At 41.1% G+C, this 144,179-nt stretch overlaps 2 protein-coding genes across 5 annotated transcripts; one reads left to right on the top strand and one right to left on the bottom strand.

Annotated features, from left to right (window-relative positions):
- The first annotated feature begins 3,228 nt into the window (after nucleotides 1-3,228).
- On the top strand, nucleotides 3,229-73,877 carry LOC114047009 (gelsolin). Of its 3 annotated transcripts, none has more exons than XM_027867651.1 (17): nucleotides 3,229-3,326; nucleotides 43,404-43,608; nucleotides 45,374-45,528; nucleotides 52,629-52,790; nucleotides 54,097-54,246; nucleotides 55,176-55,265; nucleotides 56,243-56,375; nucleotides 57,311-57,399; nucleotides 59,263-59,478; nucleotides 61,954-62,087; nucleotides 63,739-63,829; nucleotides 64,920-65,090; nucleotides 66,292-66,466; nucleotides 68,812-68,936; nucleotides 70,599-70,676; nucleotides 71,361-71,421; nucleotides 73,496-73,877. In XM_027867651.1, exons 2-17 carry the CDS (start codon nucleotides 43,413-43,415, stop codon nucleotides 73,663-73,665), a joined length of 2,196 nt encoding a protein of 731 aa, XP_027723452.1. In that variant the 5' UTR covers nucleotides 3,229-3,326; nucleotides 43,404-43,412; the 3' UTR covers nucleotides 73,666-73,877. The 3 variants fall into 3 exon arrangements, with proteins under 3 accessions (XP_027723452.1, XP_027723450.1, XP_027723451.1); XM_027867649.1 differs by lacking the exon at nucleotides 3,229-3,326 and adding an exon at nucleotides 41,207-41,432; XM_027867650.1 differs by lacking the exon at nucleotides 3,229-3,326 and adding an exon at nucleotides 41,632-41,670.
- Nucleotides 73,878-83,750: 9,873 nt separating this feature from the next.
- Nucleotides 83,751-127,307, bottom strand: LOC114047130 (erythrocyte band 7 integral membrane protein). 2 transcript variants are annotated; one of them, XM_027867884.1, is made up of 8 exons: nucleotides 127,164-127,252; nucleotides 115,817-115,931; nucleotides 102,750-102,853; nucleotides 101,010-101,082; nucleotides 97,016-97,098; nucleotides 92,170-92,373; nucleotides 89,880-90,014; nucleotides 83,751-86,214 (listed from the first exon to the last, which is right to left on the bottom strand). In XM_027867884.1, exons 2-8 carry the CDS (start codon nucleotides 115,836-115,838, stop codon nucleotides 86,020-86,022), a joined length of 816 nt encoding a protein of 271 aa, XP_027723685.1. In that variant the 5' UTR covers nucleotides 115,839-115,931; nucleotides 127,164-127,252; the 3' UTR covers nucleotides 83,751-86,019. The 2 variants fall into 2 exon arrangements, with proteins under 2 accessions (XP_027723685.1, XP_027723684.1); XM_027867883.1 differs by lacking the exon at nucleotides 115,817-115,931 and having other exon boundaries at nucleotides 127,164-127,307.
- Nucleotides 127,308-144,179: the final 16,872 nt, after the last annotated feature.

Below are 144,179 nucleotides of genomic sequence, written 5' to 3' on the forward strand. Positions count from 1 at the left end.
ACAGTGGGCAAAGCACTGGAACAGGAGATATGAAAAGCTGAGTTTAAATCTGATCCTATATACTTATTAGCTGTATGGCCCTGAGCAAGTCATTTAACCTCAGTCTCCTCATCTGTGAAATGTGGATAAGAATGGCAGTTATCTCCCAGGGTTGTTGTGAAGATAAAATGAGATAATATTTGTCAAGTGCTTTGAAAACCTTAAAGCATTATGTATATATACTAGCTATCATCATTATTTTATGAATTTATTCCTTATTACTCCATGTCATGCCCACTATGTTTTCAGCCAAATTGGACTACTTGGTATAGTCCACAAGCTCAATATTTCATTTCCTGCCTCCATGTTTTCTAAGTCTATGAAGAGAATCAGAGAACTGGTTTCCTTCTTTAATTCTTAGAGAAAATGAGTCTCTAGAGAGCTTCTCCCAGGCAATCTTTGTGTTTGCCTTGAATGTCCTTCTCATTTTTTCTTTGTGGAATTCTTATCTTCCTTTAAGGCTTAGCTCTGGTGCCACCTTGATGCCTTTCCTGATTCTCTCAGTAATTGGTACTCTCTTCTCAAATTACCTTGTAATGAGTTGCAGTCTACACAGTTGTAGGGAGAAACCATGTGATCAATGAGATCACCAAGAATATGAATTCCTTGAAGGCATTTCATTTTTGTCTTTATGTCAATGGCACTTTTACACAGTACCTTGAACACAGTAGACACTTGATAAAAGTACATCGAATTAGCTTTTAACTCTATGTTCTATAATCTCTTCCAGGTCTAATATTTTACATTCTAAAAAGGTCTTTCAGTTCTCACATTTCTATGAAGTCTATGGAAAGGAGCCAGAGACAGGCTGGTGGTGGCTTACCTCTTTAATTTTTAGAGGAAGTGAACCTTAGAGTTTTTCCCAAGCAGAGAAAGGATCAAACTGTGACATAATATGTTGTGTAAACAAACTGAAGACAAAGGAATAAGACAAAAGGAAAAAGGAGAGTGTTAGTAAGAGTTGGCACTGCACTTCAAAGTAGGATTTCTCTGACCTACCCAACTCAAAAGTTACAAAATCAAAATCTCTCTCACAAGCTGTAGTCAGCTTGAGTCTAAAGATATAGCATGTCATGTGTTTGGGATGTTATAAAACCCTGAAAATTCAGGAACAGTGTAAATCAACAATGAAGTGTTCCTGACCTTTAATCATTTGCAAGATAATTTATAACCAGACACTATTCTAAAAATCCCTTTGTAAGGTCATTGTTTGGAACTATATAAATAATATTTGTAATGGTTTGGTTGAACCACCTAGAATTTAAACTTAGAATTCTTAGAGGTCATGGAATTAAAAACAAAACAAAAAACGTGAGTCACCACCACAAAGCTAAATAGGTCCTTAACAATATAGTCCATTTTTTGGGCCTTGTTTACAGACATACACTTTGCCCAGGAGGTGCCTTAAATTCTACAGAATCCTTTGTAGTCACTAAATGTTAAGAACAAAGGTGAACGCCTTGGAAACCTCCTCCCATTGAAGTTGGATGACCATTTACTGGCTATGTGGTAAAGAAGATTCATGTTTAACTTAGGAATTTGACTAGATAACCTCTATATTAACATCTAGCAGTAATATTCTAGGATCTTTGAAAGTCCCTAAAACATTCCGTGTTAACATTCTACTTCCTATGGTTCTTTCCAGCTCTAACATTCTGTCTTCTAAGGTCTCTATCAGCTCTAGCATTTTAGCGTTGTGAGATTCCGAGAGGCAACTTGTAGTAGCAAACGTTCTCAGTCAGAATGGTCTGGGTGTGTCCCTTCTCTGCCAGATACCACTCAGGGACCTTGGGCAAGAAGCTGAACTGCAACTTCTCGGCACCCCAAACAACTCAACATCTAAGACTTAAATTGCAGAGGATGTGTTCATCTGTATTGGTCAAGCAGGGGTGGGGAACTTGTGGCCACCCCTGATCAAGGGAGTTTTCTTCCTTGAAGTTCCCTCTACCAATGAAATCGCGGGCCCAGTCTAAATAGAGCATGCCAATGGAGTTGAACATAACTCTCATTTCCAGGGTTTCTAATTAAGCAGAGGTCTCTTTAAAATGTTTCGAATTTGGTGCTTTTGCTTTAGAGTTGACTCCTTTAAGACAATATTGGGTAGTGGAGAGAGCAAGTCTTTGAACCAGGTTCAAATCTTGTCTCCGATACGTTGGCTTTGTGATTCTAAGTGAGTCACTTAATGTCAGAACTCTATTAGACAAATATTAGGCAACAAATTGTAGAAAAGAACAACTCTCTGAAACGATAAATTGTAGAAGAGGTGTCATCTTGCTTAGTAGAAGAAGTTTGCTCACCCGGAGTTTCCTATAACACTGGAATCTCAAGCCTCGTCCCTATCCCTCATGCTACGTTTAATAGCAACAGCATTGCTTTATATCTCTACGGTACTTTGAACTTTTCAAAACACTTCCCCATCTATTGTTTCAGTTGATCCTCATAACCGCGGTGCAGGGACTATTGTACCCATTTGACAAACGAGAGAGCACTGAGGACTGGAAGAGCATATTCACAAGAATTTATGGCTAGCTGGTGTACCTTGCTACTAAAAGGTGTGGGGAAATATCCCTCTGTCTAGCATTAGCATAGACTATGCCATCAAAAAAAAAATATGTGGGACTTTGAAAACCACAACACTGAAGCTCTGCTCTTAAGGAAGAGTGTATAACGGGCAGAGTTAGGATAGACGGGCCGGGGCTCGGTAGAGAGCCAAGGTAAGCCTGAAGGAGTGGAAAGAACCGGGAACTGCGAGTGAAGAGACCCGGTTTGAGTTCCAGTTTAGGCACTAATTGGTGGGTGATGAAGAACAAGTCCCCAGCCCACAGTTACTTTCTCTGTCACGGACTTGAATTACATGATGCCTGAAGCTCCTTCCTGCTGTAGCTGGGTATTTTTGTGGGTTCACAGGGTTACCTCTCTCAGCCGCTTCCTTAAACTATTAGGGAAGAATGATAGGTTTGCATCACTGGGCAATCTGAGTGGCCTTGGGTGAGGACGAAGCCCTTTGTGTACTTTGGGTGGGAGGGGTGTCGCCCCGCCCCCAGGACTCTCAAGCCCAGCCCCCCCCCACGAACCCTGCAGCCAGCCCTGAGCCCCCTTCAACTGCCGTGCCCCTTTCTCCACGCCCCAGAAGGTGGCTCCTAATGTAAAGCCCTGCCTTCCCTACCAGCCCCACCCGGCCCAGCCCTGCCCAGCCCTACTAAGCCCTGCGCACTGAACTGCCCGGAACCAGCTGCTTCTCCAGATAGAGTGCAAGCAGCTGCTCCAAGTCTCTACAAGAGTAGGAGGTAAGTGAGCTGTCCTAGAGCCACGGGAGTCGGGAGTCGGGGCCTGAGCCTGCTTAGTCTCCTCTGGTTCTGCGGGGCCAGGCTGTGTGATCCTGGAGAGTTGGTCTTGTTCCGCCTTCTCCAAGCCTCGGCAGCTAGCGGGAGGGGGAAGGAGAAATCGGCCAGCTAATGAGCATCTGCTAGACTCCATCCCTTCAACTCTCCCTCGACTCTGTCCCTTCCCCCAATTCCTCCTCGCCCCCCACCCTGTGTCCCCTTAGATGGACAGGAGATAGAGTGGAAAAGAAAACTCAGTCCTAGTCCCCGCCTCCCAGCATCCTCCGTTGGGCGAGAGGCCAAGTCAGAGATTCTGGTTCTAGAGCACCCGGCTTTTCCCCGCTCCCGTCTCCAAATCCTTCCTTCTTTATAGAAAGTGGGGTTCCAAAGACATGGGAACATGAGATTTGGGGGTGGAGGAGAAAAGGAGCAGAATGTGTAACGTGGCAGCCCCATACCCAGTACTGTGTTTCTCTCACACAGCCCAGTTATCTACCTCGACTATAGCCCTCCCCCCAGGCTGGTAGCTCTCTATCAAATGTCCTTTCTCCCTCATAATAATTCGGTCCCCACAGTCCCTTGGGTAGTCACACCCCGTTATACATAGTTCTTTAAAATAGTGGCCCTCAGTCACAGTCCTCTAAACTGGAGCCCACATCCTCTAACATGCCAATCCAGTGCCCACCCCTTCTCATATACAGCTCCAAAGCTGGTGGCCCCTAAGACATAGCCCCCTTAGGTGGTACCAAAGCTATCTTCACACATAGCTTTCAAGCAGGTGATCAGATCAGCTCAAATACAGAGCGGCTAAACTTTGCTAACTTTGCTGCAGTCAACAGAGACAGGGTCAAGACTAATTAGGTGGCCAAGATGGGAGTAAAGACATTCTTCAGTGGGATAAAGACACAATCATGCTAAAATCTTATCACCACACACACCCTTTAGGCCAGTGAGATTCATGTAAAGTCAGTTTCAAGACTAAATATTATTTACTTTCTGCCTTGCAAAGTGCAGGCTGGAGCCTAACAGGAGGGGGAGAGACAAAAAAATGTGAGTGAATATACTTTAAGTGCTTACCTGATCAGTACTCCAAACTTTTATTTAACATGTCTTTCCTTGGAAGAAAAGGGTTATTTTTAATAACTACTCCTTGACCAAGGTTTGCCTTAAACACCTCAAGCTGAAAAACAACTCTTTCCAGATATCTTTCTGGTAGGGCTTCCATATTAAAGGAGTCTACCAGGAAAATGATCACTTGGAAAAAACTAGCCTCTGGGGATTTTGTTGATAATGCAAATGCATAGCACCTGTTCCTTTGGTCATAAAATTAGAGCAGGCTAGATGCAAATATTCTAGTGGAAGGAATACTAGACTAGGAATCAGGAGAGCTGGGTTCTGATTCTTCCTCTGCCACTAATTAGTTCCATGATACACTGGTCAGGTCACTTCCCCTTTTGAACTTGAATTTTGTCATCTATAAGATTTGGGTGTTGGATTAGGTGATTTATAAGCTCCTTTCAGCTCTGAACATTCTTTGATTTAAATTTCCTTCTTAGCTCAAAAACTGTATCATTTTAAAGCATCATTCCATGGCAGCAGGGATAATGAAGCGGGGAGTTAACTGCCTGATGTGTCTTTATGCTATTCCTGGAAATATCTCATTCAATTTTATGGACTAAACTGTCCAATTGAGGACATATTTTTGAGCCTTTGACAGACCAGGCGGGGAGGGTTTTATGGAGAGATGTTTTTCTGAAAGAACATTGGGAGAGTCTCTTGGGAAAATGTGGTGCCCAGTCTCATTACTTTGCAACCAGTTTCTTCTTTCTTAGACAGCTATTTATACATGCTAGGGAAACCGTAAATAGTTCAGCCTAGCTTGGGTTGACATCTGGATGAAATATGTATAAGTAAGTGAGGTTTTGTGAAAATAAAGTAATAGAATACATACCCTCTCTTCCACTCCACATGTTCGTCTTTTAATTTTTTTTTTAAAGCAAAACCAATGATGAATCTTGGAAGATGAAATGTTTGGATTAAGGCTTGTGTTAAAGCTAAGGTTCTCAAGTTATAATGGCAGAAGATTAAAGAATTTGGTAAAATGTTTACCCACAAACAAATATACACATGCCAATTTTTTTTCAAAAGCTACTTTTTATTTTAAAATCATTGCTTTTTCTTAGAATCTAGAGTGGTAGAGCCGAGAGGGACTTTACAACTTAGAATGACAGCTGGAAAGTACCCTAGAACACAGAATAGTCAGAATCTTAGAATGTAGAATGTTAGTTCTGGAAGGAAAATTAGAATACAGTATAGAATATTGGACCTGGAAGGCATTTCAGAGATCATTGAACCTGATCATTTCATTATACAGAAGAGAAAATGAGACACAGACAAGTGCAACAACTTACTCAGATGAGTTAGTGAATGAACTAAGACTAAAACCAAGGTCTCCTGACTCCCAGTTCTGTGTTCTTTCCACTACTCTACCTTCTCACTTGTCAATGCTTACAAACTTTGAAGCAATGGAACTTTAATGTCCCAACCCCAATATAGGTTTGTAAGTGCTCATTTTACTGAGGTGAAGATAATTGTTACATTTTATGAAAACAAGCTTACCAGTTCAGAGAGAACATTTTTAAGCTTAACTAAGTACTTTGCCCTTAGCTTGTGCATTTTTCCTTTTGAGTCTTTGATTTTTTTGTCTGAATACATGGATATGTTCACTGGAAACAGCAACCACAGTAGAGGGTGTAACACAAATTTTCCTATGGAGGAGGAGGACAAAGAAGGGGTAGGATTTTGAGTCATCGTGTGCTAGCTTTGCAAAGTTAGCACGCAAGAATCATAGAACCATAGAAGCTGGAAGGAACATTACATCATAGAATGTCAGAGCAGGAAGGGAACTTAGACTATTATAATCTATTAGACTAATTGAATCCATACTTTTAGAACAGGATAGGACCTTAGAAGCCATCTAGTCTTCTTCTCTCATTTGATAGGGAAATTGAGACTTAGAGAACTCCTTAGTGGCAATCAGCTCTAGGGTCCTGAGCTTATTCTTTTATATGACAACTAGAAACTTTAAAAAGAAATTCTTTAGAAAACCTAGCAGTCATTGTGATGTTTTACCAGACTGGCTGTTTCTTCAGAAGAGGATGTTGCAGGAGTAAAATTTGGTTTGGGACCCAGAGAAGGCAATTCTTCAAATGCTGAATTTTAAGGGAAAAGAATGAAGATAGGGACCTGGGGAGGGAAACCAGTGTTTAGGCAGCTGGTGAAAGTTAAGTAAAAATATATTCTGCCTTTTAACACAGAGCTCGCCCATCATTTTAGTTCTTGGTGTGGTTTTTGAGGTCATTGTTCAGAGCCTATCCTCTGGTTAGACAGTCTGCTAGTGGCACGCAGGCTACCCCAACTGTAGGATTACTTCTCTTCTCTTTGGGTTTCATATTAGCACTTTGAAAGGAAAGGCATTAAAGGAAGTAGATTGTAATGGACTTTGGTCTGAGTCCACATAGAAGACAATTGAATACTTCATACCAAACACTTGTCTATACTGCTAAACCCAGTAGTTGATGTTAATCCCTCTCTAACATAGGAGGAAAACGTAATTGAGATGTGCTCTCATTTCTATACAAAGTCACTTCACCTCCCTAAGTCTGAGTTTTGTCATTTGTAAAAATTGAGAGTTGGACTAGATGACTTGTTATACAACCATAGAATGTCAGAGCTGGAAGGGACCCTAGAACAAAGAATACCATAATATGACATATTTGAGTTGGAAGGAACCATTGAATATAGGGTTATTAAGATTTTTAAAATAGTATTTATTTTTACATCACCTTCATTTCCCAATATATCCCTACCCATTCCTCATCTAGAAAGTCATCCTTTCAGTCAATTAGCAAGCATTTATTAAGTATCTGATATATGTTCAATACTGTGCTAGGTGCTAGGGAAACAAAGACAAAATAAATGCAACAATTCTCACTGTCAAAGAGTTTACATTCCTTATAATAAAGAAAGAAAAAGAAACAAGGGAGGAGGGGAGAGAAGCCATTGAGCCAACCTGGTAGCACACCAACCAAAGTAAACATTATGTGCAGTGTTCCCTACCAATAGTTTCCCACTTCCACTAAAAAAGGGAGGGAGGTACATTCTTATATCCCTTCTTTGAGTGTGAATTTGGTCATGACCATCATACAAAGCAGAATGTAAAAGCATGGTTTTTCTTTAGCATGAAGACAGATGATCTCTTGAGTCCCTTTCAGCTCTATATTCTATGTTCTAATATTCTGTGTTCTAAAGCCCCTTCCAGGTCTAAAAGTACGTATTCTAAGGCCTTTTGCAGTTTAAAAATTTTAAAGTCTAAGGTCCTTTCTATATCTGACATGGTAGATACAATCTATTCCATGATTGAACCAATACCTAGAGAGATGAATTGACTTGGCTAAGGTCACCTAGCAGAACCGGGGACTGAATCATGTTGTCCACATTCCCACTCCAATGCTCTCTTTTTTTTGTTTGTTTGTTTTTAGGCAATTGGGGTTAAGTGACTTGCCCAGGGTCACACAGCTAGTAAGTGTCAAGTGTTTGGTCTGAGGCCGAATTTGAACTCAGGTCCTCCTGACTTCAGGGCCGGTGCTCTATCCACTGCGCTGGGCCTGTGGTTTAAAATGGTTTAAAAAATGGTTTTAAATGGTTTAAAAATGACTCCTGGAGTTACCATAGCAGTTCCTGAAAAGGGATGGCATGCTAGCAACATTCCGTTATCTTAAACTTGTGGAATGTTGGCAAGAAGGATACTTAGAACATAGAATGTTAGAGGTGGAGGAAATCTTATAACATAGAATATTAGAAGTGGAAGGAATTTTAGAACACAGAACATTATAGCTGAAAAAATTCTTAGAATATGCAATCATAGGTAAAACTGGAAGGGACCTTCCCCTCAGCAACAAATCTTTCCTCTTAGATTGCCTTCCATTTACTCTGAACAAATCTTGCATGTTTCTAATTTTTTTTGTTTTTGTTTTTTCTTGTTTGGTTTGGTTTGGTTTCTCCTTTTGTTTTTTCCATTAGAATGTAAGCCCCTTTGGGGTTACAGATTATATCTGCCTTTCTTTATATCCCTAACACTTAGCAAAGACCTGACATACATAAGTACTTTAAATGCTTATTGACTGGCCAACTGACCTTAGAGATAATTGTATGCCAGCCCATACTTTTATTTAATTGATTTTTTTTTGTTTTTTGTTTTTTGTTTTTGTGAGGCAATTGGGGTTAAGTGACTTGCCCAAGGTCAAACAGCTAGTAAGTGTTATGTGCCTGAGGTCAGATTTGAACTCAGGTCCTCCTGACTCTAGGGCTGGTGCTCTATCCACTGCGCCACCTAGCTGCCCCTAATTGATTTTTTAAAAAAAATTTCTTGGCACCTTTTGTTTTTACATCCAAGTTTCTGAATATGACCTGCTTCTCTACCCCATCAGCCCAACAACTAAACTCTCCCTTACAACAAATCTAATATTGAGCAACTGTTGATAAGCCCTTCAAGGCTGGCTACTATATCTATCCCTGCTCTGTCCTTAGAAATGAAAGTTGGATCAGGTTCAGTTCAGGGGAGCCTCGCCTTTTATTGAGAGGGGTTAGGCTCCTTTTTCCCATTCTCTTTAGGTTATTAATCCACCACTTCAATGCCCTGGGGACAAATTTACTTATAGTTTAGGTTATTACTAACATCTAGGTTTTCCCCAAAAAAGGGGAAGTAAAAAGGTACTCTGTAAAATATGAATCATGTATGGGATGGGTAATTTATTCCTACACACAAAGGAAATGTTAAACATAAAAGACTAAGTGCACATTAACAGAATGAGTTAAAACTGGATTAAGTAATTTGGCTTATAACTACTATTACAGTCTTCTGGGAGGTTGATTTTTAAACTTAATTAGAATATAAAAGAGTTTGAAGGACTGCTAATTAGGCATTTTACATTTTACTTTGGCCCTACACTCTCAAACAGCTCTTGGGATATGTCTGCTGGTAAACCTGACAGGCTTGGATCAATTGCCTTGTCAATTGCTGACCTCTCCAGCATTACTGGACTAATTGCCAGGAACACCTCCTCTTGCCACCATACAATTCAAACTTGAAGGGAGCCAGGACTTCTTGACCTCTTAAATTCACAAGGTTGCTTCCAAGCCTAGATGCAATCATCTCTGGATACTTGTTCACCTGAAATAATGAAAGAACAAACACAAAAGAGGAAAAGGCAGCCAGGGGTCCAGGCACAAGCTCATTTCCTTGAGCCCCCATCCCCCTGGTGCCATGTGGACGAGGTTGCTATGATGCCGGTGGTGTAAAGAGCCAGCCTATTCCCAGCCTTCACTGGAAATCTCTGGGTTGCATGATGTCACCTGCAGGGTCAAAGCAGGAAGCTGCCAGTTGTTTTAATTGTCACAGCACATCAAGGTGCTATTATAGAGTAGGGGAAGACTAATGGCCCACTCAAGGTTTGCCCTGTCATATCAAAATGCAGAGTCCTTTCCACAATAAGTCACCCCATGATTGGAAATAGGCTCCAAAGTATAGTTGTTTAGAACCAGGAAGGGCAATTTTGAGCATGGTCAATGGAATAACCTCTATGGGCCAGTTTAGCTTGGACTACACAGAGGAAACAGTTAAGCAAAAAATAGCTGACACAACATGGCCAAATCTGACAATGTATGACATTTTACCTTGGTAGTCTCCTCTCCTTCTGCTGAAAGGAGGAAGTTATGCTCCATTATTTGTTCTCTAGTACCATGTTTGTGTTTTCAATTACTCAGTACTCTATTTCCTCTTAGTGATTTTTTTTTCATTTACATGGTGGTAGTCATTGTGTATATAAGAGCATGGTTTTGCTCTTAACTTTGCACCATTTCATACAAACTGTCCCTTGTTTATCTGAAATCTGTATATTTGTGATTTATTCTTATACAGTAATCTTCCATTACATTCATGTAGTCCCTCCCATCTTATAGAAGAATGAACTAAGATTCATGGAAGGAAAGTGACTCTCCCTTGTCACACATGTTAGTAGCAGAGATGAAACTAACACACAGGCCTCCCAGTCCAGGGTTCTTTTCACTATAACCACCCCCTCTCTTTTATTAATCACAGCTTGAGGAAAGGAATGGCTGTAGAGGCTCCCAGCAGTATGATTTTTGAAGATGCGATTTCACTGTATAAGTTCTGGTCTGATTTTTTAAGGAAGTAGTCTTACTGCTTATGGTTTTACCTCGTATGAGACCAATGATAGTGATAATGATAATAATAATAGCTAGTATTGATATAGCACTTAAAGGTTTGCAAAGCGCTATTGGGGGAGGTAGGGAATGCTGCCCAAGTTCACCCAGCTAATAAGTGCCTGAGTCTGGATTTCAGCTCATAGTCTTCCTTGACTCCAGGTCGGGCCCTCTAGCCACTAAATGCCAACTATGTTTTTCTTGTCTCCCCAACTAGATTATGAGTTCTTTATAAGGGTAAGCAGCCATCTGTTCTTTCCTTACTTCAGCCCTCCCAGGTGTTAGACGCCACAAGGAAACTGGGTGTGTTCTATGGCACCCAGTGTTTGTGGAGCCCTGGTCTGGGGGAAGCTGAAGTGCTTGCTAGACATAATCTGAAGGTAACATCTGAGGTTGATTGACAGACCATAGCCCAGCTCACCTTCCAGAGGACCTAGCACCATTTTTCTGAGAAGGCTGTACAACAGAGATTGCATTAAACTCATTCATGCTTTAGAGAACAAGCCCTATAGGATTTCTGTAAGAACAAAATACAGAGCTTGAGGGGCTCCAGGGCTGCTGTGATGGTGCTTAGCACTTTACAAAGCAGAAAATGAAAACTTGGCAGGAGCTGTCCAAGCCCTCTTGGGATGTGACCCGAGGCAGTGATCCACAATGGCAATTACTTAATGGGATGAGGGAATCCAGTAAAGTAATAATAGTAGTTTGTATTTACGTACCTCATTGCAGAGCACTTTGAGCACTTTCTGATGCATTATCTCATCTGATCTTCACAAAAAGCCCAGCTAAATAGGTAAAGTGAGTATTAGTGTTCTCCTTTCTACCAGTGCTAAAGGTAAAAGAAGAGGGAATGATTTGCCCAAATTCACACAATGAATGAGTAAAGGAGCTGTGATTCTAACCCAGTTGTCCCTGCACCTCAAGTCCAGTTTTTTTCCTCAGAAGCATACTTCCTCTCATGACATTTTAATTTTTCTTTTTTTGCGAGGCAATTGGAGTTAAGTGACTTGCCCAGAGTCACATAGCTAAGTGAGGGTTTTGTGTCTGAGGCTGGATTTGAACTCAGGTCCTCCTGACTCCAGGGCCGGTGCCCTATCCACTGAGCCACCTAGCTGCCTCACTCCCATGACATTTTAAACAACTGGCAAGGCAAGACAATTACTATCGTTGTCATTGTCAGAGAAGTTAGGGGACACCCAAGGTCATGTAACTAATTTTTCTTTACTCTGGCTTACTGTATGACCTTTAACTACTTACCTTCCCCTTCTAAGACTCAGTTTCCTTTTCTGTAAAATGAGAGGGGTAGCTGCCTTAGATGGTCTTTCAGATCTCTTCTACCATTCTATTATTCTAACTCAGGCAATGGTGACCCAGCAATTAGAGAAACTTAAAGATGAGGCATTTCATCTCACCAAATCACCCCTCATCAGTCAACCACATTTAAAAGCAGCCCCGGATTGTCTAGGAAAGCTTCCAGCCCTTGAAGTTAATGCTATAGTTGGAAAAGGAAGGCAAGTCCTCCATCCTCAGAGCTGTGGGGGGCAACAGATAGGTCCTTGGGTGTAGCCTTTTGACTGAGTCCAAGTTTTACAGAACAAATCCTTTTTTTAAGGGGATTTGTTCTGTGAAGTCTGGATTCAGTTAAAAGGCCAAATTTGAGGACCTAGAGGGCCACACGTGGCCTTGAGGCCGAAGGTTAATGTTCTGGGTTTGCTCTTTTACAATAAGAGCTCTGATCTTAAAGACAAGCATATATTATTACTATTATTATTATTATTACTATTATTATTATTTTTGGTGAGGCAATTGGGGTTAAGTGACTTGCTCAGGGTCACACAGCTAGTAAGTGTCATGTGTCTGAGGCCCCATTTGAACTCAGGTCCTCCTGACTCCAAGGCTGGAGCTTTATCCACCTAGCTGCCCTGATAAGCAGATATTATTATTATTTACATCAGGGGAACAGTTCAAATGAATTGGGCCCTCTCCACTCCCTGCTTTAATAACGATAATAACTCACACAGTTACAAAGTTTTTTTTTACATTCATTGTCTGATTTGATCCTTACAGCATTACCCCCATTTTACAAATAAGGAAGCTGAGGTCAGACGGGGAAGTGGAGGCAGGACTGTACACCAGTACTTTTGCCCCTGGGACAGTCTGCTTCCCTGAGCAATGGCATCTGGTTTACAGAAAGCAGCTTGGCCCATGTTAGAAGCAATAGCAGTGTGGGTGGTAGGAGGTGGGGGAGAAGGAATATCTGGTCTTTTTGATGGGTTTACTTTTTCTCAAAGGGGGTAGATCCTGGGATGGCAGCTGGTCTGGGCATGGAGGAGGAAGATGTTGATAATCAGATCCAGTGAGTGGGCCCTGATCTGAAAGTCCATGAGCAGACTTTAGTTTCAGTATTTATTGGTTGGGTGGAGGGGAGGGGTGATACTAGCAACTGTTTTTCTCTCCCTGTTGAGAAACCTAGAATGCCGTAAATATGACATTGTGTTGGGGAGCTGATGATGAGAGGGGGTGGGGAACAGGGTCGAGCTGAGTTGGGGTTGTTGGTAACCATAGGCTTGGATCTTTTTGAGGTCAGCCTTTGAGCTCTGCAGATGGATTCAGATCTGGTGGCTGGAGCCTCATTAACTAATTACACTCTGTTGACCAAGTGGAGTTTAACTCAGGCCCTTAACAATGTTGTTCAGTCATTTCAGTCATGTTGGGCTCTTTGTGACCCCATTTGGGGTTTTCTTGGCAAAGATACTGGAGTGGTTTGCCATTTCCTTCTCCAGCTCATTTTACAGATGAGGAAACTGAGGCAAACAGGGTTAAGTGACTTGCCCAGGGTCACACAGCTAGGAAGTATCTGAGGTCACATTTGTACTCAGGTCCTCCTAACTCCAGGCCTGGTTCTCTATCCACTGTGCCACCTAATTGGCCATCCTTAATAACAGTCCACTGCAAAGATATAAGTGCCTTTATAGTCCCTTTCTCTGTAAGAGTGTTTTGATTTATCCCATTAAAATCCTTGGATCCAAGGGTGTGCTGAAGCTAGCTCCCACCAGCCTAGGAGAGCTGATTGTTAAATTTTTAGTGTGCACATTTATACCTCAGAAATCAGCAAATGTAATAAATCAGGGCTTGGTGGATTGTTTTGCTGATTGTCTGGACTTAAGAAAGTGATGGAGAAAATGTGAATAATGCAGATTTAAACTTTTAAATGTGACACAAGCACAGTTTGTCTCCTCCCTTCCCCACCCCCACCCCCACCCCCACCCCCACCCTCCACCCCAGGCCAGTTGTTGAACTTTCCCGAGCAGATTCTTGCTTGGATCTGGGAGCCAGAAGAGATCTTAGAACCTATAGTTTCAGAGATGGAAAGGATTTTATGACGTGGAACGTTAGATTTAGAAGGACTTTTAAATCTCATCTAGCCCATTCTCCTAGATTTCTGGACACCCCGCCCCAGTGCTCTTTCTGGCACACACCATGCTTTGCTGCTTCCCTTTCTCCCTTTGGCGATCAGGGCACCTGTTTTGTCCTTAGCTCGAGTTGTTAGGAATCTAAAGAGCTCTTGGGATTTTTTGTCCAAGAGGGGAAGATACAAATCTATATTAGGAGTGAATGAGTCAGTAGGAAACTATCTTGGGGGGGGGGGTGAGGAATTAGGGAAAGAAAAAAAAGAGGCAACATATGGGTTTGATGAATGTTTCTACCAAAACTATTTTATAGTTAAGATGCAAAACAGTGTGCTGTCTATATTCTGGAGTTACTATTATCATCATCAGCTTTTCCTTGGGAGCGGGAGGCCTCTATTTACTAGAACTCAGCAGGAAGAAGGCTAGAGAGTTGGGCATTTGAACAGTTTTTTGGGAAATGAGCTCACTTGCAGTCTCCCCAAACTGAAAAATGCTTAGCCCCTTCTCTGCCTCCCAAGCTGAGAGTAGCCTATATCTGAGACCTAAGGAGCCAGGGTGCAGGATGGAGTTTGAGCTAAGGTATGTGAGACCTAAAGAGAGGGGGCAAAGGACTTTACACATAGAACCAGAGTGGTGACTGTATTTGTCCAAGGTCACACCTTACGTCAGGGCTACAACAAAAAGAAGTCACATTTTTCTAGAAAGCTTTTAGATTTGTAAAGCACTGGGTTAATTGAAATCTTCTGAAATTAGTGATGCAAGTATTGGTATTTCTATATTGAAGATGAGGAAATAGAGCCTTAGAGATCCCAAGTGAATTGCCCAGGGTCAAGCACCTAGAAAATATTAGAGCCAGGATATGAATCCAGATCTGACACTCTTTACACAATCCCATGATGAGGCCTACATCCAAGTCACCTGACTTTCCATTAAACCCAGACTCTGTGTTCTTTTTTTTTTTTTTTCTTAGGCAATTAGGGTTAAGTGCCTTGCCCAGGGTCACACAACTAGGAAGTGTCAAGTGTTTGGTCTGAGGCCGAATTTGAACTCAGGTCCTTCTGATTCTAGCCGGTACTCTATCCACTTTGCCACTTAGCTGCCCCCTACCCTATGTTCTTTTGACACACTACTGCACCCTTGTTTTTATTCTCATTTGTGGAGATTCTTATAACATTTGGGGCAGTTAGGTGGTGTAGTAGATAGAATGTCAGGCTTGGAGTTAGGAAGATTCATCTTCCTGAATTCAAATCCAGCCTCAGGCACTTACTGGCTGTGTGACCCTGGGCAAGTCACTTAACCCTGTTGGCTTCAATTTCCTCATCTGTAAAATGAGCTAGAAAAGGAAATGGCAAACCACTTCAGTATCTTTGCCAAGAAAACCCCAAAATGAGGTCACAAAAAGCTGGACATGACTGAAAATGACTGAAAAATGAAATACACTTTTTGCCTGCAGGCAGAATATATATATTTAGATATATTTAGCCTTGAGGAGAGAAGAGCAGCTCATGATACCATCTTTGAGTATTTGAAGGACTATAATGTGGAAGAAAGATTAAATTTGTTCTCCTTGGTCCCTGACAGCGGCAAGAGGAGCAATGCAGAAAGGCACATTTAAACCCTTCGGAATAATTAGAGCTGTCAGAAGGTAGAATGGCCTCCCTGGGGAGTTAGAAGACTTCTTCCACTTGGAAAGTCTCCAAACAGAGGCTGGATGACTTTGTCAGAGATGCTGTAGCAGGGATTTGTATTCAGGGAAGAGGAGTAGACTAGGTGACTTCTGAGGTCCCTTTTAATTCTGAGATTCTGTGAGCACATTTATAATCAGAGGATCATAATTTAGAGTTGGAAAGGCCCTCAGAAGCCATCTGGTCTACCTCAGTCATTTTACAGATGAGGAAACTGAGGCCCAGAGAGAATAAAGGACTTGACAATGGTCACATAGGTAGTAGGCATCTGAGGGAGATGTGAATCCCAAACATGCTACTCCAGAGCCAATGCTTTTCCCAATATTCCACACCACTACTTGGGAACAGCTCTGGCCCTCCAAAGTAGGGGTGAAAATGTTGACTTTGGAGACAGAACAATCGAAAGGAAATAGATGAAATCATTCCACCATATCCTCACATGAATATAAATACGACATTTTAAAGTAATAGTGTGAAAACACTAGAAGCATGCCTTATCTTTAAGTATCACCAGGCACTGTCCCCATCCCTACTAGGCCTTGACAAGTTTCACTGGAGGCAGCATGGCAGCCAGGGAAGAGACTGAACTGAAAGCCAGAACTGAGTTCAAGTTCCAATTCAGCCACTAAAAGCTATGTGATTGAGACTCAGTCTCTCGATCTGTAAAATTAGAGATTTGGAAGAGATGACCTGTAAAGTACCTTCCTACTCTAATATTCTAAGGCCTTTTATAGCTCTAACATTTTCAGTCTTATGAATAGAGCTTAAAAAACTCTGGTTAAGAGGATGAGGGAGGTGCCTGTTAATACACAGGCTCCTGTTTTTCTAGATGAACACTGTATTTTTGGGAAATTAAGGAATCCATCCCTGAGTTCTCTGGCACCACACCTTATTTAGGTGACTCATGTTGAAATCTGGCTGTTTCTTGCCCTCCTGAATTTCAGTGATATTTACCAAATTAAGCCTGGGACAGGACTTCATTTGTGCCCTGAACCACAAGAGCCTGGGGCGTGGACATTGGAGTCTTAGCATCAGATGAAATACTGTTCCATGTCTAGTCATGAGGCACTGTTGGAATGGCCTTGGAAAGCATTGTTTGGTAGTGAAAAGAATTTTCCAGGTTGTTCAGAACCTTTTAGGCTTAGTTGCTCTTCTGAATATTGATGATTTGAACTGTATATACAGAAGAATAGCTAAATACTCTTCTAAATTTCCCGGGCACAAGGTCAGCAGCTGGTGGTGGGGACATGCTGATTGACCTACCAGTGAGATGCTGGGGAACTCTTCAGTGGGCTGCAGATAAAGTACTGATGATGAGAGAACACTTTATAGTTTACAGATCACTTTATGTACATTCTCCTCACAACAGCTCTTCGAGGTAAGTAGTGCAAAGTCTGCTAACTGGCTGTGGATCCTAGGTAGGTCACTGCTCCTCTCAGTCTTAATTTCCTCCTCTGCCAGATGAAGGGATTGGACTACAATCACTAAAGTGTCCCCCAGCTCTAACATTCTATGTTCTAAAGTCCCTTCATATTCCAACATTCTGTATTCTAACCTATGTTCTGATGTCTCCAGCTGTAATAATTTATGCTTGTATAATAATAACATCTAGCATTTATATTGCATTTTAAGGTTTTTTACAATGTTTTACAAATCATTTTATCTTCACAACAACACTAGGAAATAGATGCTTTAATTATTCCCATTTTACCGATGAAGAAACTAAGACAGATAGAAATAACTTGAGCTCAGGTCTCATGCTCTAGCACCACCTAGCTGCTTACATATGCTTTATATAGGATGAAGTTCCTTGAGGGCAGGCGCCATTTCATTTTTTTTTTCTAGTACCAGTACCTAGCACAATGCCTGGAAAGCAATAGATGTTTAACACATCCTTGTTGGTTGATTGATATGTTCTTACATTCTCCTTTTTTAGGTTCCATCTAGCTCTACCATTCTGTGATTCTGATGTTCAAAGAGGCAAGAATATTTGCCCAAGGTCACACAGTTAATTAATAAGTGGTAGAGACACAATTCAAACCTAGAATATTGTCTGACTCTAAAGCTATTGATTACACTAGATTGCCGTTTCACCAATATTTTGATGAACGTTTGAAGTCTATGCCGGCTAGCTGAATGGGTCCTAACAATCTGAAATGGCTTTGGGTATGGTTCCTAGAACTGACTGTATCTGTTGTCTGAGAACAACCTAGCTAAGTTTGAACAGGTTTAGCACTGGAACTTTGCCCATTAAGTGATGAATTTTTTGGTCATGGTTACCCATAGCCAGAAACATCCATGGCATTATATAGCATGCTGATCCAATTTAAATACTTTGTGGTATATTTTGGAGTGAATTATTCATAACTACATAATAATAGCATACATTCCTGTAGCACTTGAAGGTTTACAAAGCACTTTCCTTCCAATGACCCTGTGAAGTAGGTACTGCAGGTATTATTACCCCATTTTATGGATGAGGAAACCAAGAGTTAGAAGGGTGAAGAGACTGAAAACTAGCCAAACAGCTACTAAATGTCAGAGTTGAGATTGGAACTGAAGTCTTGCCTGATTCCTTGTCCAGTGTACCTTCCTCTATTCCATGACGCCAACGTAAGACTAAGACTTCATATGTGAGTCCCTGAAATTAGCTGTTTGCCTTGCCAGTTTGTAAGAATTTGTGAGGTGATTTGACACAGATTTCCAGAATCTAAGTGGGGTTAAAATGTCTTGACTTTTGAATCAGGATATTTGGGTTCAAATCCCAGATTTAACACTCCTAACTGTGTGATTTGGGGCAAGTCATTTCCTTTTTTGAGCCTCAGTTTACTGTTCTGTGAAATTGAGATAAAGGCAGTTAATTGTACTACCTATTCCCTGGTGAGGAGAGCACTGTTGTTTTTGTTTGTTTGTTTGTTTGTTTGTTTTTTTGTGAGGCAATTGGGTTAAGTGACTTGTCCAGGATCACGCAGCTAATGTCAAGTGTCTGGTCTGAGACCGGATTCTAACTCAAGTCCTCCTGACTCCAGGGCTGGTGCTTTACCCACTGCACCACCTAGCTTCTTCTTTTCTTTCTTTTTAAAAAAAATTTAATTCATTTCGAACTTAAAGACAAAAAGACAAAAAAAAAACATTTCCATGTACACAGCACAACACAAAAAGAGAATTCAATACGAAATCATGAATCTCCATTTTATACTGTTTACTTTAAAAAAACAACTATGTAATAAATACTACACATTATTGTCAAAACTACTCTGCTTTTCTGTGCTTCCTTCTGAGTTTTCTTTTGTTTTCTGCTGTGTACTTTTAATTTTTTCTCCCTCTTTCTCCACCTTGCACTACAGAAGGCCACCATCAGACACAGATATGTATGTGTATGTATATATGTGTGTGTGTGTATACATACACATATATACAAATATTCTATTTATCAGTTCTTTCTTTAGAGATGGATAGAATCTTCCTTCATAGGTCATTTGTAGTTGATTTTGAATATTTGTAATACTGAAAATAACTTAGTCATTCACAGTTGTTCTTTGAACAATATTGCTGTTACTGTATGTAACATTCCCATGGGTTTGTTCATTTAACTCCTCATTATTTCATGCAAGTCTTTCCATGTTTTTCTAAAATCAACCAGCACATCATTTCTTATAACATGGTAGTATTCAATCATAATCATATACCACAATTTGGTTACCACAATTTGTTTGTTTTAGTGGGTATTCCTTGAATTTCTAGTTCTTTGCCACTACAAAGGGAGCTACTATAAATATTTTAGGCCATTTAAGTGCTTTTCCTTTTCCCCTAATCACCTTGGAAAATAGACTTAATAGCGGTATTGTTGAGTTAAAGGGTATATACAGTTTTATAACTCTTTGGGCATAATTCCACTTTACTCTCCAAAATAGTTAGATCAGTTCTACCAACAATGTATTAGTGTCCCAATTTTTCCACACTCCCTCCAACATTTGTTGTTTTCCTCTTTTATCATTTTAGCCAATTTGATAGATGTGAGATGGTACCTTGAGGAGAGTACTTTCTAAACTACCAAGCCCTATAGAAATGTCAGCTTCTGTTATTATAAGTCAGGACTTTTATAATTGGTTGGTGGAGAATCCGGTATGGGCAGAAATAACTTTATAGAAGTAGGCCCTATAGAAATGTCAGCTGCTCTTGTTAAAAGGCAGGACTTTTACATCATTGATTGGTGGAGAATCAAGTGTGGGTGAGTTGTATAGAATTTTGGAAACTTACCAAATTCACCCTGGAGGCTTTGTCTGGGTGGTAAAACTTGGCTTAGCTCCAGGTTTCTGGAGAGCCTTGGCTTTGGGAGGAGAGATTGTGAAGTCTGAGTCATAGGGTATAGGTATATGAGTGTACATGAGCCTGGAACTTCTCACAGGGTGTGGCTCGTGTGTTTATCACAATCCTATAAGGTGACTACATCGGTCTACCAACTCACTAATGTTTATGTAACCAAAATGAGTTTTGGATGAACAAAAGTATTTTGTGCTTGGAGAACACTAATAAAAAGTAACTCCTATAGTCACAGCACTTCGATTTCTAATGTACTTTTCCCACAACAGCCCTGTAAGTATCCTGTACACATGTGATTATATTTGCTTTACAAATGAGGAAACTGAGATTCAGAAAGATTAGTTGATTTAGTATCATAGGATTGAGATTTGGGAAGGACCTTTGGACCTGCTAGTTCAACCTTTTAATTTTATAGGTGGAGAAAAAAAGGCTTATAAAGATGAAAATGATTTGCCCAGAGACACCCACCTAGTAAATATCAGAATCAGGATTTAAACCCAGGTTTTATGACTCTAAGGCCAACATTCTTAGTACTATGTCATTAAACTTATATAGGTGCCATGTAGCTAGGAAGTGAATCCCTAAGTTACTTGGCCTGTCTTTTAGCTCTGGTTCAAGTTCCACTTTCTCTGAAACCTTCTCTGACCAACCCAGTGCAATGTGACCTCTCTTCTCTGACCATCTCGTCTGCAGCTCTTACTGTGTTATTCATTGAGCACTCAGTACCTATAACCTGGTACTTTAATTATCTTCTTATCTGTGTATGGGGATTGTGTGTGTGTCTGTGTATATATGTATATTGGGTGTTTATGGAAAACTAGCATCTCTGGTGCGAGGGTTTACTGACACAACTCTCAGCTGTGGCTACAAGAAGCTGTAGCATTCACAGTGGCCACATCTGGACAAAACCATCTCAGCAGATGGGCAGGAATAGGGTGAGAGTAACCAGCAGGCCCCAGACCTATTGGTGAGTCAGGGGGACATCTACCCCTAGCATGTGAAGACTTCCCCTGGTGGAATGAAAACCATTTGTTTCAGCAGCCATGAAGGCAACTGAAATAGGCACTGTGGAGTGCTTAGAGCTTGGTCAGACACTGAAGATGCCAACATCCACTGCACCCTGGTTCATCACCAATTGTCCTGACTTTTGTCTTGCCACTGGACTTTGATGAATCTGGAAGAGAGATTGAGGCTGAAGACTCTGTTTTTTAATTGTTATTAATTTTTTTTTTGGTGAGGCAATTGGAATTAAGTGACTTCCCCGGGGTCACACAGTTAGTAAGTGTCAAGTGTCTGAGGCCAAATTTGAGCTCAGGTCCTCCTGGCTCCAGGGCTGGTGTGCCAACCTCTTCACCACCTAACTGCCCCTTGAGGCTGATGTCTTTGTGCAATTCTGCCTCACTTAAATCCAATTCACCCACAAGATATCACCCTATGATGTCATTGGTCCTCTTTGAAATGAAGGACAAACAACATATATGTATAAATAGACATGCTATATACCACACATATATAAAAATACATGCATATCTATATAGATACATGTATTAGCTAGGTGGCACAATAGATAGAGTGCTAAGCCCAAGCTCAGACTCATCTTCCTGAGTTCAAATCTGGCCTCAGAAATTTACTAGCTATGTGACCCTGGGCAAGTCACCTTACCCTTTTTGCCTCAGTTTTTCATCTGTAAAATGAGCTGGAGAAGGAAATGGCAAACCATTCTAGTGTCTTTGCCAAGAAAATCCCAAAATGGGGTCATAGAGAGTCAGACATGACTGAAATGACTTAACAACAATAAATAGCTATATGGGAGTGTGTGTGTGTGTGTGTGTGTGTGTGTGTGTGTGTGTGTGTGTATCCACATCTATAGGCCAAAGACCAGGTTAGTTTAGTATGGAGAAGGCCTTCACCAGAAAATTGGCCACTAGGTGAATTATTTGGACAAGGCAGCCCGTGAAATAAAGACAAATATGAGTCTATCCTTGGTCCTATATAACTCTTCACTTCTGCAGTGACATTGGGAGGGTGGCAGGAAAATGGCAGCTGGTGCCAAGAATCATATAGCTTTTAGATAAGCTACAAACAGTAGTAACTGTTGGCACTCAAAATGTGAAATCCTTATCCATTGACCAATGAGTCAACATATTGCTGGGAGAACTAAGTCATATCAGTACTGACATTCTTGCAATGAAGCCAAAAGATATAAGGAAATTGCACCTAAATAGAAGGAAGGCTTACATGTTCTCCTTGGAAAGGCAGATAGTAGGGTTAGTGTCATGATGCATCCCAAGGCAAGAAGAAACATAAATTTATGGGACACCTGGTCATCTCACTTTACAGTGATGACTACGTAATGAACAAGAGCAAAAAGGCCATCATATAGAGGATAAAAAGATAGAGAAATACTATGAAGACCTTGATAAATTAAGTCAACATATAAGTTAGTAATTAGCAACTTCATTGAAAAGGTAGGCATAGGGAATGATGGTGAAAAATACATTGGAAAGCATGGTGTGGGATCAAAAAATGAAAGAAGCCAAAAACATATGGGCTACATAGAAGCCTCATATATGTGTATCATGAGTACATTCTTGAAAAAGAGAGATGGGAGATGCTGGACATGGCCAATACTAACATTACAAAATATGAAATTGATTGTATTAACTGATAAAAAGTAACTCATTACTCACATTGGAATAACTTCCAAATCAGTTGTCAGTGTTCGGCTAGATTATTGTCTTGTTAGTACAAAGAACAAAATCAACACCAAATTTTAAGAATAAAAATGAGAACTATGGCAACCAAAACAACTCCAAACTGGCCTATTTAAACAAGCTCTTGAAGTAGAATATAGGAAATGAATAAAATATTGGACATCAATAGGAACTATTATGATTCCCGACAGAAATTATCTAAATCAGTCATCAAAAAAAGACCAATAGAGTCTAGTCACTGTCTCAGCCAAGAGTAAGAGGTAACAGTTGGTGAGGAGGGTTGTGCTACATTGGTTCCAGCAAAATATTAAGAGACCTAAAGGAATACACCTATTATGTTGTGTGGATCTCCTGTGGGGACCTTTCAGGAAGACATAGACAAGAGTTGCACAGGATGAGAACGAATGGATGGGTCACGATCTTCACCATTTAAGGGAATGCACATTTTGAAGAAATGCTTCAAGACTCATTGAAGTATACCTCTCCAACTTGGTTGTAAACTCTCTGGTGTTGCATTTTGCTGTTTAGTTGTTTTCAGTTGTATCTAATTTTTCAGGACCCTATTTGGGATTTTCTTGGCAAAGATACTGGAGTGGTTTGCCATTTCTTTCTTCAGCTCGTTTGACAGATGAGGAAACTGAGGCAAACAGGGTGCCCAGGGTCACACAGCTACTAAATGTCTGAGGCCAGATTCGAACTCATGAAGACGAATCTTCCTGACTCCAGGCTCAGTACTCTAATTCACTGCACCACTGAGCTGCCTTAAATTCTTTGTATCTCATACTGCACCTAGAACACAGTGAGAGGTAGTCTGGTATAATTCAAAGAGCCCTAACCTGGGATGCGCAAGACTTTTCTTCTGGGGCTGGTTCTCCAACTAACTTGTTTTGTGAACTTGAGCAAAGTATTTACCTTCTGTTTGGTCTAGATCTGAGGTTCTTCACTTAGAAATCAGACCATGGATAGATTTCAAAAGGGGGTCCATGCAGTTGGATGGGGAAAATTATATTTTTGTTTCAATATTATTGGCTTCCTTTGTAATTCTATGTATTTTATCTTATGCATTTAAAACGTTCATCTGAGAAGGGGTTAGTCCACAGGCTCCACCAAACAGCTAAAGAAGCAGTTAGAAACCTTTGGTCTAGATAATCTTTGTCCTTTCCAGCCCAACAGCCTTGAATTCTATAACTAAATGATCTCTGTGATCCCTTCTGGCAAGCAATTAATAAATGTTCATTGAATTGAATTTGGAAGGGAATCTTTCTCAGGCGTGTCATGGGACTCACACTCGGTCCCTTTAAATGATGAGCTGACCAGAAAAATACTAACTTCTCTAAGCAGCTGGTGCTCACTGGAGCATAGGGGCAATTAGTTAGCCAGAGGAAATACTAAAGAACTTTTCTGGGTAACAGATGGTTACCCAGGCCCTGGACATATAACCATGGAATCTCAGAGGTCATCTCGTCCAACCAGGGGTGTGCTGGAAACAGCTGTAACCAGAGCCGTTGTTGAAATTTCAGCATGAACATTTATACCTCCAAAATCAGCAAACTACAAAATAAGGACTTGATTGATTTTTTTTTTGTTGTTGATTGTCTAGACTTAAGAATGTGTTGGAGAAAATGTTAATAATACAGATTCCACTTAAAAGTGTGTCGTGCATACTATTTTTTTTTTTTGGCAAGCCAGTTGCTAAATATTTACCAGTATATTACTGAATCTAACCCATTCAGTTGTTCAGTCTTTTTTTTTGTCAGTCATGTCCCACCCTTCATGACCCCATTTGGACTTTTCTTGGGAAAGATACTGGAGTAGTTTGCTATTTCCTTCTCCAGTTCATTTTACAGATGAGGAAACTGAGGTAAACAGAATGAAGTGACTTGCCCAGGGTCACACAGCTAGGAAGTGTCTGAGGACAGATTTGAACCCACAAAGATGAGTCTTCTTGACTTCAAGTCCAGCACTGCAACATGTAGCTGCCCAAATCTAACTCAAATTTGATCGGAAAACCTCTCTAAAATATCCTCAACAAGTGGCCATCCAGGCTCTCCTTGAAGACCTCTAATAATGGGGACATTATTGTGTTGTTATTGCTGATTATAATTAATTATTACTAAAAAATAATAGCTTGCACTTAGTGCTTAAAGGTTCTGCAAAGCACTCCACATATATTCTCTCTTCCTTTTGAAGTGATCCATTCCACTTTTGGTCAGTTTTATTTGTTAGGACATTTCTTACATGAAAAAGTTCTCTGCAATTTTAGTCTAGCACTCGTTGTTCTGTGCTCTGGGGCCAAGCAGACCCAGTTCCTCTCCTACATGATAGCATGTGAAATATTTGATGACAACTTCTCTACACCCAGCTTTTTCTCTTCTAGGCCAAACTACCTACTTCAATCAGTCCTTATATGTCATAGCTTCCAGTTCTGATTACCCTCCTTTTGACATACTTTAGCCAAAAATGTGGTACCTAGACATGAATCCAATTCAGCATTAATTAAGCACCTACTGTGTTCCAAACACCATGCTTGGTGCTGGGGATAAAAACAAAATAGTTCTCTTCCCTCATTGAAGTTACATTCCGCTAGGGAAAATAATATGCATACAGGTTGGTAAGTACAAAATAAATATATGAATTCATTTTGAGGGTGGCACTAATACCTGGCTGGTGGGGGAGGGGATCAATATCATAAGATCACAGTTTTATAACTGGAAAGGACCTTGTTGTTTTTCAGTTGTTCCCAACTCTTCTTGACCCCATTTAGGGTTTTCTTGGTAGAGATACTAAAGTGGTTTGCCATTTTTTTCTCCAGCTCATTTTATGGATGTCCTCATCCATAAACTTAGGCAAACAGGATTAAGTGACTTGCCCAGGGTCACATGGCTAATAAGTGTCTGAGGTCAGATTTGAAATCACAAAGATGAGTCTTCCTGACTCCAAGCCCAGTACTCCTTCCACTGCACCACCTAGCTGCCCCTGGAAAGGACCTTAAAGGACATTTAGTCCAAAAGGCCTTTTGTGGGACATGTGTGACACCAGTTGAGCCTTTATCAGAACTAAAGATACCAAGATCATTACATTCCATAGTCTAGGGATTCCCAGGACCCCTTCCTATTGAATAAAAACTGAAACATGCTGCCATCAATTTGGAGCCAAAACACTTGGGTTTGTATCTGAAGTCTGTGACTTGAGGTAGCTGGTGGTATAGTGATTAGAAGAGTGGGCCTGGAGTCAGGAAGATCTGAGTTTAAATCTAGTCTTGCATACTTACTAGCTGTGTGGCCCTGGACAGAAGTCACTTAACTTCTGATTGCCTCAGGCTTTTCTACTGTAAAATGGGGATAATAATAGTACCTATCTCATATGGTTGTGAGATAACATTAGCCAAGGCACTTAGCACAGTACCTAGCATATGGTAGGTACTATAAAATAATAGCTAACATTTATATAGCATGTACTATATGCCAGGCCCTGTGCAAAGTGCTTTACAATTATTATAGAATTTGACCTCTACTTACTACTTTTGGCCTTCAGGCTCCTTATCCTTAAGTAAAGGGGTTGCACTAGATCAAATGTCTTAATTTTTCTTGGTCATGGACCCCTTTGGCAGCCTGCTGAAGCCTATAGACCCTTTCTCAGAATAAGGCTTTTAAATAATTTTAAATAATAAATTAAATCACTTTAAATAGTCTTTAAAGAAATTTAAAGAAAGAAATGCTAATTTTCAGTTAGAAATTGGTGAAAATAAAAATGTCATTTTTTCCCATCCAAGTTCATAGACTCACCGATATCTATAAATGAGACCTTTGTAGGGGGAGGAGGAGGAGGAGGAGGAGGAGGAGGAGGGGATTCCCTTGTGGACCTTGGGCTGAGAACTGTTGGACTAATTGCTCTCTTAGGTCCCTCCTTGCTTTCAAACTATGAGCTATGATAATAATCCATGACAACCTATCAGCCAGAGCAGTTGTTTCAGGGCATGTATCCCTTTTTTTTTTGTTTATACTTTATTTTAACATTCACTTTAAAGATTTTGAGTTTCAAATTCTCTCCTTCCCGCCAGTCCCTCCCCCAACTCAGAGCATGTAGCATATTAAGAGATTATGTAGATACCATTTAAAACTTTATAACTCAGCATTTATTGAATACCTAGTACTTCCCATACCCAGCATCCTTTGCCAAGTGCAGTCCAAAGCAAGTATTATGTCTTCTTCTTTTCTGGTCCCCCCAGTGCACAGCACAGCAATGAGATGTATGGTTGTCATTCAGTTGTTTCAGTAGCGTCTGAGTCTTCGTGACCCCATTTAGGTCACCCCATTTGCCATTTCCTTCTCCAGCTGGTTTTACAACGAGGAACTGAGGCAAGCAGGATTAAATGGTAGAGATATATGGCAGGCACTCATTAATTAGGATTTTAAGATCATAACATGTTAAAACTGGAAGAGACCTTAGAACACAGAACGTTAGAGCTAGAAGGGACTTTGAAATAGAATATTAAAATGGTAGAACTGAAAGGGACCTCAGAACGTAAAATGTTAGAGTTGAGAAGGCCGTAGCAATCCCTTCATCGTAAAGCCCACAGGGAGGAAATTATTTGGTCAAGGGCACACATTTGGTTAGTAGCAAAGCTGGGACCAGAGCCCACATCTCCTGGCTTCTAGTCCAGTGTCTTTGCCCTAGACTCTGCCACCTCCCCTCTTCTGCTTTTTAGTCTTGGGCCTGCAGAAGACAGTTAATGCTGTGCTGATAGATGCTTACTGGGACGCTTTCTGCCTTGTTCGTACTAGAAATATTTGTTGAATTGAATTGGAAGAACATTTTTGTTTAGTTGTTTTTCCATCCTGTGCTGCCCTATGGTAATTCTTTGGTCTCAGGCTTTCAATGTTGATCTACTGGCTCACATATCCATCTCCCAGCATTCCTCTGTCTGTAGACTTTTACTCTCCGTGAAAATGGACAGTACACTTCCACATCAACTTCCTCTAGTCACTGCCCAATGTCCTAGTGTATCATCTTTCTCCAGCCCCTCCTGCCTGAGATGGGCCAGACACAAGCTTTGTTTTACTCTTTGCTAGTAAAGTCTGTACAATATAGCCCAGGGAGATGATTTTCAAGATAAATCTTAATTTGTGGAATGTCCTTGTGCAACATTCAGAATTATAAAACCATAGAATATCAAATTGAAAGAGATCTTAGAGAGTATCAGGGGTCAACCCCTCCTCATAATACAGATGAGGAAACCAAGGCCTAAGAGGTAAAATGACTTCCCTAAGATTACCCAGCAAACTACTGGCAGAGCTTTGACTTAAACACAGATCTGATGTCTAGTTTAGCATTTTCTCCACTGCCTTTTTTTTCTTCTTATCATTCAAGGGAAAAAGAAATTAATCTGGGCATGGAAAATGGGCTTCCTGTTTAAGGTTTTAAAAATTGCTTCTTCCTGCAGAAAACCTTTTCCTGAAGTAATGACCCATGATGCTGTACGCTCCCTCACTGTTACAGTCTCTTCCATGTCCCTCCCTCTGCCCTTACTCTTACTCAGCCCTGCCTAATGCCATGCAGTTATGAGCGTGTCGTATCTATTTAAGACCTCAAGTCCGTGAGCTATTTATAGGACTGAGTTGATAAACTACTTACTAGGACAGTGAAGAGATACGGCAGCTGACAGTAGGGTATTTCTCAGTGTATGAGTATGGGTGGGCTGCGGGCAGGTCCTTTGAAAGAAATGAAGAATAGAGGCCGCTGGACTGTGCCATCCCCCATCAAGGCCACTCCTTCTGGTCACACTACCACTTCTCTCTGCTTAGAAAGAAATTAAGCAATGGCAGAGGAAGTGGATTTTGGGGACCCTGTTGCTTGGGTGAGTAATAGGGGAATCTGCTGGGTGGGGAGGAAAATCCTCATTCTGCCTCCTTTGGTCACACAGCTTGTCAGTGCTGGAGCTTGGACACAAACCCAGCAGTTCTGAACTCCAGTCACTATGTCGCAGGAATGCCTAGCCACTGACGCCTACTTCCAGAGAGAATTTCCAAAAATGGAGTAGTGGGAGAGACTATGAGGCATAGTGGAAAAAGCTCTGGATTGGGAGTCAGAGAAGGTACAAATCCCAGCTCTTCTACTTAGGATCAGTATAAGTCATAAACTCTCTAGGCCTCAGTTTCTCCATCTGTAAAATGAAGAGGTTGAACTCTGAGGTCCCCTGGTCCTCTGAACTTCTAAGCAATGTCAGATTTGTTGGAAGAAGTATACAGTCTCCCAAGAGGATGACTTTGGAGGGTGACACTCATTTGGATCACAGGCAGTTCGTTTATATGTTACATTACTCTATGGCAGGAGTTCTTAACTTGGAGTTCACAGGCGGAGTTCAGGTAGTCTGAACTTGGATGTGAAAAATATTACATTTTCACTTCTACTAATCTCTAACCTGAAATTTAACATCTCCTACAAGTTATAATTTTTTTTAAAAGCACATCATTGCTTTTAAAAGAGGTCCACAACACAAAAAAGGTTAAAAAGCCCTACTCTATGGTTACATTAGCATAGGAGAATCAGTTTAATAGGAAACTTGGATGATTAAAGCTGTGGGGCATCCTATTTCCCAATAAACCCAGGTTGTATCTCCATAGGAGTTGTTTCCCAGCAGGATGGCTGTGGGCACTGGGCTGTAAGCATTACTCTTCCAAAAGCTTGTGGGTTCAGGATCCTGAGCTGTCTCCATCAGGGGCTGAAGGGAGTTGGTGGACAAGGCAGTGTTGGTGATTTGACCCGCCTGAAACAAGCCATCTCTTGTGTAAAGCCACTCTCCCTATGTAAAGAGTACTCAGACCCAGAACTCTTCATTACATTATACCAGCATTCACAGCTGGTCATGTGGATTTGAGATCACAGTAGTATTCTGCATGAGATGATGGGAAATCTGACCTCCAGAAGAATGGTTAGGATTTCTTTCACGCCCCATATTAACTGATGCTTGTGGTTCCTTTGCAAAAGTATGCAAGGTCACCACAGAAGCACAAAATCACAGAATTTCAGAGTCAGAAGAAGCCTCAGCTGTGACCTATTCCACCCCATACATACGAGGAATCCCCAGACTGGCTCCCTTTCCCAGTGTGCCACTCTTCTCCTCCTTCAACAACAAATTCAGCTGCACTAACTCCAATGAGGTGGGGCTCCACCCTAGGAGGAGAATCACTTTCCAGAACTCAGTCTAAGCTGCGCAATCCTTTGTTGTGAGGTTTTTTTTTTCATTCCTTTTCAGTAGCTTTCCCTTTAGTGCCTCTTATGACTAAGTTTTCCTGACATTTGAACAGAAGCAGCATTTTTATAACTTCTGTTTCTTCTGGTTACAAAAGTATAAGCCTAATACAAGTCCCCTGATGCTCTAGGGAAGCAGGGGGTGAATTCACTTATTCATTCAACAAACATCGGTAAATATACAGACAAAAAGCCATTCTCCAGCCTTAAAAAGGAAACAGAATCATGACAGAAAACGTACAAACATAAGCAAAGTAATTTCTGGGGTAGGCGCAGTGGTAATTTAGAGCATCAAAATAGGTTTCCTGAGAGAAAGGAAGGGGTGTTGGAGCAGAAGTCAGAGGACTTCTCTGATCCCAGAGGATCAGGGTTCAAATCCTGGAACTGTTATTTGGTATCTGTGTGACCTTAGGTGAGTTATTATGCCCTCTCTGGGCCTCAGTCCCTTCTCTATAAGATGAAACCTTACATTAGATATTCTCTAGGGTTCCATGTTCCAGCTCTAGGTTTCCATGTTCTAAAATTCTGTTTTAAGATGGTTTCCAATTTTCCCATGTTTTATGTTCTAAATATTCTGTGTTCTAAGGTCCCTTCCAGCTCAAATATTCTGTGATTATGTAATTCTGTGAGTTTTCCTTTAAGTATTTAGTCTTTTCCCATTTGGGTTCTTCGATCTTCCCACAAATGTGTATGTATGTGTATTTATATGTATATACACACAATTCTTACTGTATGTGTGCATGGTATGTACATGTGAGCAGATGGGTGAGGACACCAGCCACATCATTTATAAACAGTGGTTTGAGCAACTTTTCTTTCCCTTTAAAAGTAAGAGTTTTTTCCTTTCACTTTGCCCACTCTGCCCCCTGCTGGCCATTTTTGGTAACTAGCGGCTGCTCAGATAGGCATAAAGCAAGAGGAAGTTTTAAAATGGGCAAACTTCTCTTTCCAGAACCAGCTAGGGGAAAGGTTGTCAGGAAGCCAGCCATTTGTCTAGTTCAGATAATAATCTGGTCGGGGGAAGAGTAAGGGTGAGGTGTGTATGTGTGTGGTTGCAGGGTAGGGGTAGACCAGCTGAGTACTGTTTTTGTTTTCTTTTTTCAAATGTAACATTAAGGTCTGTGCTTTGGTCTGGGAGATGAGCCATGCTTTCCTTTTAAGCCCAAATAGTTCCCTGGTATTGGCTCAGCTAAGGTTGACGCCCATGCTGAGTCCTGCTGGGAGAGAATCAGAATCTCTCCATTCCACAGGCTGACTCCTGAGAGCCTGTTTGGAAATGCTTGTGGATGGGCCTGAAGCTAGGAAATTACCAGCTCTTCTTGGTCTCAAGCCCATTCCCTCCACTTTACTTTCATCCTTTCCCCTCCCAAGATTGATTCTTTCTTTTTCAGGGCCTATGTTAGTAATAAGAAGAGGTAGGAAGGGAAATGACTGATCCCTGAGGCCAGTATGCGATTGTCCCAATTCTCAAACCAGCAAAGAGACAGGGCAAAACTAGAAACTACAAGGAGACAGATTTCTGCCCAAAGAGGGAAGGGCCTTCACCCAGCATGTTGGGTGGACCTCCTGTGAAGGATTTACAGAACTAGGATTAGAACTGATTGCATAGAATAATAAGGCACATTGGGTGAGATCCATTGAGGAATGGAAGTATAAGAAAGAGTTTCCTAACAATTAGCATTGTCAAACTAAGCAGTGAGTTTCCCATCCCAGGCAGTCTTCCAACAGTAGCTGAATGACCACTTGTTAAGGATAATATAGAAGGGATTCTTGCTCAGGTACAGGTTGGACTTGACTTACTTATCTTCAAAAATGTTGTCTTTGCTAGGCCCTTGTCCCCCTTGTTCCTTAAGGGTAAGGACAGTCTGTCTCACTTTGGTCTTTGTATCTGAAGTGTCAAGCATAGTGCTTGGAATGTATTAGGTACTTAATAAATGTTTATTAAACATTTATTAAGTACCTAATACATTCCATATAGATAGATAACCTCCAAGTTCCATTCCAACTCAGAGATTCCATGATCTTTGCTTTTAAGGGACAGGAACATGGAAACATACAGTGGAAAGAATAACTTAAATTAAAAAGGGCCATGAAACCTGCTTGATTCAATTAAACAACAACAAAACCAGAAAGCAGGGAGTGTTTCATTTTTGTCTTCATATGCTCAGCACTGTGTCTTAACTTTGTAGGTCCTTAACAAATCCTTGCTGAATTGAAAAGCAAGGCACCAGATGTGGCACACACACACACACACACACACACACACACACACACACACACACGACCAATCAATCAATCAATAAACATTTATTAAGTACCTACTATGTATCAGGCACTATGCTAAGTGCTATGGATACAAAAAGATGCAAAAGACAGTCCCTGCCTCCAAGGAGCTTATAATCTAATGAAAGAGACAACAGGCAAACAAATATATACAAGTAAGCTTTACACAGAAAAAATAGGAAATAATTAACAGAAGGAAGACATTGGAATTAAGAGGAGTTGGGGGAAGGCTTCCTGCAGAAGCTAGGATTTTGACACAGCCCTGGCTCTCAGAATTTATAGTGTAAATTAGGGGACTATGGCTTGTAATGGTGTGAATGTAGATGAATGGTAGGCGAATGAAGAGTCTGAGAAACATAATTTATGGGTAATTAATAATCAATTTTATTAATTATGTCTAGCAGATAATTAATAAAATGATGGTCACTTGGTTTTCTCCCCTAAACCAAAGACAGTCATGGAGGTGTTCAATGCTTATAGGCTGTTGGAAAAGTGGCAGGCAGAAATCAACTCTGATTAGTTAATAATTAATGACAGAATGAATATTTTAATGAGAAGTGGGCCTGTTCTAATGAAGGGCTGGGAACAAGATTTTGATCATGGTAGTCATAGACAAAGAGAGACTCCTCTCAAGCCAGACCACTCCCACCTTTGTCAATCTATACTAAAGGATCTATCCTCCACCCAGTCAATGAACAATGAACCATAGTGGGGTAAGAATTTCACCTAGATAAGATGGTCTGGGTGGGGTGAATTCTTTGGGCAGGGTCAGAAATGCCCATGAGAGACTAGGCTTTGAATAAGGAAATAGAAAGGAAAAAAATCTGGCTCCCCTCATATTAATTGGTTATTAATATAGGAGAGAAATAGTAATTTCTCTCAGTGGACAGAACTTGAGCCTGGAGTCAGGAAGACCTAAGTTCAAATCCAGCTTCAGACATTTGCTACCTATGTGACCCTGAGCAAGTTACTTAATCTCTGTTTGCCTCAGTTTCCTCATCTGTAAAATAGAAATAATAATAACACTCACCTCCCAGGGTTGCTATGAGGACCAAATGAGATAATAATTGTAAAGCACTTAGCACCATGCCTGGCACATAGTAAGTGCTATATAAATGTTACCTATTACTATGGCATGTACCCAAATAACAATGACACACACACACGCACAATTAAGAGCATGACAGATACTTGCAAAGTGCTATAAGAGATTCACAGAAAGAAGAATCTTTCCAATTGGGGAGATCAGGAAAGACTTTGTGAAGGGGATGGCATTGCAGTTCAATAGGTCTTGCTTCTGTCACCTTCTACTTTAATTCCACTATAATTTTGGCTCCACTTATAATTATTTTAACCAGTAATTATTCTTAGAGATAGTCACACACTGAAATTACTTTCTTAATTTAGGATCCAGTGCTCCCAGAGCTGTTAATCACTCACCTGGCTTCCACAAATAAAGGGCTGTCTTTCAGGGTTTCTTCAGACCATTCTACTGCTTTCCTGAAAAGTTAATTCATCTTGAATCAATTGAAGCTTCTTTACAGACTAACTGAACTAACATTTCCTATTTATAAGCTTACTTTTCAGAAGTTTCCGTGTGATTATGAATAGTGGGTTGATTCTCCAGGACAAATAATAAGAATAGCAACTCACATTCACATTTCTGTGATCCTTTGACAGCTTTTCAAAGAATATCTGATCCCCCCCACCTGTGTTCCCCCCCCCCCCCCCAACCCTTACCTCCCCCCCCCCCAATACTTTGAGATAGGCAATTAGGTAACTATTACTTCTTCTTTCTGGTGCCTATCCAGACACTGTGTAGAAGCAACTTATTTCTCCTCTCTGGGCCTCAAAGCTCTTTCTCCTTGGTGAAATAAGGGAGTTACCTAAGATGATTGATTTCTAAGGAACCTTCTAGTCACTCGTGACCTCTCTGATATAGCTGGTAAGTGTCAAAACTTCGATTTGAATTTAGATTATCACAGATGTACAGATACAAGAAACCTAAGCCATAACAGGCTCACAGATTTAGCCCTGGAAGAGACCTTCAAGGCATTTGTTGGACCTCCTTATTTTACAGATGAGGAAATTGAGGCACAGGGCAGTTAAGTGACTTGCTGTCACAAAGGTATAGTAAACACCAGAAGTGGAAAATTGTACTTGGGTCCTCTTGACTTCAAATTTCATGATCATTCCAGTGAACTCCCCTGCTTTTCTGACTCCCTGTGTAATACAGCATGATTTCCATGAAAACATACAGTTAGATACAGATTTTATTTAGTGCCCTGTTGTGAAGATATTTATCTCATGGGGTCATAGAACTTTGGGGCTGAAAATGAGCTTAGTGAGCAACTAGTCTAATTGCCTATTTTTATAGATTGAGAAACTGAGGCCTCAGAGAGGGGCAGTGACTTGCTCTAAGTCAGAGACAGATTTCCACTTTCCCAGTCCTCAGCCTCTCTCACTAGGAGTTTCTCTGGAGGATCTTGCAGCTTGCTAAGTAGATGGCTATAGCTAGTGTAACCACATCTGATACTCGGAAAAAAATTAAGTTTTAGGCCCTAGAAGCCTTCTTTCTCATTCTGGAATGTAAGGAGGTGGGGGCAGGAAAGGGCGGGAAGTCACAAACCCCTGAATCAGCAGAATAGGACTAACCAACTCAAGGAGCTTCCAGGGAAAAATCATTGAACCAGGCAAGTTCTTAAATGTTCTCTGAGGAAACAAATCTGGCTTGGAAAGAGATCTCAGCTAAAATCTCCACCCTGCTCCCATTTCCAAAATGTAAGGGACTCCAGTCTGATTTGGGGGGTGGTATCCCCCACATCTACCCTGGCATTCCTAGGGTGCTGACTCCCACCAATCCCCACTTTCCACTTCCCGCAGAATGCTAGAACTAGGGATGGGTAGAACAGTTATGCCTTGTGGAACCTTTCTAGGTGAGCTAGCTGGTTCCCCAGGGAGCTTGTGAGGTGTGTGTGTGTGTGTGTGTGTGTGTGTGTGTGTGTGTGTGTGTGTGTGTGTGTGTTGGGAAAGGGAGGGAGATGGGGTGGGAGGTTGGGTGGCTGGCTGAGCATGAGGAAGAGGAATGAGGAAAGAAAGCTGTATGTTTATTGTCCATGTTTACTGACCATGGTGATCCTAATTAGCTAATGTTAACCCCCCCTCCTCTTTTCCTCTAGCTTCAGGGTCAGTTTGTTCCCAAGTAGGTGAAGGGGAAATAAATAAACAACTGAAAATAAGAAACCCTTGGCTGGGCATTTCAGAAAAGGCTTCCTGTTAGCAAAATTCTGGCAAGGGAATATCAGAAACAATAACACAAATTATCACAGCTCACCTTTCCATAAAGTTTTATGACTCAGCAACAACAAAAATCAGTGGCTCTTAGTTCTGTAACTCTTTAAGGTTAACAAGATGCTTTCCTCAGAACAGCTCTGAGAAGGAGGCAGTGGCATCATTTTTGCCCCCAATTTTACAGAGAAGAGAACTGAGGCTGAAAGATCATATAATCATAGGTTTTCATTCATTCATTCAACAAACATTAGTGAAGTGCCATCTATATGTTAGGTACTATGTTAAGGATTGGAGACCATAAAGATAAAAACCAAATGGCCTTTGACCTCAAGGAACTTCTTACATCCAAGAGATTTTAGAGATCATCCAGTCAAGCTCCATCATTTGACAGATGAAGAAACTTTGGTTGAGAGAGGTCCAGTGATTTGCTCAGGGTTGCACAGAGCCAGAATTTGAGCCTGGGTTTTCCAGTAAGCTTTTTCTATATTTTCCTGAGGTCTCTGAATGGCACAACTAGGCCTGGAACTCTCAGGCTTCTGACATTGAGTTCACTGTTCTTTCCACTGCAAAAATGTAATAATTAATAAATATATAATAAGACTATTAAGGCTCTTCTCAGGGAAGCCAGGATAATATAACACCTTTTAGTTGTAGGCCATCTTCCTGGGAAAGCAAAAGTACTTCCTTGCATTATTTTGACATTTACTTTCTTAGCATCTCTCTTTTCTTTCCACTCAGCAATTACTGAAAGTGAGGCCCAGATAACTGAAGTAATCATCACTCTAACTCTTTAAAATTTCCAAACATGCAAGCTCTGTAACAGGCACAGTGGGTAATAACCCCATTTTACAGTTAAGGAGACAAAAACGTTAAATATCTTGCCCATGGTCATATAACAAGAAAGCATCAAAGGCAGAATCTGAAAAAAGGCAAGTGGTTTATGGGGTAGTGGATAGAGAAATCAGCTTCAGAATTAGGAAGACCTAGGCTCAGGTCCAACCTAACACATACTTTTTGTGCAGAAAGGAAGCGTTAAATTGCTTAATCTCCCAGTGCCCCAGGCAACTTTCTAAACCCTAGAGTTGCAGAACAGGTGCTGATCTGTATTGGTAAAGGGAGTTTCCTATATTATTGAAATCATAGATCCAGCAGGAAAAACAAAACAAAACAAAAAGAAAACACCAATTCACCACAGTCACTCTCAAGCTTATGGCTAAAAGATAAAATATGTAATCTCTTTTGCCCTGTCCCCCATCCTCCAGACTAAGCAGTCCAAAGAACAGTTTACTGAGAAAATTCTTGGTAGCTAGGGAAGAGGTGGGTTGGGTAGATTTGAGTCAGTTCTAAGACTGTGAAGAGTGCTTTGGAAATGATCATTGTATGGGCCTTCCATCCTGATTCCCCTTTTCTCTCCAACCCTGCACTCCAAATCATTTTGACATCACCTGCTAGCCCTACACAAACACACACACACACACACACACACACACACACTTTTTTCTCCTTTGCTCCATTCTGAAAGAGGTGGCCCTTCTCCCAAACTGTATAACTCAAGTTAGAGAATTTGTGCCCTTGATCCTTCCCATCTCTTCTCTTTCCCTAATTTTTTTTTCTTTTAAAATTTTAATTTCTATTCTTTTTTTGGTTTTCATATATCATCATCATTCTGACCCTATCCCTTTGCCTCCCATTTTCCCTCCCAACAAGCCACCCCTTGTTAAAAAGAAAAAAAAAAGATTTTAAAAGAAAGGGAGAAAAAAAGCCATTTTTGTAAAACCAACCAATGCTTGAATTCATCAACAAATAGAGCACTTGAGTCCAACCATTCTAGATACAAGTTTGGAATTTTGCAAGAAAAGGGGGTAAACTGTTGTTCATTAGTCTTTGACCCTGAAAGTGGGCTTGTGCCCCAGGGAAATCAAAGAGAGAAATAAAGATCTAATACATAACAGAATTCATAGGTGCATAAATCTAGAGCTGGGGGAGACCATTAAATTTAATAAGCATTTATTAAGTACCTACTATGTGCCAATCACAGTGCTAGACATTAAATACAAAAACAAACATGAAGCATTCTTTTAGAGGGAAACAGCATGCATGTAGGCAATTCAAAGAATATACAAAGTGATTTCTGATGAGAGGATACTAGCTGGAATTGGGGTAAGGAATAAGGATAATTTTATTGTAGAAGGTGGTACTTGAGCTGAGTTTTGAAGGAAACTAGGGATTCTATGAGGCTGAGGTGAGGAAGAAATGGATTCTAGTTCTTATAAAGTCAGGTCCAACAATGGAATGTCCTATGTGGACAATAGCAAATCGGCCGTTCTGTTTGAAGCATAAGGTGTGTGAGGGGGAGCAATATACTACATGCCTGGAAAGTTAAGCAAGAGCCAGATTATGAAGGATTTTAAAAGCCAGGGGAGTTTGCATTTTGTTCTCGAGGCTATTGGGAGCCGCTGGAACTTCTAGAGTAGGTGAGTGACCTGTGCATAGGAATGTCACTTTGAGTGAGCAGAACCAGGAGAACATCGTACACAGTAACAGCAATATTGTAGGATCATCAACTGTGAATTACTTAGCTATTCTCAGCAATACAATGATCCAGGGCAATTCTGAAGGACTCATGATGAAACATGCCATCCACCTCCAGAGAAAGAACTGATGGAGTCTGAATACAAATTGAAGCATACTTTTTTCCTTGTGTGTGTGTGATGGGTTTTTTTTTTTGTTTGTGTTTTCTTTTGCAATGTGCCTGATATGGAAATATGTTTTGCATGACTGCACATGTATAACCTATATCAAATTACTTGGCTTCTCAAAGAGGGGGAAGGGATGAAGGAAGGGAAAGTATTTGGAGTTCAAAATTTTAAAAAACAAATGTTAAAAATTATTTTTATATGTTACTGGAAAAATAAAATATTCAAAAAGCAAAAAGAAATATCACTTTGGCAAACGGGTGGAGGATGTATTAGAGAAAAGAGATACTGGAGACAGGAAAATTAATTAGGTGGCTATTACAATAATCCAGACAAGAGAAAAACTAGAATGGTGGCCATGTAAGCAAAGAGAAGGGGATGGATGTGAGAGAGATTACTGAGGCAGAATTCACAAGAGGGACAACTGTTTGAATGTCAAGGGTGAGGGAAAGGTCAAGGATGATTCTGAGGTTGTGAAAATGGATGACTAGAAGAATGGTGGTCCCCTCCAAAAAGTAGTGAAGTTGGGAAGAGATGTTTTGTTTTTTGAAGGTGGGACAGAGAGACAATGAGTTTGTTTTGGACCCACTGAGCTTGAGATGTTCGTGGCACACTCATTTGGAGATGTCCAATAAGCACTGGATGAAGTAAGAATGATTTAGGAGACAGACAGGGCCTGTGAAGACAAGTCTGTATGTCATTTGTATGGAACTGATAGTTAAACCTGTGCTAGTTGATGAGATCACCTAGAGAAAATTTGTAGATAGAAGAAAAAAAGAGCCCAGGACAGAACTCTGAGTACTCCATACCCACACATAGGGATGGGTTAAGAATGATGATCTATAAAGGATACTGAGAAGGAGATGCTAGACAGGAAGGAGGGAAAATGAGAGACAAGTGTGATAAAAACGCAGGGAGGAGAAGATGTCTAGGAAAAAGGGCTGGCCAACAGTGTCAAATGCTTTAGAGGTCAAAAAAGTGACAAGAACTGAGAAAACACCATCTGATTTGACAGTTAAGGGATTGTTGGAGAGAGCAGTTTTAGGTGAATGATCAGATTGAAAGCCAGGTCAAAAGGGTTGAGAAATGAGTGTGAAATGAGAAAATAGATGCATGGAATATAAAGTGCTTTTTCTGTTTGGCTGTGAAAGGAAAAATAGATATAGGAAAGTAGCTTGAGGCAACTATAGAATCATCTAAGGGTTTTTTAAGAATGGAAGTGAGTTGGTCATATGTAAAGCAGCAGGGAAAGATTCAGTAGATAAAAAGAGATTGAAAATTAGTGCAAGACCCTACCTCTTTTGCAGAGGTGGGAGACTATAGGTGTGGTATATTGATAATTATTGCATTGGTTGGTTTTTGCAGAACTGGCATTTATTTTTCCTTTTTTAAAATCTTTTTTTAAAATAAAGAATGGCTTTCTGGGAAGAAAAAGGAGAGGAGAAGGGATGGATTTAGAAATTATAGCAATGCATAAACAAAATAAATTAATAGAATTAGGATTAAAAAAAGAAAATTAGAGAAAAAGAAGGGATAGTTGAAGGGGCAGGCTCCTGGATAAGACTGAGGTGATGGTGCATAGGATCAATGGATTAAATAGGATAAATGGATTAAATCAGAATAATTGGGTTCATATCCTAACTCTGTTACTTGCTACCTGTGTGATCTTGGACAAGTCACTTTTATTTCTCTGTACCATATTGTCACCATCGGTGTCACTGTATATTTAGAGTGTTGGGTTAAATGTCTCTGATGTCAATCAATCAACAAACATTTACTAAAAATTTACTCCATTCCAGGCAACGTTATCACAGTCCAATTCTCAATCCTCCTCTTCTCTCTCCATTCTTCAGATGAAGGAAATGAGGTCTAGAGATATTAAATGACTTGACTGAAGTCATACAGATAGTTTTGTGGCAGTAGGAGGTAGTCCAACTGGGACTGATACCTTGGCTTTTTGACTGCAAATCACTTGCATTATACACTTTTTCGGAGGGTTGTTGATAGGAGCAAAGGCATGTGAGAACATTTTGTAAACTGTGAAGGGCTATAAATGCACATGCAGAAGATTATTATTAGAGGTTGCTAATGGAAAGAGCCTTGGACTTCGTAGTCCAAAGATCAGTTTCTACAATTTACCAGATGACTTTGGACAAATCGCTTCCCCTAAGCTTCCTCAGTTTTCCTTATCTGCAAAATGTGAGTAATGACATTTGTGTGCCCTACCTCACAGTTTTGTAAAGAAAGGAAAAACAACCTTAAAGTGCTATAGAAATGTGGACAACATTACTATTATCAGTGTCTGCAAAATGGAGGGAACAATCCCTGCCTTGTTACCTTCACAAGGATGCTGTGAGGATACAATGTAGGTAAAGTGCATTGTAACCTAGCAAATGGCCATACAGACATGGGCTGTGCTCATGCATGAGGTTGAGGGAAGTAAGAGATGTAAGTGGCATTCACTTAGAAAGAGCATTGAATTTAGAGTCAGAAGACCTGATTCAAATATGAACTGCCATATTCTAACTTCGGGGCCTTGGATAAGTCACTTTCCCTCTTTGGGACTCAGTTTCTTTCTGGGCAAAATGAGGGGTTTGGATTCCATGATTACTAAGGTCTCTTTCATCTTTAAATTCTATGATCCTAAGAATGGGGTGGTGGGTCCTGGTCTCTTTCACTGAAGGACCCTTCGAGTCCCTTCATGGGTCAATCTGAACATCTCCCTCCCTCCCCCATCACCTCCCAGTGATTTTGCCCCATACTCCATGAAAGGCCCAGGGCTGGGACAGGAAGGCTAGATTGAGGAGGGCCCTGGGTCCAGAGCCAGGTGGCTGCTTTGGGTCTGGACTCACGTGAGGAGCTGGGGCGGGTCCCTACTGTGGCTGGGCGGGCCGGGCCATCTTATATACTGGCCCTGCTGCTGGTGGGAGAAGGACGCAGCCAACCTTCTCCCCGTCTTCTCGGCTAAGCCTCTCCTCGCTGTCCTCGGAGCCTGGGCACCGACATGGCCCGCGGCTTTCTGGTGCTGGCGACTCTGGGCTGCCTTCTGTTGCGGGCAGGCTGCGGGCATGCCGCCTTCACCCCGGGCTCACTGGTCTCTCTGCTTACAGCCACCGTGGCGCTGTCCGCGGGGGTGAGTGCCTGGCGCCGGCGTCCCCCGCTCTTCCCAGTCCGCTAGAGGGGGGATGGATTTGCGCCGCCCGGGGGGGGGGGGGGGAGGCAGGGACAGAGGGAGAAGGGGGGAGGCCGGGGCTGTGAGCTTCCTGCCCTAAACAACCCCATTTAACTCTCTATTATAAGTTTTTTCAGATACAACGCTAGGAAAAGGGGCATAATTAAGGTCTATAATGGAAAAACTATTCTGTTGCTTTGTAAGTATGATTTCCGGTCGCGGTTTCAAGCTGGACCCCTCTTTCTCTCCCTTTGGCTGTTATACTGGAATATTTACTAATCGACAGCATCGCCTTTGGAAGTGCTCTTCTGCCTTCTTCAGCATAACCAACTGCTCACCTGCCGCAATCTTCTTTCTTCCTGGGGGCAGAGTGAATGGGTGCATGCAAAAAGTTTTCTCTCCCTCTTGTATCCAGCAATGGGATGGACCCCACCCCAGCAGAGCCACCGATCGATTTCTATTGATTTCGGGGCTGGCCTGTATTTGTCCTCTGAATTTTGCAAACAGGATCAGGCAGTTTGCTGCTGGGGTGTGGGTGGGTAGTTCGGGGAGGGACAGTGTAGAGCTTAAAGTTCGGAATTTGTCCTGGTGGTGTGTGAAGGAGGTGGGGGGGGAGGGGGGCAAGGCTGTGGCGGAAAACAAGCACAGTCTGGATGGTCTCTTCAAGTCGTTGTCTGTGGGGTTTGCGAAAGGCTATGCTTTAAAAATTTGCACTGGCCAATCCAGGATACCTAGATTCTGGAGAAAATGATGAAAGAAAGGCAGCTGTTTTCGGGACTAGGATTTTAGAACAGAAAGGGACCTTCAAAAACAGAGACTATTAAGGCTGGAAGGGCCCTTAGAATGTAGGAATGTTAGACCCCAAAAGAATCTTAGAATGGAGGATGTTAAAACATACAACGATGGGGCTGAAAGCAACCTCGTTCCAACCCCCTCCTTTTACAATGAGAAAACAGCCTCAGAAATGTGAGGTAACTTATCTAGGTCCCTCAACTATTTAGTAGCAGAGCTGTATACAGAACCTAGGTCTCTTCACTCCTAGTCCAATGCTCTTTAAAATATCATGATGCATTTGGGGCCAGACTTTAGAATGCTTGTTTGTTTGTCTTTAAAAAGCTCCACCAAAAAGGAAGAAGGGAAATCTCATTCAGTTATAAGTTCTATCTCCTAAATATTTAGGAAAGTAAATCAGAGGTCCCAGAGTAAAGGGGAGAATGATGGTGGGTTCCCTAGCTGAAGGCACTGGGTTTTAACTGCTACATAATTCAATTTTCTGCCTTTGTGCCTCATTGCTACCTTAAGAGTTCAGAGTTCAAGCAAACAGGAATTGCTTGGTATCAGAAGAGGAAAACTGGGAAAGTCAGTGGAGGATCAAGAAGGAAGGAAAATGGAGGAAGGATTCTGAAAGAGAGAGGTCAAAAAGGACCTCGACAAGGTCGAGACAGGATTCTGGGAGCCTTCCATGTGGGGTAGAGAATGATGTGAATCAAAAAATTAAAGTTTGAGCTGGATAAGGTCTTAGAACTAGAATATTAGAACACAGATCGGAGAATGTTAGAGCTAAAAGGGATACTAGCCCAACCTCCTTATTTTACTGATGAGGAAATTGAGGCCCAGAAAAAAGGAAGTCACTTGTACAAAACTAGTTAGTGGCAGAGTCAGGGATAGAGTCCACATTTCCTGATTCTCATCCCGGTATTCTTTGTAGAAATGCGCTACAGAAATCCCACATCTTCCCAGGATAATGGTTGCAGACTGCAAAAGATTAGATGTTTCTCTTTGAGTCCTTTTTGAGATCTTAGTTTTCCACTGTGGGAGACCATTCTATCTTCATTTGAAATTGGTTCTGGTCCTGGAACTCAAGGACTTTTTCTGAATTCACCCCTTTGTGATACTTCTTCATTAACTCTCTTCATCCTTTTCTCTCCCCAGCCAGTCAGTATGGTGGTGGAACATGCAGAGTTCCTGAAGGCAGGGAAGGAGCCTGGCCTGCAGATCTGGAGGGTGGAGCAGTTTGACTTAGTACCAGTACCCAAGAACCTGTATGGGGACTTCTTCACTGGTGATGCATATTTAATCCTGAACACCGTCAAACGAAGAGATGGATCCCTGCAGTACGACCTCCACTTCTGGCTGGGTAAGGAGCTGGCGTTCCCCGAACCCTTCCCCTTCTCCTTCCCTCCCCCCATCCCTGAGCTGAGCACCTACTGTGCAGGGACTGAATAACCAGATGTTGTCAAGGATAACATAGGAGGGGGATTTCTATGTGGGCTAGAGATTCAGATTAAAAACCTCTAAGGTCTTTGCCAACCCTAACATCCTAACAACAACATTCTATGTTCTAAATAACCTAATCTTCTATGTTCTAACATTCATTTTAAAGTCCCTTTCATTTCTGATGTCAAAACCTATCCAATTTTAAAATGCAGTTTTAAAAAGGGGAGTAGTAAAAATAAGACACAGAATAAATCTCCCTCCCAGTCTTTAGTGTGAGTGCCATCAACAGGAAATTCTGGCACCTTTATCAGAGGCAAAGTCTCATTATCATCAATAATTCACTATAGTAATTAGAGTGGTAATCAGTATATAGAGAAGGAAGGGCACAGGTGGCGATGAAGCATGGAACCTGTGACCTGGGGAACAGGCCTGGGGGTGGGGGGTGAGGGGGGGGGATTGTGTGATAGTGAAATTAGCACAGGGACCTTTAAAGAGATTATTCCCTAACAGTCACTCACTCAATAAACATTTGTTAAATATAAAACTGATACATAGACATGACCATTTTGAGTCCAGAGTAGGGATGCTAGGGAATAGCAGCTGTCATCTTCTGAACCCAAATTTATTGTGTTGTAGTCTTAGGGACCTCTCAGGCCCTGTTAGATTTGGGTTTGAATCTCAGCCTTGACCCTTATCACCTCTATGACCACTCTCCTCTCTGAGCCTCTATTTCCCCATCTCTAAAATCAGGATATTCATCCCTTCCTGGCCATTTTCCAAGGACTTAGTGAGTAATCAATCAATTAATCAATCAACAAGCACTTATTGCTGGAAATATAAACACAAAGAATGAATCAATCCCTATTCACAAGGAGCTTACATTCTAATGTGATTCAAATAGAGGCTCTAAGGAGGTGAGCAAGGGGTAGCATAGTGTAGTGAAGAGCCAACCCTGGCGTCCAGAAGACCTGGGTTCAAGTTCCACCTTTGACACCTATGCGACCTTGGGCTATAATTATAGCTAGTATTTATATATAGCACTTTAAAATTTACAAAGAGCTTTACAAATAGTAACTCATTTTATCCTCACAGTACTGCTTTTAATCCTAGTTTTACAGATGAGGAAACTAAGGCAGACAGAGGGTAAATGAGTTGCTTGGGTCACATAGCTTATAAGAACTCAGGTCTTCCAGATTCTAGATCCAGAGCTCTATCCAGTTCATCACCTAGTTGTCTGTCACTTAACCTCCCTGAACTTTAGTTTCCTCATCTGTAAAATGAGGGGTTTGGACTAGATAGCGTTTTTGGTGCTCAGCTCTAGACCTATAAATCACTGGGAAGGCATTTCTGCATGGTATCCAGGGCTCCACAAATGTAAGAGATCTCTGTCTTCCCATATGCATCAGTTCATTGTCAAGGAACATTGTTTCTGGGGACCTTGGAAGCTTTGGCCTGAGTATCCTGGTGGGAATAACTGAAAGAGATTATAATAGTCATTCATTTCAAAGACTTCATGTGTTATGGTTCTTTCCTGATTCCTGAAATTTGAATAGTGGCCAGCATACAGTAGGCACTTAATAAATGTTTGTTGACTGGTAATTGATTCTAGAAAGAGCAACGATTGACCCAACATTACAGCTAGTTTATGCCAAGCTAATAATAACTGTGCTTCTCCCCCTTCCCAGGGAATGAGTGTACTCAGGATGAGAGTGGAGCTGCTGCCATTTTCACCGTACAGATGGATGACTACCTGAATGGAAAAGCCATTCAGCACCGGGAGGTCCAGGGCTATGAGTCTTCAACCTTCCTTGGCTACTTCAAATCTGGCATCAAGTACAAGGTATACATTGCTCAGGATTAGAAACATCCTCTTCCCAACTGTCAGAATTATTTGCCAGTAATTAGCGGACATTTTCCTTATCAGGAAAATGAGGAAGTGGATCTCTCAAGTCCCTTGAAGCTTCAATAATCTGTATTCTGTGGTCCAATCTTGCTCTAATATTCTAGGATTTAGGGTGCCTATGGCTCCATCCCCCGCAAGATATTGTCAGGGAAAGGAGAAGGTGGAAATGGGCTTTTCCAGGTCATAGATAATTGTTGGCTGTTTCTGTCTGGGGGATTTGAGAGAAACTTAGCCTCACATAAACTTGGTCTTGGCCAAGGGGATGGCTGGCCCAGGGCCGGTGAACTGTTAAATATGAGCAAACCACTTTTAGTGTCTCTGAGGGGAACCTGACCCTGATTCTGATTCATTTACACATTATTTCTCAAGATCTCACTCACAAAGAGTTTCTTGTTACCCAAGAGCCCCTGGAGAACCTCTGATTTTGGATGAATCTTCTCCTTAGCAACAGGCAACTATGTTGTGTTCTTATTTCTTTTAAAAGAAGGAAACTTGAACTGAACTTGACCCAGGGTCTGGGTCTCCCAGGCTCCAGACTGATCCTTCCTTTGGCTTAGCTCATTCCCACAGCTGGGATTGAATAACCCTCCTGAATGAGACCAGAGGCCTGGATTTTTCATTATGTGGAAGGGGTGGGGGTGGTGGAGACTGAGGGTGTAGTGGGGATAGCACTGGCCTAGGAATCTGGAAGCCAGAGTTTCCAGCACTTAGATAACTTTAGATAAATGACTTCACCTCACTCAGCATCATCTGACAAATGAGGTTGATCATCTCTGCCTTGCTTACCTTAAAGGGCTTTTGTGAGGATCAGATGAGATGATGGATAGGAAAGGCCTCAAAACTTCTGAAGAAACAAGGGATTATTATGTGGGTGATCACAAAGAATTGGGTGTGTTTTCCCATGATGCTTCTGGGAGGGGCAGAGCGTTGGGAAATTGGCATAAAAGCCTTATTGTACTTTACAGATAGGAATTCATAGGTGTGAGACTTGAACTTGGGTCTTGGCTCTGTGACTTCCTAGCTTTATAATCTTGTTCAAATCACTTCCCCTCCCTGGGCCTGATTCCTGATCTGTAAAATGGAAAGTTTTGGCCTAGGTCAGTGGTGTTAAATAGAAATGGATTGCTGTGGACCACATATTGCCTTCAAAAACCACAAATTAATATTTTTCATGTTGAATTGTAATTTCATTCATGTTGTCGAACATTTCCCAATTACATTTTAATCTGGTTCTGGCCATACTATGGGCAGCAAGTTTGATATTTCTGTTGTAGATAATACTTTCCAACTTTAACATGCTATGAATCTGGAAACCATGTTATATGAAGATAGATAGGGGATTCCATATTATATCATCAAAGATAAATAACATTTATCAATACATAACATGATATTTTATTTATTAGAATTTGTTTTTTATAATGTGCTATTTATTAGAATTAACCTAAGATTAAGAAATGTTTGTTGTCAAATATCACTGGGTTGAAGAAAGCGAGCATATTTAGCTTAGAGAAGGAAAGATTTAGAGGAGATATGATCATGGTATTTACAGGTCTGAAAAGGTACCATGTAGAAGGAGAAGCAGATTTGTTCATGTTGGCTCCAGAGGGCAGAATCCATTTCAACAAACATTTATTAAACATCTGATATACACTAGGCATCAGAAATATGAAGGCATTTGAAATCAAATAGAATCTCAAAGGTTGAAAGTATATCAGAGACTGATAAATCCATTGCCTACCTGGGCAGTAATTTTCTCCACGACATACATGTCAAGAAGTCAGTCATCCAGTTTCTGCCTGAAGACCTTGAGTGAAGAAAAATCTGTAGTCCCAAACTACAGTGGCATAATTGGAATCCAAAAGGGAGAGTGAAAATCTGGAGATAACATAGTAGAAAAGGCAGTGAACTAGAAATCAGGAGATCTGAGGTAATCAAGAAAGAAGCTAGCTGTGTGACCTTTAGGTAAGTCACTCAGTTCTGGGCTTTAGTGTCTAGAGCTGTCAAATGAGGAGAATAATAGCTAATCAAATTACCTGTCATCAAGATAGATCGAGGTATGGTGGCACAACAGAAAGATTCGGGGTTTCCAATCCTGGATCTTCTACTTACTTCCTATGTTACCTTGGTCAAGTCACTTAACCTTTATGGGCCTTGATTTCACATCTTCAAAATGAAGGGTTTGAACTAAATGAGCTTTGAAGTTCTTTCTTGCTCTTAAATATAAGAACCTAGATGTGGAAAAAATTCTAGATATTATTATTTTGGGGGGGGCGGGGCAATAGGATTAAGTGACTTCCCCAGGGTCACTCAGCTAGTAAGTGTTATGTGTCTGAGGCCGGATTTGAACTCAGGTCCTCCTGAATCCAGGGCCGGTACTCTATCCACTGCGCCACCTAGCTGCCCCTATTCTACGTATTATTAATTATATGAGGAGTCTGAACTAGGAAATGGTCTGGGGTTTTTTTTTTTAATTTTTTTTAATGAAAAAACAATTGTTACACTTTAAAGTAATGTTTTAGCTACCAAACACTCCACATCCATTCTATACAAACTTGTGAGACTGGATAGCATATTATTATTACCATTTTATAGATGAGGTAACTGAGGTTCACAGAGGTGGAGGTGGAAGTGACTTGCCCCAAGTTACATAGCTGGTTAGTATGATAGTTAAGACTTCTGATCTTCTGGTCCCACTTCCTGTACTCTTTCTCCTGCATCTCAAGGGAGGCAGTGGTCAAAATGGAGCTGTATTTTCTGCTATTTGCAAGCCTTCTTAAGTCACTTAGTTCTCCTAGCAATAGTAGGAAAAGGCACCGGGCTGGATTCCTTCATAAATTATAGATCCCGAAGGAGCAGAGTATTATGCAAGACTTGATGCAAGACTTGCCTCTCTGAAAGGCTCCACGGAGCTGCATACAAACAGAAGGGAGGCAATTGTATCCTGGTCTGGGCTACAGGGAGGGGGGAGAGAAAGATGCCGTTAAGCCATGTAGAAACAGAATCATAGAAATCTAGAGTTGCCAAGAAAACTTTTATTGTCTCCAAGTTGCCTGTAGGATAAAGCTTGACCTTTAAGGCCCTTCCCAGTCTCACAAGCTGGCTCCAACCTATTATTCCAGCCTAATTTTACCTTGCCTTTCTCACACGTTTGGTTCCAGCCAAGCTGGTCTTACTGGCTGGTTCCTGAAATCAACATGTTGTTTCTTGCCTTGGTGCATTGGATTGGGGGAAGCCATGGCCATGATGCACTCCTTTATCACCTCTGCATTTTGGAATTAATCTCTTCCTTCAAGAGCTCAGCTCATCACCTCTTCCACACAATCTTCCCTAATTCTCTCTCTCTCCCAAATGATCTCTCTTCCCCTCTATATTCTTAGAACAATTTTTTCTGGATCTCTCCTTTGCACCCACCACAGACTACTTTTTAATTATCTTTGTCTGTATACATGTCATATTCCTGATCAATGGAATGTGAACTCCTTGAGATCATGAGTTATTTTTTTCCTCTTTTCTCTCTAGCACTTAGCACTATATCTTGCACATAGTTAGTTTTTAATTTAATAACCTCCTGTTCAACAAATGACTGCAGACCTGAGAGGGACCTTAGAACATAGAGTGTTAGAACTGGAAGGGAACTTAGAATGTAAGGTGATACGACATAGAAAATCAAATGTTAGAGTGGAAAGGAACCTTGCTTGGTATATAGAATATTAGAGTTTGAGAGATCCTAAGAATTCCTCTAGATCAATACCCTCATTTTGCAGAAGAGGAAACTGAAGCCCAGATATCAATCAACAGGTTTTTATTAATTATTTTTGATGTGCCAGGCACTGTGCTAAGGGCTAAAGATAGAAAGAAAAAGCAAAACCAGCGGTTTTTCCTCAAGGATCTTACATTCTAATGAAGGAGACAATGTAAGCATAAATAGATACATTCAGGATATATGCAGAGTAGATACAAAGTAACCTTAGAGGGAATGGGACTAGCACTTGGCAAGGGTGGGGAGGGCCGGTGAAATGCCCCTTAGTGGAAGTGGTTCTTCAGCTGAGTTTTAAAGGAAGCCATGGATTCTGTGAGTTGGAAGTCAGGGGAGAGAGCATTCCAGGTATGGGGGACAGTCAGTATAAAGAAAGGGAGTTAGGAAATGGAGTGTCGTGTGTGACAAATAACAAGTTGGCCAGAGTGGCTGGACCGTAGAATATGTAGAGGGGGATGATGTGTTAAAATAATAGAAAGCCAGGAAGGAGTCAGGTTGCAAAGAGCTTTAAATGACAAACAGAAGAGCTTTATTTCATCTATATTTGATATAGAGGTAATATCATTGGAATTTATTGAGGAGAGAGTGTAACATAGTTAGAAAATTAATTCTGAAGCTGTGTGTAGGATAGATTGGATTAGGGAGAGATTTGAAGCAAGGAGTCCAATTGAAAAATTATTGTAGTAGTCCAGGCAAGATGTTATGAGGGTGTGGGCTAAGGTTGTAGTTGATTGGGTGATGAGGGGATACATGCAAGAGATACTGTAGAAACAAGTTGGATAAATAGTTCTGGGAATCATCTACATAGAGATAATTACATCCATCGGAAGCTGATGAGATCACTAAGAGAGAGTACAGAGAAAAGAAGGATACCTACAGTCAGTGGGTGTGGCATAGATGAAGATGTATGAAGACTATGAAGGAACAATCAGGTGGAGGGAGAATCAAGAGACAGCTGAGTCTTGAAAATACAGAGTATCCAAGAGGAAAGAACAATAGTCTCAAATGCTGAAGAGAGGTTTTTGTTTTTTAAGGATAAAGATTAAAAAAAAAACCCATTAGATTGGGCAATTGAGATTATTGGTAACTTTGGAGAGAGCCGTTTCAATTGAATGATAAAATTGGATGCCAGATTACAGAGGGTTTAGAAGAGAGTGAGGGGAAAGGGAGTGGAGGCACCAAATGTAGATGAGTTGAACTTCATTTTTCAGTTTAGTTGAAAAGAGAAGGAAAGATAAAGAATGATAACTGGTAGTCATGGCAGGCTATAATGAGGGTTTTTAAGGATGGGAAAAAGATGGGCATGTTTATGGGCAGCAAGGAAGGAACCAATGGATTGGGAGAGATTGAAGATTAGTTAGTGGGGATGATAGGGAGTGGCAACCTACTAAGAAAGATGGAAAGGAATGGGATCATGGGTACATGAAAAGGAGTTGGCCTTGGCAAGTAGAAGGACCATCTTCTTATCAGAGAATGAAGGAAAAAGTGAAGAGATGTAAGATGAGGAAGAAAAAAGGGAGCTCTCACTGAATGTTTTCAATTTTTAAAGTGAAGTATGAGATGGGGTCCTTGGATGAGGGGATTGGGAAAGGAGATACTATGGGAGGATTGAGGAGAGAAGAGAAGATTGGGAACAGCAGCTCTGGTGAGTAGGATTCATTTGGGGTAGAGTAGTAAGATTGCCTTGTGGCAGTTGATATTAGCTAACAAATTTGCAGTGGGCCTACTCAGAACAATTTTGTAGTTTCCTGCAGTTCTGTTCAGTAGCATATGAGTAAGAATAAAGGAGGCGGATAGTGGTAGTAATCTAAGGTTTTGGTTTGGCCAGGTGTGATTAATGATAAGCCGAGGAAACAAGGCATTCAAGAGTAAAAGTTGGTGAGGCATTGACTGGTTCACTAAGGGAAGAGAGGAAAGTGTGGCCAGAGAAGGGATTATGACCTAGGATACTACTGAGGAACGAAGGGATTGGAGATTGTGGAGAGAATGAAAAGTAGGTTTAGGAGGAGTGAGAAAGAAGAGACAAAAAGATAAAATATTATGTTGGCATGATGGAAATTTGGATCTAACCCTCCTTTCCCCTCCAGTGGCTCCTGATTACAAATCAGGATCAAATACAAACTCCTCTGATGATATTGAAAGTCCTTCATATAATTCTAGCTATCTATTCTTCTGGGCTGATGACACATTACTCCCCTTCACACACACAGTGTTCTACTTACTTTCTTCTGTATATGACATTCAATGTCCTGGCCTTAAGTCTTTGCACAAACTTCTCCCCATAATTTCTCTCTTCATCTCTACTTCTTGGAACCCCTTGTTCCCTTCAGTTTAAATCCCCTATTCTTCAAGTCTTTCCAGATTCCCCGTTAAGTATTGTTCCAGCCACCTTATCATTTTATACATATACATATGTGTGTATGTATATGTATACATATCTTGTATTCACTTGTCTATGAACATGTAGTATCCCTTCATTAGAATGTAAACTCCTTGAGGACGATGCTTCTCTCATTTTTGTTGTTTGTATCCCTAGTACTTAGCACATATAATATAACTGATTGAGTAAATAGAAGAGCCTCAATTTCAACCCAGGTCCTCTGACTCCAAATTGAGCAGCATTTTATTCACCATATTATATGGATATATAGGATTTATTAGTAGCAATACAAATCACAACAGTATTAATAGTTCCAATAACTTAAGTTTATAGAGCATTTTGGTTGCATCCTTATGAAGGAAACAGTGTGATGATTAGTATCTTCACTTTACAAATGAGGAAACTAAGGCTCAGAATGGTTAAGTGAATGGCCAAGGGTCAATTGCAGTTAATAATAGCAGAGCTGGAATCCAAACTCAGATCTTTGGAATTTAAATCTAGTGTCCTTTCTGTTATATCATGCTCCCTTCTTTCCTTCTTTCCTTCCTTCCTTCCTTCTTTTCTTCCTTCCCCTTCTCACCCTCTATTTTCCTCACCCCCCAAAAAAATCCCATGAGGCAATTAGTATTATTATCCCCATTTTATAAGTGAGGAAACTAAGGCTTAACCAGTTTAAGTCACTTACCCAAGGCTGCATAATCAGTAAGTGTAGTGAGGCAGATGGATTGCATTTCTAACATTTCATAATGGATGGAAGGAGAATTCTTAAGGGAGAATTTTGGGGTAAAAAAGACAGTGGAAGCAGCAGACTCTTCTGTTCAGTTCCCCTTGGCTTTCTATATTTCTCCCTGCTAACCCTAGAAGTAATGCTCTTCCTGCTTCCCTTCTACCTTACAGAAAGGCGGTGTGGCCTCTGGCTTCAAGCACGTGGTTCCCAACGAGGTAGTTGTGCAGAGACTGTTCCAGGTCAAAGGGCGCCGAACAGCCCGGGCCACAGAGGTTCCTGTTTCATGGGATAGCTTCAACAAGGGCGACTGCTTCATCCTTGACTTGGGAAATGTAAGTGTCCTCCCCAGCTCTCTCTGCCTCCCTCTATCACCATCACTTGTTGAGTCCTTTCCATAGGAACCTGTATTTTGTGGCACAAGTGCCATGTGCTCTCAGCTAGCTTTTTCTAATGGCCCTGTCACCCTAGAGCTTGGTCTTATTGCAGATGAGTGGGACACAACCACATCCTCACCCACCTGTGTAGGCACATGTGCAGAGAGCCAGACACATTCACATCAGTATAAGCATGAGCATACCTGCATACTGCCAGGCCCATGCATGCCCAGGAACATGGATATGCATACAGAAAAACATTTGCACCAGTATGTCTAGCATCATCAGCACCATCATCATTACTACTTAGGCTAGATCTGTGATTTCATTGGCATGAGGAATTCCCAGTGAGAAAACCCCCCCTCTATGAATGCAGATCAACACAGAAAACACAAGCTTAGACCTGCATAAATTAAATGGATTTCAGTCACACACTCACATACCAACCTATGCCCATTATGTGCATAGACATACACAAAGATGTGTAGCATTCCTCTCATACATGCACACAAATTTGGACCCAGATGTATGCCTATTATATCTTTTTTATATTTAATTTTTATTTTGTTTTGTTTTTCAATTACATGTAAACAAAAATTTTTTAATAATCTCTTTTTTAAAATTTTGACTTCCAAATTCTCTATCTCCCTCCCTCTCCTGGTCCCCCTCCTTGAGAAAGCAAGCAATTTGATATAGATTCTACATGTGTAGTCTTGCAAAACATTTCCATATTAGTCATGTTGCAAAAGAAACCACAGACCAGAAACAAAAACAAACAATAAAGAAAGTAAAAAAAGTATGTTCTAATCTGCATTCGGACTCCATCAGTTCTTTCTCTGGAGATGGATAGCATTTTTCATCATAAATCCTTTGGAATTGTCTTGGATCTTTGTATTGCTGAAAATTGCTAATTCATTCACAGTTGATCATTATACAATATTGCTGTTACTGTGTACAATGTTCTCCTGTTTCTGCTCATTTTACTTTGCATCAGTTCATGTAAGTCTTCCTAGGTTTTTCTGAAAGTGCCTATTATATCTTCATGAAAACAGATATAATATGTGCCCCTTCTGCTTGCACAGTATAAGGATGTGCCTAGGTATGTGAATGCATGCACCTCTTTGTGTATGTTCGCACATAACTTGTTTTGCTTTCTTGCTCTTGAGACCGTGGAGAGAAGGTTGGCACAACTAACTTCTCCTGCTTCTGTACCTGGGTTTGGGGAATCTGATTGTGAGGCATATGTTTGGTCTGTGCCTTGCAGGACATCTACCAGTGGTGTGGCACTAGAAGCAACAGTTTTGAGCGACTCAAGGCCACTCAGGTGTCCAAGGGCATCCGAGACAATGAGCGGAGTGGCCGGGCCAAGGTGTACGTTTTAGAGGAGGGAGCTGAGCCTGAGAGGATGCTCCAGGTGAGCCTCCCTTTTTGTTATTTGAGCCATAGTGAGGCAGCTGTTATGACTCTACCCTTGTGGGGTTGGGGAGGGCTGGTTTAACATTGCCTTTTAGCTTATGTCCCTGTGAAAGGTGTCATTGTCGAGGAACCAAAATTCCCAGGGACTATCTCTATTAAGCATTTTGGCTTCTTCCTATAGTTTCTCCTAAAGGTGTGCAGTTTTTTTAGGACAACTGACTAGAAACCCACCTATGTTTTGGTACATGCTGGACTATGGGTCTCACCTTTTGGGTGTACTGCTCTGTGGGGACATCAGTTAGATGTCTTGACTAGTAGGGTGGGACAAGCTCCCTAAAATGATTCCTTTCCCGAGGAGACCAGGCCTTGGGGCTGTGTCTGGTGCTTTAGGGCCCTGTTGCTTTTTCCCTCTCATAAAGGCAAGACCAGTGTGTCAGAGCCCTGTGAAGTATATACTCAATGGCCCCTTAATGTGCCTGGCTTTGTTGTCTAATGTCCAAACAGAAAAGAATCCAGAGATGTGGCTGCTTGTGATCAGTCTGTGATCTAGCAAGGGGAGGGACCAGGATCACCATGGAGAAAAGAGGCTTTGGGGGAAAAAAATTCAGAGTTGGCGAGGGCCTTAGAGGATTATCCCTGACACGTGATCTCCTAGCTTCCTTTTGAAATCCTTTGGCAATATCAAACTCCCAACCTCCTAAGACAGTCCCATCTGCTATGGGGTGGCTCTGATGGTTAAGAACTTTTTCCTTGCATCTCTCTTCTTCTTTGTAATCTTGTACTCACCTCTCTTAGTTCTGTCCAATTCAGGCTGTTCCATCTTAGGACCACAGGCCATCCACACTTGGAGGGGCAGATGACTGGACGCCTCTCACATTGTTGGTCTGTGCCCACAGGCTTAGATTTCCCTCTCTACATCCCTGCTAGGTCCTGGGGCCCAAGCCCACTCTGCCTGAAGGTCAGGATGACTCTGCCAAGGAGGATGCAACCAATCGAAGACTTGCTAAGCTCTACAAGGTAGGCAGCATAGTGTAGTTGAAAGAACCCTGAATTTGGAGCCAAAGTCATTGGGCTTGAAGTCTGGCTCTGCTTCTTTCTAGTTGTGTGACCATTGGTTGGTCACTTAACTTCTTAATCCTAAGCCTCATATTTGTCATCTGTGAACTCTGCCCACTCCCTGCGGTTATTGTGAGGGCCAAATGAAGCCATGGATAGAAAATACTTTCTAAAGCTTAAGAACTGTATAAACATCATCTTGTTATTATTATTACAAGGTATGGAGAAATAGCTGGGATAAGGGATCTGGCTGATGTGGGCTTAGCATGAAAAGTGGCCCAAGCAGGTGGAGCCTTGTGGGGATAGGGAGGAGTCAAGGGAGAGTCACTGCTAGTTCAACTTGCAGTCTTCTCAGACTGGATCCTGACCAAGGTCTTGGCCTCTGTATCTTTTGCCAGATGTTCCACTCCAAATATAGAGTATGGCAATCAGGAACACCCCTGGGCTTAAACAGTGCAGTGTAGAGAAATAAACATCAGACTCTAAGAATCAAGGGATATGGGTTCTTGTCATGGCTTTGCCACTAATTCTTTGTGGGACTTTGGACAGATTACTTCCCCTCTCTCAAAATCTCAGTTCTCTCATCTCCCCAGTTAGAGAAAATAAACAACTCTTGCTTTGACTACTGGTATATTGTGAAAATGAAAAGATATAATAACCCAAAAAGTGTCTTTGGAAGTTTCAACATACTATTGAAACACTTGGAGGACAAATGCCACTGTCTAGGTGCTTTGGTCCCATTTGGAGGCAGCTAGAGAGAGAGGGTGGTAACTTTGGAATTTGGGCCCTGCTTCTGAATCTGACTCCATTGAATCTGGGAGTGAGATAATCCCCAAGTGTGAATGTAGGACTTCTGCTGTATCAGGGAGAAAGCCTAGAGCCCTTTCTAAGGGCTGGGCAGGCAGATGCTGACTCTGCCCTGCTCTCTTCCCTAACAGGTTTCCAATGGTGCTGGGACTATGACTGTGTCCTTGGTGGCTGATGAGAACCCCTTCACTCAGGCAGCCCTGAGCTCTGATGACTGTTTTATCCTGGACCATGGCACAAATGGAAAGATCTTTGTCTGGAAAGGTGCCCTAGAAATGAGGGTTAGGGTGGGGAGGATTTCAGATCTCATTTGCACTTAGACTCCCAATTTTGTGGTTCTAGGCAGCTCTATCCCTGTCTGGGAAAGAGAGGGCACAGGGATGGAAGCATGAGTGGAAACCCTTTTCTTATTAGGACTACAAACCACTCTTTCTGGAGACTCCTGGAGAGGTAGCATGGTACAGTGAAAAGAACATTGATTTTGGAGTCAGGAGACCTAGGTTCAAATCCTGTTTCTGATGTTTACCTGTGTGACCTTGGGCAAGTCACTTAACCTGTTTAGGTCTCAATTTCCTCATCTGTAAAATTAAGGGACTGAGTTAGTAGGACTTTGAAGTTCTTTCCAGTTAATAGATCTATGAGCCTGTGATTCCATTGTGCAAAGAGGAATCTATAGAATATATTTCTGCCCTTTGGTTACAAGCCCATAAGGCTGGGAATAGGTCTCCTCTGTCAGTTGGATCTGGTCCCCAAGAGGCCAGACCCGGGACTGTGTGGTAGAATAAAACCGCTTGGTCCAGCAATTGTCAGGGGAGTGCAGAGTGACCTCCTGTTGAGAGAGAGAAGAATTAGGGAAGTTAACTATGAATATACAGATGAGGATGGGGAAAGTGAACCTGTTATTTGGAGCTCAGAGGGCCTGATTCCCTGGGACTTATTCCTTCTGGGAGACATTAGAGCAATCTGAGACTCAGCTATATCTGGCTGCAGACCCACGTAACGAATATCTCAGGAGAGCAGAGATCTCTTCTCTTGGGGTTCTGGATGCTACTGGTTGTCAGGAAGGTCCAGGGTTCCCTTGGAACCTCAGAGCTATGTCTGTGAGCTGAGCTTCCCCATTGGGGTTCCAGGGTAGTCAGGCAGGAAGTTTTTTCCGTTGGAATCTCCCAATTTGATTGGTTCCCTCAACTCACCCACAGGCAAACAGGCGAATGCAGAGGAGAGGAAGGCTGCTCTCAAAAGTGCCTCTGACTTCATCTCCAAGATGAGCTACCCCAAGCAAACTCAGGTGAGAGGCTGAGGCCTTTGTGTCTGGGGGGAGCAGTTCAAGCATGGGGTGCTTAGCCCTGTGCCCCATGGCCTGGACCAGTAAAATGGAGAAAGGAATAGAAAAACCCTGGGGGGAGGCTGTCCTGGGATAGCATCAGCAAATGGAAAAGGAGGGCAGATCAGTCAAGGTAACCAACTGAGTTAGAGGATAACTGCCAAGTGCCTAGCACCTAAAGGGAAGTGTAAGGCATGGTCTCTATCCTCAGTGAACTGCTAATATAATAGGTGAAGAAATGCCACTAACTTATATTGTAGTATCATCAAGGTGGGTCCTTCCTCCAAACCCTCTATCCTGAATTGTGATGAGCCTTTTGACATTGAAATAGACTGGTCTTTGGATGACAAGATCATAGTCTGTTTCCAGGCCTGCCCTTGAAGCTTTTCTAGCTTGGTAGGGTCCCCAGAGCTTGCATTCTGAAGGCAGCTAGCCTTTGGGAGCTCAGGGTCACCAACAAGACTCAATGAGACATCAGAGGAGGACTGTAATTTTCTCTGTGTATGGTTCTATATACATATGTATCCATGTGTATATATAAAATATGCACACCTAGAATTAAAGATACATACATACACACACACACATACATATATATATATATTCTACTAGATGTAAATCTATATGTATTCTACTAGATGTGAACTCGATGAGGGCAGGGAAGATGCCTTCTCTAAACTTTTTTTTAATCTCCCCCAAGGCCTAACATAGTGTATGGCATGCAGTCGACAATACATTTTCTTTTAAATGAATTCAGAATTTTATTGTTCTAGTTTTGACCTTCTGTGAACCTCCTCTAAATTTCTGGAGTCTGTGTCCCCTGTCCAACCACAAAATTGGGTTCTAGGGTTTCTAGGTACCAAGTTGATCAATGATTCAATCAGTTATGAACCAAGAATTTATTATGCATGTAATAATGTGCTAGGCACTGTGTCACTGGGGCAAAAAGGAAATGGTCCATGGTCTTTATGAGCTTATGTTCTATAGGAGGAAATAGCATATACACGTATAAGTATTTTTATATCTGATCCAGGGCATCTTCAGGTTGAATTCATTGATTCTTTTTTTTAAAATAATCTTGTTCTTATTGATATCTTTTGTTTTCATGAAACCTTCATTTCCGTAAATATCTCCCTGCCCCCATTCACCTACCCACTGATCCATCACTTCTAACAAAAATTAAAAAAAAGGGGAAAAAACAGTTCAGCAAAACCAATCAACACATCAGTTATGCCTGATAGTATATGTACTATTTCATACCTAGAGTACCCTATTTCTGTAAAGAGGAGTTCATTGATTTTTAATAGTATTTTTTTCAATTAAATGTAAAGACAATTTTTAGCATTCATTTTTACAAGAATTTGAGTTCCCACTTTTTCTCCCTCCCTTCCTCCCTCCCCTCACTTCTTCCTAAAATGGTAAGCCACTTGATATAGGTTATATATGTGCAATCATGTAAAACATATTTCCATGTTAGTCATAGTTATGAAAGAAAAAAACAGATCAAAAGGAAAAAAACACACAAAAAAAATAAAGTGAAAATAGTATGCTTCAATTTGCATTTAGAGTCACTTGGTTTTTTATCTGGATGTGGATAGCATTTTCCATCATGAGTCCTTTGTAATTGTCTTGGATCATTACATTGCTGAGAAGAGCTAAGTCATTCATAGTGTTTCCTGTTAATGTTTTCCTGGTTCTGTTCATTTCACTTTGCAGAGTGCATTGATTCTTAAACGTAAACTCAGTTCAGTTCTCTTGGAACCCTAAGGGGTCCTGGGAATACAGTAACCCCTTCATCTTCCTATGTTATGCCTCCTTCTTCCCCAGATCCAAGTCCTCCCAGAAGGTGGTGAGACCCCACTGTTCACGCAGTTTTTCAAGAACTGGAGGGATCGGGATCAGACCCAGGGCCTGGGAGTGGCCTATATTTCCAGCCACATCGCCAATGTTGAGCGGGTGCCTTTTGATGCTGCCACTCTGCACAACTCCACTGCTATGGCTGCCCAGCATGGCATGGAAGATGATGGCACTGGCCAGAAGCAGGTATCCTGTTGATGGAAGCATTGGTGGTGGGGTGGAGAGGAGGGAGGAGGGAGTGCTCCCAATTCCAAATCCTATACTCTTTCCATTGAAACACATTGGTCTTGCAGACTCTAGGTATATTAGGGAAATAGATCTAGATCTATAATTTTATTATAAGATACTTTACAATAACAACAACAATAATAGCTTGCATTTGTATGGCACTTTAAAATTTTCAAATCAATTTATAAATATTATCTCATTTTATCCTCTCAATAATCCTAGGAGATAGGTGCTGTATTATTCTCATTTACAGATGAGGAAACTGAGGCAGACAGAAGTTAAATGACATCTAGTAAGGGTCTGAGGCTAGACTCAGACTCAGGTCTTTGGCACTCTAAGTCCAGAGCACCATCCGCTGCTCCACCTAGCTGACCTGGTGTACCTTTTGGTACACAGCAATTTCATTGTAACCAAGGGCTTAACACTCATGATTTTAAAGCTTGCAGTGTTTTCATTTGTGAGATGACTATCTTATAGATGAGAAGACTGAACATCAGAGAGGTGTAATGTTTTGCTTCAGGACACACAGCTAGGAAATAGCACAGGCAGGTCTCAAATGTGAGGCTTCTGACTTCCAGTGTAGCAGTCTTTTTTTTTTTTTTACATTCTTATTAAACATACTTTCACATTAGTGATATTGTAAATAAGAATTAGAACCAATAGGAGGAACCACCAGAAAGAGGAAACAAAACTCAACAGAAGAGAAAAAAATATAGCAAATAGTATGCTTCCATCTGCATTCAAACTCTATCATTCTTTCTCTGGATGTGGATAGCATTTTCCATCATGAGGCCTTTGGAGATGTCTTAGATCCTTGCATTGCTGGGAAGGGTTAAGTTTATCAATATTAGTCGTCGCACAATGTGGCTGCTTCTGTGTACAATGTTCTCTTGGTTCTGCTCACTTCACTCAGCATCAGACCATTCAAGTCTTTCCAGGTTTTTCTGAAATTTGCCTGTGCATCATTTCTTATAGCACAATAGTATTCCATTACATTCATATCCCACAACTTGTTCAGCCATTCCCCAATTGATGGGCATCCTGCCCAGTGTAGTAGTCTTGACATTGCACTCCACTGTCCTTTAGAGTAAGGACTTGGAGACTTTGAGTCAGATTCAATTGTTGAAAGTTTCTAATCGGCTTCATTCCTTCCCCAGAGTAGTTTTTTGATTTTTTGTAGTTGGAATCCTGCAACCTGGTATAGGGAACAAGGTCGGGAGACCTGATTTCTCCTCCCCGCCGAGCTACTGATTCGCTGGGTAACCTTGGCCAATAATGATGATAAAAACTAACGTTTATGTTGAACTCAGTAGTTTACAAACCCTTCTACATGTGCATCTCATTTGCTTCTATAACATTTGGATGAAGTTATTAATACTCTTTTTTGTATCTTTGATGGGGAAACTGAGGCCCAGAAAGAGGAAACAACTTGGTTAAGGCTATGTAGACTTAAGGGGCGGTAGGTATTTGGGCTCAGGTCTTTTCACCCCAAATCCAGTGCTCTTTACCCTACACCACATTATTTCAAAGCACTTTCCCTTCTCTGGGACTCAGTTTCCACATCTGTAAGGTGAGCTGTCTGGACTAAATGTTCTCTGAGGTTGGTTCCAGTGGTAATATTCTAAGATTTCATTTGAAAGGCCATCGTGTTGAAGTGTCATTGTTCCCATAGCGCCACCAGAGGGCGATGTAGGACAGCCAACAAATTTAGAAGGCTTTGTGGCAGCCCCTTTGGGAGTAGCTGGTGGGTGTCATAAATACAGAATCCTAGTATCTTAATGGGGAAACCAGAGCAAATTATCCTAAATTCAACCAGTCCATCCCCTTTCAACACTGTGCCTAGGGCACAGTAATTGGCGGAGGAAGATGTTGTAAATGACCCTTCAGAGAATGACAGTTTAGTCCAGGGGTATCAAACTCAAACAGAAATGGGGCCACCAATCCATCCCTGCAGACCACATATTGACTTTTAAAATGTAATATTATCTATGTTTTCATTTTGTTAAATATTACCTTGTAACATTTTAATCTGGTTTGGGCTGTGTTCAAGAGTGTTGTGGGCCCCATGTGGTCTATGGGCCATGTGTTGGACATTTCTAGTCTAGTCTGCCTAAGTTGAGCTATTTGTAGAAACTGAGGCTCTGAGAGAGGAAGCAACTTGCCCAAGGTCACAGATCCACAAAATGTCAGAATAGGACCCTTCCAATTATTGAGTCAAACCCTCTCATTTTACAGATGAGGAAAGTGAGGCCCTAAGAAGAGCTGCGCTCAGCTTAAGGCTACTTCACTAGAATGTGTGCATTTGAACCCAGATCTAGATTTTAAGTCTAGCACTCTTTCCACTGTATCACTAGAAAGCCTCAACTTCCCCCTAACCCATCTCCCAGGTGGCCTGCATTGTGCATGTCGCTGACTGTCTCATTGCCTTGGCAGATCTGGAGAGTTGAAGGTGCTGACAAAGTTCCAGTGAACCCCTCCACTTATGGCCAGTTCTATGGTGGTGACAGCTACATCATTCTGTACAACTATCAGCACGCAGGCCGACAGGGACAAATCATCTATAACTGGTAAGCATCCTGATGTGGGAAGATGGGCCAGGACGACTATCATTTGGGAGGACTCTCAGCTGGGCACTTGGTCAATCGGCACTACTGGTGGAACTGAGAGGTAGTGAGATAGAGTGGAAGGGACATCTGGCTGACCCTGAGAGATAAGAAGTCTGGGTTTTAGTTCCCACCTCTGCCCCAGACTTTGGCAGACTGCTTCCCCATTCTGGACTCTGGTTTTCCTATCTGAAATGAGAGGCGTTGGATCAGATGCTTCCTTCCAGGTTTAGATCATGATGGTCTGTGATGACTGGACCTTATTATTGTCCTTTCATTTGAGGTTTCCTGGGACAGCAGAGCCTGGGGTTCCTACTGCCATATACTTACTCAGAGTTCTGAGACAAAAAAAAAGGATACAATTCCTTATAGATTACTGGGGCAACATAATAATAACAACAATAATAATAGCTAGAATCTATATGGTGCTTCAAGGTTTGCAAAGTGCTTTACATATATTTTATTCCCATAACAACCCTGGGAAGTAGATGCTATTATTATCCACATTTTACAGATGAGGAAACTGAAACAGAGATTCATTGACTTAGGCAGCATCACACATCTAGTAAGCGTTTAAAGCTGGATCTGAACTCTGATCTTCCTTCAGGCCCAGCTCTCGATCCACTACACTAAGGGTTCCTATAAGATGAGAAAGTTGGCCTATGTGCTCTCTAGGAACCCTTCTAGCCCCAGATATTATGGTTTTGTGCTGTTGAGACTTCCAGATCTTCATCTTAGGGATGGGATGATGGCCTTTGTGCAAGAACTGTACAGTGGCTGCTCATTCCAAACCACTGCTGGAGAGTGAAGACTCAAAAGATCTGAAATTTAGAGCTGGAAGGGACCTTAGAGACCATTGAGTCTGACTCCTTCATTTTACAGATGAGGAAACTGAGGTCCAGAGCAGTTAAATAACTTGCCAACAGGAACACAGGCAGTAAATGTGTTAGCCAGGATTCCAGCCTCAGTCTTCTTGTGCCTAAGTTCAGGGCTCTGTCCACCACACTTTCAGGATTCTTTCTATATCCTTCTTCCCTTTCCTTTTTTGGTGGCCTTCTGAGTCCAGACTAATATCCTCCAGGAAAGCATGAGCTCCAGAAGGATTTGCATGTGGGGGGACTGAGAACCCCCATGTCAGTCAGAAGCCTTGGTTTCAGCCCAACCCATCCCTAAACTCACTGTATGATCTTAAGTGAGATGGTCCCCTTCTTTGAGTTTCAATTTGCTCATCTGTAAAGTGGGGATTATGTGCCTGACTCTGAAAGACCATGTGTAGATGAGTTGAGATAATGAATAAGACAGGGCTCTGCAAAACATGAAAATGGAAAGTGGCAATGATTATAATAACTCACATATATACTGTGCTTTCCTCATGACAAGCCTGAGAGGTAGGGAGTTTATTAATTATGATTTCCATTTTACAGATGAGAAAAGTGAGGCCCAGAGAAATGAAGTGATTTGTCTTCAGGTCGCAGTCATTTAGTGATAGGACTAGACTGTAAACCCAGGCCTCCTGACTACAAGGCCAATGTTCTTTCTATTATATTTGCCACCTCTGTAATGAGGATACTGATGCTGATGCTGATACTGATGCTGATGATTCTTGTTATCGTAGGCAGGGAGCTGATTCTAGCCAGGATGAACGTGCCACAGCTGCCATCCTTACAGTACAGCTGGATGAGGAATTAGGTGGTACTCCAGTGCAGGTAACATACCTCCCCTCCACCCCACATGAATGGTATCAATGAGTAGCCTTTCACTTCTAAATCTTGGCCATACTCGGTCTCAAGAGCTAGGTCCTCCTGTGCACCAGCTAAAGGAAACTGATGCCCTACTCAAGGGTGGAGAGGTCCATTGTGTGATGCTTGCTCTGTGTTGGTAGAGCTGGAGGGTATACAAGGATGCCCCTGGGAGACATTTGCAGCTGTCTAGCTATGGCATAGCATCCCTCCCCCCAACAATCCCAGGACATCTTCTGTGCCTTGGAAAGGGAAAGGGAAAGATATGAGTAGACTGCAGCGTACTGGGTGGGGGTTGCGAAATCCCATTGCCTCTCACAATCAGTTGTCTTTAAGCCGACGCTCAACTGCCCTGGATCTCCGACCACAATACATGTACATGCATGAATGCTATTTACACATAAGTGTGTGTCTAAACATGTATACATACACATGCTTACCTGCAGTACTACTGCCTATCCACATTGTATGCATGTTTGTATCTGTTCATGCTTCTCCACATGCATACATATGTGTAACCAGTTGGTAATGTCCACATGCTGTATAAATATGCATATATGGGTATGTACATATATGTGCATTACAGTATTTTAAGGATATGTATGTGTGTATGGTATTTGTAAGGAGTTGTGCATAGGCACCATGGCATGCACATATACGTACATGTACACATACAAACATTTACTTGATAATGTTTTACAGTACACTGCATGAATATTCTGTGCAGTGTGTATTCTTCCCTCATATAGACTTCTAGCATATAACGTGCATTACACACTTCATACAACATGCATGTGTATATATAGTATACACACATGCTATATGCATATATTAGCAGACACAAGCATATCCATATCACAGAATTCATGTAACATATGTAGACATACACACAACGCACACGCAAACATACTTTTTTATTTTCCCCGAGTTTGGTGGGGGAAGAGTCTGGAGGATCCTTGGAGGGGGCAGGAAGAACAGGATGACATCCCCCCATCCCCACCCCAGGCCCCTCTTCTGACTGCTGCTCTGACACCCTGTCTTCGCTGCCTTTTCCTAGAGCCGAGTTGTTCAGGGCAAAGAGCCTGCCCACCTGATGAGCCTATTTGGCGGTAAGCCTATGATCATCTACAAAGGCGGCACCTCTAGAGAGGGTGGGCAGACGGTCCCCGCTAGCACCCGCCTCTTCCAGGTCCGTTCCAGCAGCTCCGGAGCCACCAGGGCCGTGGAGGTAACTCCTACATCTTCTCCTAGTCTGGGGTTGGAAGCAGGCTCAGGCGATCAGACTGAGGGGGGTGAGTCAAGGGCTTGTAGCCAAACCTCCCCCTCCAGAACACCACAGAGAGAGTGGCTCTGGCCATGAGCCTATGCAATGATACTCTGACCTGCTGTGGACAAGACTTTGAAGTGACTGCAGAAATGGAAAGCAGAGCTGGTCCTCCCTGAGGCGTTGAGGCCTAGCTGGGTCCGAGGGAGAGCTGCACATCTAAATCCTCCCTTTCATGTTAGCAGGAGGAACCCCACTGTGAGAGCCAGGCCACTACAAGGTTGCAAAATGCAGTGGAAAGGCCAAGGGATTTTGAGTCCTGAGACCTGAACTGCCATGAGACCCTAGCTGTGTGACCTTACACAAGACACTTCACTTTGCTGGGCCTCAGGCTCCTCACCTGCAAAATGGGAACCAAACCTCTGCTCTCTACTTAATAGGGTTATTATAAGAAAAGCTGTTGTTAAAACTACCTTGTCAGGGTCAGCGTCCTTGAGCACGAACCTGACCTGAGCTTGCATTGGGAGGCTTTGGCCAGGTCATATGATCTGGACATTCAGGCTGCTCCCAGATGCCTCTTAAGGCATCCCTTCCAACAATAAATGTTATGATTCTACTCTTCCCCCTTCTAGAAGAAAGGCAAACCCCAAGGAATAGAACATAGGGAGGTGACCAGGGAACCAGCCTCAGTGTCATTGCTGAGTGAACCCTCCTTCAGAATAGGAGCAGAATCCCTTGATCCTTCATACAGAGTGGGAGACTTGTGGCCTGAGAAAGAATCGTGGGATTTCAGAGCTAGAAGGGACCTTGCGGATCCTCTAGTCCAGCTTTCCCCTTTCCTAGATGAGGAAACTCGGGCCCAGTGGTCACAAAGGTGGTAGTTGGCTGAACTGGGATGAAACTCCAGTCCTCTCACTCCCAACTCATGACACTTTCCTGCCTCTCTAATATTATTTCAGCCCCATTTTTATAAATATTCTAATGATTGTCTAGTTCATCTTCCTGGGCCTAGAAGAACTTGCTTTGTCCAGTGTTTTAGAACTCTTCCCCCTCACTGTGAGTGGGGCTTGTGGGGAAAGCACCTGGGGATTCAGGATGGTTTTTAATCTGGTTATTACTACATGGAATTATTTCCCTTGGGGGGGGTCCCCTACTTTTCCCCCAGGTGAACCCGGCTGCAAGTGAGCTGAACTCCAACGATGCCTTTGTCCTGAAAACTCCATCATCTGCCTACCTGTGGGTGGGTGAAGGAGCCAGTGACACAGAGAAGTCTGGGGCCCGGGAACTGCTGAACGTGCTGAAGGCTCGGCCTGTGCAAGTGGCTGAGGGTAGTGAGCCAGGTGGGGACCACGAGGGATGGGCCTGGTGTGGACGTGGGCTTGGGATGTCCTTCTGAGCAAATACCTGGTGGGTGCTTACCTCTCACCTTTGCTGAACTGTCCTGCTCAGGCACAAGGCAGACCTAGCCCTGAGGGAGAGGACAGTCTTGGGCACAGGGACGCCTGCCTTGGCCATCAGGGTTAACCAGCCCTTTACAATTCACTGACTCACCCCTTATTCCAGCTGAGGAAGAGAGGGCCCTCTAGAGTTCATTTCATCCCTTCCTCTTTCTCCAGAATAAACTGTCCTCCCTTTCAACTTTGGTGAGTGACTGCAGTGGGCTCAGCCCTGCTCTAGGTGCTTTGAGGACTACAAGAAGAGATGACAAGAGTCCCTGCCCACAGGCAGCTTACAGACTGGTTGGGAGGCAGATTTAGTACAGAGCCTGGCACATAGGAGGTGCTTGATAAATGCTTAATGACTGATGGTTCACATGAAACAGCATTTGCGGTGTGGTGCAGTACTCTCACAAGAGACCTGAATTCAAATCCTGTCTCTGACCTTTACTGGATGCCAGATTGTAGGCAAATGACAACCTCTTAGAACCACAAGCTCCTTTATCTTTAACATGGGGATAATGCTTGCACCCGAACTCAGTAGTGTTGTAAGGAAAATGCTTTGAATAATTATAATCACCAAAAAAGTATGAGTTTTTATGCGCTGAGTCTTCAGTGAGTGCCACACGATTTAAGAGTTGTAGGAATCTGGAGGTGGGAGAGAGATCAGCTTGGGCTGCAGTAACCAGGGAAGGTCTCTTGGAGGAGGTGAGACCCCAACTGGTCCTTGAAGCTTGGGTCAAATTTTGATAGACTGGAGAAGAGGAGGGTCAGAGGAGGGTGTCCCAGGGCTGTCCTTAGTGAGAGGATTGTCTTGTGCAAAGGGGTTAGTTGTAGAAAGTCTTACTTTTTTAAAAAATATTTTCTTTTTTCAATTAACAAGCAAGTATTTTCCTTTTCCCGCTAATGAAAATATTACAGAAAAAAGAAAATCATTGTAATGCAGTCAAGTGAAACAAATCCCACATTGGCCATGTTCAAACATATGTATCTCATTCTGCACCTTGAGTCCAACCATTACCTGTCTGTAAGGAAGTGGGCAGCGTTTTCATCATCAGTCCTCTGGAATGGTAGTTATTCATTGTGTTAGAGTTCTTAATTCTTCCAAAGTTTCTGGTCTTTATAGTGTTGTTATTGAGTAAATTCTTCTGATTCTATTCATTTCATTCAAATTTTCCCAAGTTTGTTTAAAATTGTCCCTTTTGTCATTTCTTATGACTTATTAATAGTCCATTGCATTCGTATACCCAAGAATATGCTGGTGAATGGTTAACAATAGATTTCCTGAAAAAAAAAAGGGCCCACAACACACTTTTAAGTTTAATATGAATCATTACCATTTTTATCCATCACTTTCTTAAGTCTAGACAGTCACAATAACAACAAAAATCAAGCAAGCCCTGATTCGTAGCATTTGTAAATTTCTGGGGTGTAAATGTTCACACTGAAAATTCAATACTTTGGTCTTTCTATCAGTTGGAACCAGCTTGTAGCTCCAACACCCTACTGCTTATACCATAATCTCTTCAACCATTTCCCAATTCTGGGCAACCCCTTCATTTCCAATTTTTTGCTACCACAAAAGGGGTTCATATAAATATTTTTGTACATATGGGTCCTTTTTTTCTGATCTCTTTGAGGTGTAGGCCTAGTAGTAGTATTGTTGGGTTGGGGGTATTACCATTTAGTAACTTCCAGGGTCATAATTCAGAGGCTTTCTTTTTGTTTGGTTGTTTTTTTTTTTTTCTAGGCAATGGGGTTAAGTGACTTGCCCAGGGTCACACAGCTAGTGTCAAGTGTTTGGTCTGAGGCCAGATTTGAGCTTAGGTCCTCCTGACTTCAGGGCTGGTGCTCTATCGACTGCGCCACCTAGCTGCCCCCAAATCTCTAGTTGCCTTCTTTTTTTTTTTGGTGAGGCAATTGGGGTTAAGTGACTTGCCCAGGGTCGCACAGCTAGTGAGTGTCATGTGTCTGAGGCCGCATTTGAACTCAGGTCCTCCTGACTCCAGGGCCAGTGTTCTATCCACTGCACCACCTAGCTGCCCCTAGAGGCTTTCTTTTTGGCCTAGCTATGAAAGACAAGAATTAATGGGGCCATGTTTAGGGGAAGAGGGAGGCCTAAGGAACAGTTGGTTTGACCAGTGGAATAAGGATTCTTCCTTTAGGAGTAATGAGACCCAAAGCTCGTAAAATATATTCACAGAGGAAGCCAAGAAGACAGCAGCCATTTGTTTGTATGTCCCACACAGATAGCTTCTGGGAAGCCCTGGGCGGGAAGGCTGCGTACCGCACATCTCCACGGCTGAAGGACAAGAAGCTGGACGTCCACCCCCCTCGTCTCTTTGCCTGCTCCAACAAGATTGGTCGCTTTGTGGTGAGTTCAAGAAAATAGGTCTGAAGCTGTCTCCCTCTTTCTGCTTTCCCCTCTCAGAGAAAGGACCAAAAGTGTGGGGCCAGTTTGGACCATGAATGTAAGATGTTAATTTGATCAAGTTTACACAAATGTTGTTTTCCCTTGTGTAGGCAGAGGGTGCAGGAGGTCCCCTCTGCATATTCATCATCTGAGACAGATTCACAGGGCAAAAATAGGCCTATCCTTTCTTAATTATATGATCCCTGAGAAGACCATTAAAGCCTCTCTGGGTACAGTGGGAGCAAAAATACTTTTTTTGGTTGATTTGGATATAAAATCATTACAAACGTATGATTCTCGTTGGTCTGGTAAAGGCTTATAATAGGCTTATGGAGATCAAAACCCTGGGGACACAAGGAGATCCCTGATGACAGGAGGGACTGCCTTCTGCATCATCACTAAAACACAACAGATTGAAAGACAGCCTTGGCAGAATGGAAAGAGAGCTGGCCTCAGAGTCGGGAGGAACTGGGTTCAAATCTTGCCTCTGACACAAGACACTTAACCTCTTAATGCCCTGGGCAAATTTCTAAGGCTGTAAGTTGCAGGACAGTGCATGGTGTGTAGCAGGAGTCTCTTCATCGGGAGTTCCAATGAAATTACAGGCCCATGCCAAAAGCAAATAAACCCAAAACACAGATATGGTGGATTGACTCCCGATGGTAAGGATATTGGTTACTCTTCCCACTTGCTGAGATAACTCACTTTATGTGGGTATGTGGCACCACCCACATTGGCTTTGATGTCTCTCCCAGCATTACATGGCACCCATGGCAGCTGGGTATTGCAGAGCTTGATTTAAGTTCAAACCACACCTCAAACACTTCATTAGTTATCTGACTCTGAACAAGTCACTCAACCTCTTACAATCTCAATTTCCTCATCTGTAAAAGGGGGGTAATCCTAGCACTTGTCTCCCAGGGTTGATGGGATGCATGAGATAACATATGTAAAGTGCAAGCTTTTAAACACTCTGTTAGTGCTAGTTATTATTATTAGTAAGGAGTAACCCTGAAGAAATTGATGCCATTCAAAAAAATTGAAATGAAAGGTTTACTCCAGCATTATGCATCCTTGACAGCTGGGAAAGCCTTTCTGCAGTTTGAGGTTTTTACATCTTGCTCTGAGTGGGGAGGGAGACCTGCTTTCACTATGCTGCCATGGGAAAGGCTTCCCCAGGGAAGTTACTGAATGCACTCCTTATTCCCATTTGACTTGAATACTCATCACTTTGTGCAGGGAGAATAGGGAGATGGGGAGAAAGAGAGATGAGACGTCACTCCTCAGACTGGACTAGGCTAAGAGCCTCCTCCCACCAACTATTTAGCAAAGGAAGGGGTATGGGCCAGCAGCTGTATGTTGTGGGAAAATCACTGGACTAGGAGTGAGAAATTCTTGAGTTGATTCCTGGTTCCGTCTTTTTACTGGCCGTATGTTGCTATTCAAAGCATTTAATATCACTGAGATTCAGCTTCCTTATTTAGAAGGTGGAGATTTTGCCCCTATAGTGCCTATGGCATATGAGTATCTTTAGATGATTCTGAATGGCTAGAGCCTGGAGAAGGGAAGGGATTTCTTTTTTTTTTCTCTTTTCTTTCATTAATCCTTCCTGCTTCTTTCCAGATTGAAGAGGTTCCTGGGGAATTTATGCAAGAAGATCTGGCTACAGATGATGTCATGCTCTTGGACACCTGGGATCAGGTCTGCAAGATGGAGAGGAGGAGAAGGGAGGGAGGGAAGATAGATAGAAGAAGAGCTAGCCTAGCTACCTGGGCCCCATCCTTCCCAAAGGAATGGTGCCTCTACTGTGCTTAATTGCCTGGGAGAAGCTATAGCACACGAAGTGCACTTTTTTCCCCCCAAGGTTAGTCTAAGGACATGGTGAGATTTAACTTTCCTTTACCAGGCCTGCAGTGAGGCCCTTGCTCTGAGTCCTTTGGACAAGCCTATACAGTAACTGTCTCTGGGCTCTCATGATGTTCTGTTCTTCTGGAGGTGGGGTTGTGTAGGGAGGAATTGAAGGGTTAGACAGCTTTCCAGCTACTGAAGAACTACGTGTACTAGTAGCATCCTTTAAGCTTTTGCTCCCTGGGACAAGATCCAGACCACCTTGCCCTAGTGGCAGCTTTCCATGCTGCATCCCCACCTTCCTTCTTGTGGCACAACCTTCAGCTGGTCCTCCCACAGACTATTCAGCCTAAGAGACCCCACTTGAAATAGGGACACAGAGCCATCTATGCTTCCAAGATCGAGGACTCAGCCCAGACCCAAGTGCAAAGGAAAATGATATTTGAAAGGATAGCATCCACTCTCCCTCATCAGCTCCAACCTTGGTGGCTGCCCTTCCCTGTATGTAACGTATCTTCCTTCATGTTGAATGTACAGGTATACGTCTGGGTTGGAAAGGACTCTCAAGAAGAGGAAAAGACAGAAGCCTTAACATCTGGTAACTTCCTGTTCCTTTCTGTCTGTTTTGATGTCGTTCAGCAGGAAGTGAGATGGGGAGCAGGGTAGGGTGGAGCAGGTATGAGGTTGGTTCTCCTGGGTGTGTAAAGCTCATTTTATGGGACCCAAAATTTCTTTATAAGAAGCTATTGCCCTTTAGATCCTCCCCCTACAGCACCACTGTCTTCTACCTAAAACATTCAAAAAAGAAAGTAGTGGGGAAAGCACTGGACTGAGTGAGAATGAGGAGGCCTTGGTTCCAGTCCTGGCTACCACCTTCTAACAGTGCTATGACTGTCAAGCAAATTCCTTCTCCTTTGTGGGATTTAGTTCCCTCTGCTGGAAAAAAGAGGATGTTAGAATACTAGAGAGTTTATGGGGTCCCCTTGCAGCTTGAACATTCTAGGTTCTGTGTTAGAACATTCTGAACTTTATGTTCTAGCATAGCTCACCGAGATAACGTATTTTGTGTTTTGTCAACCTTAAAATGACATTATGCATGTCGGCTGTTATTGTTCTTAGGTTCCAGGGCTCCTTCTAGCTAAAATATTTTGTGTCCCAATGCAACTTGCAGTCTAAACATCCTTTTATCCCATGAGACAAAACTGTAGTGATGTAACAGCAGAATATCCAGGTCAGAAGGGACCTCAAGGATCATCCAGTCCAACCCGTGCCTAAACATGGAACTCCTCTACTGTATCTCTGACAAGTGATCTGACCTCCCCACCATTGTTAACAAAGACTCCACTGCCTCCCAAGCCTGCCCGCTTTTGAACACTGTCATAGTTTAGGAAGTTCTTCCTTAAATCCAGGTGAAAGCTGCCTCTTTACAGCTTTCACTCACTCACTGCTTCTAGTTTTGGCCTTGGAGGCCAAGCAGAATGAATCTCATCTCCCTTTCCCATGATGGTCCTTCAGCCACTTGAACATAGCAATCATTCCCCCTTTTCCTCTCCCCAAGTCTTTGCCTCTCTAGGCTAAACATCTCCAGTTCCTTCAAATGATTTTTATATAGCAAGGTCTCTCATACCCTGTTGGAGAGGCACTCTGGTTTTTTAATGTCTTTCTTAAAACATGGCATCCAGAACTAAATCTTGTACTCTAGATATGGTATGATGAGGGCAGATAGCAGGGAGGACCATCACCTGCTGAGTTTTGGACTCTATGTCTTCATGAATGCAGTCCAATCTAGTATTTGCCAATTTGGCTGCCATGTTCACTCATGCACAGCCCTCTGGGGTATTCCCAGAGATCTCCCTCCAGGTTGGCCTTGACATACTACTTTTTAGGCCCAATCATTTCCATAGTTCATAATCCACTTAACTAGTACTGTCATCTCGCTCACATCTTTCTATCTTGTTTATGAGATAATCATGAGAGACTCTGCCAAATGTTTTGATCAAATCTAGGTACACTGTGCCTACAACATTTTCCTGATCTCCCAGTCTAGTAACCATACCAAAAAAGAAAACCAGGTTGGTCTGCCATGCTTAAACCCATCTTTTATCATATATTCTACATTTTTGGTCAGAATATTGTGTAGTTTGTTTATATTACTCTTCAGTTAGGGTGAACACTGCTAGGTGGTGCAGTGTTTAGAGTGCCAGACCTGGAGTCAGGAGGACCTGAGTTCAAATCTGGCCTCAGACACTTGACACTTACTAGGTGTGTGACCCTGGCCAAGTTACTTGCCTACAAAAACAAAACAAAATAAATTTTAAAACATATATATTTTTAAAAGAGCAAACCATCCAGGAGGGCTGACTTTCCCTTTAGAATCTCAGGACATAAGATCTTGCCATTTCTCTGACCTCCTTGAAATCTGCTCTTCCAAATCTGGTGTGCCCATCAGACTCTGGCCTTTCCTTCTCTATCATGAACTCTCTTAATAATGATTAGTCACTTCTTCCCAAAATTTCCATCATTTCTACATTAGCAACAAGAACACAGGCAATTAAACACAAGCTATATATCATCATTTGCCAACTTCTGCCCTAAAAGGCCATCAGCAAAGGAGGATGAAGATACTAATAACCCCTGGGTTTTTGTTTCCCTCTTTGTGTGTCTTTCTGTAGCCAAGCGGTATATAGAAACTGATCCTGCAAACAGGGATCGTCGAACACCCATCACTATTGTGAAGCAAGGCTTCGAGCCACCCTCATTCATGGGCTGGTTCCTTGGCTGGGACAACAGCTACTGGGATGTGGATCCATTGGACAGGGCCATGGCTGAGCTGGACGTCTGAGTCGCATAAACCCTACCTATTCTGGTGCCTATGATAGCTGCCCATCCAGTTTTCAAAGAGACTGACTCATGGCAGTTTCTTCCTCTCTTTTTTTTTTTTTGTCTCTTGTTTTTTATTACAGTAGCCTAATAGTTGTGCAATAATTGAACATATCCTAATCTCTGTGCTCTGGAGATTTCACATAATAAAGCTTACATGGGACATGTAACAACCTAAGTGTTTCTTTTAGTATGAGTTGAATAAGTGCTTACTCAATTTTTTTGTAGAATGGTTTGAATAGACAAAACTAGGTCAGTGGATTTCTTAGAACTATTGACCATTGAATTGGAAGGGACCTTCAAAAATAAAATGTTAATCAACCAATTGGTAGCCATTTATTAAGGACTTAATATATGCTAGGCATTGGGCTAAGCACTGGGAATACAAATAAAAGGAATAAGAAAGAAAATCCTTGCTTCAAAGAGTTTCCATTCCATTGGGGGGAGGGACAAACTTCAGGGTGGGGGGGAGGAAGAACTAATGGGGACACAAAAGGAAGAAGCAGTTCAAGGAGTCATGGACTGAGCTGAGCTTGGAGTAAGCATGAGTGCTTTCTCCAATGAAGATTCCAAGGATAAGCTCCCCCCAATCAAAGGAGGAGACTGTGGGGACGGAAATGAATGATGTCAGTGTGAAATGGCCTCTGGGGAAGAGGTCGCTAGGTAATCTGGGAAGCCATGGACTGAACAGAGTTTGGAGAGACACTGGGGAGGCAAATACAAAATTAGGACAGTCCCTGCCCTCAAGTAGCTTACATTCTACTTGAACTTTAGAATATCGATTATTCAAGTTGGAAAGAACCTCATAGATCACCTAGTCCAGCCCAATCATTTTACAGGGAAGGAAATGAAAGCCCAGAGAAATCTACAATATTTAGGAAAATGGGGGAGATATGTCAATTAAACTTAAATTGTCTAATGCAAATGGTTTCACTATTTTTAAAAATTATCTTCATCTGTAACCTTTTCCCCCCCAATTAATATGATTCATATTGGAAAGTCACCTTTATATAAAAAAGATCCCTCCCTACCCCCAATTCGTTGCCTCATCTCCTTTTTGAAACTTTATAGCATTTTAAACTCTTCTTTCCCTAATTTGTCCAAGTGATTCAGGAGATCCTTGAATACCTTGCTTACCCTTTCCTGACCTTATTTTCCAAGACCTGGGTTCAAGTCCTAGTTTTGACAAGAGAAGTGTGAACTTAGGCAAGTTTTTTTTTTTTTAACCTGAGTCTCAGTTGTGAAATGGAGCCACAGGGAGAGAAAATCATTTTGTAAAAAGCCAGAAAATGCAATAGAAGCATGAGCTAGCACTGTTGTGCCATGGATGGTCTGAATGTTGAGTATTGGTAGAATTTTCTTTGAATGGAAAACTTGCCCCTGACTCCCTGAGAAAACCCCAGGAGGCAACAATTAGGATCATTCACTCTGCAGCAGGGATCAGGAAACCCAAGTTCCACTGACCAACAGACTGAAATAAGGGACCACATAAAAATAAAATGTAGCTTAATGTAAGATTCTTTTTTGAAAGAAATAAGGGTAAGCTTAATCTGTTTTAAAATTTAAGAACACAAAATGCAAAGCTATTAAATATCTTTTTCTCAAATTCAACTTTATTGCCAGTAACAGGAGAAAGAAGAAAGATATGGAAAGGAAAGATTGTGGGTGGGAATTAAGAGATTGGGACAGAAGAGAGCTGGGAAAGAAAAGAGAATCACCCAGTGGTCATGGATTATTCATCTCTTAGGCACCCAGCTAGTAAATGGCAGAGCAGAATTCTAATACATATTGTTTTACTTGAAATCCAGCACACTTTCCAATTAGTCCAATTGTATGTGAACAAGAATCCCCTTTACTCTGGTAAGTGGTCACCTAGCTTCTGCTTTAAGACTTTCAGAGACTGACAGCTCCTGACACAACCTGCTTTCCAACTTGGAGATTCTGTGAAATAGAGAAAATACTTCCTAGTCACAAACCTCCTTAGAATCATAGTTTTAGAGCTGGATGGAAGGTTAAAGACTATCTAATAATCCAATCTCCTCATTTTATAAGTGAGGAAACTGAGGTCCAAAGGAGCAGTGACTTGCCCAAGATCACACAACAAGTGGCAGAACTGAGACCACAACCCAGATGTCCTTGCTGCACACCCAGTACTCTGCCTTGCATTGCACTGTGTCTCTTTAATCCATCTCCCAGTGATAAAGTCATTCACTTGTCTGCACTGGGGCCTCCTAGGGGCTTGAGAACGAGTAGGGTGATTAATGAATGTGGCCACTGTGCCAGAAATTTGCAGGAAACCCTGATGCAGGTGAAAATACCCACTTCCTTCCTCCCCTAATTCTCTTGGCTTGTGCTCATGGTATATTCACTTGTTCAAGTGGAAGGGAGGGGCTCAGTGGGACTCAGTTTCAGAGGAGTTGCCCTGTGAGAGGAAACAGGATTGAGCAACCAGGTTTCCCGTTACTCTCTGGATGTTCTCCAACAGCTCAGCAGGAAGGAAAATATGTGATGGAAACTGTTATGCCCTTAACACACTTGTTTGATTTACTAAGGTGACATATTAGTTAGGTGAGTTATGGCTTCATTGGTGCTTTAGTGAGCTGTTTGACATGATGCTAGCTGCAGTGGGCTTATGCTGAAAAGAGATAAATGCCCCTTCTGAGACTGCAAGCTTTTTGCAGATTCTACAGTCTGAGAAGTGAAAGGGACCTCTGGAAGGGAGCAAGGCCAACCTATCTGAAGGAGGATTAGTGGCCATACTGTGAAATACTAGTCTGGGAGTTAGATTTGGGTTCAGGTACTGGCTCTGATACCAGCTGTGTAATCATGGGCAAGTCACTTGATTTCCCTAAGCCTCAGTTTTTTAATCTATAAAATGGGGATAATACTGGTGCTATTCGCCTTAACTGCTTACCTTTGTGAGCAAAGTGCTTTTTGAGCCTTATGGAAACCTATGATAACCTATTAGCAAAATAGGAAGTGATAATAATAATGATGATGCACCAAGCACGTGCTAAGTGCTTTACAAACATTGTCACTTTTGATCCTCACAACAAACCTGAGAGGTGGGTGCTATTATTATCCCAATTTTATAGTTGATAAATCTGAGGCAGACAGGTTAAGTGACTTGCTTAGTAACTGACTAAGGACTAGCTGTTGGGTGTTGGGTGTTGGGGATTAGGGGTCTGGAGCTGATAACCTTTAAGGTCCTAGCTCAAACATTCTATTGTGTATAATGTATTGTATTTTAAAATTCATTCTTGTTCTGACATTCTTATTGTATGGATTGTAAACTAGGTAATCAGATATATCAGTCTATAATAATCTTCCCAGTAGAGTATAAATTCTTTCAAGGCAGGGACTGGCCTGCTTGGCTGCTTGGTAAAATGCTTGTTGACTGATTGATAGTAACCCCAAATGGGGTCATGATGAGCTGCACACGACTGAAATAACTAAACAACAACAAACATGTACCCCCAAAGGGAAGTGGAAATTAGCTTTTTTCCAAAATGGGTTTTATTGCTCTATTTGCTTTTATGTCATCTAGATGTTCCCCTATATCCTTCTCTCTTCCCTTCCCAGAGACATCCTTTATAATAAATAATGTAAAGAAAACTAAGAAGAAAAAAAATTCAGCAAAAGCAATCCATACATCAAAAAGAATTATAATGTTACATGCAACATTCCTGCGGATATTGAGGCAGCCGATCGAGCACTGGTTGTGGATCAGGAAGATCTGAGTTCAAAACCAGCCTCAAATGCTTATTATTTGTGTAACCCTGGGCAAATCACTTATCCACTATCTACCTCAGTTTATCTGTAAAATGGGCATTATAATAGCATCTACCTTTTAGGGTTGTTGTGAAGATATAATGAGATATTTGTAAAGTGCTTTGCAAACCTTAAAGTGATGCATATGTGCTAGTCATTATTATCATGTTGTATGCCTATGTATCCCCTTCCTCTTCACCATCCCCACAAACCTCTGCAAAGGAGTTTCGGGGAGGTGTCATATTTTTTTTTTTTGAGGCCAAGCTTGTTCTTTGTAATTTTACAACGCTCATTTTCGATTATTTTGTGGTGACTGCTCTTTCCGTTCACATTGTTGTAGTCATTGTGTCTGTCATTTTCTTGGCTCTGCTTACATCACTTTGCATCAGTTCATGTAGATCTTTCTATGCTTCTCTGTATTTATTATATTGTCATTTCTTATAGAAAAGTACTATTCCATTAGTCACGTGTCAAGATTTATTTAGCTGTTCCCCAGTTGAAGAGCATGTACTTTGTTTCCAGTTCTTTCCTGACACAAGATGTACTGCTATAAATATTGGTGTAGACAGTCTTTCTTTTTTGTCAACGACCTCCTTGGGGTCACTGCCTAGCAGTGAAATTTTTGGGTCAAAGGGTGTGTACTTACCTGCAGAATTTCAAGTCGCTTTCCCACATCCTATTAGTTGTCAAGTTCTGTCAATTACATCTCTTGTATGTTTGTCCCCACACCCCACCCCTGCTCCCACATTGTGCCACTCTGGTCCAGGCCCTTCTCACCTCATGCATGCCTACCCTAATGCAATAGGCTTCTGGTTGGTCAACATACTACAAACCTCTCCCCACTCCAGTCTATCCTCCACTCAGCTGTCAAATAAATCTGTCAAATTGCACAACTGACTGTGTCACACCCCCCCCCATTCAATAAACTCCTATAGCTCCCTATTACCTCCAGTATCAAATTTAAAATTCTCTTTGGCTTTTAAAGACCCTCATAATTTGGCTGCAGCCTACCTTTCCAGTCTTTAGATACTTTATTCCCCTACATGTACTCTGTACTTAAGAGGAAACTGTTCTTGTTGTTGTTATTTTGGCAATTAGATTTAAAATTTTTTTTCACATATATGTAATTTATTTTAAACTTAAATACAAAATAAGAAAAGGAAAAAAATTGCCATGTATACAGCAGAACATAAGAGGAGATTCAATATAAAACAATAAACTTCCACTTCAAGAAAACCTATATAATAAATAAATACTATATATCATTTTCAAAGCTGTCCAGCTTTTCTTTGCTTCCTTGTAGGTTTTCTTTTGTTCTATGCTGTGCACTCTTTACTTTATTTTTTTCTCTCCCCCCATTCTTCCAAGAAGGCTGCAATTAAGCTCAGATACACACATACACACACACACACACACACACACACTCATACACATATATGTAAGACTATACTATACTTATTTCCACTTGTCATCTGTTTCTCTGAAGGTGGATAGCATCTTCCTTTATAAGTCTGCCTCCCTGTTTTTTTGAATAAGACACTTATATTCTGGGCATTTCTTTTTTTTTTTTTTTTTTTTTGGCTAGGCAATGGGGTTACATGAATTGCCTGAGGTCACACAGCTAGTAGGTGTTATATGTCTGAGACCGGATTTGAACTCAGGTCCTCCTGAATCCAGGGCCGGTGATCTATCTGGGCATTTTCAATGGCTGTCACTCATGCCTGAAATTCCCTCCTTAACTCTTCCTTCTGGCTTCTCTGGTTTCTTTCAAGTCTCAACTATAATCCAACCTTGTACAAGAATTTCCAATGCCTCTTTAATGCTACTGCCTTCCCTCTGGGATTATGTCCAATCTATCCTTTCTATATCCTGTTTCTACATAGTTATTTGTGGGTTATCTTCCCCATTAGACTGTGAGTTTCCTTAAGAACAAAAACTGTTTTTGCCTTTTTTGTATTTCCAGAGCTTAGCAGAGTGTCTGGTACACAGCTGGCACTTAATAAACGCTTATTGACTTGTTGCCACGATTCACAAAAGGGTTGCACTAATGCATAGCTCTACCAACAATTCATTAGTGTGCCTGACTTTCCATAAGCTTCCATAAGAGACTTCTTTCCATCCCATAGAGGAGGATGGTTCTTTCAGACAGGGCTTGAAACTGATTCAGCTGTTTGATCAAGCCCTCCAATTTTGACCACCTCTGTCTTTTGTCATTGCATATTCAACAGGTGTGAGGGGAAATCTCAGGGGTGTTTTGCTTTGCAGTTCTTTCATTATTAGTGATTTGGAACATTTGGAAAGACACATATTAACAGTTAATTAACAGTTAATGGGAGAAAGCTAGAGGATTTTGCTCTGCTCCCAGGCATTGCACATTTTAACAGTGAACTCTGGAAACAAGAGGTCAGTTCAAAGGAATGACTAACGATGGGAATTATGGGCCAGGGCAGGAAAGAAGGGCAGTGCTAGGGGCAGGGCAATAGGGAGCGTATTTTCAGCACAGAGGCCTTCCAAGAACATAGAGAGTCCTGCTAAATACGTTACAGCACAGAGTTGTCTGCTTCTAGCACGGAGGAAAAGAGAGACAGAACAGTGCAAGACTGGACTGTCTTGGGAAAACAGCCAAGCTTTTCTCCTTTAACAAGAGGCTTCTTTCCATTCCTTAGAGGAGGGTGGTTCTTTCCGACAGGGCTTGAAACCAATCAAGCTGTTTGACCTTGGGCAGGTTATTTTCCCTCTTTTAGCTAATTGCGGCCTTCATAATAATAAGAGCTAGCATTTTGTATAGCACTCTAAAGTTTGCAAAATGCTTTACAGATAATCTCATTTTATCTTCACAACAACCCTGGGAAGTAGGTGTTATTATTTCTATTTTATTTATGAAGAGCCACAGCAAAGGGAGGATATATGACTTTCTTAGGGTTACACAGTGTCCAAGGCCAAATTTGAACTCAGGTCTTCCAGACTCAAGGCCTAGTGCTCTATTCCACTGTGCCACTTAGCCGTCTTAATTCTAATATCTCTGTCCTAAGGTCTTTTCAAGGTCTAAACTCTTTGCTCCAACATTTTATATCTGGAGATCCAGCTCAGACATTCTATATACACCAGGGGGAACGACGTGAATGAAGACAGAGACCAGTAAGATGTATTTAGGGGATCACAAAGGGATAAACAGCACCTTACTACGCTCCAAAGATACAGAAAAGTAAGTGACATTCGCTGTCTATTGGAGCATACATTTTTTCTGTCTTATTCCCCTTTCCCACAATTTACCCGTGCCATCTCATCCTATGGTGATTGAGTCCGCGTCCTGAGGGTCGAGTGAAGGAAGTGGGCACGTGGAACCTACAGAACAGAAGACTCAGGAGACATGATTGCCGCCCAAGTACTTACAGGGGTTTTGTGGAGAAGGGATTAGATTTGTTCTGTTGGGCCTCAGAGAGCGTTAGGAACCAGGAGCGATAGGTGGAAGTAAAAGAGGCCAATCTGGCTGATTACGGGGGAAAACTTCCTAACAATTAATTACAGGAATGGGTGGCTTTGAGAGGTAGTGGATACCTTTCCTTTGGGAGTTTTCTTTTTCTTTCTTTCTTTCTTTTTTTTCTTTTTTTGGCTAGCCAATGGGGTTAAGTGACTTGCCCAGGGTCACACAGCTAGTGTCAAGTGTTTGGTCTAAGGTCGGATTTGAACTCAGGTCCTCCTGACTCCAGGGCCAATGCTCTATCCACTGGACCACCAAGCTGCCCCTTCTTTGGGAGTTTTCAAGCCAAAGCTGGACAACCAGATTCTATTCTTTTAGAGGTTGGACTAGACAGACACAGAGGCTCCCCTCAGCTCTCAGATTTTGTGAAATTCTCCATACAGGACCCCCCTAAAGATTCTGTTCTCTGGCTTGACAATTTTATTAAATGGGCAGCATTTGGGCTGCAGGTTTGTTTTCCTGTTGTCTCCCTACATGACCAGTCCATCTTCTTTTCCCAACATATTCAAGTCATTGGGGAACACCTTTGTGACACTCTTCCTTTACAAGACATTGTTGGTAACTGCTCATACCCATCGTGTGTCTTTGCAGTTCCTTTTGTGCCACTCACAAATTTTTAATCTTCTGAGATCATGATGTTCCATGATTTATAGCCATAATAATAAACATTTATATAGCACTATGTGTCTGGGCTAAGCACTTTATATTGCTCCTCACAACAACCCTGAGAGGTGGGTACTATTATAATCCCCATTTTACATAAGAGGAAAAGGAGGCAGAGATTAAAAGTGACTTGCAGAGTCACACAGCTAGTGTCTGAGGCTGGATTTGAACTCAGGTCTTCCTGATTTTAGGTCTGATGCTCCATCCACTGTGCCATCAAACTGCCCCTAAATAACATCACTAGGAGGTTCTTCTCACCAAAGGTTTTGGCTTTTGTGTTGAATTTAAGCTTGTACCTCTGCCTTGGATTGATGCTGCAAGACAATGAGCTGGGCCCAGAATTGGAGAAAGATGTAATGTGGGAAATGGCACAGGGGTTTAATGATCCCAAGTACTGCACATAGTAGGTGACATATTTGAATGAATATCTGGAGACTTCAAACACAAGCTCAATCTCATCTACATGCATTTAAGGGGGTTAAAAAGTGTCTGAAGGATTTCAAAAGGCTTGGAGAGCAATAGTTCCCAGGTAAAACAATGCTTTATCAAGGAGAGTCAAGGTGTGTAGTTAGAAATGGAACTGCGGTAATCTTGACTTTTGGCATTGTAGAGATCTGTCTTCAAAAGGCTTCTGGCTTTCCTGATGGTAACTCAACCACTCTCCTTTTTAAAGTTTGTCTATCTGATTGGCTGGAAAACAAATGTCTGTCTCTGGGGCCCTAGTTTCTGGCTGGTGGAAGAAAACCTGAGGCTTAAATTCTCAACTGGTAGAGATGTAGTTTCCTTGGTCACTAGATCAAAGCGAGGGGATGAGGTAGTAAGCCTTTAGAAAACAGAGCAACAACAAAATAAAAACCCTAAAACGAAAGGAGGGCAAACTATGGCCTGTGGGTCAAATTCTACCAGCTGAGGAGTGAAGTATGGTTTTTACATTTTAAAATACAATTTATTTAAAAATTAACATATACAACTTATTAGATTTTATTTAAAAATGTAAAAACCATACTGACCTCATAAAATGGTTTCTATTTTAAAATGTACAAACTATTCTTGGCTCATTAAATAAAAGAGATGATGGCAAATCAGCTGGGGGAAACGAATGATTATATCTAGGCTTGGGAATTGATGCCACAGAGGGGGAAGAAACCTCCACTCCAGGATGTTAAAGGTAGGTCCTGAGCCTCAGACGAAGCGTGAAATAGACCATGCCTCTTCTGTCAGCGGGAAGAATATCAGGCACTACTCCTCTCAGGGAAATACAAGAGGGGGGGAAAGATGAGGAGCCAGCAAACATCTAGGAAGTTCAATTCAAAGACTGCAGATGCTTATTTTTGCTTCTAGTTGCTGGGAGCTTATTCCCTGGGTCCAGAAAGAGGAATGAGATTAGTTAGGAAAGCAGATCATATTGTATATCATCTTGGTGTAGTTGAAAGGATTCTAAGTAACTGGGGAGGGTAGAAAAGGAAATTCTGCCTCAGCCAAAGTAAGCTGAAAAGGTTTTCACATCTCCTACAGCATGTAACATTTTGGGGCTTCAGTTTCCTCATCTATAAAATTAAGGGGTTGGATGAGATGATCCCCAAGGTCCCTTCCAGCTCTAACATTCTCTCCTGAGGCCCAAGTTCTGATCTTCTTTATTCTAAGGTCCCTTCCATATGTAATAGGCTCAGAGCTCTTAGGGATTATGCCAGATGAGGTTAAACCAAGTTTCTTCCTCCTTTGGTCATTAGCATTCATAAACATTTGGAAAACTAGAACACTCAGGATTTTGGGGTGGTGTACCCCTTGTCCTTTCTTTAACGATTGAGTCTCCCCTAGATGAGAAGTACTGAATTACTCATGGGCCCATTCCCACTCTGACTGCCATGGGAGCTTTGACCTGTTCCATTTTCAAAATGAGCCACTTCTTCCAACTGGGGCAACCTTGGCCACACTCCCAGTTAACCTTGAAGGGTTTACCTTATTAAGGCCAGACTTAAAATGGAAGGACACCTCATTGCCTTAGTGTACTGCAGCTCACGACTCCCAAGCTCAACAAATCCACCAGCCTCAACCTTCAAGGTAGCAGGGATTACAGAATATGTTATGTGCATCATGGATGGCCACAGACAAAAAGACAACAGGACCAGGAAGAGAGGCACACAATAATTTATTAAGGCCCCCTTGGGAGAATCCTTCATCTTCAGCTTCCAGTCCAATCCCTAACAAGCTATTCCACCCAAAGCAATTGTTCTGTAATACCTCTAAAACAGACAAGGGAAGACAGTCTGGTATCTAGATTTAAAGCAACCAGGGAAAATAGTAAACTTCGCAAATGTGAGACAGAGAAATGAACACACAGCCAGGATATAATTTATTTGGTCGACAGATCAGTTTAAGAGGTGAGAGGATGGGGTAGGGTAGGAAAGCCTTTTTAGAATTGGGTAACAAAAAAATAAAAACTTTAAATTAAAAAAAATATATCTATGAATTTTGTGTTCTATATTTAAAGAAGAAAAAAGCCCAGAGACCCACAAATGAAAAAAAAAAAACTTTAACTATAAGGAGGGAAAAAAAATGATGGTATATCGGCCAGGGGAATAAATGACTATGTCTAAACTTGAGAATTGGAGCACAGGGGATTTTGTGTAAAGAAGCCTCCACCCTAGGATGTTTCCAGGTTAGCCCTAAGCCTCAGAGCAAGTGTGAAAAAAACCACTTCCTATTCTATCAGTGGGAAGAATACTAGGTATTAACTCATTTTCTCAGTGTGAAATACATGATGGGGAAAAAAAGTGAGAACCAGCAAACAGATGAAATGGAATTGAAGTTTTCAGATGCATATTTTAAACTTCTATTTTCCAGAGGTTACTCCCTAGGCCCTCCCCCATTAGTCCTTAAATCTAACAGTGGGTAAAATGAACATATAGAGAGGCTGCTCCCACCCACAGAACCCTCAGCATATCCTTATAATGGGTAAGGGAAATTGTTCCATAAGTACTCTCAAACCAAGGACACCTCACTGTGGTATATACATAACACAAACTACGACATCTATAAAGAACATGGTCTCCCTGTAACTTTTTTTTTTTTAAGACAACCACATTGTGTTCTAAAGGTACAGAAAGAGATATACAAAAGTTGGCTTATAGAAGTTAGAGAAAGGTTCATTTAAAAAAAATCAGAATACAAAAATATTTTAAACCTGATGCTTGAAGATAGGCAAGTCTGAGATAATAAAGCACTTCTGGGAAGGGGTTTCAGCTGCTTTGTAAGAAGGTCAACACATTGCTCATTCACTAAAGAGGCTCTGGTCAATTTTAAAAAACAAACTTCTTTTTGCAAAAGACAGAAACGATGGCAGATTCATAAAAGGTCTTAGAGGTTTAGAAAGGTTAGCTTAATCTTTCTGAATGGCAGAAATGGGGCTCTGATGTTATCATCTCCATGACTACCAGTCTGCAGCCGTGGCAACGAGAGCCTAGTGACGTCTTTCAAGGCAGCAGAATATAGCCATCTCTAGTATCAAGGGCAGGGACTGAAGCTCTAGTATTTCCCCATGGTGAAGAGGCCTCTCTCAACAAAGGGGACTGAGTTCAAAATATGGTTTGAGTTCAACAGGGGAGGTCAGGGAAAGGGACCACTGAGAAATTGTCCTTTAAATAGAGGGCTCCTATAAGATAACTAGCGTAGGGTTTGGAATAGAACCCTCTATTATAGCAGGATGCAACAGCTGTTGAGCAGAAAGGACCCCAGCCTGGGTGTCTGGAGACCTAGGATCTGAGTGGCTTTGCTACTTCCTCACTGTGTGGCCTTAGGCAAATTTTTTCTCCTCTCTAGGCCTCGATTTTTTCCCGTGTAAAATGAAGGGGTTGGACTAGATTGTAGATTTGGAACCAGGAGGAGTCTTAAAGATCATTTGGTCCAACATACTCATCTTAGAATCTCTAAAGGTCCCTTCCAGCTCTACCATTTCATGTTCTAATACTCTGCGTTTTCATTATGTGCTGATATCACTTTCTAGACTGAGCTGGTAAATGTGGGAAAGGGGAGAGAGGAAGGATGATTGGAAGGTCAGTCAGTACTTGCCCTTTCCCTGGGCTGCCAAAATGAGCAATGGAAGGACCTAACCAAAAGAGGTGTCTGCGCTACAAAAAGAAAAGGGTAAATTATCATAAATATTCCAGCTGTCTGATCTTTTCCAAAAGTCACCAAAGCTAATGACTCATTGGCTTGTTCTTATAATCACTAGATAGTCTAAGCACATCAAACTCAGCATATCAAGACAGAAAGGAGAAGAAAGGGAAGGAGGAAGGATGAAAGCTCCTCACCCCATTCACTCTTTGCAGACTAAAGGCTACTTTGGTTCCCCAGCTCAGCCTTTCTTCTGGGCAGCTCAGTTCTGCCCAGTCCCAGGCAAGCCTAGTGCTTTATCCCTGTAAGGCCCTGAAGCATGTCTATGGGCAGCGGAAAGACAATGGTTGAGTTTTTCTCCGCAGCAATGGTTGTCAGGGTCTGCAGGTAGCGCAACTGAAGAGCCGCCGGGGACTCAGTGATGACCATTGAGGCTTCTTTTAAGGCCCGAGAAGCATTCATCTCCCCTTCTGCAGCAATGACCTGGAGCACAAGAAAGGCAGTGGTCACTTAAGAACAGGAATGAAGCACCTAGTCAGTTCATCCTTATCTGAGCAGTGGCCCACACGCTGGCAGCCGGCTTGCTTAGGATCTCTTCGTGTTCTCACTGTACGGTGTCTGTTTACTGTCAAATGATGAGGCTGCAGGTTTGGAGCTGCAAGGAAATTTTAGAAATCACCTGGTCCAACTTTCTTATTCCACAGAAGAGGAAACTGGGGCCTTGGCAAGAAAGGTAGCATGATTCACATAAGGTCACACAATTAGCATCAGGGTCATGATTTGAATCCACGTCTTCTGAATCTACTACATCACAAATAACAACTCTCAGTTCTCTATCGCTGAGATTTGACAAGTTCATAATTCACAACCACCTTGTGAGGTTCAGTAAAGTACAAATACTAATTGTTCCATTTTACAGATGAGGACTTTGAAATTCAGAGGGAGGAAATGACTGCTGGCCAAGGTCACAGAGCTAGTGTCAGGGAGAACTGGTATGGAAACTCAGGCCTCCCTCCTCCAAGGTCAGAGCTCTTCCTATTACATTTGACCATCTCTCTTTGCAAAAGAAAGAATTTAAGCCGCAGGTTTCCCACCCCTGAGGGATTCATTTTCCCCATCTATCAGGACCTTAAAGCTGAAAAGGCTTACATAGACCCCACTACCCAGCATCAATTCACCACAGCACTAGGAGCAGAGGATGGGGAGTCCACACATACTAAAGCATTACTGAATAGAATCACTCTATTAATAGGTCACTCACTATTAAAGCTTCAGGGTTCTGAGAGTAGCTTATTTCTTGGGATAATATTTTTGGTTGAAACCAATTCAACCTGCATGTTGGGGAGGACAAACAGGCCTTCTTGTTATCAGTTGTGGGTAAATGCCCAGGCCACACATTTGAGTGAGACTCTGGCGAGCTGATGCTTATCTAGAAAAAGGTGACCAGAATGATGCAAGGACTGGGAACCATGAAAAAACAGGGGATGATTAGCCTGGAGAAAACACTGTGGCAGATGACAGTCGAAGACCTGGGTTCAGGTCCTGCTCTGCCACATACTGGCTCCATGACCCTGGGCAAGTCTTTAGCCTCCACCTGAGTCCCAGGCAACTCTACCATGGGAAGTTGCAATGCAGATGCCAGTCTACATTGGTATAGGCAGTTTCATACTGGGGGAATCTTCTACTGATGAAATCACTGGTCTAGTGCCAAAAAGTAAATAAATAAATTCAATAAACACTTATTAAACAATTACTAAGTGAAAAGCACTATGCTGGAAGCTTGAGGGTAAAAGACAAAAATGAAATTGCCTTGGAGCAGTTTAGATTTTTGTTGTGTGCTATGGATCAGAAATAAGTAAGAAGTAATTTGAGAAGGATTCAGGGAAGAAATGGCTTATGGGAAGAGACATGAAAGATTAAGAATGATGAATGGGGAGTACTCCCCACTCTAGGATCTGTTCAGCCATTAAAGGGATTTTCCTAAAGAGCAGGTCTGATCATGTCACCATCCTCTACTTAAACTCCAGTGTCTCCCTATTGCCTCTAGGATCAAATACAAACTATGCTCTCTGTTGGGCATCCAAATCCTTCCATAACCCAGCCCCCTCCTTCCTTTCCAGTCTTCAGAGACCTTACTCCCTGACCTGTGCTCTTGGATCCAGTAACTCCTGGCTGTTCTGTGTACAAGATTCTCCATCTCTTATCTCCAGCCATTTTCTCTGGCTCTCCCCCTAAGGCTGGAACAGCTTCCCTCCTCTGACTCAGTGCACTGATGGCTTCCTTTTAAGTCCCAACTAAAATCTCACCTTCTACAGGAAGCCATCCCCAAATACTTTTAATTCTAGTGCCTTCTTACTATTGATTACTTCCAGTTTATCCTGTATGTGGCTTGCCTTGTATTTATTTGTTTGCATGTTGTTTCCCCCATTAGACTGTAAGCTCCTTGAGGGCAGGAACTGTCTTTTACCTCTTTTTGTATCCCAGCACTTAGTACAGTGCCTAGCACACAGTAAATGCTTAATAAATATTGATTAATTGAAGGAGAGGAAGAGGGAGTACCTTCCAGGCATGAGGCTTATGTGAAGAAACAGACATGGGACCTGTCTTTACACCTCTGTAGAACCATTCATCATGCGCCAGAGGGGTTAGAACACCTCAGCGGGTAGAACTAGAACCAATGCTAAGAATTCTAACTCAGGGAGGCAGATTTTGGCTCAAAATGAGGAAGGGTTTTGCTAAAAACAAGAGACCCTTAGAAGAAGCTGCTTTAATGTTACAGTTAGGTCTTCTTCAACATAGACTACAGGTGGTGCTGGTTCAAGCAGATGATGCCTTGTCAGGGACGTTATATATAGAGAACCTTATGCTACAGGTCAGGTTGGACTATCCATTCCAGTGAGGATTCTTATGCTCTCAAGAGTCTGATTTTTAAACCCTTTGTAGAAGAAACATCCCCACAGGTAGGAAAACTTTGGCTTTGTTACTACTACCATGAGTATTCCTAGTTAATGCACTGCATCTTTCTAAGCCTCCTCAGTTTCCCCATTTACCAAATAAAAGGCTTGAACCAGACACTCTCCAAGGACCTTTCCAGCCCTAAGTTCTATGAGAACCAAACTTCTGACTATCAGGCATCTGGTTAGGTTAATGCCTAGGGGTTCCCACAACTAAGAATCCTTTCATTGCTCTTATAAGCACTATGGATTCTAAGTGAATCAGACTCAATATGTCATAGAAAAAAAAACAAAAAACAATGGAATGAAAGGGAGGGGGGGAGAAAGGAACAAGAAATATTCCGAGAAAACCACCACAAATCTGATTTCCCAAGCCAGCAATTAAGCAAATAGCTGTCATCTGAATAGGAGTGGGATGATTTTCTGTGTCCTCTCTAATACTCAACCAGGGTGTGTGCTTGGCTTCACAATGACCAAATCCAGAGGCGGTTCATTGCTCACTGTTAAGTCAGACACAGTTGCTTGGATCTGGAGTCATGAGACAAACTCAGCCACTTAGAGGCCAGGGGATTCTGAGCAAGTCACTTTCTTTTTCTCAACTTTGGCTTCATCAGCTGTTAAATGGTGAAAATAATTCTTGAACTCAGAATCTCACCAGATTATTTATTGTGAGGAAAGTGCTAAAGAAACAGCATTCGTTATCATTAGCATAGAAATAAATGCTTTTTACTTTGAAGAAAGCAGGTTATAGCCATCTCCAGTACCAGGGGTAAGGTCTGAAAACTTTATTTTCTCCCCAGGGTCAGTTTTCTCATCTGTAAAATGGGAACAATAATTCCTATGCTACTTTCCTAGCAAGGACGTTATAAGGAAAGTGCTTTAGACATTAAAGAGCTACAGGACACAAGTTTATCTAGGCTTTGGTTTCTCCATCTCTAAAATGGGAACCCTAACCCCTGTGTGATCTACTTTACCATGGGGTCATGAGGTAAGTACTTTGTAAGACTTACAGTGCTGCAGAGGGAGTTGGCATAAAGGGCAGCAAGAAAAGCAATGACTGATGAGGTGGGCAAAGGCATGAAACAGAGAGAGGAGAGAGAAGATCTCAGGGAAGATGTGATGGAAAGCAGCAGAGACCTCTGCCTGAGCAAAGCTGCTCTCTTATCCTGAGAGTCAGGGTGGTTTGTTGGTTACCTTAGCTCGGGCCTCCCGGGAAGCCTCAGCCTCTGCAGCCATGGCTCTCTGCAGCTGCACAGGCAACTTCACATCTTTAATCTCCACACGCTCCACCTTTATCCCCCAGTCATCAGTGGCATCATCCAGAGTGGCCTGTTGGGGACAAAAGGAATGAAGGTGAATTTGCCCAAAGTCCTGGCATACAAAATAAGGGGTGGGGCAAAGGTCCGTGAGATGGATGTCAAGTCCCATAGGTGTGACAGTCTGGGACTCTTGCCCTTGCTATGGGAAAGGAGGGCGATTGGAGGCTGAGAAGGGGAAAAGGAGATTGCAGAGCTTTTAGTCTGTTCGTTGTGCATATGGAACAAGGGAGGGATGATTAAGTTGAGAGTCAGGAGACCCGGTTTCTAACCCCATCTTCAGCATTAATTACCTTTGTAACCTATTAGCAGTCATTTCCCCTCTATGGACCTTAGTTTCCTCAATTGTAAAACAAGAGGCAACATAGTATAGTGGCCCAAGTGCTGGACGTGGAATTAAGAAGACAGATTCCGTTCCCATTCCTGACACTTCTATGTGACCATGGGCTGTGGATAAACAAGCATTAATTAGGCATTTACTATGTGCCAGGACTTAATTATTAAACACTTACTATGCGCTAAGCCCTAGAGATAGAAAGGCAAAAACAGTCCCTGTTCTCAAGGAGAATATATTCTAATGAAGAGACAAAATGAAAACAACTGTATTAAAATAAGATATATACAGTGAAAATGGGAGGTAATCTGAGAGGGAAGGTACCAGCAATGGGGGAAGGGAGGGAATATTGGTAAAAAAATTTTATAGAGGGTGGAATTAAGCAAATTTGTAAAAGAAGTGAGGAGGGAGAACATTCCAAGAATGGTGGACAGCCAGTGAAAACACACAGAAATGGGAGATGGGGAGCAGTGTACAAGGAATAGCAAGGATAGTCTAATGGAAGGAAATAAAGTATACAAAGACTGCAAAGGGAGGAAGGGTCCAGGTTGTGAAGAGCTTTAAAAGGCAAACAGACGAGCTGAATATTTGATCCTGGATCTAACAGGAAGCTGTAATGGCAGGTGGGGATGGGGGCAAAGTGTGATGCAGTCAGAGTCATGCTTTAGGAAAACCATTTTGTGATGTCAAGAAATCTAGAGGAAAGCCTCTAGCATTTTGGATGGACTAACCCTAACTCTGTGGAGGATTTATGGGAAACTACAGGCAAGAGTCACACAGGACAAAAAGACAAAAATTGAGCTGCAATCTATCACAGGCATAGGGCTAGGTATGGAGTAAGCTCTTAATAAATGCTTATTGATTTGACTGATTGCTTGGAGGGAATCTCCACATTGGAAAGAACATAGATCCAAAGTACTGATGCTATACAGAAAGGGCTTTGCATCTGAGTCTTGACAAGAGATCTGAGTGGCTGCTGCCTGAGGACCAGCCAACCTCAATTCACAGAAATTCATGACCAAAGGGGAATATCCCTACAAGTGGGAAATTCTTTTTGGTTACTACTATGAACTGGTTGATCAAGATCTACATCATTGAGTCAAAGGGTCAGAGGTGGAAGATCATTTAGGCCAACCCTTTGATTTAATGAATAAGGAAATAGAAGCCCTGAGAGGCACTCTTAAGCTCCTGAGATTACACAGGTAGCAAGTACCAATAGCTAAGAATTAACCTAGGTCAGGGCCCTCTAGGTCCTCAAGTGCAGCCCTTTGACTGAATCCAAACTTCACAGAACACCCCTGACTAGGTCTTCTGGCTCCAAGTCCAGTGCTCCTTCCGCTACCACCATGTGGCTTCTCTGGACTTCAGTTACCCAACTGTTAAATTAAGGGGTTATGTAACACCTAAAGGTCCTTTCAGCTTTAAATCCTAGGAGCTAATAAAAGTCATTAGTACAAGAAACACTCTCTCAAAATCCTCTCCTTGCAGTTTGGCAGCTACATGGGAGAACATTTCAGGGTAAGGACTCTGGGGCTTTCCAACCGTCCTGTCCCCTCCACCCTACCTTTCTTTCTTTCTTTTTTTTTTTTAATATGAGGCAACTAGACTTAAGTGACTTGCCCTGGGTCACATAGCTAGTAAGTGTCAAGTGTCTGAGGCTGGATTTGAACTCAGGTCCTCCAGACTCCAGGGCAGGTACTCTATCCACTTTTCCACCTAGCTGCCCTTCTACCCTCTTTTCCAAAGCCTGTTTTAATTCCCACTCTGGGAAAGGAAAGTGACAGACCAGGTTCTGATTAATGATTAGACCAGAAAGGGCAACTGCTGTACCAACCTGCATGTTATGGGCAATCTCCTCTCGGTCAGAGAGGATCTGAGAGAGATTTTTGGTGCCTAGGACATTCCTCAAGGTGGTCTGTGCCAGGAGGCGAGTGGCTGAGTCGGCATTGGTGATGTTAGCCACCGCCAGCGTAGCATTCTGGACACGGTAATAGACCACTCCATCCACACTGACAGTCACAGAGTCCTTGGTGAGAATCTACAGGAAGAAAAAAGAGAACTTTATGTCCATTAACCTAACAGAAAAATCTTAAGTGTATGCTGCAGGAAATAACGAATGACACTTTTTTTTAAAACCAAAAAGTGATTTTCCAGTACAATCCCTTTATTCCTTCAAGGCCTAAGCTCGGGTGTGACCTCTTCCATGAATTCTTTGTTGTTTACTTAGCACACAGCCTAGTCATAACAAGTGCTATACAAATGTTAGCTATAATTATTATTATTCCCCCAGTCAGAAATCAGTCGACTAGCTTTTATTACTTGGTGAAGATATGGCCTCCTTCGTGCCAGGCAGTGTGCTATGTGCTAGAGATACAAGGAAAGGCAAAAATTAGTGTCTGTTTTCAAGGAGCTCACAGGCTAATGGGAAGAGACAACCTACAAATAATTACGTACACACAAGATCTATACAGGATAGACTGGCAATAATTCCTTGTCTCAGGCAGCAGAGAGAAAGCACTAAGATTAAGGAAGACTGACTGAGGAAGTCTTGAAGGTGAGACTTTAGCTGAGACTTGAAAGAAACCAGGAGGATCAATTTAGAGAGAAAGCCTCCAGACTTGGATGAGGAAAAGTATGCAGTCCAGTGTCACTAGATCAGAGTATATGGAGAGGAGTGAGGTGTGAGGATACTGGAAAGGGAGGAAGGGGCCCAATAGATAATTAAGGGCTTTGAAAGCCAAAGAGAGGATTTTATATTTGACCCTAGAGGTAACAGGGAGCCATTAAAGTTTACAGAATAGCGGGGTGAAATGGTCAGACCTGTGTTTTAGGAAGAACATTATGACAGCTGGGTGAGAGGTAGATTGGAGTGGGGGAGAGACTTGGGGCAGAAAGAGCAACCAGAAGGCTATTTCAGTAGTCCAGATGTGAGGTGATGAGAAGGGGGCATCATTTTTAGCCAAGGAGAACTGTTGCCCTTTGTCCCTCAAAATTTCCTAGGGCAATTTGGATCTCTTTTTCACCCCTATCACACTCCTTGTATTATATCTGTGTTCATCTCATATCTCCCCTCCCCCCTGCTCTCTGTCCTCCCCCTCCCTGTCTTCCATTCCTGTAAGCTCCTTGAGGGCAGGAACTTGAATAATTTTTCAACTTTGGCTCCTTAGTGCCTATTTAGCAAGAGCTAATAATGCTAGTTGAACTAAGGTGACAGAAATTATTCGGTCCTTTACATTTTCTGAGGTCATGTGGCAAGACAGTCAGCCTAGGAATCAGAGGACATGAGTTCAAATCCTGACTCTGACACTTACTAGTCCCAGTTATACCAGACAAGGCAATTCAACTCCCCGAGTTTTAGTTTTCTTATCTAAATGTAAGACTTCTCTTCCTGGGTTACTGTGAGAAAAGGAATTTTGTAAGGCTTAAAATGCTAGCAAATTTTGAGTTCCATAAAGTAAAGGCAGTTTCATTGTTTTGTATGGTATCTCAGAACCTAGCACAGGGCTTGGTATATAAAAGATGCTTAATGCATGCTTGTTGATTGACTGATGGGTGGAAATGTGAGCTATGATTATCATATTATTCAATCAACAAGGAGCACCTGCATTTTCATAGGGGACAAAGGATAGAATCTCTACACCATACCTAAGCTGAAATCCTCCTCTGGGATTATACTCAATTGAGTTTTTGTCCAGTTCCAGCCTTAAGCACTCCAAGGAGGGGAATCAACCTCTGGAGGCTGGTTAGCCTAATGGTCCATAAGTTTTGTCTTCTAGTAAGACTGAATTTGCTTCTTCGTCGAGTTCCCATATAGCTTTTAGTTCTGCCAGTCCCCATCCCTCCCCAGGCTTTTCCAGGCTAAGTGTCTCCAAGTACTTCTTTGAATCCTCAAGGTAGGGAAGGTTCCTATTATCTCTAGCTGCGGAATGTCAGCATTATCTGGAGGAGGGGTGGGATAGAGCTGGGGAACTTGGCTTGGCACCGGATCACAACCAAGAAGATGGGAAACATAAGCCAGCACATTCACACCTTTCTGACAAAAAAAAAAAGTGGAAGACTTGCAGCCTGCTCCAACTTGTGTGAGTTACCTAATCTTTTCTGAGGAAAGAAATCTCTTAGATTGAAGGGGAAGAGAATTATCTCCTCTTATCTTCCTCATTCGGAGGACTCCACCACAGAGTATGATGATCTGCCCCACTTCATCCTATGTGACAATTTTCTTTAAGGAAGCAATTTAGCAATAAGGAAAACACTGCATCACCCAAATTACTCTAAAAGGAAATGGCCAAAGTACACATTACTTAGGCTTGTGGCTTCAGGTGGAAATGGTTCTTCACCTAAGAAGAGGAAGTCCCTCTGTAGCCTTCCACCCAACTAGCAAAGGAGACCTGACTTCACCTACAAAATGGGCAAAGGGGAGAATTAAGCCCAAGAAATAAAGGCCATCGACAAAGAAGTCTAGACTAGCTGACTTTGGGCAAGTCATTTCTCTTCCTGAAACCTCAGTTTCCTCAACTATAAAATAAATGGGATGGACCAGATGACTTCTAAGGCCCTTCCTGACTGCTCTGTGAGTCTGGGGAGACGACGGGTCTTTCTAGTGCCATTTCAGTGGATTCAACTTTCTCTGGATTGGTCAGGACACTTTTTTGTCTCAGGGACTTTCCTCATCTGTAAAATGGGAAAACCGCCATCTGCCCCGACCTCATTTCATTGAGAGGAGACGAAATGACAGTTCACATTCTAGAAAGTTTTATAGTTCATGACATACTTTGCTCATAACAACCTTGGGCGGAAGGTCGGTACTTCACATTTTATAGATGATTCTCCTTTCTAAATTCCTTGCCTGCTAAAATATTCTGCCTTTGATGATCTCACATTCTGTGCTCTAAGGTCCCTTTCAGTCCCTCTAACTGTTGCTTTTCTAAAACATTCTATAAATCCGAGGAAGCATTACTATTATTATTAATAGTAACATTAGTCACATAGATTTTACAATATAGATCAATTTAATGGTGATGATAAAATAATCACGTAATCGGGCATCAAAGCAACGATCCCACTAATAACCCATAATTTATGACTTTGTGAATATAGATTCAGAGGTTTCTTGGAATAAAATAGGAGCAGCAGGACTGGGACAATCAGAGAATCTGTATTCAAATTCAACCTCTGTCACTTACTACCTAGTATGACCTTGGGCAAGTCACTTAAACTTCTCTAGGCCTCAGTTTCTCCATCTATAAAATGGGCTAAATAATCTAAGGTTTCTTCTGGCTTTACATCTGTGAGCCTATAACTCAAAAGAAATCTTTGCAAATGTGACTTTTATCCATATTAACATTCTTTCTGCCTCCATTGCCTCAGCCCACTGTTTATCTCAGGCAGAATGTTTACCTTAATTCAGAGTAAATTCACTAGGGACAAGAAAGTAGAAGTCTTTGCCAAGCACACTGATCAGTCTCCTGAGGACAGGAAAGGCAACTGAAATGCAGCAGCTTAGAGTAACCCACCTCAAGGGTGTCAGGGCGTGCACAGAGCTAGGTTAGCCTCTCAGAAAGGGGCTCCATTGGGAACAATCCCTCTGCTCAGAGTGCTGGGGACAGATCAAGAGAAGGTTAGTCCTGGGCCTTTCACTGTTGCTCAGTAAGACGCTCCCTGCCTATGGCTCAAGGAATAAGGCTAAATGGTAGGCAAAGGAACAGATTTAGTCGCTGACCCCCAAAACTGTGGCCTCAGAGGTAGTCTTCCTTTCCCAACCTCCCCTTCTTTCTTATTGTATCTCTTTGCTGTCATAAGCTCACCACAGGGTGGTGAAAAGAGAAGTGAAGCTCACTGTGTTAGCTATGAGTAAATCACAACCTGTGGGATAAGGTCCTGGGTCAGTCTTCACCCGTAATGTAGGGGTTGGACCAGATAGTTCAACTCTCTCTAAAATGATATAAAATGCAAGCTGTGGCATAGTAGAAAGAGCAGGGAAATTGGCACCATGGGATATAGGTTTCAAGCCTAGTTTTGCTACTTATTACTTGTAAGACCTTAGACGAGTCACTTAACCTCTCTAAAGAGATTGGACTATATGACCCCTAGGGTCCACCTTCCAGTTCTAGACGCAAGAATTCTACGTTCTAAGGTCCTTCCTTCCATTCTAAGACCCTCGACGTTCTAGGATGAGCTACAACTCCCTGTGTGCCCTTGGGCAAATGATTTCCTTTCTGAGCCCGTTTTTGTTGTTGTTTCTTTTTTGTCTTCTGTCTAATGCGGACACTTTAACCTTGACGTAAGAGAAAATTTCCTAAAAATCAGAGCTGTCCAAAGCGGGCTAGAAGGAGTTGTCTCTGGAGGTAACGGGCTTCCCCTCCCTGGAGATCTTTAGATGGAGATGACATGAACCACATCAACTATTCTGTAGAAGGAGTCTGTTTTCAGCTACGGGTTAGACAAACAGCCACGGGGGTCCTTTATGAGCTAAAATTCTGATCTCGTGACAACAGTCCCAAATCCTCTCTATCTGGGAGGGTTGCTGAGAACATCAGCTTGGACGTAACAAAATTTATCTTAAGCAATCTAAAATAAAAAAGTCAAGACTCTGAGAACAAAAGGGCATCACGGTACAGCAAATCACATTTTCCATTGGAAACCCACAGATGAGAAACGTTAAGAATGGAGAGAAACTTCACCTCTTGAGGAGGAATATCGAATGAAATGGTCCTCATGTCCACTTTGATAAAGCTGTCAGTGCAAGGCAGGATAAAGAAGAGCCCTGTGCAAGGTAAAGAGCCGGATGATTAATGAGAGACATCTAATGACTTTATTCTGTCACTAAATCAGAAGAGAATCAGATCTGATCAATTTTACATCTGGACTGATATGCAGAGGGGCCAGTCTGGGCAAGGCCATTCTCCACCAACAGATACATTTTTCTTGTCCAAGAACCTTGGACAAGTCTCAGTGCCTTTCTGATTTCTTCAAGAGATTGTCATATCCCTTTTTCTTTTGAAAATTAAATTTTATTGAAATCCTTTGTTTGTACATTGACAGTCTTCTCCAGATATTATTGTCCCCTCTTCCTTCTAAAAGAAGTTCTAGGGGCAGCTAGGTGGCGCAGTGGATAGAGCACCGGCCCTGAAGTCAGGAGGACCTGAGTTCAAATCTGGCCTCAGACCAAACACTTGACACTTACTAGCTGTGTAACCCTGGGCAAGCCATTTAACCCCAATTGCCTAAAAAAAATAAAAATAGAAATAAAAAAATAAAAAAAATAAAAGAAGTTCTACCAGACAACAAAGAAAACCAGTTAAGTAAAACCAGTCAACAGTGACTTCAATAGATACTGTATTCCACAACTAAACTCCCCCACCTTTGGGATGTCATATTTCTGGGTGAATTTCACTTAAGAGCAGTGGGAGAAAGTTGGGTCTTCTGAAGCAATGAATCTCACACATCTGGCTAGCTCTTCTGTGTATTTATTAGCCACATGACCCAGGGCAAGTTATATAACCTCTTTGCTTCAGTTTCCTCATATGTAAAATGAGGATAATAAATAGTACCTACCTCACTTGACTTCTAGAGGCAACCAGGTGGTACATTAGATAGAGCATTGGGCACAGAATCAGGAAAAACTGAGTTGAAATAAAGACTCAGCATCACTCTGGGAAAGTTTGTCTGCCTCAGTTTTCTCATCTATAACATGGGGATAATAGCTCCTACCTCGAAGGGTTGTTGACAGGCACAGTGCCTGGCACATAGTACACATTTGATAAACACCTATTTCCTTCTTTCTTTTCTTACAGAGTGCTGTAAGAATAAAATGAGGTGAGAGACATAAAGTACTTTGCAAACCTTGAAGTGCTATATAAATGTTAGCTATTATTAGCTATATCTGGTCCCAAATGTTTTACTCTCCACATCTACGAGGTAGGTTTACACATCAATATGCAACATGACTTGGATTCAAGATCTAAGTCTAATATTTGCTGGCTGTGTATCTACTCCTCAGATAAAATAACTTGGGTCTTGGAGCCAAGCCCACTGTCCTCATGGTATGGTAGGAAGAGGACTGGCCTAGGAATCAGGGCTGAGTTAGAGCCCCAGTTCAGCCAATCATTAAGTGTGTGAATGTGTCTATGTCACTTCCTCTTTTTTGACCTTAGTTTTCTCTGGTGTAAAATGAGGGGGTTGGATGAGAAAACATCCAAGGTCTCTTAGGCTCTAAGTTTATGAGCCCCTGAAACTGCTCCATGACCATGCTCCAGACTCCTGGGTTGAGTCTTTCTGAGAACCCAAAACAAAACTATCTATTGGGAAAGTCATCACTGCATCAGTCTCCCTTACAGGGGTCCCTGTAGGAAATGCACTCCAGAAAAGGAAGTTCTAAGAGTTATCACAGGTCAAGGTGGGTAGGGGACAAGAGGAAAAAAAATAAGAGAAGATAGTTTAGGCTTGGTTTCTTCTAGCCTAAGGATTACTGTAGCACTTCCCTGACTTGTCTCCTTCACTTACCAAATGACTCTTTGCAGACAAAGTAATATTCCTAGTACACAAGTCCAATAACTGCATTCTGCTGCCAAAATGGGTCCCACTTCCCTACTGGGGGCAGAATGGTACAGTAGAAAGAGGAGATGATCATGGATGTAAAGCTAGAAGGGAACTTTGAGGTCACTGTATCCATCCCTTCCATTTTACAGATGAGGAAACTGAGGCCTGGAGAAGTTACATGACTTTTCCAGGGTCACACAATTTACTAAGGGTCTATGATGCAATTTTAACTCAGTTCTTCCTGACTCCAAGTCAAGCATACTATCCACTATCTAGTGACTCACAAAGTATGATCTAGGGACTCCTAGGAGTCCCCAGGACCCTTCTGAGTATCTAGGAAGTCAAAATTATTTTCATGATAATACTAAAATGTTTTCAGTCCTAATATCAATAGATAAAATCCACATAAACAAAAGCTCTTTCAGGTCCTCAGTAATTTTTAAGAGTGTAAAGAAGTCTTGAGACCAAAAAGTTTGGGAATCATTGTATACCAGGTGAATCGAACTGGGTTTGGAATCTGAAGTCATGAGCTCCAATTCTTGCCAACTGTCAGATCCTAGGAGGTAATAACATTTACTGTACTCACTGCACAGGGTAGTTGTAAGGAAAGGATTTAAAAGGTCTCTATACATGTCATGGGGCAGTCTTAGTCTAACTCAGAATCTATGATAGCATCATCACCATTATTATAGTAATAATAATAATAACTAACATTTATGGCACCTACTACGTGCCAGCCACTGTACTAAGCGCTTTCCAATCATTATCTCATTTGATCCTCAAAACAACCTTAGGAAGTAGGTTCCTACTTCTGTCAAAGGAGGCAGACAGAAGATTGACTTGTCCAAGGCCATGTAGTATCTAAGGCCAAATTTGAATTCAGGTCTTCCTGACTCCATCCTACTGCACTATCAACTGCTGAGATAAAATAGTTGTAGAGGCACAGTCTGGATATGTCTTTCCAAAAGACCAAGCTGCCTTTGGTCTAAAAAGAAGCAGGGTAGATTAATAGAAAGAGTTCTAGACTTGGAAAAATCCTGCTTTTGAATCCTGGCTCTAATACTTTCTGGCTACATGATCCTAGACAAATAATTTTACATTTCTGAGCCTGCTACTTCTCTGCAAACCTGCCACAATACCTGCATGACCTACCTTGCAGGGCTTTTGCAAAAACCAAAGTGTTTATACAAATTTGATCTGCTATTCTTGCCATAAATTATTTAAATGACTTGGTCAAAGTCTTCCACCACTTGGCCTCGTCTTTCTAGCCATATTTCAGACAGCTCAACACTTTAGTCAAACTGGATTCCTCAGTTTCCAGATCTTGTCCTGTTCTCTCCAGCCTTACTGGGTGGCTGTCTCCTTACAGACTTCCTCTGCATCTCCATTTGCTGAAATTCTTCTTTTTCTTCAACAGGCCCCATTGAGGTGCTACCTCAGAGAACCTCTCTACCTAAATTTGTGTTCCTCCCACACTTTCCAGTCAGAAGTGATCTCTCTCTTTTTCAATCTCTTCTTCCTCTCTGATCTCTTCAATACATTTATCACATTCTGACTTAGTTATTAGCATTGGGAGACTCTTCCATTCGATTCCCCTAAGCTCCCTCAAGCACAGAGACTCTGCTGATTTTCGTCCTTGTACTAAGCCCCAAGTCTTATATACACATGTTGAGCCCATCTTGGGCAGCTAGGTGGTACAGTGTCTAGAACACCAGGTCTGAAGTCTGGAAGACTCATCTTCTTCAGTTCAAATCCAGCCTCACAAACTTATTAGCTTTGTGACCCTGGGCAAGACATGTAACCCCGTTTACCTCAGCTTCCTCATCTGTAAAATGAGTTGGAGAAGGAAATGGCAAATCACTCTGGTATGTTTGCCAAGAAACTCCCAAATGGGGTCACAAAGACTCTGAAATAGCTGAATAACAATGGGCCCATCTTATACACAGTAGGTACTTAATACATGATATAATGCCAGGGTGGCATTAATAGATATTTATTGAATCAAATTGGATTTAGGACTCTTCTTCAAGTATGGAAGTGGGGACAAGTGTCAGGTGTTGCAGTTAAAGGGAATGGATGAAAACTGAAGCAAAATGTTCCTCTTTGCTAAAGACAATTCCTGATGCTGCCACTCACCTGGCCCTTTGGCTCCTCCCTGTAAAATTCGACCCAGTCTGAAGATGATAGCTCTCTCATACTCCTTTATGATCTAGGAAAGAAAACAGCAAATTAAGTCTCAAGAGACTATAAGCTTCATGATGTCTTTTCTTTGTACCACCCTGAATGCTTAGTGCAGAGCTCTGCATGCAGCAGACATGTAATGAATGTTTCCTAAACACAAAATAAAGGGAATTTAAATTTTTATATGGTTTAATTCCCTGATCACAACCCTCTATGTGACTTAGTCATCACATGCTACTTTTTTAAGCAGATAAAATCTAGAAGTAAAATTGAAGGAACTGGGAGTGTTTAACTTGAAGAAGACGAGAGGCAGAGGGGAGAAGGAGGGACATGGCTCATTGTTTTCAGATAGCTGGAGAGTTGCTATAGGGAAGAAGGGAACAGGGTTTCTACTTAGCGCTAATGGGTTAGAACTGAAGTTCTATGGGAGAGTATTGAGTCACTGGAAGTCACAAAGAGATCATCTGTTGGAGAAGTTTGTAAGGGGTATTCTTGTTCACTTAGGACTTGAGGTAGAAAACCTCGGAGATCCCTGCCAATTCAAAGGATCTACATGACTCTGTGGATGATGAATGGCAGTGGGCAAAAGGGAGGCTGAGAAGTGGTAGATTTTGGCTTCAGATACAAAAGAACTACCATCAGGGGATATCTTCGCCCTGTCACCACTGTTGGGGATACTACATGAGAGGCTCATGCTTCCAGAGGGGTTAGAGTACCTAGTATCAAAGGTCCTGCCCACCTGGAAGTTCAATGATTCAGGGCTTGATTATTTTTACATAGTCAGTAGAGGAAAAAAAAATTAAGGCCTTGCATATTCTTCTGGTTTTTTCCCAAGTGTTACACATTAAATAAGTGAAAATATATGCTTTTTTAAAGCTCTCTGTTGGAGAAGTAGTGTGGCATAGTAAATAGAGATCTCTTCCCAATAGAGAGTACATGGATTCAAGAACATTCCCTGAAACATAGGGCCATATGACCCTGGGCAAATAATTTTACATCTTTGTACCCTAGGCAATACTCTAAGACCCCTAAGTTTCAGAGCAGTTGCTGATATTTATTTAGTAGTTTCCTTACCCAGAGTTCCCTGTACTAATAAAAACAAAGGTCTGGTTTAGGGGAACAAAAAAAAAGTTGGAAAATATTTGGTGGGTCTTCTGACATTTGCAGCAGTAAGTGGAGGAGGGAATACGCTATCAGCTTATTACTGACTACTTCCTATGGTGCCAATGCCTATCTCAGAAACTCTTCAATCCCTCACGCCAAAGGAGGGGCCCCCTCTAGGAAAGTCCCGAGAGATTCTTACTGTAGCCCAGCTGGTGAAATTTTAAATGGGCCCCAGAAAAAGTTCTTAAGACTTCATAGAAGTAGTAGAGGATTGCATTTTTCAAAATGGAAAGCAAGGAATAAAAGGCAAAGTGATACATTGAAAAAAGCATTAAATTGGGAGTCATAAGAACTACATTTGACTCCTGGCTCCATCGCTTACTACCTCTGTATGTTGGGCAAAGTAGCCTGCCTTGTCTGAGTTTCAGGTGACTCATTTGTAAAAAATGAGAGGGTTGGACTAAATCCTGAGATCCCATAGTAAAGAGTAATCCTGGCCACAAACGTACCTACAAATTAAACAGTCTACCTATTCGAAACAAGGGGCCACCTAACCCATTTTAAAGCTTCCTAAAAGAAATGTTCCATTACCTTTATGCACATCCAGATTGAGAATGGGAAGGTAATAACTGTGAAGAAGAAGGATATAGCCACCAGCAACCATCCACAGAAACCAAGGCCCTTACTGGGGTTATCTGCAGGAAAGAATACGTAGTTCACGTTATCAAGACCAAACAGAATCTTGACGATCACTCTTGTAGTACGAAGACACTACAGGAAACCAAAGAGCTTAGAGAGCCTGATATATTAGAGAGAACATTGAATTAGTCATCAAGAAGCTTAGATTTTCATTTCAGCTCTGCCATTCACTCACCTTATTTCTCTGGGCTTTTTATGTCTTTCTTTGTAAAATGAGGTGGGGCTGACTAGACCAAACATGGTTTCTTAACTTTTTGGATATTGGACCTCTTTGGCAGTCTGGTGAAGCCTGTGGTCCTCTTCTCAGAATAATGCTTTTAAGTGCATAAAATAAATGGGATTTCAAAGGAAACCAATTATGCTGAAATATAGTTATCAAATTATGAAAAAGTTAATGGCTTCCAGATAAAGTGAATGGATAACCTCCAAGGTTTCTTTCAGTTCTGATATCTTATCTTCCAAGTCTCCTTCCAATTCTCATATGTGATGGCATTACTTCTCTATGCTTTGGTTTCTTCATCTTTAAAATAGGGGCAATAACTTTGTACTACCTTCTTCAGTGGGTTTTGAGGCAAGTGCATTCCAAACATTAGAACACTATACAAATAAATAGGAACCATTAAGATTGAGTATTAAGATCCTTTCCTGCTCTAACATTTTATAAGTATAAATGAAACATTCAAATATTCATTCAATAAACATATCAATATATTGTGCTGAGAGAGTCAACAGACCTAGGTTAGGTCCTAGTTCTGGCACTTGCTTCCATGTGTGACCTTAGGTAAATTATTCTCAGTTTCAGTATCCTTAACTGAAAAATGGGAATAAATGATCTGAGGTCCCTTCCAGCTTCATGACCTCATTCTGTGTGTGCGTGTGTGCGTGTGTGTGTGTGTGTGTGTGTGTGTGTGTGTGTTTATGGTTTTTTTTTGTTTCTTGTTTTTTTTCCAAGTTCATGTATTCATTTTCTGCTGTCAGGCTTGGATTGAATTAGTTTGTTTCATTATTTTTATATTTAAAAAAATACATAAAAAATGTTTTTTACATAAAAGAAAAACAAAACCTTTGTAACTAATATGCATAGTGAAGCAAAATAAGTTTCTATATTGACCATTTTCAAGAAGTTGATTAAAATGAAGATAAAACACACAAATAATTATAATACAAATTAGTGCATAAGAATGGTACAGAGTGCTAAGAAACCACAAGAGGTAAAGAGAGAAATGTGTGGGTCAGGGGAGGCTTGATGCAATCAATACTGTGCCCACAAGCCATGAGAACTGACTGAGTAGCCGAACAGAAAAGTTTTGGGAACTAAATTTCCCATAGCAGTACCTCAGACCCAGCAAGAAAATGTATGCTGGAGGGTAGATTGTCCCTTTCGTACCACACATTCGACAGTCCACAGTCCAATGATGCAATGGAGCCAAGTAATTGTGAAATCTCCCAAGCTGGAAGTTATGGAGGAAGGCGCCACTCAGTTATTTTACTTGGAAAAGGCCCAAATCTTATATTCCAGAATGATCATGGGCTCAAAATTCTATCTTTCATCACAGTATCATATGACTTAGAAATGGGGAAGATCTTACACTACAGGTTGTCAGAGCTAGAAGGGACCTTAATGATGACAATCTAATCACCTCATTTTACTGATGAAAAAACTGAGGTCAAGAGCAGGAAAGTTATTTGACCAAAGTCACAGAAGTGATATAACCAAGATTGAACCCACATCTTCCTGATTCTTTCCTCAGAATCACACAGCATCAAGACTAGAATCTTTGCATAGTGAGACTGTTGGGCTAGAGATGAAAGAAATAGTTAGAGAGGAGTAGTGGGAAAGATCCAAATGACTATTAACAAAGTGTTACTACTAGACTATAAACTTATTGAAGGAAGAGCTGCAGTGATAGGGAAATATATATATATATATATATATATATATATGTAGATATATTTATCTCAATCAAAACCTAACAAAGAAAACAGCAAATTATGTGATTGGCATGAAGGACTTTGAATTTCAGGTTCTTCATTAGTAATAGGCTTTCATCCAAATTCAATTCAATTTAATTAAAAAAAAATTTATTAAATGCCTACTATGTACTAACTACTTGCTGGTAGTGTCCTGGAAGCTTACTGTCACTACCAGTTCAATGTAATGGGAAGGGCACTCATTGCACTTGAGTTATAACATCTGTGTGTGACTCCCCTGGAAGCTGGGTGGTTCAATGGAAATTGAATATCCATAAAGCAGTATGTTCACTGAATACTGGTTCCACAGCAATGGGGTTCCAACATGGGCTCAGCTTGTGTGAGATCTTGGGCAAATTGGTTCCCCTTTCTGGGCCTTGGTTTCCTTACCTATAAAATGAGGGTGTTAGACTAGATAAACTTTTATGGTTGATTCCAATTTTAAATCTTTGATGTTATCATCCCTACCACTGATTAGCTGTGTGACACAGAACAAATAGATCTAGCACTCCAGGCTTTTGTTTCCTTAAGCTATGATTTGAGGAGAATATTCCTTGACCAATTTACCTTACAGCGTGATGAGATAATGTACGTCAAACACTCTGTAACTAGAGTAGCTTTCTGGCTCCTTATCTGGACCAGACATGTATTCATTGGTAGAAAACGCCTGATGAGGAACACTACCAATTCAGATCTGTACCTTCTCTGCAATTTACTCTCCTAGAGATGTACTTGGCCACCTGAGATATTTAAGCAATTTTCCTGGGGTGGTACGGACAATATGTATCAGTGGAAGAACTTGAACATGGGTCTTCCCAACTCTGGACAAGCTCCCTATCCATGATCCCAGGTTGCCTCTACAAATGTTATTTGTTATTTAAAAAAAAAAATCTTATTAAAACCATATCTGTGATACTGTGCTAGACTATAGAAAGGCCAAACAGAGGATTCTTAGGATTATAGTTCTAGAGGTAAAAGTGGCCTGAGAGGTCATCTAAACCAACCGTCTTGTTTTGCAGCTGAGAAAACTGAGGTCCAGGGAGGTTAAGTGATTTTCCCAATGTCATAAAGAAAGAAAGTATTAGAAGCAGTGATTGATCCTAGGTGCAGATGGAGTCTGCCCTTTGGACTTCTTCATAATACACATTGTTTTTATTATTAATAGCATAATTCTGAAATGTGTTACACATAATACATACAATAACAATTACCATTATTATTATTATTAACTGATCCCATATCTATAGTACTTTAAGGTTTAAAAAGTGGCTTCTACAGAACAACCATGTAAATAGCATTCTCATTTTAAAGATGCAGAAGCCAAGGCCCGGATAGGTAAAGTATTTGTCCAGGGTCACAGCTTCAAAACTGAGACTCAAACCCAGGTCCTTTTGACTCCAAGTCCAAGTATTATATGATAGTAAGGTGATCTTGGAGAGCTCTACATAATCCTTTTTCAAGAAGAAATCAATTCACTGAGAGATTATAAGAAAAGTCTCCAATGTGGTGTTTTTGGAGAAGGCTTCTATCAAGCCTTTTTGCTATCATAAACCAGAAACCAAAAGCCCTAATTACCAATGGTCTGGTGTCAGTGGCAACCTCCCAAGACAGCTGTGTCCAAATTGGGAATGCATTGGGAGAAGCTCTGATAATGAAATATGAGATTCCCACAGTGTAAGTTTTCTTATTTCCAAACAACATTCTTTATGGCAAGAGACAGCAGAAGGCTCCCTGCCAGGCCTAAGTCTGGCCTCCTGAGGCTCTCCAACAAAGAACAGATGTACACCAGCTAGTTAACTCTTTTACTGTTATAGAAAATTTGCAGTGCACTAAATACTGGAGGATGCAGGCGGGGGTGAGGAGAGGGAGAGAAAGAGAGGGAGAGGGAGAGGGAGAGGGAGAGGGGGAGAGAGACATTATGAGAATTGTGGCCTGTCCTCAGTGAATGCTTCATAAATCTGCAAGATTTGCCTGTAGGTACGTGAGCCTGGCGCCTCAGCCTTCTGAACACTGCCCAGATATTCAGGTTACTTTTTTTCTTTGCTAGAAGTCTAAGAAAATGATGGCCTTTTAAAACCCAAGTTTATTCAGTGATGAAAAGCAAGAAAAGGAAATTAAGTAGTCCTCTGAGGATGGCTTATGAAATGCAGCTGGGCACAGAACACAGAATGTTAGTACTGGAAGGAACCCTGGAGGTCATTTAGTCCAACCCCCTCATTTTACAGATGAGAAAACGAAGAATCAGAGAGATGAAAGGGGCTCATGATCATATAGCTGGCAAATGGTTAACCCTGAATATGAAACTACGCCTTCTAACTGCCATCATTTATACAGATTATGAGTTTGAAACCTAGGTCTTCTGACTTGAAATCCAGTGTTCTTTCAACCATGACATGCTGCCTCTTTAAATTCGTGACATTCAATATCTAGTTAATTATGAACAGAGAAGCTAGATTTTTGTGGAGGCTTCACTTCTATGTGACACATCTTGACATATTTCTAACCTCCTAAAGCTTCAAGATTACCAAAAATCCACAGATTCACCTCCCACATGACCGCTAGCCTGGACAGGTAGAAAAGGAAATTTTAATTTCCTTCCAAACATTACATCACAATAAAACTAATTCACCAAAATGATAAGCAAATTCTATTGATCTACTTGAGAAGAAATCTTCAAAGGCAAAGAGGAGTGGATCTGGAGGTGGAAGACCTGGGTTAGAATTCTGATTCTGTCACTAGTGTGATTTAGGAAGGACACAACCTTCCTGGGATATCAGTTTCCTTTTCTGTAAAATAAGGAGGTTAGACTAGATCAAGGGTTCTTAATTTAGGGTCTGTGGACTTTAAAAACATTTTGATTACTACTTCAGTAATATTCAATAAATTTCAATATGAAACTATTTCAATATATATTTATAACTATTGCAATATAATACACATAAGTAATTCTCTCCCCTTTTAGACTGTGAACTCCCTTATTTTTGTCCTTCTTTGTATCCCTAGTGCTTAGTGAAGTGTCTAGCACATAGTAGGCACTTAATAAATGTTTAGTTTTTTTAACTTCAATTTTATTTAATTTTCAGATCTGAATTCTCTCAGTAACTCCCCTTGACATCCCCCTTCCCCTGCCATTGAGAAAGCAGGAAAAAAAATAACTGTTACAAACATGTATTGTTGAGCAAAACAAACTCCACCCTGTCAATGTCCAAAAGGGGAAAAATGGCTCAATCTGCACTGAGTCCATTACCTCTCTGTGGAGGTGGGCAGAATTATTGTGTTTAATAAATACCTGTTGATTTGACTTGACTTCTTTTGGAATTTTATGCATTTAAAAACATTATTCTGAGAAAGGGTCCACAACCTTCATTAGATTATCCAATTAAAGCTTAAAGCTTCATATCTTGGGGCAGCTAGGTGGCATAGCAGATAGAGCAATGGCTCTGGAGTCAGGAGGACCCGAGTTCAGGCCTCAGACACATAACACTCACTAGCTGTGTGACTCTGGGCAAGTCACTTAACCCCAATTGCCTCGCCAAAAAGTAAAAAATAAAAAATAAAAATAAAAAAAGCTTCACATCTTAAGATCTCAGAAAAACTTGTTAAGGAAGAGCCATGCAATAGTATCTCTAAGAAACAATTGTTTGGTATTACTGGACCATTAAGAACATTCTTGAAGACTATCTTTTCTTCAACACTCCAGTGTACAATGGTTTGTCATTTTTTCATTTTACAGTTGTAAATTCCAAGAGAGTAAATGAGTAGCTAAGGAATACAAGGAATTGAAAACACAATGTTTACCCTTTTGAGTACAGTATTAAACATTCATTCAATCTAGTTGAACATGAATAGGAGGGTTTTTTCCTGGAAACCAATTTTGCTTTTTTTTAAAGAGGTCAAAGCTCACAGTTATAATTACTATTTCAAGTTTACAAAGTGCTTTTGATTGTACCTTACAATAGCCCCATGAGGTAATAGTGCAGTTATTATTAATCTCATTTCATAGATAAAGAAACTAAGGCACAGAAGTTGAGTACTTTATCCAAGGTGATAATGAAGAGGAGAATTGGAACTAATTCGTGTCTAAGGAGAAGAAGCATTATATAATAAAATGAAGAGGAGGTTTGGAGGCACTTGTTTTGCATTCAAGTTTTGTCTCCAGTTTTTGTCCCAGTTATTCAACTTTTCTAAACCACTATTTTTATAGTAAAATGGAGGAATATAAAACAAGGTTGTTGCTAGGAAAGGATCCTACAAATCATAAGGTGCTATGGAAATGGGAGATATGAGTAATTCTAGAGTAAATTCTGTGTTTGGTAATACAAGCATTAACAGGCATTTATTTAACAGATAAGGAAATTGTGGCAGGGAAGAGAGAGAGAGAGAGAAAGGGAAAGAGAGAGGGAGGGAGAGAGAGAAAGAGCGCACAACAAATACATTCATTATAAAATAATGGGGATGAGGAAGGGAATAAATATTTATATAAAGCCTACTACGTGCCAGGCACTGTACTGTGCTACACATAGAGCTAGTAAGTCAGGAAGACCCGAGTTCAAATTTAGCCTCAGAAACTTACTAGCTGTATGAACCTGGACAAGTCACTTAATCTCATTTGCCCCAGTTTCCTCCACTCTAAAATGGGGATAATAACAAAGAGAGCATTAGACAACTACAGGGAAAACCAAAAAATTTCCTCTAGGAGATAAGACATAAGCTGAGCTTTAAAGGAAACTAGGGAATCTAAGAGGCTGTGATGAAGCAGGAGGACATGATAGGACATGGGGAATGGCCTAGGCAAAGTAGGAAGAGATGAAGATCTGGGAGTTGGAATTCCGAGACAGCGAGTTTGGAGAACAGTAATGAAGCCAGTTAGGTTGGAACAGAGGGAGTGTGGAGGGGAACAGTGTGCAGGAAAGCTACACTGAGAAGGGCTTGAAATGGCAAGCTCAAGAGTGTGTATTCTATGCTGGAGGGAAATGGGTGCCACTGAAGTTTGGCAGGCTGGAGAGTCAGTCACATTGTCAGACTCGAGCTTGAAGACTACTTCAGCAGCTGTGTGGAGGACCGCTCCAAAGACTGGAAGCTCTGGGAGCCTGATTAGGAGACTGCGGAACTCCAGGGCAGTTGTGTAAGTAGAAAGAGGCAGAACAATGAGCAACACATCATGGACAAAGACCCTCTGAGACTTGGAATCTGATTGGACAAAGCTGGTGAAGGAGCAGCAAGGGTGTGCAATCAAGCAATTAGGAGTGGTTAATGAGGGTGTTAATTCAATCAATATGAGGAACCGAAAAGTGAAAGCTGTGGACTGCAAAATAGCAAATTAAGGTTTGGAGAACCTAATAAGCCAACTGATCAGGCAGAGGGCAATACTTCCTCCCTGTCATTGGAATTTTATTAATTGTCCCCCACCTAATGTCCTTCAGATACAGATTACCCAACAGCTGACTCACAGTCATGGACATTTTACCACACCCAGGGAAGGGTCAGCCCACCTAATCAAGAACTGTATGGCTCTCTGTGGCAATACCCCTCCGAGATAAACTATCAAAGAAGAGGCCTGGGAGGCAGGCAAGATGTGCCAGGTTATGCAATATCAACAGCAAAATAATCAGAATGAGAAAACAAAAGGGGAGTGGGAAAGAGAATCACAGATTTAGATCTAAAGGACCCTTTCAGGTTATCAGCAGGGATAGTTGCAGGAAACCTTTTTCCTCCTCTGCTCCAGCCTCCTTGTCACCCTCATGCCAACTGGCACCCAGTGGATCTGCAAGAACAGGCCCAGGGGACCTCTCCAACATCACCTAACCCTGCCACTCTAATCCCCATTGTGCAGTTCCCTCCAGGTTCTTGATGCCCATTATCATCTGGATGTTCACCCCCTTCCCTCATACCTACCTCTGCCTGAGGGAACCCAGAACCCCACTCCACTATGACTCCCACTGGAGCACTACCTTCTTTTCAACAGTGATTGGTTGGGAACTATCTGCCATGCCATTGTCTCCCAAGGTCCACCTGGCCCTAACTTCTGCCCCACTATTTTTCCTACTGAATCCTAAGTACCAACTGGCCTCTCTCCATCTGCCATGAAGCTGAACTCTCATTTCAGTCTCCCCCAATTAGAATGTGACCTCCCTAAAAGCAGGAACCATCGAGTTTTTCTATTGTACTCCCCCCATACAAATCCTAGAACCTCGATGTACTGATATAGTCTTCCAGTGACGCCAGGTGGCTTTAAACAATGGAGTCTCCAAAGAATAAATGTTGTAGGTCACCCAAAGAGCAAGGGAGAGAATTGAGCTTAGCATAGTACCTGGCACTGAGTAAAATGCACAGTTTTACATTCTGTTCAATCTAATCCAACCCCCTCATTTTATAGGTATGGAAACTGAGTCCAGGGAGGTTAAGTCACAGAGTACAAGAGATGAAGTTTCAAGCTCTGATTCCAAATCCAGCATTTTCCCCACTGTACTATGACAAGGCTATTAGAGATGCTCTTGGTTATGTCTTAAGGCAGGCATCACCACACAATTGAGCTTTCTAAGTATATAAGGCTGAGTTTAGAATTATGGCAAAGTGTTTTATTTTTTAATAAAATGTAAATTGCTTTCAATTTTTAGGGTTTTATTTGAAAATCTGCTCTACAGTTGGTTTTATTCTTTTTCAAAGTAACAGCTATGTCTATACTATTTAAAGGGTTTACAAAGTGCTTTCCTTACAGCAGACCTATCACTGCCAGTCTCAGAACAGTTAAGTGACTTACCTATGGCCACCCTGCTAAGCATCTGGAGTAAGATTTTAACTCAGATCTGCTGACTCCAAGGTCAGTACCTTTTATATTATACCTGCTGCCTGTGGACAGCAGATCAAAAACTCATCAATTCCAAAAACCTTTATTATAAGTACCTAATGTATGCATGGTACTGCAGGTAAAGGCAAAGATAAACAAGGCACACAAATTCCTTTCTTTGTGCCCATGAAATGCCAAGAGAGATGAAGTTGCCCAAAAGTTGGCGTGATCTCCCACGGAGGATTTAGGGGAAGACGAGGACAAGAGTCACACAAGATCAGAAGGTATACATGGCTTATAATCTGTGCTACTTGAGGGGGTATAGACATTAGTGAGATCACACCTTTACTGAAATACAGTTACATCTCTATTATTAGTACAGAATAAAGAATATTCTGAAGTGGTCACATTATTTGAACTCACACTGTGCATTTCCATTGGACTGGAACCAATGACCATATCTTACATAATTTTACTTTCAAATAATGTGAATTGCAATATATATGTCCACTTCAGAGTGATTCAATTTGCACTATCCCAGCCTCCTGGAAGTTGACAACTGAGTAGGGGGCCTGGGAATGACATTCATTTTGGAGTAGCATAAAAGGAGCACTAGATATGGAGTTAGTCAGGAGACCCGGGTGCACATCTTGGCTCCAATTCTTAATAGCCAGATGACCTTAGGTATTCTGCACAAAACTGATGCCTAATAAAAATGTTTGTTTCACTTTATTTTGATTATATTATAGGTCAGTTTTCATCTCTGAGCCTTCATCTTTAAAAAGGGGATACTAATCCTGGCACTACCTACTACAAAAAATTGTGGTAAGGATTTTATTTAAATGTTTGTTGTGATCATTGTAATGGTACAAATTGAAATACAGTAAGGTTTTAAGTTCCCTGGAGTGATTCAAGAATTCAGGAAGAAAAGTAGAGAGACAGAAAGAGAGAGAAGGAAGAGAAAGAGGAGGACAGAAGAGAGGGGGGGGAGAGAGAGGGAGAGAGAGATTCAGAGAGAAAAAGAGAGAGAAGGAAGGAGGGAGAGAGAAGAAAGAAGAAGGAAAGAGAGGGAGGGAGAGGACAGAGAGAGAAAATGAATTGAAGATATCATCACAAACTAAGGATATGAGTAGATTAAAGCTGTGTGTTATGAATAAAATGAGGAAGGACTATCATCATAATGTATCAATTAAAACTTAGAAAACGGTGCCACACATAGAATGTTGGTGCAAAAAAGGATGTGAGAACACAGAATGTTGAAACACAGAATAAAAAGTCAACAGGCCCTTCTATTTAACCAATAAGGCAAGCGGAGGCCATGACAACAGCTGATGCTGATGTAGCTCTGTGAAAGTTTCACGAAGCAACTTTCATACATAATCTCAATTCATCTTCATAACAACCTTGGGAGGTAGTAGATAAAGCAATGGACTAGGAGTTAAGACTTGGACACTTCCTCACTATGTGGTCTTGGGTATGTCACTTCACTTGTGAGTCTGTTTCTCCTCAGTAAAATGGGAATAATAATAGCCCCTAATGAAAGGATTGTTATGGGGACCAAATGAAATAAGGACTATAAAGTGCTTACATAAATGTGAATGCCTCCATTTGAGAAGGCCAGTATTCAAGTGATTTGCCTCTGGTTACAGGGCTAATAAGGGACAGAAATGGGACCTATGTTCAGGTTTTTGGATCTGAAGTTCAGAGCTCTTTACATTATACCATACTGCCATAGATTTTCATGGGTAAAAAACCAAAGTTTATCTTGACCCTTTATCTGAAAGTATTAAAAGTCAAAAGCCACATCAATACAGCCTCTTCCGAAAGCACACTTGCAGAAAACCTTTATCTCTGTTGACAACTGAGAAACTGAGGTACAAGGAGAATAATGTAACTCAGGCCACTTAAAGCTCATCAAGTACAAAACAGATATTAGAATCCAGGGGTCCTAATTCCAAATCACACAAAACTCATGCAATATCAAGGTTACAAGAGATCTCTCAAAAGCCATCATGCTTAACACCTATATTTAATTAAGAATTCCCCTTTATGAAGCCTGAGAGGTTACTCAGCTTTAATGTGAAGACCTCTAGGAAAAGAAAACCCATTGCCCACAAGGGTGGCCTAGCCCATTCCAAGATCGCTCTAATTATGTAGACATTTTTCCTTACACTCAGCTGAGTGTAAGTCTTTTCCTCTTAATCTCCACCCATTGTTCTTAGTTCTCCTTTCTAGCATCAAGCAAAATAACTCGACAAAGCCACCCTCAAACACACAGGAGCCTTTTAAGTACTAGAAGGCAATCATTCCCTGGGCTTCTCCTCTGTAGGCCCAACTTCTCAACAAGGCCTCAGATTCTCTCTCCTCCAGTTAAGAGGTAAGAACCATAGTTCAGAGTCATGAGTTTCTTCTGGTCTCTTACTTAGGCCTGCTAATATTAAGTGAAATGCCACCTGGGGCCAGCATACTATAGAGAAAACATTAAGACTAACAATGTGCTTGGGGACTCAATCTCCCCTCTGAGGGACAAGAAAAACACACTTTTGGATACAATTCACAATAGTCCCCAATTAATAGGACTTATTGTCCTATTAATGGAATTGCTGAAATTCTTCAAGGGTCTAGAGCTTCATCAATGTGGTACTCCCTCTCCCAAGGCAGATCCAAACCTCCACATCATCATCATTATCATCATCATCATCACCAGTAATTTATGTAGTGCTTTAAGGTCTGCAAAATGTTTCACAAATATTATTTCGTATTGTCCTCACAATAACCCTGGGGGTATGCACTATTGTTGCCTCCATTTTACAGTAGGGGAAACTGAGGCAAACAGAGGTTAAGTGACTCACCCAGGGTCACACTGCTGCTAAGTCTATGAGGCCATATTGGATCTCAGGTTTTCTTGACCCTGGGTTTAGCAGTCTTAATGGAGCAATGTGTTTCCATAGAACTACTGATAGTTGGATCAACTTCTGAATCTTGGTTTCTTTCTTCATAAAATGTCCTCAGCATATACCCAGCACATAATAGGCCCTTCATAAGAAGCCCAGCAGTGGAAGTAATACTATCCTCATTTTACAAATTAGGAAACAGAGAAATAAGGTGATTGGTCCAGAGTCATGCTGTTAGTAAGTAGGGGAGCAAGGAGTCAAATGCAGTTTTTCTAATCCCCAGGGCCAGGACTCTAATCACCTCCACACTGCTCTGTTAAGAATGATAGCTCCCATTTTGATAAGCATTTTACAACTTACAAGGCATTTTTCCTACAATGGCCTTGGGAAGGAGGGTAGTGCAATAATTATCATCCTCATTTTACAAAGGAGAAAACTGAGGTTCAGAGAAAGTTGTCCTAATATTTCTACACTGTCCAACAGATCCACCAGATGTGTGATCTCATGAAGTCAAAATGGGGTTAGAGGAGAAACAAAAATGAGGAACTAGCATGTCAATTCCTTCTTTCTGATGATCTGTCTCTCTTTCCCAGGCCTTGCTAAACAAGAGAAGTCCATTTTTATTATGAACACTAACTATATCTCCCTTGATAAACAGATAAGTCAACTGGGAATATAAGCCCTGACATGGTATCACTATGCAAAGTCCATTTTAGATTAGAGACAGTTCTATAATAAGACAAACTTCTAGACACAGAGGTTAAAAACACAAATTCAATAAATTATAGATATATACACAAAGAGAATAAACAAAAAAGTTCCCACCATTAACTAGCCAGACATTCCAGAAACAAAATACTCCTGCCACCTCAATCTATACTTCCTTTCAGACCCAGGTGGAGACAGTCCCAGGACCCTGTGCCCAAGAGCCATGGGAACAGCAGCACCCATCCCACTACCCATCAGCCCTGCTTTAACCCAGCCTTGTTAGCCATCATTCAGGACAGGCAGCCCTTGGGGAGAAAGGGCCTGATTGCCACTGCCGCTGCCATAGCCTCCGCCATAGCCGCCGCCATCACCAACTGCTACTGATGGGAGGGTAAGCCCAAGAGCCCCAGGAAGAGAGCAGTACCACCCATATCAACGGCCGGGCTTCTATCCTGATCCTGCTGGCCATAAATGAAGGGAGCAACCCTTTGGAAGGGCCCCATCTGTGACATCTCCAACACCAACTGCCAACCAACTGCCACTGACAGGCAGTGAAGCCCAAGAGCCTGAGAATAGAATTGGCCCTCCAGACCACTGACCTGTTTCCAGCCTGGCCCACATGGCTGAGTGCCAGGCCAGCAATGCTTGTGGAAAGGAAACCCCTCTGGAGGTGCTGCACCTTTCAACTCCTCAGTAGCCTCAGTTACTGAAGACCTAGAAAATAAGGCTGTTACTAACAAAGTTGTTGGCATTGTCCAGTAGCTCAACTTCAGAAAAGGATGTCATTTTACCAAAAGAAATGAGACTAAAGAAGATGTATTACCATCTGCTTTTGCTCCTAAATCCTAAGGATCACTGGGCCTTTCCATCCTATTTGCTACAGAAGCCTCCTCTACGTGTGGTCTCTCCCTATTAGAATCTAAGCTCCTTGAGAACAGGGATGGTCTCTCTTTTCTATTTGTGCTCTGCACAGAGTAGGCACTTAATAATAGGCACTTAATAAATGCCTTTTCTCTCATTTGTTCATTCATTCATTCAGTGGATACTATTCATCTTCCTTAAGAAGATTTAAGAGTTAGAATAGACTTTAGAATTTAGAATGCCATAACATTCAGGATCTCCTTAGGGATAAACTAACCCGAACCCTTATTTTACAGAATAGAAAACTGAGGCTCAGAGAAAGGAAGAAACTTACCCAAGGTCAAACAGTTTATAAGAAGCTGAGAGTTCATCACAAATCCAGAGCTCTCTCTTACATATTTTAAAAAAATCTACATTTCCAAAATTTTAATTTTTTTATCCTTTTCTGTAAATGATACTTTTTTTTTTAAATGCAAGAAAGTATAATGAAATTCTACTCTCCAAGCAGTGATAGTAGAAAGAACAATGGATTTGCAGTTGGAAGGTCTGGGTTGAATTTCCCCATGCTAATATGTATTAATATGTATAATGTATAACTAATATGTACTAATTAATTAATTAGTCATGTGGCTTGGGGCAAAACATTTCATTTCTCCAAGCCTCAGTTTATCAGTAAAATGGAGACAATAGTGCTTCTATAGGAATAGGTTGAGGAAAATACTTTGTAAACCTTAAATATCTATGGGAATTTAAGTTATTATTATTATTCTGATGATGACATGATCCTGAATGGTAAGTTCCTCCTCGGGGCAGAAATTCTACCACTTCTTTTCAAACTATAAATGTTTCTTCAATGCAACAGAATGATACCACACTATTTACCTTCACTGATCCCTCAATCTCCAACAAAAAGCTTCTTCCAAATATTTGTAGCACTTTCTAGCTCTCTAATACATTTAAGATCTGTTTAGTACTGTAGTTTCCTGTATATTTGTCATATTACTCTAGCAAACTACAAGTTCCTTGAGGAAAGGCACCTAGTCTTGTTGATCTGTATTTCTTTCTTTCTCTTTTTTTTCCCCGGCTAGGCAATGGGGTTAAGTGACTTGCCCAGGGCCATACAGCTAGTAAGTGTCAAGTGTCTGAGGCCAAATTTGAACTCGTCCTCCTGACTTCAGGGTTGGTGTTCTATCCACTTCGCCACCTAGCTGCCCCTCGTATATCTTTCTCAATACCTAGGACAGTACTCTGCACTAAGACTTTTGGAACACACACACATACACACAGAATAGATACACTATTATATATTCAACAATAAAATTTACTCAAAAATATTATCAAATTTTGTTATTAAGTAATAAAATATCAGAATCATATTCACTATATAGTAATGTTTATATATAAAATCATAACCAACATTTTGCTAATTTCAATATCTGTTTTTAAGGTTGCTATTACCTCTACCAAAGACTAGCTGAGTGCCTGGAATGCATCACTTTTCTTTGAAAATGAGAATGTCACACTAGATAACTAGATAAATTTCCTTCCAGAAAACAACAACAACAATACTAATTCTATAAAATGCAAAATAGGAAGGAATTCGCTTCTTGTATTACTTAATAGCTGCATGTGTGATCATTTCTCATCCCAACAACCAAGTTAAGATTGCATTTTCAAATGTTAATTTGCTCTTCATAAAACTTATAGGTGGTGGTCTCCAGTAAGATCAAAACTAAACAGAATATAGGATCCTTGGTACTCCCCTCCCACCCCCTGAGAAATTGGGATAATGGGCAAACCATCTTTAGGTTTTTTACTCTTCATCCAAACCTTTCTATAAATATCCATCTTCAAAAATTTTTTTCTTTATAAAATACAAAGGAATGAGACCAGTGGAATTCTTTGTTATAGTACATTTTTACTACACTACAATCATATTGTTTTCAATTCCCACTTCTTTGTCCATCATCTCCCTGGCCTCTCAAGCTTCTATCTTAAACAAATCACTCTCTGGATTTCCATTTTCCCATTTGTAAAATGAGAAGGTTGAATTATGTAATCTCCAAAAGCCTTTTCATAGCCAATGTTTTATGTTCCATATTCTAACATTCTACATTTTACATGGCCTATCTGTGTTCTAAGGTCCCTTCCAACTCTGACATTATGTTCTAAGAACTTTGTAAACTGTAAAATACCATGTGAATGTGAACTACTGCTATTAGTATGTCTCAATGTCCTTCTCAGGTCTAGCAATAAAAACTCTGTGACTAAGATTTCAAGTAGTTTCCCAGAATATGTTTAGTCATAAAGCAAGTTCAGTTTTGGGGTCTTTTTAAACACAGGCTACAATTTATAACCCACTGAGTATTTATTTACTTGGATTAATTCATGAAGAAGTTACAGGGTTTCCCACAATTTTATCAGTTGTAACAACAATGCAGTAAACAAATTAGTCCCAAGATCCTACTTACTCTCCTGTCACGATTCTCCCAAGGGGAGTTGTTCAGGTTCTTAATTATAATGCTACCAATCACTGAGTTTCTTTGCAACCAATCTACATTATTTCATTACAAAGTTTTGATGCTCTGGTATCTCTCATGGAAAGTTGGAGCTGGATAGGGAGTGAGGGAGGGACCTTAGGATGTTAGAGCAAGGAGGGATGGTAGAAGTCATCTGGTCCAACCCAATCATTTAAAAGATAAGGAAACAAATGATTAGAGAGGTGACTTTCCTAAGGTCACAAAGAGATCTCCTGACAAAGTGGCCTTTGGGCCACCGAGTCAGGGCGCCTTTCCACTATACTATTAAGAAGTTGATAGACCAGTTTAGAACTGAAATGGCCTCACATTCTGGGAGACACAAGAACTTCCTGGAAAGTGCTGCCTACATTTCTCTTTCTAGTTACCAATTCCCAGCAAATGTGGGCACGGGCTAGATGATTCGTTTCTTTTCCCAAATCCAAAGATGATAGCTTCCAGTATTTCTGAATCTATGAGGTGCTCTGTTAAGCGTTTTTCCTTCCTTCTTTTTATTTATTTCAGAAATGCTGATGTAAAGAGAATCCTGCTTTGGTCTTATGATTTAGGTTACGTTATAAGAATTGCCATACTAGGTCAGATCCCTGGGTCGCTCTGCTCTAATGCTCTGTCTCCAGGAATTTAAACTGACAAAGTGCAAGTAAACTCTAGATGGTGCCAAGTGCAGACAGTAGCTCATCTATCCTGCCTTACACAGGGCTTTCTGGAATTAGGGACAGTGTGCTCTAGAGAATCATGGCATCTTAGAGTTGGAAGAGAACTTAGATACAGGGGCCTCAAGGCCACAGGTTCCCCACTCCTGCACTTAGAATATAGAGCCTCAGTTTCTCTCCTATGATATGGGAATAAAACTTGTAATGCTAAACCCTCCAGGAAAGATGAGTTCCTTCCACACTAATAAAGCAACATCTCACCTAACTATTGTGAGGAAAGAACATTGTGAACTTTACAACTCTGCAAAAATGAGAATTTTTTAAAATGATAATTCTACTGGCCTTCCTTCTTGTCTCTGAGGTAGCTTGCTAAGCAACCTCTAGCAACATGACTTCTATTGTCAAGAGCCCAGTTTGTGGCCAAACAATTTTTAGACCTTTTATGTAATAAGAGCTATCCCAAAGATCTCTTCTTAAATACATATTTACATATAACAAAAACAGACGTCTAATGCCTGTTATGACCTTAATTTCTTGCCCAGGAGTGACAGAGAAGAACAACATTTTTGATAAACTCAGCTTCCAGGGAATGGGTGGGGCACTGCTCTCCCAAGTTTGAAGGGTTCTCATAGGGATGGAGCAGGCTCAGGGTGCAATTAATTAAGACAGATGATTGAGGGCTGTTATGTCCTGTGAGGCTAGGACTAGATGCCAATCTGTCTGCAAATTTCTGCAGGTGTCTGTTTTTTTTAAACTTTATTTTTCTTGGAGGTTTTTTTGGTTGTGTTTTCTTTCACAACATGACTAATATGGAAATGTTTTGCATGACTGCACATGTATAACCTATGTCAAATTGCTTGCCTTCTCAATGATGGGGGAGGGGAAGAAAAGAATTTGGAATTCAAAATTTTAAGAAATGAAATGTTAAAATTGTTTTTAGGTGTAATTGGGGGAAAATAAAATATTAAACAAATAATTATTTCTGCAGGTGAGGGTGAAGTACAAACTAGGGAAAATTTTGGCTATGTCCCCCCAACCTTATCAAACTCAATATGGCCTCCTATCCCATCGACCAGACTAGCAAAGGAATAACAGCTGCCTTCTAAGTTAAGTTACTCATATCTCCCATCTTATCAGCCAGTGTAATGAGGAGGCAAGTTTGGGTGTTAAGGACTCTTCAAAGAATATTGATGCTCACACAATCTTGGAGCTGGAAGGACTATCATGGCCAACCTGCAAAGTAATCCCATCCACTGTATGCTGAAGAGGCAGTCATGCAGTCTCTCTGCTTAGCCTTCTTCATCTCATTCCTCTCCCCAAACCCCAAAGCCACAGCTCAGGACAAGAATCTCTCGATCTCCCAGAAAACCGCTGTCTCCTTAATCACTGGTTCCTACTTCAAGATCCAGGCACCCTTCCTTAGTCTTCTCTGGGACCTCTTACCTCATGTTTCCTAGACACAGGTCCTCTCTCTACTTGCATTTCCCCACTCAGGTCCCAGATCTCTCTTCTGCCCCCTGCCAAAATCAGTTGTCTTTTTCTCTAGTTTCATCCCCTCTCCTTTGGGACCAGAAGCTGGAATAGTTTCCCCTCAGGTCTTGACCTCACATTTTCCAAACGAGTTCTCTCTTTTTGAGGGCCCCAAAACTCAACCTAATTCCACTCCAATGGGATCTCCCAATCCTCTAAAATTCGTTCTATGTTGAGACTCAGATCTTTGTCTAGTCCCTTCTCAGGTTCCCAACCTCAGTTCTCTCTGGTTGCTTCTTCCCTCTGGGATCCGAGCCTATTTCCTTGCTCAGGTCTATTGTAGCTTTAGTGCTAGAAGACGACCTTAGAGCTCATTAGGTTAACCACATACTCCCTTTGCCCTCATTTTATAGAAGAGAAATGGAGGTGCTGAGTGGTTAAGTAATTTGTTCAAGGTCACCAAGGTGTAAGTAGCAGAGCCAGGGTTCAAGTCTAGGTCCTGTGACTTCAAAATCAATGTTCTTTCAAGCATGCCATGCTTGCTTTTTTGGTGCCCCAGACATGAAACCTCTATCCAGTTCATTCTCCCTTCAGGGACCCAGACATGTCAACCCCACAGAAAACAGTTCTGTCTCCCTCTGATTCCTAGGGGATTGTCAAGCTCCAGATCTCTTGTTCTTCAGATTTCATCTTCTTTTTCCTTCTCAAATCTCGGATCTCTCCCTCTCTCTTCCATTTCCCCTTCCTCTAAAACAGTGGTTCTCAAATTTTTTTGGTCCCAGAACCCCTTTACATTCTTTTTTTTTTTTTTTTTTTGAGGCAATTGGGGTTAATTAACTTGCCCAGGGTCAAACAGCTAGTAAGTGTCTGAAGTCGGATTTGAACTCAGGTTTTCCTGATTCCAGGGTTGCTGCTCTATTCACTGAGACACCTAGTTGCCCCACCCTTTACATTCTTAAAAATTATTAAGCACCCACCAAAAAGCTTTTATGTGATTTATACCTATTGATATTTACCACATTAGCAATGAAAAATTTTTATATCATTATGAAAATAGCTTTGACCTCCTGAACCTCCCGAAAGAACCTTGGGGATCCCCAGAGATCTCCAGACTACATAATGAGAGAAATGCAGCTCTAGAACATGGATCATGACCTAATGGCCTTTTGGTTACTGGATCTCCCAGAATCTAATTCTCTCTTCTTTCTGGGCCACAGATTTTGTCTTAATATTAGCAACCATTTACATAGCACTTTAATTTTACACCTCACAACTCCCTAAGATAGCTAATGACTGTATTATCATCTCCATTTTATATTACAGGAAAACTAAGGACTTAGAGGTCAGTTCCCACCTGACACTACCTGTGTAGTGAACATGTCACTTCATCTCTTTAATGAAGTGAGGTAGCTAGGCAGCACAGCTCTGGCCCTGGAGTCAGGAAAACTTGAGTTCAAATTTGACCCCAGAAACTTAAAGGTGTGTGACAATGGGCAAGTCATTTAACCTCTATCTGCCTCAGTTTCCTCAACTATACAATGGGATTAATAATAGTGCCTATATCTCAAGGCTGTTGTGAGCATCAAATGAGATAAAATTTGTAAAGCACTTAGTACAGGGCCTGGCATACAGTCGGTACTTAACAAATACTTATTTCCTTCCTTCTGAGGTTCCTTCTGGCTCTGATTCTATGAAAGCCTCTCACATTACTCTCCTCCAGGTAGTCTATTTCAGTCTAGACTCTACTACTCTCTGCCTCCTGAACATATCCTGTCCTGCTATAAATGATAATGATGATCCTATGCCTTGTTCTCTTTTACTTCCATGCCCTTGCTCATGTTTTTCTCTGATAACCTAAAACACTTTTCCTACTTCTCTCTCTCTTTCTCTTTTTTTTTGGGGGGGGGGGGGGGGCAATTGGGGTTAAGTGATTTGCCCAGGATCACATAACTAGTAAGTGTCTGAAGCTGGAATTGAACTCAGGTCCTCCAGACTCCAGGGCCAGTCTACTGTGTCACCTCCATGACCCTCTACTTCTCTTTACCTTTGAATTCCTACCCATGCTTCAAAGCCCAACCTCCTCTAGGAAGCCCTTCCCTGGTCAGTGAGGATTTTCCCTGTTGGATCTCCCATAATGCTTTGTTTGCCCCTCTTCTGTGTACTTATCACATAAAATAAATGATATGACCACTTCCTGGCCCAGCCAAGTCCATGGCAATCATTCTCTATGCTGATCACCACTTCTACCTTTGCCCCCTGGGTAACCTGGACTCTGCCCCCAGATCCCTCAGCTTTGAGAAGTGAACTTTAAGCCTTTATCTTGCCATGCCACTTCCTGGCCCCAGTATATACCCTTGCAACCTTCCCTTTCCAGATCTTTGTTCTCCCTTATTCAAATGAAAGCTCTTGGTGTCAAGGACGTCTTGCTTGCTTGTATCTGCATCCGTAGCACTTAATACAGGGGCTAGTATGTGCTTACTAAGTGCTCCAACACTCAGGCTGTCCATGTATCATCTCTTACGTGACCAGTCCAATTTACTTTTCAGTCATCCATTTTGCCTGATTACATCCTCTTATCAAGTTCTCCTTTGAAGTTGTTTATTTGAAATATAGTGCAGACTACTCACAACCATCTTGTATCTCTCAATTTCACATCTGGGAAATTTTTATTTTTTTGGAACACTACAGTGTCCCATTTCTCAGTCATTCAACAGAAAAGAGTAGATATTGGTAGGAAGTGTCTTACCCAAGCTTTGCTATTCTCTTATGTATTAAGCACAGGGCTCTGCACTCAGTAGGTGCTTAACAAATGTTTGCTGAATGAATAAAGCTCACAAAAGAAGGATTAGGGATAGAGTTAACACAGAGATTAAACCCAATCTTATGCCGGTAGTCTGTCTCCACACACACCTCCAAACACTTTCATTTCAACAGATGTCATCTTGGTACTGACGCATCTATTATGTTCCAGGTACTGTGCTAAGGAGTGGGAAACAAAAAAAAAAAAAAGTGTGTATGGGCGGGAGAGCCTGCTTTCAAGGAGTTCTCGATCTAATAACAGATACTGTAGCAACAGTGATAGGATCACAGATGAACTCAGGGAAGGGTTGGTGATATTAATGAGGCATGAACCTAAGAAGTCATTTAGTTCAACATCTGTCATTTTACAGATGAGGAAACTGAGGCTCAAAGAGGATGACTTGCCCAAAGTCATACAGTTTGTAAATGGTAGAGCCAAGATTTGAAACTAGGTTCTCTGCCTCTTCAGTCAACAGACTGAGACCCTGGAGACATAGGTTCAAGTTCTAGCCCTTCATACTTTACAGTGTCACCTTCAACAAGAAAATTCATCTCCTTGAGTCCCAGTTTCCTTAATTATAAAATAGGAATAACTATACTAGTATTAATTGCTTCTCAGGTTTATAGAGGAAAGTATATCTTAAGGTGCTATCAAACCCTCCTCATTACTTTCCCTTTTGGGGAGGGAACTAACTGTCCGCCTTGGGAAGCCCAGAAGTCAGGTAAGAAATGAAGATCTCTGGATAGACCAGATAAGCTTGGTGGGGCAGCAAGGACGGGCGTGGTAGAGAGAAACCCAGGCTGTGCTTAGGAGAAAAGAACACTAAGCCATTACCTTAAGAGACAGAAGAATCAGAATCCACCTCCAGCTCTGAAACTTACTTTAATTCTTGAGTCTCAATTTTGTCTTTTGGAAAGTAGAACACTAGTCTCATAGGGTTGTCCTAAAGATCAAATGAGATTATATACAGCCCTTTGTAATGAGAAAAATGGACAAAAACTATTAGTATTCTAAGTGAGCAGAACCAGTAGCCACATTAGTGGTCTTTTTTTGAGGTGTGCTGGAAACCCCCCACTTACTAACCAAACATTATTTCCTTCACTATGTTATTCTGCCAGAAGTTTCCCACCATTAGAGATGAATTCCTTTGGCTTGATTTTTGAGCTGGAAAGGACCTTGGAAAATGAGTTCATTTAAAGATGAAAAAACTGACTCCCAAAGAAGTCAAATGACTTGGCCAGGTGTTCAGAGATAATGGGTAGCACAGCTAGTATTCAAATTCTAAATCTAGTATTCTTCCTGCTAATATCATGCCAGCCCAGTGTAACCAAGAGAGGACTGGCCTGAGGTTAAGTACAGTTCTAACATTTACTAGTCCAGTGACCTCAAACTGGGATTTTTTCATGTATAAGGCCTATACTCAAATGGATCTGTGAGATCACTGCCTTGGCTGTTCCCTTCAATGGATGCCGACTCCAGCCCTTTCACGCTTGCTCATTGTGGGTGTCACTCTTGCTCAGGTTGCGTCCTAATTTAGCCACAGAAGATCCAGCCAACCTGCTGTAAACCTTTGTCCACTTCTTACACCTCATGGATCTGATGGTTCCCTGGGCCATCTGTCGACCTGTCACTTTCACTCTGGCCCTCAGACCAACCCAATGCCTTTTTCTGAGTATAAATATCCCAGATTAACATTCCTCTAGTTCTTCTTTCAAGTTCCTTATTTATGAAAAGTTGCAGCCTACTCACATCTACTATGTGCCTTTATACTGCCCTCAGGGTCATACTTATTTGTCATTCTTAGGGACACTGTGAGTCCATTTCTCACAACCTTATAACGTACTGGATACAATACTGGCATTAAAGAGACCACTTTTGTTTCTGGGAGAAGCTTCTGATAAGCATAATAACATTTGCTTTACTTATCTTATGAGATTGCAGTGAAGAAACATTTCCAATGTGCACCACAAATGTTGCCGTTAATGTCACGGTTTTTTGGTCTTGAGTGACCTCCCTGGTTTCCTTTAAGTCCCAACCAAAAACCCACCTTCTACAGAAAGTCTTCCCTAATCCCTCTTAATTCCAGTGCTTTCCCTCTTGATTATTTCCTATTTATCCTGTAGATAGTTGGAATGTTGTTTCCCCCCATTAGATTATAAGCTCCTTCAGAGCAGGGACAGTCTTTTGCCTCTTTTGTATCCCCAGAGCTTAGCACAGTGTCTGACACATAGTAGGCACTTAATAAATGTTTATTGAATTGAAAAGCGTCCTAAGAAAGTGCAATTACTAGGGCAAGGAGGATGTGGGGGTGGGTAACATCTTAGGTCATTATCACCTCAAACCCTAAGTGGTTCAGCTGAAGGCTAAGTGAGGTAGGTACAAAATATTTTAGGAATGGGAAAGAGGTTATTTGCCTAGTCTGAGGTAGGAACTGGACACTGGGCACGAAAAGAAGAAAAAAAAAAGCTGAAAGCGAAGTGGGATAATGTCAAAGAGAATAGTCTCCAACACTACATTTTGAGAAACCTAGGGCAAAACTTCACAGGTACAATATTGGGCCCTATAGGCATAAGAACTTAAGACCTATGCTAGGGAAGGGAGAAAGAGCTTGAGCTTATTTTATTTGTAAATCCAAAGGACCCTGAGGAGGAGCAGAGATTCCTTTCTCTGCTCCAGGAAGGTGGAAGCATGGTATAGAGTTCTCAGGAGGGATAATAATAAAGATTACCTGGGGGACTCAGGGTGGAAAAAAGAATCATATAATCATGGAATGGTAGCTCTATAAGGGCCTTAGGACCTGGACTCTTAGAACTAGTACCCACCAGAGCTGGATCAACTCACTCCTGGTCTAGTATACTTTCAGAAAATGTATATCCTTGAAGATTGAGAGATGGCAGATAGAAGAGGTAAGAGGGTCATCATCTAATACTGGAAGAGGAATTTGATTTGGGAGTCTTAAAACCTTGGATTAAGTTCTGGCTCCAGTACTAATCTGCTCTGTGTCTCCAAGCAAGTCATTTTCATCTTCACGGACCTTTTAGACTACACAACCTCTCCATCCACTGTGAAATGTCATGACATTTCTAAGGTAGTCAACAAGACCGTGGGAGTGGGAATTGGATTTGCCAAAGTGAGTGAAAGTGGAAATCCTTAAGGGTACCCGGGGTATAGGAACCAGAGGCTAATTTGAATATGACAGTTGTGAATATTTCCTATGGGAAAAATAAAGTGTGTGTATGTGTGTGTTGTATGTGTGTGTGGGGGGGTGTACATTAGGAAGGCTGACAAATAGAGGGGAGGTTTCTAAATGAAGATGGCTCTGACGCAGATTTGATTTGTGATTTTGGGCAATTCATTTACCCCGTGGGGTCCTCAGTTTCCTCATCTGTAAAAATAAGAGGTTTGAACTAGATGTTCTCTAACTTTTCATGTACGAGGTTCTCTTCTAGCTCTGACACCCTATGAGCTTAGGGTCTCTTTCAGCTCTAACAATTTGTGAGTATGATTTTCTCCCTCCGCCCCAATAACTGATAACAACAGAGGGATATCAGGGGGATGGGGTGGTGCCAGGGGTAGTAAATGCGGAGCGGGCTTCGGTAGGAAGACTTCGCAGCCCTGAACTCACCATTGAAGGTGTTCGGGAGCCGCCGGCTTCTTGGGTCCGTCTCTACAGGCCGCTTGTCAGACATGGTCCCGCTGGGTGGTAACCTTAGTTCCCGCTGCTACAGCTGCAGATAATCAGTGAAGGGGTCCTCGGAGTTCTAGCTTTTGCCACCCCCTCCCGGGCCCCGCCCCGCCTCCACCTCGCCCCTCCACGCCCCGCCCCTTCACTGCGCCCGACCAATCAGGGCTCAGGCATCGGGGAGGTCACGCCTCCCAGCCAACTGCCCCTGTAGGTTTCACATGTAGATTTCCCGCCGACCTCACGCTTCCTTCTCCCGGTGGAGGGGCGCGTAGGGACCCGGGCAGAGCAGAAGGAGCCGGAGTTGGGGTGGGGCTTTGAGGAGTTGGCTAGAGAAAGGGCTGGAGGTTTCTGGAAAAGGCAGGGGTTGAGAGGAATCACGGAAACAAAATCAGAATCACGGGTTGCTTCAGGTTTGGGAGGACCTCAGCTAATCTTGTCCAAACACTACCTGAACCTCACAGCGCGTCCCCCACCACAGCGTCCCCAACAAGTGGCTGCTAACTTCCAGGAGGAGCTCTTTTTTATGCTGTAATGTTGGGAATATTGTGAGAAAGGTACTAGGAATTTTTTGATAGGGAAAGCCAGGCACGCAACCTAGCTTTGGGGAGAGCAAGTTTGTTTTTGTTTTGTTTTGTTTTTTCTCAACTTTTTTTTTTAAATAAGATTTTAGTATACCTTTTGTTTTTACATCATTCACATTCCTCAGTATATCCCGTCCTCCTCCGAGAAAGCCATCGTCATAAAAATAAAAAAAGAAGAAAAAAACAGTTCAGCTAAACTAACCAACTTACATGTCTGACATCGCTAGCGGGCCACTCCCACAGTCTGCCATCTCTGCAAAGAAGGGAGAGGGGAACCTTCTCTATTTCATCTTTGGGTCAAAGCTTGGTCATTATAACTTAAGAGACTTCAGTTTCAATTGTTCTTTCCATTTACGTGTTTGTACTCAACGAGTACTGTTGTTTTCCTGGTTCTGTTCGTTTCGATTTGCATCAGTTAATATCAGCTTTCCCATGCTTCTCTATTTACCCTATTCATCATTTCTTTCAGCGCAGTAATATTCCATTACATTCGTGTACCACACTTTTCTAACCATATCTGGGTTGATGGGCATGTGTTTGTTGTCAATTCTTTGTTACTTCGAAAAGTACTGATGTGAATATTTGGTATACATGGAGCCTTTTTATTATTGACCTCCTTGGGGTATATAACTTAGTAAAATGTTTACATCAAGGGACATGGATATTTTAAATCCTTTTCTCTGTGTAATTCCAAATTGTTTTGCAGAATGGTTTGACTAAGTCAAATTGTCAAGTCTACAAGCATTTATTAAGTGCCTACTATAGACTAGACACCTTTTTAATTGCTGGGGATACAAGGAAAGGCAAATGACAGTCCCTGCTCTCACAGAACTCACAACTGGGACAATTGTGCATTAGTGTGCCCATCTTTTTTCCTACTTTGACTATTCCCTTCTTTTGTCATCTCTTAGCCAATTTGCTAGGTGTGAGGTGAAATCTCAAAGTTTGATTTGTATGTCTATTAGTGATTTGAATCCTTTCAAATGGTTGCTAATAGTTTGCATTTCTTTTGACAATTATTCTTTTTTTTTTTTTAAGGCAATTGTGGTTAAAAATGACTTGCCCAGGGTCACACAGCTACTAAGTGTCAAGTGTTTGGTCTAGGGCTGGATTTGAACTCAGGTCCTCCTGACTTCAGGGCCGGTGCTCTATCCATTGCACCACCTAGCTGCCCTAACAATTATTCTTTTGGACCACTTCCCCACCACCATTTCCGTGGGGTGCAGAATAGTCTTGTGTTTTTCAAATTTCCTTTCCTTCATAATTGGTCTCCACAGGGACAGCTAGGTGGCACAGTGGATAGTGCTCTGGCCTTGGAGTCAGGAGTACCTGAGTTCAAATCCAGCCTCAGACATAAAACACTCACTAGCTGTGTGACCCTGGGCAAGTCACTTAACCCCATTGCCTCATCAAAAAAAAAGAAAATAAGAAAAAGAAAAGGGGGCAGCTAGGTGGTGCAGTGGATAGAGCACCGGCCCTGAAGTCAGGAGGACCTGAGGTCAAATCCGGCCTCCGACCAAACACTTGACACTTACTAGCTGTGTGACCCTGGGCAAGTCACTTAACCCCAATTGCCTAAAAAAAAAAGTGCTCCCATAATTGGTCTCCACTAGAATTTGTTGTCATTGGAATTGTTAAATTTAACTACTATGTATCTTGGGGTTCAAAGCATAGGATTTTTTAATCCTTTGGTTGATGCTTTATTTTCTGTGCTCAGAAATTCTGGGCAATTTCTTGTATTATTTTCCTTTATAGTATTTAGATTTTTTTACTTGTTCATGTTCTTTTGGTAGGCCACTGATCCTTAGGTTGTTTCTATACATCTTGTCTTTAAGATCCAATGTGTTTTATTTGTGTAAAGATCATGTCTTCTTTTACCATTACTTGTTTTTCCTTGTCATTTTCCAGATTGTCCTTCATTTCAGCATAAGTGTATTCTAAATCTGTTTTTCTCTTTCATTTCTTTAGAGAGACTTTCCACCAAGGATTCAAAATTTTTCATTCTAATTATTTCTTTTTTTTTTTGTTTTTTGGTGAAGCAATCAGGGTTAAGTGACTTGCCCAGGCTCATACAACTAGTAAGTATCAAGTGTCTGAGGTCAAATTCGGAATCAGGCCCTCCTGACTCCACTGCACCACCTAGCTGCCCCTCTGCTAATTATTTCTGCTCTGTGTGTTATAAATACTCTCATTTATTCCCATCTAAATTCTTCTCTCAAGATTTCTCTCTTAAACCATTCCAGAACACTCTGCTTTGGCTTCTTTGCCTAAGAATATTTATTTAAACATGTTTGCAATCTTTTAAATGTCTTCATAATCACCTTCCTTTCTAATTTAAGTATTTTCCCTTATGATATAAAGAGGCCAATGTGGTTGTCCATGGAAATTACTAAACAATTTATATTTTTAAAAGACCTATACTCATGATGAAATCAAAGATAGACAACAAAGGATGATTATGAAAGATTGGCAATTTAGATGTAGCACCCCCTCTCAGTTACTCCTCAACTCTAAATTGCTATTGCAATCACTAGGTATTTCCTGTGTGGTGTTGGTTGCCTTAGTTCAATGGCTAAAGCCCTATGATCCTCTCCACTCGAATAAGGAACTTCTGTGGAGTTGTAGAAAAATTCCTTACCAGACTGAAAACTAAGGGGGAAACAATTGAGGAATAGATAAACAAATTATTGTATATGAATGTAACTAAATAGTATTGCACCCTAAGAAATGATGAAAATTATGGTTTCAGAAGTGAACAGAATAACGGAAACAATTTATGCAATAACAGCACTGTGAAAAAAATTTTAAAAGCCTTAAGAACTCTGATCAATGCAATAATTACCCATAATTACCTAGGATAGAAGAGGAAGCATACAACCCTCTTCCTGTCAGAGAGGTGATAGACTGAGGGTGCATATATTTTTTAACATGATCAATGTGAGAATTTGTTTTTATTGACTATACTTGTTTGTTAATAAGGGCATTTTCTTTTTTTTTCTTTTTCTATTGTAGGTGGATGGGAAAGAAAATTTTTTGTTAATTGAAAAAAAATTAACTACAAAAAGGAAAACTCCTTAATATCTCCACTTCACACACATTTTTGAATTCAACAGTATTGAAAAAACATTACTTTTTACTTTTAGTCAGATACTAGGGATGTTCTTGTTGTTCAGTACTGACTCTTTGTGACCCCATTTTGATTTTCTTCCTTTTTTTTTTTGTTTTGTTTTTGCAAAGATACCAGAGTGGTTTGCCATTTCCTTCTCCAGTTCATTTTATAGATGAGGAATTGAGGCAAACGGGGCTAAGTGACTTGCCCAGGTTCACCCAGCTAGTAAGTATCTGAGGCCAGACTTGAACTCCTGCTTGTTCCTGAGTCCAGGCTTAGCATTCGGCCTGCTGCACCCTAGATTCCTGGTGCTAGGGATAGAAACACAAAAATGAAAAAGCACCTACTCTTAGGAAGCTTACATTCTACTCTATAAGACTAGGGAAAGGGCTGTTAAGGAAAAGAAAGGGGAAAAGGCATTTAAAGGCATTTTGGGGAAAAGAGGAAAAGCTAAAGAATTGTAGGAAACATTTTTTAAAATTTGCTTTTTAGTAAAACTGAAAATATTAAGAAGTAATAGGTTTTGGGTTTTTTTATTTTTCCTAGCCTAAATGCCTTTGAAGACTACAGTATTCCCTTTAGGAAAATCAGTAGAACAAAGCTAAGGTAATAACAATTTCCTGAAAAGACAAGCAGTCTATACTTTGTCCATCTCCTGGAAACAATTGGTGGGAGGATCTACCCTTCCCTATTGATTTAGAAGAAAAGAATTTCCTTTGTTTATTTTACGGAGAGCACTTAAGGGGAGTGGTCCAGGAAGGAATGACGTGAAAATTTGTTGCTTAACTGTTTTGGAATTTTAACCCCAAACTGTGTTTTTATTTTATTATGATCTTTCTTTTGTTCAAGATTCAAATAAATGTTACTGTTGAGGTTTAGGAGCATAGGGGTGCTGGGACCCCAAAATCACACCACACGGGTCCTGCCCAAAAGAATTCGACCCAAGCCTTCTTTCAGTCAAAGACAAGGTTTATTAGAACATCTGTCACACTGGGCAGACTCTTAAGGAGTCATTGGCTAGATTTTAAGAATCTGAGCACCTTAAGAGAGACAATATGGATCTTATATACACAAATACTGTGGATCTGGGAGTGGCCAAGCAGTCTGTGAGGACTGTGAGGTAACAGAACATCAGGGACCTGGATCACATGGCCAAGGGAGAATGGAGCCTAGCTAGGATTAAGGATAGGAAGTGGCCAGGAGCCATAGAAAGACAATGGAGGGCTAGGCTAGGTTAAGGGTAACAGAGAATTGGGGAGATTGGGCCTAGCCACAATGAAAGGCCAGTTGATGGAATTATAGCCTCAGGCAAATGCCAAAGATTTGGCCACGTGGGAAAGTCCAGAGTTTTTCCTTTTTGGGGTCCAGATCCCATCCTCATCATTACCTAAGATCATTTTGGGGTAGAGAATTACATCCAAGGGCATGAAAGAACTGTGCCACTTTGTGAGGACATTATTTCTCTTTCTGTGTCTCTTCCTCTGTCTCTTCCTTCCTCCCCTCCCCATCCCCTCTCTCAGCTAAAAATAGCTTAGGTATTATTTTAATGTTCAATAAAATTTGTTTTTAGATGATTTGTGCCTAAAACAATATAACATTGATATTTTCTAGTTTAGGATTGCCAGTCAGGCTGAATGGGAGGATTATTTAACTAGATGATCAGAGTAATTCTATAAATATAGTTTCCCCTGTTTTTAACAAAGCTTTTGTCAAAGCTGCTTGTGTTATTTTTTTAGAAAAAGTTAGAAAAGTATAGACTGGTCCAGGGCTTCTTAAACTTTTCCCATTCATAACCCCTTCTCACCCAAGAAATTTTTATAAGACCCCAGGTATAGAAAATAGGTATACAAATCAAACATTTACTGATAATAAGCCATAAAGGAATTTAAAACAATTCTTTGGTATACATATAATTTTACCATTTATTAAAGACAAAAGCAAGTCTGCATACTAATGAGATGGATATGCTTGTTTATTTTTACATAAAGAACTAAAGCTTGGCAGAATATTTGATACTACAGGACGTAGAACATCTTCAACATTTTTCAGAGCTGATTGATATTTTGATTTTATAGTTGTCAATGCTGAGAATGCTGCTTCACATAAATGCATAGTATGAGATAGCAGAAGTATGTTTAGGGCCATTTCAAAAATTGTTGGAAATACTGTCCTAATCCCAAGCCAAAATTCATTTAACAATTTTTTAGGAAACTTAAGTTTCAGATCTATTGATGGGGATAGGACCTGGACCCCTGAAAAGCCCTTGACCTTTCCCACAAATTTCAGCAACCAAGTCCCTGGCATTTCCCTGAGGCATCTGCCCATTCCAGTATAATCCTTTTAACTGCCCTTTCATTATGGCCTTCTTTGTCTGCATGTGGCGCACCCCAGGCTACTTGCCACTCCTTGATCCCATCCAGATCTTCTCACAGTCTTTATGTATACAAATACAATCTTACCCCCATTAAATTCCCCAGATTCTTAGAATCTGGCCCACTTATAATGGCATTACAAATACCACAGACTCACTAGGAATCTTGCCCACCTAACTAGCGTCATAATAAACTTGCTATTTGAACTGAAAGAAGACTTGAGTGGTCAAATTCTTTCGAGGCAGACTCCCACCCTGTACCCTTGCATTTTGGGTTCCTAGCACCCCTAGACCACATCATTGTGTCACTTGATAACTTGGCAGATTCTTTTTGAACTTTTAATGGCAGATGACTGATGTTTTTTATTTCAATTTAGTATGACTTATGAACCCAACTTAGTTTTTTAGAATCAAAATTTGAAGGGAAGTATTTCTGAAACCGTGTCTCCAGGCACTTCAGATGATCAGTTATAACTCTTACAATTAAATCTTTGGGAAGGTTACTTTCAGTTATAAAATCATCTGTAGCTGTAAACATTTCTAAAGAACCATTTTCCGCCCCATTCTTCCATATACTAACTTTTTTAGTAAAACTTTTAATTTTATCTTCTAACATAAATATGTTACAATTTTTTCCTTGAAGCAACATGTTTAAATCATTGAGGTTTTTTTTTTAATCTCTTACAAATAACACAGTTTTGGAAGCCATAAGTCATTATGAAAAAAAATTAACTAAATCATGATGCGGTTTAGGGGTTCAGGGGTCCTGGGACCCCAAAATCACAACATGTGGGTCCTGCCCGAAAGAATTCGACCCAAGCCTTCTTTCAACCAAAGACAAGGTTTATTAGAACATCTGTCATATTGAGCAGACTCTTAAGGAGTCTGAACGTGAGTAAGCAGTGGCAAGCTTATAAGAATCTAAGCAGTGGCTAGATTTTAGGAATCTGAGCCATGGTTAGATTATAAAAATTTAAGCCTCTTAATGGAGACAAGGTGGAGGGACCTAGGAGTGGCCAGTATAGCTGGGGTGAACAGAACTCCTGGGACCTGGAACTTGTGGCTAAGGGAGAATGGATCCTAGCTAGGATTAAGGGTGGGAAATGGCCAGAGGCCATAGGGATTATAGTCTCAGGCGAAAGTACAGGATTTTTCCTTTCTGGGATCTAGATCCCATCCTTATCAATCAGATTTCTGCTCAGTGAAAAATATAACAACTTCATCTTTCAATTTCAATAATTTGTTTAAACTTCACCCTCTCGAGAGCCACTTTACCTCTGCATGTAGTAATAAGCTTTTGTAATTGGAATCCATGTCTTTCCAAAGGTTTGAAAACAAATAACTGTTAAGGGCACAACTTTTTATGAAGTTGATGATTTTGATAGTATCAAGCACCTCTAACTCTGATTTTTTTTGGCTATGAGTGCCTCCCGATGGATCATGCAGTGAGTAAAAGTGTTATGTTCATTGGCACTGGCTTAAACTTTTGTTACAAACCCAGCATTCTTGCCCATCATCATTCTGGCACTGTCTGTACAGACTTCAACACAATTTTTCCACTATAAACCTTCATTTGTGAAAAATTCATTGACTTTAAGATATATGTCTTCCCCTCTTGTGTGCCCTTCCAAAGAGTGATAAAACAATAATTCCTCATGTATGCTTCCTTAATAAACATAACTTACGTAAAGTAACAAATGTACCATGTTAGAAATATCAGTTGTTTCATCTAACTGAATTGCAAGCTTTGGGCTGCCCTTAAACCTGGTAATAAGCTGCTGGAATTGGTCATTACTAATTTCAGAAATTCTTTTGGAAAAGATATCATTCAATAAAGGAATTTTACAAATTTCATCTCCATACTTTTTCCCATGAACTATTTCTGATATTTTGATAGCAGTGGGTAACATGAGATCTTCTATCATGTAGGGCTCTTTAGTTTTTGCAATTAAATAAGAAGTTTCATAAGATGCAAGTAAATACTTTTCATCGACAGTAACAAATTTCTCAAAGCATTGTTTTTCTTTATTTGAAGATTTTAAAAGTTGTTCAAAATATTCCTTTGGTTTATTGTAATATGCTGCATGCTTGGTATTAAGATGTCGTTTTAATTTGGCTGGTTTCATGCTCTCCGTAACCAAAACTTAACTACAAATTAATCAAAGAGGTTTTTCCACATCATCATCATTATTAGAAGTAAATCCATATTGCAAAAATGATTCAACATATTTTCTTTTTCTTATCAATTCAGGTGTAATACAACCTGGTAACAAAGACTCTGTTGCATTGTTATTAGTATTTTTACCTCTTCTGTCTAAATTTAGCCATTTATCCATAACCAAAAAGTATTTTTGTCCTAAAATATAAATAAATATTGCTAATAATTTCTCAAATAAATACTAGCTTTAGTTTATGAAATTACATTGATTTGTGCTTAATTTAAAAAATTAATGTTCACACTTAAACACACATACAGTGGTGATAGTGGAGAAATATTATTAAAAGACTTTTGTCTTTATTTGCTGCAATTAAACACTTATGTTTCTAAAAAAAAAAAAGGACATAACAGCAATTTTTAAAAAATCAAACATCCTAACATGGTACAATCCAAAGATATAGTAATATGATACTTGCATGTTGAGGAATGATGGTGGGAAAATATTAAATATCTTTATTTTCCATAATTAAACTATCATGTTTCTGTAAGAGCAGTGTGTACAGTAAAGACCCTGCAATTCCTAACTACAATAGTCTCAAATATGAGCCAAGGGGTTTCTAGCAGTGTTCGTTGGTATTGCATTGTGTGAGAGCATGCACAGTGCAAAGTGCTCATGTTGTGTGTTCGGAACCAAGACTACAGAGAAGTCATGTGATGCAACACAGGCAAACACTGCCAGAAACACCTCAGATTCATTACGATTTGATTTGGAATTAATTTTTGGTCATTGTGTGTTCAGAAACCTTTAACTCTTGCCAAATTTTTCATGACCCCTACAAATTACTCAACCCTCAGTGTAAGAAGCACTGGACTAGACAATAGTATACTTATGTAGGTTCACAACTATTTAGAGCAGCCGTTAATGACTAATGTTTTATGCTTTACTGGTAGATGTTGGGTGAAGGGTGAATAGAAGGTCATTTGATTAAATATCTGGGCATTTTAGTGGCTTCCAAACCCAATATGAGTCAATAATGTGACACAGCAACCAAAAAAACCAATGTGACTCTAGGCTAAAATGATAGTGCTCAGGACAAGAGAAGTAATAGTCCCACTGTCCTCCAAAGTTAGGTGTCAAAGTGGATCAAGTGCTGGGGTTGCAGTCAAGAAGATCTGAGTTCAAATCCAACCTCAGCAACTTCCTATCTGTGTGGCTCTGGGCAAGACATTCAATTTCTGTCTGCCTCAGTTTCCTCAACTGTAAAGTAGAGAGTATAATAGCCCCTACCTCATGGGACTGTTGTGAGGGTTAAATAAGATAATATTTGGAAAGAGGTAAGCACAGTTCTAACACAGGTTAGCAAAGCGGGCAGATTTGTTGTTTAGTTGTTTTCAGTCATGTCTGACTCTTTGCAATCTCTTTTGGGATTCTCTTGGTAAAGATACTAGAGTGGCTTGCCATATCCTTCTCCAGCTCATTTTACAGATGAGGAAACTGAGGCAAACAGGGTTAAGTGACTTGCCCAGGGTCACTCAGCTGGTAAGTGTCTGAGGCTGGATTTGAACTCAGGTCCTCCTGACTTCAGGCCCAGTACTGCATCCACTTTGTCACCTAGCTACCCTCCTGGCACATAGTAGGCACTTAATAAATGCTTGTTCTCTTCCTCCCTCCCACCTCCATCTCATTGTGGTCAATTCTGGAATGTTTTGTTCAATTCTGAGGGGTTAGGTTTTATGAAGGATGTTGAAAAGCTGGAGAGTCTTCATAGGAAGATTACCAGAAAGGTGAAAGACTGTTCCATCCATGACTCGATTGGCTAAATAAAGTGGGAAGGCCTGTTTTAGAGAAGGGGCAACACGGGAGCAGTCTTCATCTATTTGGAGGGTTTGCCATGTGGAAGAATTCAATTTCATCAGCTTGGCCACAGAGGAATGAACTAGGAGCAATGTATGGATGTTACAAAGAAGTAGATTTCACTCAGTGTAAGGAAAAAACTGCATCCTAACAACTAGAGCTCTAAAGTGGAATGGGTTGTCTCCAGACAGCTCCCTCTCAATAGAATTCTTTAAACAAAGACTAGATAACCACATGTCATATGTATGTTGTAGGGCTAGGGATCTGAACCTCCCACTCCCACTTTGGAAGTTGTCATTCAGTCATTTCTCAGTCATGTCTGACTCTTCATGACCCCATTTAGGGTTTCCTTGGCTAAGACACTGGAGTGGTTTGTCATTTCCTTCTCCGGTTCATTTTACAGATGAGGAAACTGAGGCAGACAGGGTTAAGTGACTTGCCCAGGTTCACACAGCCAGTGAGTACCTGAGGATGGATTTGAATTCAGGAAAATGAATCCTCCTGACTCCAGGCCTGGCACTCTATCCACTGAATCGCTTTGGAGGACGGTGGATCAATTTAAGGGGAGTTTGTGGCCTTGAATGGGAAAAAAAAAAATTATATCTTTATTTCAATATAATTAATTTCCTTTATAATCATATACATTTTATTTTATGCATTTAAAAACATTATTCTGAGCAAAGGGCTGATACAGTTTAGGGGTTTAGGGGTGCTGGGACCACAATATCACAACACACGGGTCCTGCCTGAAACAATTCGACCTAAGCCTTGGTCTTTCAACCAAAGACAAGGTTTATTAGAACATCCATCATATTGGGCAGACTCTTAAGCGGTCTGAACATTAGTAAGCTATTCGATAGATTTTAAGAATCTGAGCAGTGGCTAGATTTTAGGAATCTGAGCAGTGGCTAGATTTTAAATGGATGAATCACTAACAAAGTAGGTGACAATGAGAGGGATAGGGATGTAGAGTGTACAAAGGATGTGTACTTGCAGCCGGAAGTGAGAGAAGACTTAATACACATTTCTCCAGATGGCCTCCAGTCCCCAGTGACCATTGAACCCTGAGGGGGTGGGGTGGGGAAGATAGTCAAGGTTACTGGGTTTTATGGCCTGCAAGTAATCTAATGATCCTTCTTCTGTGAGTCATCCTAGAGAAAGTTCACAGCTTTTCTTTTTCCATTCTGCTATGAATAAACCCTGCAGGCATGAACTTGCAATTTGTTGGCCCTTAGTCAGAAAGGTCAAATAAAATCTTCAAATTGAGGAATGAGGGGAGAGAGGGAAATCTAAGTAAAACTGTTATGGGTGAATCCAGGTCTTATTTGAGATGAAAAGGAATCCCAGTGTTTCAAATGCCATTTCCCTGGTGTAAGATGAGGTTAAAATCTCCAGAGTCTTCCTCTCCCCAATTAGTATCAACCTCTTCTAGTTGTCTCTTCCCTACTTTTTTCTTTTCCAGTTTCCATTAGTTACTAGCCCCACCCATCACCATGAGTACCTTCTATACTGAGAAGTGTGATTTCCTCTTTTATTCAAAGACAGTGGGGAAGGGAAGGGTGCAAGCTTCCTGGCACTTGCTGCCAGAAAAGAATTTAAAAAAAAAAAAAGCAACAACAACAACCCACAGACGTAAGCAGGATCTAGTCTCTGGGCCCCAAGGCAGTACATCACTTTGGGAGATTTAGAAATCTTCCCCTTCTGGGATATACCCTTTGGTAAACACTTGCTGGCCTTAGTTTCTGATTGCATCAGTTTGGGAGCTAAGTCCAGGCTCAAGGCCCAGAATAAGTTTTGCCTTTTTGAACTTAAAACTATCTCAGCTTGGAGTAAATGTTAAAATTCTCTGCTGGACTGTCTTTGGTTCTCTAGTTGAGGATCTCTAGATTCTGATGTTAAAATGTTGATTCTTTTTGACCTTAAGACTGATGGATCCTGGTTTGTCCATACACATACCTATACTGAAGAAATTTGTAGAAATACCTTGACTTTTAAGAGGGAGTATGGTGGAGTAGAAAGGGTATTTCACTTGGAATTGGGTTTTTTTGTTTGTTTGCTTGTTTTAATACTAGAAGGCCTATTTACTACCTGTGTGACTTTGGCTAAGGTGATTCACCCCTCTGGGCTTCAGTTTCCTCTTTTGTTAGGGAAATTGTTATGGAGCAGCTAGGTGATATAACTGTTAAAGCCTTGGATTTGGGTTGGTTTAGGAAGATCTGAATTCAAAGTCTACCTCAGACACTTGTTGAGTGTGGGACCCCAGGAAAGTCAGTTGGTCTTTTTTAACCGTACTTTCCCTCTCTGTAAAATGGATATAATAACAATACTTCCATTATAGAGTAGTTGTATGGATCAAATGACATTATGTGTGTGTATATATAGGTATAATACATACTCATACACATATACATATGCAGACACACATACACACACGTGTGTGTGTGTGTATTATAAGACCAGTGATGTGCTAGAGCCAGCTCAAACCTAGCTGATTGTTAAATTTTGAGGATCAGCCTCAGAAATTGGCAAATGCTACAAATCAGGGCTTAATTTTTTTCTTTTTTTGATCATCTAGACTTAAGAAAGTGATGGGGAAAATACTAATAATGCAAACAAAAGTTTAAAATGTTTCCTGTATATTATGGGTTGTTATTGTTGTTGTTGTTGTTGTTGTTTTTAAGAATTGGCTGTTAAATATTTACCGGCACACCATTATATATAACACATATATATGTAGCACTTTGCAAACCTCAAAACACAATATAAATGTTAGTGATTATCATTAATCATTATTAAATGATCTTAAGCCTATGATCTTTATTTTAAAATTCTTGTAGTCATTTTAAACTCAGGGTTTCTATGCAGGAATCCCTGGGTACGTAAGAAGTCCTTTATGAACTGTAGCCAAATTTATCTTATCTTTCATTTTGCTGTTCTTCATTTTTAAATATAATAACATTTTATATAGCACTCTCCTCAGAACAACCTCGTGTGGTAAGTAATATATTATCCCCATTTTGCAGATGAGGAAACTGGGCTCTGCAAAATTAAGATCTATAAGACTTAACAAATATTAGGTAAACACTACATCTAGGGCTCTGTGCTTTGTCTTGGATTACAAAAATATACACAATAGAGACCTTGGACTAAAGAAATGACAGTTTAGTAGTATAGGAAGTAACTATGATACAAGTAACTATGGTCAGTATTATGTAGAACACTGGCTTTGAAATTAGAGGACTTTAAGGTCTAACTTAACTCCTTTGCTTACTATCTGTATAATTTTGGGCAAATCATGTCTGTTTTCTGGGTCTCAGTTTCCCCATTTGTAAAATGAGGGGGTTGAAATAGACAATCTCTAAGCTCCCTTTCAATTCCAGATCCTATGACCTATGATACAAATGTGAGAGAGATAATGGATATGTAGAGTCATAGGCTAAGGTACAACAATACTTAAATACTGGTCTCCTGACTCTATGTCCCTCATTCTTTCCATTAAACCAGAACACAGTAAATATTGATGTTGATGGTGATAATTACGATGATATGGAACTTGGAAACCAATTTGAGAACCGTAATACTAGAGGAGTCCAGCTTAATTAACTCATGCTTGAATAAAAAGGAAATTTAATTAGAATGTATAAGAAAGACTGCATAAGCACTATTGAGAATATATAATTCATTATTTCCCTTGTTAGTAAACTTGATTGTTTCCAACCCCACCAGTTGTTGCTGATCATTCTTTTTCGAGAGGGTCAATGGTATCAGGATATGGGTGATGTCTTGATTTCCCCTTGAACTGGATTTAAGTGAAGCAGAGTTGTGAAAAATTGTCAGCTTCACCCTCTCTTCCAGAATCATCAAAGTCCAGTGGCAGGACAAAAGTCAAGGCTCGGGATACAGTGGATGACCATGGCATCTTTAGATGTCTGAGCAAGCTCTAAGCGCCCCTTAGCACCTGTTTCAGCTGTCCTCATGGCTGTTGGAACAAATTGTTCTCATCCACCCTTATGCCTTTTGTTTTTAAAAATTTAATATTTTATTTTTCCCCAGTTACATAGAAAAACAATTTTTAATATTCATTTAAAAAGTTTTTTGAGTTTCGAATCTTCTCCTCTCCCTCTCCTCCCCCCCCACATTGAGAAGGCAAGCAATCTGATATCTGATTCATGCCTTTTTCTAAGTTATTACTTGAGATAAGTAATAGAGACCAGACCTGTGATTTCATTGTTAGAGTAAACTTCTTGTTGACAAAACTCCCTCTGCTAATGAAGATTGGCACCTGTTCCACACCTTGTAGTCCTAGCGAGTCACCTAGAGCACTGAGCAGGTACGTGACTTACTCAGGATCACACAGCCCTGTATGTGTCAGGGCCAGGACTTGAACCCAGGTCTTCTTGGCTCCAAGGATAGCTCTCTAGTCACTACATCATGCTACCTCTAGTTGTTGATAAAATGCTGAATAGAGTGAGGCCAAGCACAGGTTCCTGGGGCATTCTACTAAAGACCTCCTTACAAGGTGATATAGAAGCATTAATGACTGCTCTTTGGGTGTAGCCATTTAACCAACTCTGAATACAGCACTATTGTCTAGCCTACTTCTCTACATCTTGTCCAAAATAAAGTAAAACAGAATAAAATGGTGTGGAAAACTGTCAAATATTTTCCTAAAATAATGGTAAGCTATTGTCGTTTGTGAGAACAAACCCCAAAATCTGAAAGAGTTTTAGAGAGAAATTTATTAGGTTGTTTGGTAAAAGAGAATGAATTGAAAAGGAGTTGTGGCTTCCTCCTGTCTAGACTTTGGAAGGTTTACATTATATAGGATTTCAATAAGGGTACTCATACATGAACCACATGTATACAGTTAAACAATTTTGCCAAAAGGGAAACTCAAAAGCAAGGTAGATTGAGATGGATATGAGCAAGTATAAACATTTGATGAATCAAGGTGAAGTCAAAACACAAGGGAACCCAAAACACAAGCCTGGGTGGACCTAAAATAACACCTGGGTGGGGGGAGCCCACAAGAACAGTGCTTTGGGTGGATCCAGCACCTGGGGGAACCCAAAATGCCTTGTAGCTATTTCCAGCATTCTTGGAGAGTTTCTAGGGTCAGGCAACATTCCGGGTGCAGACAACCTTTAATAATATAAGTTTGGATTCAACCAGAATAATAATTTTTCTGAGCAATATAATAAATCATTTTTCCTACACTATTATTTCTATCATTCCTTTAATCTAACAATTTTGGCATCCTGGTCAAAAAAAAAAAAGAAAGTTCAGCATGACCTGTTTTTGATGATACCATGCTACCTTTTTTTTTTTTGTATCATTGCTTCATTTTCACTAACCATCCCTCTAAAAATATGTTCTAGTCTTTTGCCAGGGACAAAGTCAAGCTCAGGGCTCTGCAGTTTGAAGATATTTTTCTTTTCCCTTTTTTGGACATGGAGACAAAATGTGCTTTTTTCTTCAGTCCTGCAACACTCCTCCAGTTTTTCCACTGTCTTTCAAAGATTACTCAGTAATACAATCTGACAGCTTTTTTATTATCCTGTGATGTAGTTGGGCTGCTAGGTGGTGCAGTGGCTAGAGTGCTGGGTCTGTAGTTAGGAAGACTCATCTCCCTGAGTTCAAATTTGGCCTGAGACACTTACTGGCTGTGTGACCCTGGGCAAGTCACTTAACCCTGTTTGCCTCAGTTTCTTTATCTATAAAATAAGCTGGAGAAGGAAAGAAGAAACCACTCCAGTCTCTTTGCCACCCCAAATGGGGTAATGAAGAGTTAGACATGAGTGAAAAAAAGACTGAACAAAAAAAGTGATATAGTACATGGGCCAAAGAACTTTAACTCATTGAGGGCAATGAGCCATTCTCTTATTATCTCCCTACTTAACTTGGGCTTCAGTTCTCTATTTGCCACTTTTCTTCTCTCTTTTTTTTTTTTCAAGCTTAAAGTTTCTCTAGACAGAGAAAACAAATCAAAATAAAGTTGGGTAGTTTTGCACCATCCACTTTCTATCATCCACTATTACTATAATCGTTATAAGCAGCAGTCTTATCACATCTTTGATCCTTCTCTTTCCCCCAATTTAGCTTTGAAAACCCCCCAAAACTTCCAACCCCTCCCCTGCAAACAACCATTCTTGATCCTCAGCTTTTCTTGCTAGCTTTGGTTCTTTTTGCACTTTAGTGTTTCTGACATTATTCATGCATGACTGTGCCATGATTTTGTATTCTTCTTCTGTTACCTGCTCTTAACTTTAATTTTTTTTGCATGTCTTTAAAAAGTGTATGTTGATTGATTGAAAAGAAAATAACTTTGGAAGGCTTAAGTATTCTGATATCTGCAAAGAACAACCATGACCTTAGGGGACTGATGATGATTTATGGGACTTATCTCTCAGTAGAGGGGTGATGGTCCCAAGATAGAGAATGAGATATACAGTTTTGGACATGGAAAATATGTGGGTTTGTTTTATTTGATTATGCTTGTTAGAAAGATTTGTGTTTCTTTTTTGTTTGTTTGAGGGTGGAGAAGAAAGCAGTTCGTGATAGTGTTGTCAAAAAGAAAGAAGAAAAGGATGAAAAGAAGGCCATTAAAGCATTTTTAAAAAATGTACAGAAGAGACCAGAAGGAAAAAAAAGACTAGAAGGATAGCTTTGCAAACAACATGTTGAGGGGCAGCTAGATGGTGCAGTGGATAGAGCACCAGTCCTGGAGATGAGTTCAAATACAGCCTTAGACACTTGGTAGCTATGTGACCTGAGCAAGTCACTTAACCTTGGCTGCCTCAAAAAAAAAAAGAAAAGAAAATAACATGTAGGATTTATAACAATAATCCCTTTTTTCTGTACTACTTTATACATTGAAATGTC

Source organism: Vombatus ursinus, unplaced genomic scaffold (genome assembly GCF_900497805.2).
Source record: "Vombatus ursinus unplaced genomic scaffold, bare-nosed wombat genome assembly UNPS02014786.1, whole genome shotgun sequence".
Lineage (NCBI taxonomy): Eukaryota > Metazoa > Chordata > Mammalia > Diprotodontia > Vombatidae > Vombatus > Vombatus ursinus.

Bases quoted from the DNA above. Each gene is read 5' to 3' on its own strand.
- LOC114047009 (XM_027867649.1), top strand. From the start codon at position 41,304: ATGGCCCGCGGCTTTCTGGTGCTGGCGACTCTGGGCTGCCTTCTGTTG. The intron at 65,091-66,291 runs GTAACTCCTACA...CTTTTCCCCCAG, and splicing joins GAGCCACCAGGGCCGTGGAG to GTGAACCCGGCTGCAAGTGA. The intron at 70,677-71,360 runs GTCTGCAAGATG...TTGAATGTACAG, and splicing joins TCTTGGACACCTGGGATCAG to GTATACGTCTGGGTTGGAAA.
- LOC114047130 (XM_027867883.1), bottom strand. From the start codon at position 127,227: ATGTCTGACAAGCGGCCTGTAGAGACGGACCCAAGAAGCCGGCGGCTC. The intron at 97,099-101,009 runs GTGAGTGGCAGC...TACCTTGCACAG, and splicing joins GGGAGGAGCCAAAGGGCCAG to GGCTCTTCTTTATCCTGCCT. The intron at 90,015-92,169 runs GTTGGTACAGCA...TGTCCCCAACAG, and splicing joins AGATTGCCCATAACATGCAG to GCCACTCTGGATGATGCCAC.